General features: G+C 35.9%; 11 protein-coding genes, 2 non-coding genes and 1 pseudogene across 15 annotated transcripts; 6 read left to right on the plus strand and 8 right to left on the minus strand.

Annotated features, from left to right (window-relative positions):
• Window positions 1-14,568: 14,568 nt before the first annotated feature.
• On the minus strand, window positions 14,569-18,795 carry LOC145615258 (uncharacterized protein At4g08330, chloroplastic-like). The gene is made up of 2 exons (XM_081670324.1): window positions 17,464-18,795; window positions 14,569-15,249 (listed from the first exon to the last, which is right to left on the minus strand). Exons 1-2 carry the CDS (start codon window positions 17,541-17,543, stop codon window positions 14,859-14,861), a joined length of 471 nt encoding a protein of 156 aa, XP_081526450.1. The 5' UTR covers window positions 17,544-18,795; the 3' UTR covers window positions 14,569-14,858.
• An 834-nt stretch (window positions 18,796-19,629) lies between these two features.
• LOC145613200 (photosystem II 22 kDa protein, chloroplastic) lies at window positions 19,630-22,713 on the minus strand. The gene is made up of 4 exons (XM_081668262.1): window positions 22,379-22,713; window positions 22,173-22,286; window positions 20,477-20,720; window positions 19,630-20,048 (listed from the first exon to the last, which is right to left on the minus strand). Exons 1-4 carry the CDS (start codon window positions 22,595-22,597, stop codon window positions 19,804-19,806), a joined length of 822 nt encoding a protein of 273 aa, XP_081524388.1. The 5' UTR covers window positions 22,598-22,713; the 3' UTR covers window positions 19,630-19,803.
• Window positions 22,714-28,617: 5,904 nt separating this feature from the next.
• Window positions 28,618-34,556, plus strand: LOC145614245 (uncharacterized). 2 transcript variants are annotated; one of them, XM_081669266.1, is made up of 5 exons: window positions 28,618-28,881; window positions 29,473-29,657; window positions 30,584-31,034; window positions 31,473-33,802; window positions 33,927-34,556. In XM_081669266.1, exons 2-5 carry the CDS (start codon window positions 29,547-29,549, stop codon window positions 34,326-34,328), a joined length of 3,294 nt encoding a protein of 1,097 aa, XP_081525392.1. In that variant the 5' UTR covers window positions 28,618-28,881; window positions 29,473-29,546; the 3' UTR covers window positions 34,329-34,556. The 2 variants fall into 2 exon arrangements, with proteins under 2 accessions (XP_081525392.1, XP_081525390.1); XM_081669264.1 differs by having other exon boundaries at window positions 28,852-29,260.
• Window positions 34,557-37,516: 2,960 nt separating this feature from the next.
• Window positions 37,517-40,017, plus strand: LOC145613601 (glycine-rich domain-containing protein 2-like; annotated as a pseudogene). Its single transcript, XR_014106996.1, has 6 exons — window positions 37,517-37,678; window positions 37,804-38,243; window positions 38,524-39,059; window positions 39,177-39,342; window positions 39,422-39,577; window positions 39,673-40,017. The product of XR_014106996.1 is annotated as a glycine-rich domain-containing protein 2-like (transcript).
• A 455-nt stretch (window positions 40,018-40,472) lies between these two features.
• On the minus strand, window positions 40,473-45,065 carry LOC145614702 (putative disease resistance protein RGA3). The gene is made up of 2 exons (XM_081669774.1): window positions 44,177-45,065; window positions 40,473-43,778 (listed from the first exon to the last, which is right to left on the minus strand). Exons 1-2 carry the CDS (start codon window positions 44,847-44,849, stop codon window positions 40,768-40,770), a joined length of 3,684 nt encoding a protein of 1,227 aa, XP_081525900.1. The 5' UTR covers window positions 44,850-45,065; the 3' UTR covers window positions 40,473-40,767.
• Window positions 45,066-45,384: 319 nt separating this feature from the next.
• TRNAQ-UUG (transfer RNA glutamine (anticodon UUG)) lies at window positions 45,385-45,456 on the plus strand. Its single transcript has one exon. It is a non-coding gene; the product is annotated as a tRNA-Gln (tRNA).
• Window positions 45,457-45,547: 91 nt separating this feature from the next.
• LOC145614470 (uncharacterized) lies at window positions 45,548-48,903 on the minus strand. The gene is made up of 3 exons (XM_081669526.1): window positions 48,351-48,903; window positions 46,690-46,967; window positions 45,548-46,061 (listed from the first exon to the last, which is right to left on the minus strand). The coding sequence occupies exons 1-3, from the start codon at window positions 48,631-48,633 to the stop codon at window positions 45,753-45,755; spliced, it is 870 nt and encodes a 289-aa protein (XP_081525652.1). The 5' UTR covers window positions 48,634-48,903; the 3' UTR covers window positions 45,548-45,752.
• Window positions 48,904-50,043: 1,140 nt separating this feature from the next.
• TRNAQ-UUG (transfer RNA glutamine (anticodon UUG)) lies at window positions 50,044-50,115 on the plus strand. The gene has a single exon. It is a non-coding gene; the product is annotated as a tRNA-Gln (tRNA).
• Window positions 50,116-50,966: 851 nt separating this feature from the next.
• LOC145613507 (chlorophyllide a oxygenase, chloroplastic-like) lies at window positions 50,967-56,398 on the plus strand. Its single transcript, XM_081668628.1, has 9 exons — window positions 50,967-51,122; window positions 52,414-52,647; window positions 53,274-53,378; window positions 53,539-53,814; window positions 53,920-54,067; window positions 54,157-54,341; window positions 54,430-54,542; window positions 55,155-55,449; window positions 55,749-56,398. The coding sequence occupies exons 1-9, from the start codon at window positions 51,045-51,047 to the stop codon at window positions 55,911-55,913; spliced, it is 1,599 nt and encodes a 532-aa protein (XP_081524754.1). The 5' UTR covers window positions 50,967-51,044; the 3' UTR covers window positions 55,914-56,398.
• Window positions 56,399-56,762: 364 nt separating this feature from the next.
• LOC145613602 (uncharacterized) lies at window positions 56,763-57,095 on the minus strand. Its single transcript, XM_081668699.1, has one exon. It carries the CDS (start codon window positions 57,093-57,095, stop codon window positions 56,763-56,765), a length of 333 nt encoding a protein of 110 aa, XP_081524825.1.
• An 892-nt stretch (window positions 57,096-57,987) lies between these two features.
• Window positions 57,988-63,100, minus strand: LOC145614909 (BTB/POZ domain-containing protein At1g21780-like). Its single transcript, XM_081669979.1, has 4 exons — window positions 62,911-63,100; window positions 62,642-62,787; window positions 59,978-60,093; window positions 57,988-58,877 (listed from the first exon to the last, which is right to left on the minus strand). The coding sequence occupies exons 1-4, from the start codon at window positions 63,081-63,083 to the stop codon at window positions 58,272-58,274; spliced, it is 1,041 nt and encodes a 346-aa protein (XP_081526105.1). The 5' UTR covers window positions 63,084-63,100; the 3' UTR covers window positions 57,988-58,271.
• A 1,785-nt stretch (window positions 63,101-64,885) lies between these two features.
• Window positions 64,886-65,725, plus strand: LOC145614463 (acetyltransferase At1g77540-like). Its single transcript, XM_081669518.1, has 2 exons — window positions 64,886-65,245; window positions 65,544-65,725. The coding sequence occupies exons 1-2, from the start codon at window positions 64,967-64,969 to the stop codon at window positions 65,613-65,615; spliced, it is 351 nt and encodes a 116-aa protein (XP_081525644.1). The 5' UTR covers window positions 64,886-64,966; the 3' UTR covers window positions 65,616-65,725.
• LOC145614461 (F-box protein 7-like) lies at window positions 65,717-71,783 on the minus strand. Its single transcript, XM_081669517.1, has 11 exons — window positions 71,632-71,783; window positions 71,274-71,360; window positions 70,842-70,957; window positions 69,220-69,336; window positions 69,039-69,135; window positions 68,234-68,307; window positions 67,867-67,920; window positions 67,651-67,752; window positions 67,484-67,542; window positions 66,357-66,564; window positions 65,717-66,076 (listed from the first exon to the last, which is right to left on the minus strand). Exons 1-11 carry the CDS (start codon window positions 71,642-71,644, stop codon window positions 66,017-66,019), a joined length of 987 nt encoding a protein of 328 aa, XP_081525643.1. The 5' UTR covers window positions 71,645-71,783; the 3' UTR covers window positions 65,717-66,016.
• A 7,781-nt stretch (window positions 71,784-79,564) lies between these two features.
• LOC145615048 (inositol 4-methyltransferase-like) lies at window positions 79,565-82,642 on the minus strand. Its single transcript, XM_081670126.1, has 4 exons — window positions 82,003-82,642; window positions 80,594-80,904; window positions 80,417-80,481; window positions 79,565-80,140 (listed from the first exon to the last, which is right to left on the minus strand). The coding sequence occupies exons 1-4, from the start codon at window positions 82,440-82,442 to the stop codon at window positions 79,841-79,843; spliced, it is 1,116 nt and encodes a 371-aa protein (XP_081526252.1). The 5' UTR covers window positions 82,443-82,642; the 3' UTR covers window positions 79,565-79,840.
• Window positions 82,643-104,309: the final 21,667 nt, after the last annotated feature.

Below are 104,309 nucleotides of genomic sequence, written 5' to 3' on the forward strand. Positions count from 1 at the left end.
CAAGGTTCTGTACCCAAAGAAAAAGGGTCAGAAAAAGAGACGGCAAGCTCTTCATCTGAGCCGAAAGACTCAGGGAGCCAGCCGAAGCAAAGAAAGTCCGGGACGCCTGCTGACATAGACAGCAGGCCGGATTGTGAAGAATCCAATCCATCAGCAATGGACACGGATCATCAGACTGAAACGGTCGAACTGACCGAAGGAGATGCTGAGAAATGTGTAACAATCGGGATGGACCTTGATCCGAACATCCGTTGTGAACTTATTCAACTCCTTCGGGACAACAGAGATGTGTTTGCTTTCTCGGCAGCCGATATGCCCGGGATAAGTCCAGACCTCATCTCCCATAGGCTTAACGTCGACCCAACGTGTCGACCAGTTAAGCAAAAGAAGCGGAATTACTCCGCAAATAAGAACCGAGACATCGCAGCCGAGGTCAAAAAATTGCTGGACGCAGGTTTCATCGAACCTTGTCAGTATCCAGAATGGTTGGCCAATGTGGTGATGGTTCAGAAGTCCAATGGTACCTGGAGAATGTGCGTTGACTTCACGGACCTAAATAAGGCTTGTCCGAAGGATTTCTATCCCTTGCCGAGAATCGATCAGTTAGTCGACTCGACGAGCGGACACGCCTTGCTTAGTTTCATGGACGCATTTTCGGGGTATCATCAGATCTTCATGCACCCCGACGACCGAGCAAAGACGGCATTCGTCACGAACGCCGGGGTGTACAATTACAAAATGATGCCCTTCGGATTGAAAAATGCGGGGGCAACATATCAAAGACTGGTGGATCAGGTTTTTGCCGATCAAAAAGGCCGAAACATGGAAGTCTACGTTGACGATTCAATTGTCAAAAGCAAGAAATCTGAGGACCATGTTAAGGACCTGGCTGAAACCTTCGCCACCTTAAGAAAACATCAAATGAAGCTGAATCCGAAGAAGTGTGTCTTCGGGGTGAAGTCAGGGAAATTCCTTGGATTCATGGTCAGCAAGAGGGGGATTGATGCCAATCCCTCCAAAGTCAAAGCAGCTCTAGATCTTCCTGAGCCGAAAACAAAAAGGGACGTTCAGCGGCTCACCGGAAGAATGGCAGCCCTCTCGAGGTTCATTTCAAGAGCTTCGGACAAAGGGTTACCCTTCTTCAAAGCCCTGAAACTCCCAAAAACAAAGGAGCTCATTTGGGAAGAAGAGCAAAAAGAGGCCCTCAAGCAGCTTCGGGAACACCTGGCTCAGCTCCCAACTCTGGCTAGTCCAGTGGAGGGGGAAACTTTATATCTGTACGTGGCTGTTAGCCCGGCCACCATCAGTGCAGTGCTGCTGAGGGAAGAAAATAAAATTCAGCAGCCGATCTATTTCGTCAGTCACACTCTGACAGATGCCGAGACTCGTTACCCTCTACTCGAAAAAATTGCCTTTGCAGTAGTGGTAGCCGCTCGGAAGTTGAGACCCTATTTTGATTGCCATCAGATAGTGGTTCTCACTGATCAGCCGCTGGAAAAAATTCTCGGCAAAGTGGAAAAATCAGGTAGGCTGGCCAAGTGGGCCTTTGAGCTCACTGAATTCAGCATCAGCTACCAGCCGAGAGCAGCCATCAAGGCTCAGGCTCTGGCGGACTTCCTGGCCGAATGCTCGTACCAGGAGACGTTGGACGATGAAAAGAAAATCTGGACCGTGTTTACGGATGGATCCTCCACCGTAAATGGTTCGGGGGCAGGGGTAGTGATAACCTCTCCAGAAGGCAAGTCCTTCGAGTATGCACTAAAATTTTCTTTCAAGGCTTCGAACAACGAAGCTGAATACGAGGCGGCAATTGCAGGCCTAGAATTGTGCATCTCTTTGGAAGCCGAGCATGTCTGTCTGAAAACAGACTCTCAGCTAGTTGCATATCAGATTGGTGGCAGTTATGAGGCCAAAGAGCCCTCCATGATAAATTATCTTGCCAAAATCAAATCAGTTATTGCAAAGCTGAGAACCTTTGAAGTGCAGCTGATCCCAAGGGGTCAGAACGCTCAAGCTGATGCACTCTCCAAACTTGCCAGTTCAACTCTCACCGAGCTGAACAGATCTGTATATGTGGAGGTGCGCCGAGAAAGAAGTGTCGACGAAGCACCCGAAGTGTGCTGCGCCGACCCAGAGCTCAGCTGGATGGACCCCATCCTAGCTTTCAAGCTTCGGGGAGAAATTCCCGAAGACAAAATTCTGGCTTCCAAGCTGAAGAGAACCAGCTCAAGGTTCGTCGTCTTCAGAGGAGAGCTTTTGAAAAAATCTTTCTCAGCCCCATTGCTGAAATGCGTGGGACCAACAGATGCAGATTACATCCTTCGGGAAATTCACCTCGGCATCTGTGGAAACCACATTGGGGGAAGGACCCTAGCCCACAAGGCATTGAGGGCTGGATATTACTGGCCCACCATGATCTCAGACGCTAAGGAACTGGTCCGAAAGTGCGAGAAATGTCAAAAATTCGCACCAGTCATCCATCAGCCAGCTAGAAACCTTCAGCCGATCCTAAATCCGCTTCCATTTGCCCAATGGGGGCTGGACATTCTGGGGCCATTTCCAGATGCACCCTACCAAAAAAGATGGTTAATAGTCGGCATCGACTATTTCAGCAAATGGATTGAGGCTGAAGCAGCCTCAAATATCACAGAGCAAACTGTCAGGAAATTCATCTGGCATAATATTATTACTCGCTTTGGTATTCCGAGGGTTTTTGTCTTTGATCATGGAAGGCAATTCGATAATCTTCCGCTGAGGCGGTACGCAGATCAGTTCGGCATCAAACTGGCATATTCAGCAGTGTGTCATCCACAAAGTAATGGCCAAGCCGAAGCTGCAAATAAACAAATCCTCAGCGCCTTGAAGAAAAGGGTTGAAGATCAAAAGTCTAAGTGGATAGAGGAGCTTCCAGGAACTCTCTGGTCACTTCGGACAACAGAAAAAGAGGCAACGGGCTATTCACCTTTTGAGTTGGTGTATGGTGCCGAAGCCGTTCTTCCAGTGGAAATCGGTTCTGAAAGTTTAAGAGTGCACCACTTCTCGGCTGAGAACGAGCAACTCATGAAGGAATCCCTTGATTTCCTTGACGAAGTGAGAGATTCAGCCCGAGACAGGATGGCTGCTTATAAGCAGAGAATCAACAAATTTTACAACCGAAGGGTCCATGCAAGGCCCCTCAAAATTGGAGACCTTGTCCTTCGAAATGCTGCTGCAGTTCAGAAAGGCCGAATCCATGGGAAACTCTCAGCTGCATGGGAGGGACCTTATGAAATTCATGATGAGCTTCAGCCAGGGACATATAGACTTCGTCAGTTAGATGGCGCTGAGCTGAAGAATCACTGGAATGCTGATGTACTAAAAAAGTACCATGTGTAAACCCTTCGGGGCAGAACAATCTTTGTAAGTACATTTTGAATTATTAATGAAAGGCCTCAGAGCCACCATTTCTATAAAATTCTACAATTTTTTATTCTTTCAAGTTTTCTTCATTCTATCTACTCTTTAAGGGTTTTTATTCAGCCTCGTCTGAAACCTTCGCCTTCGGGTAACTGGGTTTCAGATTGCTGACAAACTCGTCTTTTTAAAGAACCCTGGTCTTTTAGCTGAAGCTAAACTTCAGCGAGACTTGTTCTCCAAAGACATGAGTCCATGGACAAGTCTGGGATATTGCCTTAGCTGAGCCTCGTATCCTAGAGAGCCATTATTTGAAACATTGCCTTCAGTTGGCCCTGTGTTTCAGATATCCATTTTTAAAGATAGAAAGAAAACCAAGGATAAAGGCAACCGTTAGAAAATTTTTATTCAGCCCCGTCCGAAACCTTTGCCTTCGGGTAACTGGGTTTCAGATTGCTGACAAACTCGCCTCTCTAAGAACTCTGGTCTTCCAGCTGAGGTTAAATCTCAGCAAGACTTGTTCTCCAAAGGCACGAGTCCGTGGACAAGCCTGGGATATTGCCTTAACTGAGCCTTGTATCCCAGAAAACCACGATCTGAAACATTGCCTTCAGTTGGCCCTGTGTTTCAGATACCTGTTTTCAAAGTTCGACAGGAGCCCAATTCAATAATCCAAAGACATGTGTCTTTAGATTACTGAGGGAGGCAAGAAGCACTGTCAACGCAAGTTTATCTTCAGCAGAAGTTCTTCAAGCTAAAAGCTTTGTACTTGGCAAGTTTTTGAAGAAAAAGTAAAGCATTCAAAATAAGGCGAAGTAATTGAAGAAAAATGCATCAGATAAAATTCAAAGGCTCTGAAAAAGAGCTACAGAATTCAAAATTCAGAATGGTCTAGGACATAACGAAATATCGGCAGCCGCCCACAAGCGGAAAAATACAGCTGCCGAAGTACAGTACAAAAACAAATAAGGCAGTTTGTACATCAAGGCAAGCTGAAGCAAAAAACAAGGCAAAAATACTTTTCAGAAGCGGCAAGTCTAAAGTTAAGCGCACGATGAACCGCAGGATTCTGAAGACGACTGCCCGAGTTCCTATGCTTCAGCCCGAGGATCAGACTGATCAGCAATGCTGGCTTCAGCTCCGGCAGCAGATGAAGCAGGCTGTGCACCCTGCTGAGCCTCCCTCTCTAGCTGTTCAGCTTCGAGTTCCCTCCTCTCTTCTTCTTCCTCAGCTTCTTCAGCTGCAAGAATTTCAGCTTCGGCTTGAGTAGGGAACTTCATATGGGGATCTTCTGGATCCTGGCCCCATTCAGCACACTTGGACCAGTCCAGATTCGGCTCAGCATGGAGACAAAGTCTTCGGCATACTCTGAACCCGTTCTTAAAACCCATTTCGTACTCTTCTTGAGTATAAATGCGGGTCTTGAGCAGGGCTTCAGCATCTGCTAGCTTTTTCTGTACCTCCTCCAAGTTTTTCTTGGATTGATTTAGCTCTTCAGCGAGCTCGGAAGAGGCACCCTTCTGCTTGTTCAGCTCCTGCTGAACCTCTGAAGCTTCAGCCTTCAGTTGGGTCAGCTCGTCATTTTTGACCCTTAGCTGATCCTCAGCCTCACTCAGCTTCGCTCTCTTAGCCTCGGCAGCAGCAACAGCCTCTGAGAGTTGGACGTTTTGGGCTTGGAGCTGTTCTTCAACAGCCATCCTACTGGCTTCTGAAGCTTCCAGTTTCTGCTGCACCTCAGCTTGTGCAGTAGCTCCATCCTTGATTCGGCTCTCAATGGCAGCCTTGAATTTGGATACGTCCACTCCCAAGTGATCTCGGAGAAAGTTCTCCCCTTCTATCAGTGGGGGGAAAACCTCCTCCTCCATAGCAGTGCAAAAGGTCCGGAGGGCTTCAGCAGCCTTCTTTTCGTATTCCTCCCCTTCCTTTTGCCTTTCTTCAGCTGCTGCCAGCTTCATCTGAGCAAGTTTCAGCTCTTCAACAGCCACCTTCTGGGCGAGCTCAGCATCGTCCACCCTATCTTGTAGGGTGTCTATCAGCTCTACAGTGAGAGTCTGATTGTGCACAAACTGAAAGTAGAGGCACAACTCAGTAAAAAAAAAAAAAAAAAAAAAAAAAAAACATAATAACTTGAAGTTGAAGAGCTGAACAGAAAAATAGAAACAAGAGTAAGGATTTACCTGCATCATCAGCAGTTGATTCGTCCTTACAGGGTCTGGGACAGATCTGCTGGATTCACCCATCCCCGCAGTGGTCTTCAGCGACCAGGCCCTTGCCCTGTCTACTTCGGACATTCCAGCAAAATTGCCGAAGTAGGCTTCTGCACCTTCTCGGTTCTGGCCCCATATGACGTCCCAGATATGATCTGGAATTGGAATTCGGGAGGCCGAGAACCCCATCTCTCCAGAGTGCAGCGTCTGGAAGGAGGGGAAGGAAGACTCAGGAGCTTCATGAACCCTTGGAGGTTCAACTTCTTCTTCTTCAGCAGTCTTCTCTTCCTTCTCAGCAGAGTCGATGACAATGACCTCTGCTTCCTCTTCGGGATTGAGAACGAAAGCCTCAACCTCCCTAGCAATGTCAGCTGAGAAACCCTCAGCAGCGGGCTTCTCAGCACTCTCAGCATTGTGCCCTTCGGCACCATCTGCCATTCCCTCGGCTGGGACCCCTCCCTTGGGATCGGGAGTCTTTTGGTCCACCTCCATCTCAGGAGGTGGGGAAGGGGTCTTCGGTGGAGATTGTGGTGGTGGTGGGGGAACCCTCGGCAATTCGCCGCCTTCTCCAGGCTCTCTGATGCTGATGCCGGCTGGCCTCGGCCCCATTGGGAAGTCATGGGGGCCGATGATGGCCATTCGTCTCCTCCTTTTCTGAAGGGGCTGTTCATCCATATCCGATTCTTCGGAATCTTCCTGGATTTGATCTTCGGGAAGAACAGGAGCTTTTCCTTCTCTATGCTTTTTGCTCCCTTCAGACTGCAAAAAACAGGGGGGGCAGGAAGAGTGTGAGTTCTCCAAAAAAAAAAAAAAAAAAAAGAAAGAAAGAAGAAAACAAATTTCAAAGCTGAGTTAGGTGTAACTTACCGAGGTCTCCAGCAAAGCCTCGTCTTCTTCTTCAGCTGCCCTCGCTGCTGCTTTTTCTTCAGCAGCCCTGGAGGACCCTTCTCCTCCTTCGCAAGCTTCAATAGCCCGTACAACTTCCTCGGCTGTACGGGCGGCTTCAAGTTCCTCAGCTAGCAGTTGAAGCCAAGGATCTCTCTTCTTCCACCAAGGCTTCTGCCTTTGATAAAGGGCAACAGCCTCGATTTGGAGATGATGCGGATCTAGATGGACCTCCCTGTGCTTTGAATCGGTGATAGCGGGGGCCCGATCGATAATAAGTCTCTCTTGGCTGACGCCGAGACGATTGTAGTCGATGCCAACGTTTGTCTCGTTCCGCTCTGAGCATAAGAAAAGAACAAAGGTCAGTTCAGCAAAAGAGAAATGCTGGATCAGCTCAGCAGGAAAGTGCAAAAAACAAAATTCTTGCTAAGAATAAATAATAAAGGCCTCGGCCCCAGCCGAAGATACTTACCATCCCTGAACTTTCGGCTGAGGCCGACAGCTGCTAACATGTGCTCTTGGAAAATATAGTGGTTATCCGGGAGCCAAGTCTCCGGGATATACTTCATTCGGCCTCCAGCACCCCCAGGATTCAGCATTCGGCCGAAGATGTTTTGCTGATTAAGGTGCAGATCTGGGCCTCTATCTTCGGGAGGACCCAAGCTTCCCATTTCAGGGTCAGGCTCAGATAGATACCTGGGAGCGCTGAAGACGTAAGGATGGGCAGGATCTGTGGGCGCCCTAACCCAGATCCATTGACCCCTCCATTCCTTATCTGAGGAATCATTCGGCCACATGGTTAAATACTGAGGCCGAGACTCAATTCGGTACCACCCAGGACCATGATTACCATGCCCACTTTGAATGTTCGGCATTAGCCGATGAAGCTTTTTGAAGCAGTGGAGGTTCGGTACATATCTGAAAAACTTGCAGACCCACAAGTACGTCATCACCCTTCGGATGCTGACGGGAGTTAGCTGGCACAGGGAGACCCTGTAGTGGATCAGCAAGTCTCGGACAAATGTGTCCAGAGGAAACCTCAGCCCATACTGGAGCTGTCTTGTGTACACCCCCACATACCCCGGGGGTGGACGATGGATTCTATCAGATGCAACGGGCATTCTGCACCAATACCCATCAGCTTCCATTATACCGTAGTGCAGCTCTATTTGTTCAGCAAACCGATACACCTCGGCGTGCTGTACCCACCAATGGTAGGGATGGTTCTTTATCATGGCTGAAGCTACTTCGGCGTCCTGCCACTCCTGAAATCCAGGAAGGACATCCCAAAGTTGAGCGGGAACTACTTCGTCCTGCCCAGAGACGCTCGGCTCCTCCGATCCTTCAGGAGGCGCCGATGAAATTGGGGTCGCCCTAATTCCTTCAGCAGGGTCAGACCCCACTCCTTGTCCGTTCCAGGTCCCAGTCCTATTCCTGGGATCGGGGAATTGCCTTGCCCTTCTTGGAGCACGGGCTCTGTCTCTAACTCCTCTCACCATTGTCGATTTTTGAAGAAAAAGTCGAAGGAAGAGGGGGAAGGAGTTCAAATTCGAAGAAAATTAAACAAAAATTAGAGGAAATTACCTTTATCTGAAGCGGAATTCGCCGATCTACAAGTTCGGAATGACGAATTTCGGTTTCTAAGATTATTTCTCGGGGATTCAGCGAAGTTTTGATGCGGATTCAGGGATTCTTTTGTGGGGTTCAAGCTCGTGTTGGTGAAGAAATGAGGAAAGAGTGCGTCCCTTTTGGTTTTATTTCCGGAAATGGGAATTTTGGGGGGTTCACGCTTAAATTTGCTCTTAAATTCCTCATTAAGTAACCGTTAAACACGTTTCCCCGTAATTAGTGATTAACTACCCATTATCCGTCCAACTTCCACAAATTATCCACCCAACGGCCGTTATCTCACTAATGGCGGTTTAAATTTAAATCTTTTTGGATTAATTAAATCATTTACTTCCCTCCTTTTTTCTGGTTAATTAAACCCGACCCGTCATTCCTCCAAATCGGGTCTGGGGGGCAAGTTGTTTGGGTCCAATTTAGTCCAATTGGGCCAAGTCATTAAATGATCCAATTAGAAGCCCAAGGTCAAGGTTCAACTCTCCAAATAGTGCTAAAGTCAAGATCAGTCCACAAGGCAAGTCAATTGGGCCCAAGCCCATTTCTCCCATATATGCCAAGGTATAAAAGCCATCAATATTACATTTTATAGACAACACACAAAGCCTCAAGCAATTAATTCTCTTGCATAGCCTTTTCTCTCTACACACTGTACTAACTTTAGCATCAGAGGGGCCTTCCTCGGCAACACCCCCGGGGCTAGTTTACGTGTGTTTGTTGTGCAGGAAACCCTCGGTCCATCATCACTTGGATCGAGCCCAGTCTTCGCCACCTTATTGGACCTTCGGCAAGGTCCCATTGTTTTTACCCGAAACATTATGTATCACATGCAAACTTGCTCATTATTTCTTCCTTTCACATGGTTAAAAAATGAAATGTTGCATTATTCATTACATTATTTATATTGGTTATCATCCAATTATTAGATACAAAGTACTATTGTACTAGTGTATATATAGTTCATGTGCATAAATTAAAAGAGCTGATCATCTATCTCTAGTTTAATTCCTACGAGTAGTTCTTAGTTTCAAGTTCTTAGTAAAAGAACTATCCAGTTCCCAACTCTATAAGTTAGTTGCTCCAATAAACGGAGTATCATCGTTCAACTTTCATAATATTGTAAGTTTGTAACACGTCATATGTTTTATAAATGTTGCAATATACTTTTATTAATCATAAACTTTACAACAATTTGACTTTTATATTTGTAAATTTAAAACTTTGACCATTAAAAGCTCTTATCTTACAACATTCTGTACCATAACACCATAACGTTTACGTACTTTTGTAAAATAAAATGATCAAGGGCCTGTTCTCTTACGTTGAAATTCAGTTCAGTTCAGTTTAGTTCAGTTCAGCTGAGTTCAATTCAGTTCAGTTCAGTTCAGCTCAATTCAGTTCAGTTCAGTTCAGCTCCTAATTTCCTTCTCTTATAAAATATTCAGTTCAGTTCAGTTCAACTGAGTTCAGTTCAGTTTAGTTCAACTGAGTTCAGTCAATGAGAACATGCCCTTAGTATATACCTGTATCGGCTGTACGTAATACAGATTTTCACACTTTCTGAACGTAGACTAGATAATGATTAACATTAAAGTCTAGTATTATACACTTATAAGAAGTAATTATGAATTGAAGAAGATGGGAAGTTCCAAATAGGTTGGCTGCTAGACGAAACTAGGAAAAGGACTCCACAAACAAGGAACAAGAAATGAGGCTCACAGCAAGGAAAATAAAGGCACTACCTTTTGTATTTTTTTGATTAGACACTTCATCTTTTAAGTTCTTATTATAAAGAAGAAGAGGCTTCATCTTTTGAAATTAAGCCCAAGTCAAAACTACTCTTAAGAACCACGTTCTCATGTCACATTATTTTTTTGTTCTACTTCCAAAAGACAACTTTCCAAGTCACCAAAATTTTACAAAAATTCTACTTTTCTAATACAATGAAATATAAATGATCCCTATTATTGTATATATTAACTTTGTTAAGTATATTTAACCAGAAATCATCTTAACTTTGTTAAGTTAATTTAACCAGAAATCGTCTTAAGAAAAAGGGGATGCGTTTTCAAGGTCTATCTAACAAAATAAAATCGTCAAAGGTTATAGCAATTAGCAGCCATGTCCATGTGACTTTGATAGTACGTAAATACGTAATAAATCATAAAATTAATGATATAATATACTTCCTTATATATATATATATATATACATATATATATATATATATATATATATATATATATATTTTAATTTATTTTATCAAACATGCATGCAAAGATATTACACACGAATGCATAACGCAAGTGCATTATGCACATCATGCCGCTGAATATACGAAGTGACAATAAACCCAAATTACCAAATATAAATTTGTATACAAGCTTTATATATATGAGAAGTATTTACAAACAGTCCAAATGACAGGGTATTGACTTGTTAAATCTTCTTGAAAGGCATTTTATGCAAATATGTTGTCGTTGTGTTGTTATCTTATATTGTATGGCAGGCAGAAAAAATGAAATACAGCCATAAAACATACTTACAAAAAATATACAGGATACTATACTATTTATGTGACATGTCCATGTCCTAAAATGGACCGATATATACATCTCCTAGCTTGGTTTTTTCTTATAATAGCTAAATACAAATTGCGTACATTATTATGTGCATGACTAATTTTCACACTGCACGTTACAGTATGAAATCCGCATCAATAATAAAACTTTTTTAAAGTTTACTCTTATTATGCTCATCATTAGTCGATCATACTAGGCTAGGTATAGATTTTAATTCATCTAGGTCAAAATATTATAGTGATGTATGTTTATAAACTTATTGGAATCAAATCCTAGCTTATATTATACTCCTTCCATTTCGACGTTTCGTAATAATCTCAATACTTTGACTTTTTGTATTATTTGTATGTTTATTACTTTGACTCTACTTTTTACCAATTTGTAAAATTTGTATATTGTCGTGTAAATTTTTTTTTTTTTTTTTGAAGAGTCGTGTAAAATAATTTTTTGATTAGTCTTTAAGTATATTTTCATTATATCAAGCCTTTATATTTCATAATAATAAGCTTTTATATTTCTTAATAATATATATACCAGTAACCAGTATTTAGAAATATTAATGATAAAAGTTAGTTGTGTATTGGCATATGAGTCATTTAAAATATTGCGATTGTTATGAAATGAAGGGAGTATTACATTAGAATTATTTTTGTTTATTTGAACAGTGGGAATGCCATAGTAATAATCACAATCATTGTGCTATCCCTTTCAATTCGTTCACACAACTAACAAGTGAGGCAAAATAGTTAGGTCGTCTGATCATAGGATTGGTTACCTCGAGTGACCTATAGGTTAAATTTCAAACTCTTATGGCATCAATAGAGTTCTTAGGAATGCCTTCTAAGGCCTTGTTCACATTTACTGAATTGAGCTGAATTGAACTGAACTGAACTGATTGAAGCTGAACTGAACTGAACTGTTTTGAGCTAAATTGAACTGAACTTAATAGAGCTGAAATGATTATTTAATAAGAGGAGAAGATTAAGAGCTTAACTAAACTGAACTGAATGGAGCTGAACTGAAGTAAAATGGACTGATTGGAGCTGAACTGAACTGAACTGATATTAAGTTGAAGTGAACAAGCCCTTAGTTGTAAGTCATTGTGTCACAATATATACCTCATTTCAAAGCACGATATAATTTCGTGGTTTTTCCTCTCTATTATACAGTAGGTTTTATGTAAATTTCTCCACAAAATTATCAATTAATTGAAATTGATCAAAACAAATAGAGTCAAGAGAAAAGATTCAGTCCACCATGAATTTCCGGATAAATTAGCCATTCACTAAACAAAGTCGCCATCCTAATCTAGCAGCTACAATTTGGGAAAGGACAATTTTACGACATGGAAGTAAATGCCCGTCATTTCTTGTTTCCTTTCTTTCTTTATTTTGATTTCGTTTTGAATATTTCTTAATTAAGCCTATATATCTAGGATCACTAGGATGACTCTACCCTATGAATCCTTACAAATATTGCACTCTCATTTTCTAATTATTGGTTAATAATTGTCATAATGATAAATAATGATCAAGATTTGTTGCATATTTCATTGCTATCTTATAAAATAAATACAAATTTTATGAAATGATTAAGAAAAATTATTTTGGAAGGTTTAAATTTTAAAGTAACACGTCTAACCTTTCTATGTGCTACAATCAAGATTTGTTGCAATATGATTTACAAAGAAAACTTCTTCATTATCACATTTCCTTTGCCTTAATTAATTTGTTGGGTGTGGCTTAGCCTTAGCTTGTTTAGGATGTACAAAGGAGGCTAATTAAAGAGGGCATAATGGAGTTGCATTAGGATAGTGATGGATTTATGAATTTATGGACGGTGAGTTATCAAAATAGAGATACATGTGAAAACAACATGCATGCAAATTCTTTTCTTATTATCATTTCTAGCCTAAAATAAGTAAGTGTCTCGTGTTACATATTTTATATCAATTGGTTGTTAGAGTTTTTTATTTTTTATTTTTTTTTGTCTTTCTTATATAATATATCAGTCTGGCAAAAGGTTGTATTTTCATAATAACTTGATTAATTGGCCAAATTAAATGAGACATAGACACGAGCATGACGATCCTAGTTGTGTTTTCACTCTTAAATCTTAGATGGCTCTCAAGTCTCAACCTCTCATGTTACACTTTCATAGTGTCATAATCACAAGAGGGGTTTTCTCATCTTCATTGAAAACTCATAAAGGCCAACCTCCATAATATTTTTTTTATTAGACATTAAAGAAGCTATTGCTCTAAACATAGATAGTAATATAGTATGTAGACTAAAGAAGTTATGACAACATCCACCACTTTGCAACCAATATATTGACTCATGGACTAATGATCTACAATTAGTATATTTGTGGTTTTGTCGCCATTTAATTGAATTTTTTCCATCTACTTTTGCAATTTGATGTAATTTCATCTTTTCGTAGTTTGTCAAATATCATATCAACAATTTCTTAATCATTGATAAATGAATTCATAATGAATTAATAAATTCGTGGCCTTAAGACATAAATCCATGATATTGATGTTTAATTTAGCCATAAATCATGCAAGTCTAGCATAGTGCATATAAGATACGGAGTAAAACATAAAGGAGTAGGCGGTACGTACCACATTTCTTAGGTTGGGTGTAGTCCTATTTCTAAGGAAGGTCCTTTCTATCAGCCTCTTTCGACGACCTTTGGTTGAAACATGAGCCACCTCGGTCGCTTGATCCGCACAACCCACGGCACCCCGCATTGATCTGGTCCAGTGTGAGTTGCAAACCAACTGTGATACATCTGCAATTTCATCACCACAACATGCCTTAACAGCTTCTACTGTTTTTGGGCCCAGGCTAGTGTATTGTGGGCTGAGTTGGGCCAGCCCATTCTAGGCATGATCCAGTTAAAGTGTACAAAGGTACTGGAAAGGATTCATCCATAGATTGTCATGTATGACTTTCTTTTTTTCTTTTTTTTTTTTTAATTTTTAATTTTTAATTTTTATTTTTATTTTTTTATTTTTTATTTTATTTTATTTTTTTATTTTTTTTTTGTAATGGGTAATAAATTTTAATTTCCTTCAAAGCGAAATTTCTTATTCATTAAAAACTAAAATTTGGATTAATTTCTCGAAATGCTTTTCATGCATCAAATAAGATTTTTTTAAAAAAAATCTCATTTTGTTGAGTTATGGTATTTTCTCTGATACAAAATACGGTTTATATTACTTTGACACTCAGATATGGGGAAAAAAAAATCCCCTATTTTCCATTATGCATTCTCAATCGTTGATTTAAAAATCAAATATTTTGAGAGGATCAAGTTTTTATATATGGATTGATAAATTCCGAATTTCTGATATGTTGAGCTATACAGGAGTTAATATTAACATTGTTTGGTAAAGGATTGAGATGTGGATTTAAAGAGCTGCAGTTTAGTTTATAATTAAATTGTACAGTCCAAGATACTGCAGAGACCAAATCAAAGAATTTTGTTAATGAAGAACTAAAATTAATCACTGTGGAACTGGAATCAGCATCAGTTTCAGTAGTTTATTCTACAATATGGTAGAATATACATGTAAACGAACGACGGTCATACATACAAAGTATATGATAGATTAGTAGCTTTACCAATACTGTACAACACTTGCATCCTGCACAAAATGAGTAACACCAAAATTAAGCTTCAAAAATTACATTACACTTGCGTTCGATTCCTTTATTTAGGGGACTGAAAAATTGTGATACATGATCTTTGCCTTAGTCGTTTTAATGGCAGTCGCCTCACATAGAGCCCACTACCACTCTATTAATGAGTAATGGTGTACAGATGACTGCTTTGTGGGCATGGAATACAGGAAAAGGAAATACTAGAAATTATAACTTGAAAGTGCAATTTTCTTTTTTGACAAGGCGAAGATATATGGTAGAGCATCGCTCCACTCTTCTAAACATCGGTTTTTTCCAAACATAAATACTTCTATATCACTCAGAAACTGTACAGTTAACAATGTAGTACATAATTGCTTAACATAAATACCTGGTGTTTTACTTCACCATACAGAAGTGCTCTTAATTATGTGCAATTGAACTGCTGAGGCCCTTTTGATGACCGTTGGCAGTGTGTGCAGCCAAATGGTGCGTAACAGAACCTGGCTCACTCTACATCAAAGAACCAGGGGAGTACCAGCTTGATCAGTGGATGAAGGTTGCAAAGCACGGATTCTTATGTCAAATTTTCTCGGAGTGCCAATATCACTGGTATTTGATCCATCAGGTACAATTGGATAGGAGGAGTTTTTATCATCATAAGCTTCACCAACATTGTTCCCACATTTGCGACAAAGGAGTTTGGTTCTTTTACGAAATAAACCCCAAGAATTCTTCGATATGAAATATGGTACACATCTGATTTCATCAACCTTCATAAATCTGCTCTCATCGATTTGGAAAAAAGAAATGATCCCTCGCTTTATTGATTTTCCATATTTTGAGCCAATGGTTGCAGTATTCCGGTTGGATGAGCTCAAATTCAGCTCATAGCCACATGCGCCACAACTAAATAAAAGACAGTTTGAGTTAGAAACACATCATGGAAATAAAACTCTGAAGGTCCTACGATTTAACAACACTCAGGAGAAAGTAAAGCTTAAATCAAAACCATTAATTTTGCCAAAAAATAGTAGTATAAGGCACATTTATTGACACAAACCCCCTTGTCCTCCCTAAAGTGTGAATATCATTTTGAAAGTCAATACAATGACTATTCTTTAATCTTTCTGTACACATTATTTAGGTAAGCTGAGACTAAATGTAGAAATACATCACCGGACTGTGGAATTTTCCAGATCATGGAAGAAACTGCAACGCTGGAAAATCTTAACACTCATTTTTGTCATAATTTCTTGGGTGTGATACGCCAATGAACATTGCACAGGTACTTCTCTGCTTCAAGCTCTTTAACCAAAACGAAACACTACGGAGTGTCTGAGAGACACCCCCCCCCCCCCCCCTACGGCTCCTCAATGATAGCCATGAACATGACTTAGGTTTTAGGTCTCCAAAACTCCTCTCGGTGACTGAGACATCAGACATGTCTGCGCATTTCCGGTATCATCTGCTCAAAAGTTTTAGCCTTCATTTTCTTAGAAATACCTTCATAAACTATCATATTACGTATTTCCCTTTCATACAGCAGTAGTTTTGGTTTCAGGTATAGAAATTTACGATAATGAATGTCAAATTGCTCATATGTCATCAAACAGATTAAGCTTGATGACAATCCTTATCTCAACAAATTCCTGCAATAACTGGATAGATATTCAAAGATGTCCTGAATCCAGTATACTTTGAGTAGTAAGTCAGTAACCACAATAACAATTTGTCTGTAGCTGTTCCCAGTCTTACCACCATATGCTCCCCTCAGTTCTTTCAACACATCATCTACCAGATTCCACAATGACTCGAGATAAGGCATGGTAAAGAATAAAGATTACCACCTCCTTTAAGCACTAATTGAACTTGAAATAAGGATGGTAACTTCGAAAATCAATACAAACTTTTAAGCCAAACTGATCAGCAACAACCACAGCATTAACGTACTTGGATCCTTAAACCAGAGTTGGGCATCAATATCATACTCCAACTAGATATAGGCACGATCCTTAAATTCGTAAAAAAGAACTAGGAAAATCTAGGAGTATCAATGTCGGACACCATATTTAAGTATGACACTTTTGGCAAGTCTAAAAGGCATAAATATGTGCTCGTTCTTATTACACTCCTAAAGGTACTCATTACATATTATGTCTACCAAATATGTTCCCACCATTTGTGTAATCCTTTTAACTTTTCATTATTTTCATAAAGGAAGGAATCTGACCTCATCTCATTCTCCAGCTAAGGTTATCAAAGCACATGGAAGGGCAATTGGGCAATCACATCCTAACCACCTTCTCCTTTACTTCTCTTCTTTTTCTTTCTTTCCCCTCTTTTCAAAGGAATAATCACCTTTTTAAACATACAAACAAGGAGACCAAGAAAAGAATAGAAGAAGAATATATCAAAATGTTACGAGCTCGTACCTCACTCCTCTACTCGTCTTGACCCTAGTCGTACCAAACAGACCAAACTGATATACTCATACACTCCCTTGGTCCGAATTTCATTCTCATTTGTCCCATTACTAGTTCAAACACTATCAACACGACTATTAAATCAAGACAAAGGGAGTAGTATATGTTCTAATAAAGTATGACTAAACAAGGTTGATTCCACTGAACAGGTTAGTTTTGCTCAAGTTTTAGTAACAGGTGAGTATATTTTATTCAATGACATACTAAAAATAGTAAAATCTTAGTCACCAAGTTTTACTTGGATCAAACTATTCCTCTTCATTCCTCAAACATCCAGGCAACTAAACTTCATTCTATGCCCTTTGAAACAATTCCCACCTCATTCCGGATTTAGTCGTTACATTACTAGTTCAAATTACACTATCAACGCGCACAATTAATTCCAAACACAGGGAGTACTCAATTCAATCATACAAGAATAACATTAAATAAGTAAGTACAAATTATATTCTAATATATCAAATTAAAGATCCACTCTTTCATCAATTCCCAACAGAATTTATCAAATCCCTTGAATTACAAGAACAAATTCAACAACCCCAATTCAAATATGGTCAAATAAATGACTAATTCAAACAAAACAAACTACCCCAATTCATTAAAAGGGGTTAATTTAAAACGAGAGAAAGAAATAAACCTGTAAGAAACATGTCTTTGAGAAGCAAAGGATTCTCTGTAACTCCCAGTAAGATAACCTTCAATTTGTGGAGTTTCCATCTCAAATTCTTTAATTTTTGGTCTAATTTTATCTCTCTTCTTCTGAATTAAGTATTAAAAATTGTAAAAAATTGGGAATTGAGAGAAAGATGGGGGAACGTGGTTGATGTTTCTGGGGATCGTGGGTTGAGACCGTTGCTAACAAAAAACAAAAGAAAACGAAAAAAAATGGGAATTTGATGAAAATTTGAGGAATTATTAGTGAGAAATGAGCAAGAGTAGGTTTATGTTTGTTTAGACTTTTTGGACTTGGTTTCAGAGTGTTGGACTTGTACTGAAACTCATTTCAATGACATCATGGGACACACACGGCTTTTACGCATTTCTGTTAACCCAATTGTAGGGGGTTTGTATAAATAAATTACGGCTATTTCACCAAATGCTACTGATAAATTTAAAAATTCACCAAATGTCATCGGACTTTTCAAAATTCACCAAATGCCACCGAGTTTTTAAAAAATTCACCGAGTGCCATTAATGACTAACGGTAGTTAACTCCGTTAGTCATTAAGGCTAATTATTCCACGTGGTGGCTTATGATTGGTTGCATATTAATTTAGTAAATTAATTACTTAATAAAAAACTTTTAAAAAAAAAAAACACCCACCCACCATGACCCTAGCCCGACCACCGTCCATCACTGCCACCACCATATCCCCACCTCCAACCAGTCCCCACCGAGGCGGCGACCCAACCCTGAACAACCGAGTCGGCGACCCAGCCTTGAACAACCGCGCCGCTGGCAACCTAGCGTAGCCAGCCCGCGTCGACAACGCACCCAGCCGATTCGCAAACTCTCCTTCTCCCTCGAAAATCCCTCCCCTCACCACCGCCGACGACCAAAGCCCCCCTCCCCACGCCGGAGAACCTAAATCAGTTCATCCCCTCCGAGCTCCACCCTTTCAACCACCACGCCAGAACCCTAAATTAAAATCCCCACAAATCGAAATCTAGGGTTTCGACACCTTAAACCCCAATATCAATTTCCCTAAATTCGTAACCCCCTCCACTCCATCCCTCCTGCTCTGACGAACCCAAACCACCTCTTTCCCTCCCATCTCCACCCCCTGAACCACCTTGCTTAAAATCGAAATTTGGTTTTCGATTTTGGAGATTTCGTTTTTGGGGTTTTATTAGGGTGTCGAGGATGGGTGTTTAAGGGGGGGGAGTGGATGCAGATGATAGGGGGCATAGGGTCAGGGGGAGGGGTGGCCGCCGACGATGTTGGTCGCCGGTGGGAGTGGAGGCAAGGGGTTGGGCTTAGGGGCGGTGGTGCAGTGGGAAGAGTGGTTGGGGTTCATTTTTTTTTTTAATTATAATTTTTTTGATAAATAAAATAATAATAAAATGAACCAATTAGAATATGCCACGTGGCATAGCCTTAATGGGTAACGGAGTTAACTGCCGTTAGTCATTAATGGCACGCGGTGAATTTTTTAAAAACTCGGTGGCATTTGGTGAATTCTGAAAAGTCCGATGGCATTTGGTGAATTTTTAAATTTGTCAGTGGCATTTGATGAAATAGCCGAATAAATTAATACGAGTACAAGCATATAACTCCGTATAATCGTATTGGGTAACTCGTCTTGGATAATTCATGTTCGTTTTGTTAAAATTAATTTTGAGTTTGGTAAAGGTTAAATGTCGAATATTGTTCGATGGCATAATCGTAGATTCGTAGCACCATTAAAAATAAGTTTATACTACGTGTATGGAATTATTTTGAAATAAGCTAATGCTAGTTATAAATCGAGGTAGTAAATTTAAACATGTGACCTATTGTATCCAAATTTTCAATCTTAACTAAGCTAGTTAGCCAAGATCTCATAGTTTTATTTTCTTATAAGTAGAAATATGGTGAAGAAAACAAATTTAATTATACTTTATAGTCTAATCTGTAACTCATAATTCCTTAGTTGAAATGAGTCAAATGACCCGTCACTTAGGTTTAATTAGCCCTTAAATATTTAATTATAGTGTGTTAAACATTATTTATAACGTGTATCAAGTATTAACCACTATAAATCTTAGCCTATAACGTTACTTTGATTCTTTAACAATGTCTAGAAAAGGAAAAAAAAACATATGCAAAAACCATCTCAATGTAGTATTTGTTTCAAGATTAACCATTCATAATTTCATGGTTATGATAATACATACATAAATACTTCCTACTAAAAAGTATTGCACTTGTACATGAACTTAAAGGAGCTAGATCTCCAAAAATTATACTAAGAGGAGATGATATACTAAGCTAAGCCTAGTCCTCTTCCTCATCGGTGATGAATTTACCGGTTCCAGGGTTAATGGCGGCGATGAAGAAGAAGACAACGTTTAACAAAACCAATGGCTCGATTTCATTGATAGGAACTCCGGTCTCAATGTTGAGTTGTGCAAGGGCTCCTTTTCCTGTTATGATTTCTCCTATCAAGGAGAATGCAAATCCTAGTTGTGCCAATCTTCCCACAAATAGCTCATTTGACTTTGTGAATCCAAATAGAGGACCTTCAACAACACAAAGTTGATTATTAGAACTTGTAATAGAAACACGTTATTAAAGAAGCAAGTTTTGTGCACGACTGCCCCAATGGTAATACGAAGTACTAGATTTTGCCTTGTTTTAAAGTTAGGAAACATCCTCAAAAATATAACACTAAATTGACTAGGGAATTTTGTACCTTAAACATGTGCTTTTCTACTTGGTGTAGTTAATGAGTCTTATAATTTACTTAGATGAATCTAACCTTCAATCATAGTGTACAATGTAATTGAGAAAAAATATATAACAAAATATAAGTTATTTTATTTATTATTATTTTGTTTATATGTATGAGGTATAATATAAACATGTAAACCCTAACTCGTGCACACACGTACAAACACTCAGTCACACAATGACATTCAATATTAAGATTTTAGGTCAAGTATATTACCTCCTTCCTTAAGACCCAAAGCTGATCTAACATTCTTTCCAGGTGGGATGACCGCCTTCTCAAGTCCGGTGGGAGGGTCATCCACGAACCTACCCCTGTCTCCTAGGGCTCCGATTGCCCCAAGCAAGGTAAACAGGATGAAGAAGAGCAAAAGAGGCTCGGCTTCATAGATGGGAATTCCGGTTTCTAAGTTAAGTTGAGCCAAAATACCCTTTCCTGTTACAGCTTCTCCCAACAATGATGCCTACAAATTTATTACAAAACACATACAAAATGATCATTTGACATGCATATAAAACATTACATTAGATAAAATCACAAGTTACCAATCAAATTAAAATTGATCATAGGTCATGTCGCGCTTAAAAAGTTAAAATCTTGAATGGTTTTAAACCTCGCACAAGTCAAATTTTGTTCAAAGTACAATGCATAATTAAAAACTTAAGAATCACAAATGAACAAGATTAAGTTATACTAAAAATGATTAAAATCCCTAAAAATACATAAACAACTAGTCATTATAAATATCAATATTGGGCCAGCCTTTATCAGCCTGCAACTTGACAAACTGGGCCAAAAGCCTTATTTCTTCATCTTGTAATCGCGGCCCAAAGGTGCATTGTCCTCTAGGCATGCAATTTAATCCAAATCCAGGCATTCTTCCTTTCCCATTGTAAGTTATACTATACAATTCCTCCTCACTTTCAACACCATTCCTTTGAAGATCCTTGGAAAACAATGTTGCCCCTGGCTGGATTAGGTTCCCTCCTGCGTCGTGGCACCCGATGCAGGATCTTCGAAACAAGGCTGCCCCTCTTGCTGTATCGATGGCAAGCGAGGCAGGGGTGTAGGAGATAGGAAATAAGGCTACTAGTATAGCCAAGAGGGGTGGTACCAAGTGCTTCATAAGCTTGGATGCTTCTTCTTTGCTTGTGTCCTTATTTAAAGATTTTAGTGTAAGATATATGATATGGAAAATACTTTTGTTTGACATTTTATTTTCTCTAATTTACTCAAACTTGATTTACCAAGACCATGGGATTTGATTTCTTTTGCATTGTCCACTGAAGTATAATCAATATCAATTAAATGACGGGTTGATGTAAAATATTCATGATTTTCTTTAAACTCGTTAATTATTTAAATTTTTTTAAAAAATCTGACAATTATTAAAAGCTCGGATTAATTTCTTGAGTTGAGATTATTAGTCCTATATGAATAAAAGTTGTAATTAAATTTTATTTTTTTTACAAAAAAGTTACAAATCTAGCTATTTTACTAGTACAAACCTAGTGCTACTTAAGTAACGTTGCTAGAGAGTTTAATTACAAGCTATGCTCATTAAAATCTAATACAAGTAGACCCCAAACAAATATAAGGACTTTCACTCAAAAAACCCCCTTAATTTTTCTTATCAATGCAAAATTTACCCTCCATCAGTTTGATCGAAGGTACTTACCAAACTAACACTAAAAGATAAACTAATAAAGAGACAACTAAATCCGAATGTACTCAAATCTTAGCTGCACTCGTTAATGTTCAAGATCAGAAACATTGCAAGATCTTGAATATCCGTATATTTTAAGTATCCAAAAGATCATACTAGTATTATGTACACATATATACTTATGATTATATATGTAAAATAATGTAATCAACTATATAATGTAAAGATTAAAGTGATTAATCAACTTACAGCAAATCCAATCATAGCAACACGACCAACAAAGAGTTCATTTTCCTTAGTAAACCCAATTCCTCCAGAAGTGCCAAACAAACCATCTTCAACTTTAAGCTTTGGCTTCTCCACCTAATTAACATAACATTAATAATAACAAAATAATTAATCTCAATAATACATAATTATCAAATAAAATTATTACAAAAAATAAAAAAATGTACCTTCTTAGCAGGAGCTTTGGCCTTAGACTTAAAAAGAGCAAAAGTCTTTAAAACAGTTGAAGAAGAAGAAGAAGAAAGTGAAGGAAGAGGAGAAAAGAAAAGATGAGAAGAAGAAGATTTAGGCTTAATCTTTTCAATTTGAAGTTTAAGCAATGAATTTCTCTTCAAATCAACTGTGTTAGTAGAAACATTAGGCATAAGCAACATTGCTTGAGCCATACTTAATTATGTATTAAATCTAATTAATATAATTATTTTCTTAGATTCAATATATAATTTTCTCCTCTTCTCTTCTTGTTGTTGCTTTTGATTTATTTTACTACAATATGGTTAGATGATCATATAGTTCATATATTTAATGTGTAGTGTTTTTATTAAGTGGAGGAAAATAAAGGGTGATACAAAGAGATGTGGATAGGATTTTTGAGAGTGTTGATAGGTTTATAGAGTGACCACGTTACCTTTTGTTTTTCTATTTGTGCATTTTAGTGGTTCTTTCTTTTGTGAACCATGTTTGATTTGCAAGTATTTTTTTGAGCATTTTAATTTTATTTTTTTGAATTTTGCTTTTTTGAAAAATATAAAAAAAAATTAAAAAAATTTGAGCATATTCCAAGTTCATGGGGATCATATGGGATTAATGATCTTATGAAATGTTAATAGTGGATCTTTATAATAATCTTGAAAATATTTCTAAATTGAGTCTGCTTTTTAAAAATATATAATCTCATTTAGGTCATGTTCTCTTCAGATTATTTTCACTCATTTCAGTTTAGTTTAGTTCAGTCAATCAAAATAGACCCTTATACGTAATATTAATTTAAAGTACACTAAATACCCTTATAGGCTTCTATTTTACTAGTAGTTCATTTTAAATAATAAGGAACTCATAAAAGTTGTTTCAAAAAATAAATGCATAAATAAATAAAAACTCATAAAAGTTAATGCAATGTACGTAGTTATGTAGATTAAATTTTGATATTTTATTTACATTTGTCTTTTACTCAAATATTATCGTAAACTATATAGTACGTGTAATAAGAAGAAGTATTAGGGATCAAAATTACAATATATACAAAAGGTAACAATTGTCCAAAAAAAAGAGTACATGTTAGGTGTTTAGGTCCCATTCAAAAATTATTGAACACCAAAGGCACAAATTGAAGTAGAAAATCTTGATTTCGATGTGAACCACACATAGAGAGGAAAAAGATAGATGCATCTTAAACAAGAACACGTAGAACTATAGAATAAATTTGACAAAGAATGTGAAATGACAAAAGTGCCCAAGTTGCATTTAATTTGCTAGTTTAGTGACATTTGCTAAGGTCCCCTTGCTCCTTATAACACCATGACAAAATGATCACTTGTTTATTTGTTTTATTATTTGGTCATAACTCATAAGGCATGCATGCACTTGGTCTATTAGTGATTAGTCTTAAGACAAACCGAATACAAAGAGGAAGAGCCTATATTACCTTGTGGTTGAAAATTGACCACTAATAAAATGGGTCTAGACTTTTCTTGTCACCTCATTTTCTATATTGATGAATTCGATCAATTTGTATACTAGTATACCAAGCTAAATGGTCTAGTGAAAAAGAGGCCACCTTCGAATAATGAGATTAGTGGTTCAATTCCTATTCGTAACAATAATTTAAAGGATCGATTTCCCTTAATTAATACCTTCCCCTACTCTCCAAAAATTGTCAAGCCTGCTAACCCGGATTGGGTTGTCCTCATGAGGTACTTTATAAAGGTTATACTTCCTCTGTTTTTTTAGTTTACATGTTTTGACTTTAGCACTATTCACATACTTTTCTTTGATTATGTTTGTGATCCATACGTAATAAAAATAGTCATGAGGGATCTTGTTAGATTCATCACGATGTATATTTCAAAATATCAACTTTTATAATATTGCTTGCAGTTCGTCTTGTGTGCGGCCAACCACACCGTGTGGCCACTTAATGTAACCCCCGACCCACAACATTGATTTAGTAACCTTTTAATACCAACTGAGTAACTCTATAACAATGACAAGGTAACCCCTCTAACACTGACCAAGTAACCCACATTGCACTAGCAAAGTAAGCCCTATAGTGGCTGCCACACTGTGTGGCCAGCCACATATAAGACTTTGTGTTTTGCTTATCAGCAATTAAAGATATTAATGGTTTGTACATTGATAAACATGACTAAATAAATGTGTTAGTTAAAAAGAAATGGATAAAGTAATATATACACTATAATCTATGTATAAATGACTTTGTATTTCAAAACTAATGAATTACTCGTATATAATTCAAAACCAAATAACATATCTTATTATAAAAGCTATCTCCACTAAAGGAGCTAATGATATGATTTTTTTTTTTAACCATAGATAATGATATGAATTTGACTACGTACAAAGGTGCTAATAATATGAATTTGAATACGCACCAATCAATTTTGTATATTGGATGCAATTCAAGTATAATCAATTTTGTATATTGGATGCAATTCAAGTAATAAAAGGGTAATGATTCTCTTCACCTTATTTTTGTTGAACTGAAATTAAATTTATTGAAATAAAATTATATTTGCTGAATTTAAATTATTTTTACTGAACTTTTATTAATTTATTGAACTGAAATTATTTTTGCTGAACTAAAATTATTTTTACTGATTTTCTTTTATAATTCTTCTTTAAGAAAACTGAATTTTACTGAACTGGACTTATTTTTGCTGAACCGAAATTATTTTTACTAAACTGAAATTAATTTTATTGAACTGAACTTATTTTTACTGAACTGAAATTATTTTTACTTAATATTATTTTTTTAAGGTGAAGAGAACATGGCCTTACACTTGGAAGATTAGGAAATGATCACAAGTGTTAGCATTACAAACATAAAAGTTTTTCATTATATCTCTAACAACCAACATAATGTTAAATAATGACAATTTTTTTCCACTATATAAAGGAATCATAATATTATTATCATAGTTGTTTGAGATAAATCTAATTTAATAGGATTTTACAAAATCAACAAATAATATTAGTAGAATAAACCCCATATAATCTCTCATGAGCAATGAAAGATAACTTTATGAGCTTCACTTTTAATCTTAATGGCCTTCTTATTTGTAAATTTTTTTCGATATTTATATATATTGAGAAGTTACAACTTTCATTAGAATTCATTTTTTAACTATGATTAAGTGACCTGAACAAATAATATTACTTATTTACTAATAAAATATATTAACATTATATTGATGTTTACCTATTCACTAATAAAATATATTAATGTTTTATTATAATGAATTGACTATCTAAATATAAATTTTTTACAAAAATAAAATTTATAGAGATTCTCAATCATGTACTACTTTTAAAAGCTTATTTGGTACATAGGATTTATAAATTAGATGTGTCAATGGTTAGTATGTGACACAATAATTAATAAAATTGAATTAAAGATTCTAAATGATCTCTTATAACTAGTCAACATAATGGTAGAAAAGAAGTACTATATTTTTGTTGAACTGGTATTATGGTCGTTTCATCTAACTTATAAGAATAAATCAATCATTTCATTGTAAATTTTAAGCAAATAATAGTATACGCATTAATTTTATTTATTTTTTATTATACAGAGATTAGCCAAATAAATATTATAAAATTATGCATTAATGCATATACTTGCGATAAATTAAAATTATTTTTTTTAAAATATTGGTATTTCCAAAAAAAAAATATGCATATAACCCGTGAATATATTCTTTTACAGACGATTAAAAACTCTCTCTAATTCTCTAGTTTTATATCATTTTTTTTGTACGAAAATCGATTTTATTTTTAAAAAACGTTAATTTAACAGATTTGGTGGTAATCTAAATTTTTTGTCTTGTGGGTGATAAAATACAAAATTTCCTTTAAAGTATCAACTTTTTAATATTTATAACTTAAAATATAATTATATACAAGTAATTTAAGGTCAAAATAATAATGTACATTAGGTTTGAGCACGTAAATTATTATGAAATAGATGAAGTATTTGAATAACGTCTATAAAATACGAGGCCATAAAGTTACTCCTTATTAGATTTTCAAAAGGAAACACTAAAGGCAAATCAAATCATTGACTAAGACTACCACCGTTTAAGTCACATGTATATAGACAATAGTTTAACAGTAGCCATGTCCGTGAAAATTTGAAGGCCCTGTGCATGCCGTGCTCTAAGCAAGTAGATCTTTTACTCTATGGAGGCCCAATATAAAAGGAAATTGTCCACTTACAACTTACACATGAACTACGCCACTAACTACGAAGTATATTAGTGCGTTTTTTTTTAAGTAATCCCTATAATATTGACAGGATAAACCTTTTATTATACTTAATGAGAAACTTTTAATAATAAAAGTAACTCAAACAACACTCATAGAGTAACCCTTTATTACTAAATATCTCCTATAACACCAACCGATTAACCCCATTGCCCAGTAATCCTTTATTACTAAGTATCTCCTATAACGTCAACCGACTAACCCCATGGCCCATGGTGCATGATAAAAAAAAATACTCCGTAAGGTAGAAAATGTGTGAAATAAAAAACAAAAAATTGCGGGTCGTATTATTTTATAATTTATGGTGTATCTCAAATATGTGCATGAGAAGTATGTAAAAAAAAAAAACAAATGAAATACAAGTAAATAAAAAGGAAGGCAGCAAATGAAATACATGTCTAGTTTGACAATTGGTTGTTGACTTTTTTTTTTTGTTTAAAAACATGTTATTTTAATGTACTCAAATATTTTTTTTTATTTTTTATTTTTTTTGATGGGATAGGTACGCAAAAGTTGATAACTAATCAAAGTAACTTTTTATGGTTTAAAAACTATTCTTTCAATTTGTCATTTTATCATTCAAATGAAATTTTCAAACATTTAAAATGTAATTCAAATCTTATACGGTGTAGCGTAATGTTGTGATGTAATCGAAGTCATTTACGAAGTACAATTTTACATCACATAGTGAAAGTGTGAAACGTCTTACATTGTCGAATTGAACTTAGACTAGTTTAGTTCAAATATTTTTTTTTTTTTGACAAATTTAGGGCGTGTTCACTTCAGCTTAATTTCAATTCAGTTCGGCTCTAATCAGTTCAATTCAATTCAGCTCCAATTAATTAGTTCAATTCAGTTCAATTTAGCTCCTAATTTCTTTCTCTCATAAAATATTCATTTTAGCTCTATTCAGTTTATTTCAGCTCCAATCAGTCTTGTTCAGTACAATTCAGTTTAGTTCACTTCAGCTCAGTTTAGTTTAGCTCCTAATTTCCTTTTCTCATAAAATATTCATTTCAACTTTATTCAGTCCAGTTCAGCTCCAATCAATTCAGTACAGTAAATGTGAATAGACCCTTAACCTTTTTTTTTTTTTTTGGCACACATACGTTTAGTACAAATTATTTAAGTTTATACAAACAGACCAAACCGGATCCTATTTTTTATTTGTATTTACTTATCATTACAAATCTTTACATTCCAATTTTAAAAATTATGAAAACTTCACGTATAAAAAAGTTTATATGAATATGATTAATACAACATCTCATTTGATATATCCTATGAATTAATGTAATCCGCACGAATAAGGTCAAAATTAACGATCAGATTATGTGACCTGAACATGGTGACGATGGTGTTACTAGATACTCCATCATACGAGTAGTAATTTCATAGCTGATTTCTGAAGTTACAAACTTACAATAATGTTTACAGTTTACCACTTTACCTACATATGTTAAAAATTGCAGTTTACAGTTTGCAAGTCCCATAAACATTTACGCATAGGCGGGAATAAATAGAAGCTTCGTTTAAATCAATCCTCATTTATATATACACAGAAAATAAAAACAAAAATTAAAAAAAGCTGCAAAAGTTATTATTATTGCCCTCGTTTTCTGCCCCTATTTCTTTCTCTCTCCTCATTCCCACTTACTTCAACATCACCTTTCCCTCACATGCTCTGCTTCTGCTGATTTCCCCACTTTTCTTTTCTTTACCTATTTTCAATTCAAATTCCCTACCAAAATAGTATCACTACTTGTTGAATTAAATTACAAAAACAGTAGAAAAATAAAAAAAAATGTCCCATTTTTATTTTGCAAGATCAAATTTTGTAAATGTGACATTAAATTTGTTTGTTTTAGAGTTTGAATTTTCTATAAGTATTTTCAAAATTTAAACTTTTTACTTGTACGCTTGTACTTGAAGTAAAGTAACGAAAGATATTAAAACGAGATTATTTAAGTGTAACATATAAAAAAAACACGAGACGAGTATTACTTGAACTTTAACTGGTTTATTAAGCAATTTATTCTAAGTAGCTGACATTCTACCAAGAAGATTAAAGATCTTTATTGAAAAAAATTAAAAAAATCTTGGTTACAAATTTACAATAAGTGCTTCAGCTCTGAGGTTGGTCCAATATCTGGTCTCCTGGTCAAAGGTATTCATTTGGGTCTTGCTCTTCTTGTTTCTTTCTAACTGTTTTTTTAGTTTGTTAATCTGAAATAAAGCTGTTCTTAAAATAAGATTAAGCTCAGTTTTTATTTTATTCTTTTCAAAAGTTTTCTGGGTTTGATTCTTTATCCAAATAAAAGGTTTTAATGTTTTATTCACATTAACAGCTACAAAATGGGTTCTTAATTATTTTTTGTCACTATATATCCCAGTTTCATAAATTTAAAACACTGTTTTATTGCTGTTATTAGCATAAAAGTTTAAATTTTTAGGGATTTTTGCAAGTTTTTCTGTGTTTAACTTGATGGGTATTGCTAATTTTATGTTTTAAGTTATGGGTGTTACATGATTTCTTAAATTAGTAGGTAATTTTTTTTTCTTTCACCTTCAATTTGATTCTTTTAATCCCTTTCTTGTATCGGTAATTTTTTTTTGATAAAATCTAATCTTGTGATGAAAATAGCTTAATTTGAAAGTCTTACAACATTTTGTGAAATGGGGCTGTTTAATGATATACAAAATATGTCAATTTGTGGGCAAATTTGACTTTTTTTTTTTTTTTGGCAAATTTTTGCAGGTGAATGAACTGAAATTAAGTGCAAATGAAGTTGATGGTGAGTTACCCTGAGACTAAATTTCAGAGAAATTGAAATGGTAAAGAGAAAATGGTTGTGGGGTAAGAAATCCTGTGAGAAGATTGGTGGTGAGACTGAAAGTTCAGGTTCAATGTCTTCTCATTCTGACAAAATTTCGGAGGATCAGGTTTGTTATTTTTGCATTTTCTTTTATAAATTTATGTGATTTGGAGTTACTTAATCTTGCATTTTTATGTATATTTAGTTAATTACAGATTGATATGTGTTACAATATGGATGTATCTTTCTGTTGAGTGACTGCAATCAAATTGTTTCTGCATTTTTTTCGTTGAAGGCGATGTTAGGCTAGCTTGTAAATGCATATCTTGAGGTGAAATTACTTTGATGGACCAATATTAGGATCTATGTTGTGTAGTTTGATGGAACTTATGTGTCCTGTGTTTAAAATCTTTGCAACATAAGGGCTTGTGTTACTCGAACTGTTCGTTTTCATACTGGATACTCGGACATGGGTATGACACTTTGTTTTGGACCGAAATCATGGAAGCTTTTCATAAGAAGGTTGTGTTCAACACTTCTATCCGACTCTGAGTAACATAGCTTACTAGCTTAGGACTTCACTTCAAACTTCACATTGCAAATTTAATTCAGTAATTGATTTACTGTTTTACTCTCAATCTCTCATCTGTTGGGTCTTTAACATTCATATCTTATTTGACTGATCATTGCCATTTTATTTCTCTGGTTGAGGAAAACTTGCAGAATCATTTATCAATAAATGTAGGCTGTTGTTACTCTTGTTAGTAGATGAGGAACTATGCAGCATTAAGTTACTGACATTTGGGTCATAAACCCATTTAATTGATGTTTTCGAAGACTATAGCTCACATCGAAAAGGATATAGACACTTTAACAACTTCATCTCCATTCTTATTCTTTCCCTAATCATGCACATATGTACTTATCAATGTCTGATCATTCATCCACTATAAAGTCTATAAGGATTTCACCCTAATGCATCAGTAACTCTGCCCGCTATTGTTCCTGGTGCTTTGGCAGCTAATACATCCATGTTTTGTGTGACTGAAGCAGGAGCCTATAAAAGGATCTCCAAATAACTCCCAGTCACCAGAAGTTAACTCTAAAGCTACAGAAAGTATAATCAACGGAGAAGAAACCAACGATAGAGAGAACAGCTTGACTCATAAACTATCAGATGCCACAGAAGAAGATACGCCAAATGATAGCTTATCAGAGGAAGATGCACCTGTAATATCTATGAATGGAGATACTCGACCACTAGCACCAGATGGTTGTGTGGAGGATATATCAAAAGGTAGTCTTTCAAATGAACATGTGTCCACTGTTTCCATTAAGGACTCCCAAGGGGTGAAATTTGCGCATCTATCAAGCAATGGCTGTTTAGAAGATAAAGAGAGTTTCAAGCTTCTGACAGAAAAACTCTCAGCTGCTCTTGTGAATGTCAGTCACAAAGATGAACTAGTTAAACAGCATTCAAAAGTTGCTGAGGAAGCTGTTGCAGGTAATTGCGAAACTTGTTTAGGAAGCTCATAAGTTCTATTATACAGTTATCATTTGTTGTCTTATGATATTTTGTTGAACCTTCTTATACTTGGAATTAACACCCTTTTACTCTTTCAGACCACCCTTAAAATTTTCTCTCAGATTTTTTAGTGTGCTCTTGAAATCTTCGTTAAGTTATTTTCTCAATGCATGTGAATACGTGATAACTGGATGCATCAACTCCGGAGAGCCTAAATCCTGCAGCATTCTTAGCTGCTACAAGCCTAAATCGTTTACTTTCTATTAGGCATATATCTTTATGCAAGCATTTCTTTTTCTTATAAATGAAACAGTCATCATTTATATTATGAGGGATAAAACCATTTCCCACAGTTTATATTACTGCAAGTCTGTGCACTGTAATTACTTCACTAGTGTACTGACTTCTGAATCTTAGGGTGGGAAAAGGCTGAAAAAGAAGCCGATAGCTTGAAGCAACAACTTGAAGCTGTAGTGCAGAAAAAGTCATCCCTGGAAGACCGAGTAGGCCAACTCGATGAAGCTCTGAAAGAGTGTGTTAGGCAGCTTAGACTTGCAAGGGATGAGCAAGAAAAGAAAATAAATCAAGCTGTAGCTGAGAAAACAAGTGAATTGGAAACTGCCAAGACCAGGCTGGAAGACCAGCTTGTTGAGCTTCAGGCCCTGCTAGAAACTTCCAAAATGAATGATCTTGAGTTACAACATAGAACTGACTTTTTAGAGGAAGAAAATGTAGTGCTTAGACAGGAGCTTCAATCTCTATCAGAGGAACTGGAGGTGAGGACCATTGAAAGGGATTTGAGCACAAAAGCTGCAGAAACAGCTAGCAAGCAGCATTTAGAGAGCATAAAAAAGTTAGCCAGGCTAGAGGCTGAGTGTCGAAAGCTAAAATCACTTTCTAGAGTTACGTCAATAAGCAATGAGTGCAAGTCAAGCACTGCTGTTGCTTCCTGTGCTGAATCACTGACCGACAGCCAGTCAGATGGTGCTGAGCAACTAAGTGCTTCAGAGTCTGATGGGCGTAAGACGAATGGCTCTTGGGCTTCAGCCTTAATTGCCGAACTTGATCAATTCACGAGTGAGAAAGTGGACAGGAACATGAACCCACCTTCTACAGACATCAATCTGATGGATGATTTCCTTGAAATGGAGCGGCTTGCTTCCTTGCCTAATAATGGGCCTCAGGTTCAGTCTGTTGTTTGTGATGAGACCCCTGAAAAGGCAGCTCATAAGGAAGATAGTAGTGTAAGGATTGAGCTTGAGTCTATGGCTCGTCGAACAGCTGAACTTGAAGAAAATATATGTAAAGTGGAAGCGGAAAAGGCTGAATTGGCTAAATCTTTGGCCCAAGCTCAAAGTTGTTTCGAAGAATCACAAGTACAGTTGATTGAAGCCCAAATGAAGTTAGAACAGCTGGATAGACAGCTACATGATGCAAATGAAGGGGAACAGTTCTATAAAGCACTGTTCATTCAATTTGAGCGAGAAGCTAACTTGATGTCCTCTCAGATAAAGTCCTTGCGTGCTGAGATAGAAAAAGAACAAGCATTATCGAAGCAAATTTCTGTAAGGTGCAAGGATTTGGAGAATGAGCTGAAAAAGAAGGAAGAGGAACTAGAATTTCAGCAAGAAGCAATGTTAAGTGATGAGCTCAAAATGAAGGAAATGGATTTAGCTCAAACTCAAGACAGTTTGGAGAAGTCAGAGGCTCAGCTGAAGCAGGCAGAAAAGAAGCTGAAGGAACTTGAGAAGAAACTGCAAGAGGCGTATGAAGAGAAGAAATCGTTAAATTCTGAACTTGATAGTGTGAGAGAGGAGCTCCAAAGAATGTCTATTCAAATTGAATCATTGAATGAGCAGGCGCGGAAGGGATTAATGACTGAGAATGTGCAGATGGAGCTTGAGAAGGAGCTGCAAGAGGCAAATGAAGAGAAGATGTCCCTGAATATAGAACTTGATTGTATGAGAGCAGAGCTCCAATCAATGTCCTCCCAGATTGAATTATTGAATGAGCAGGCGGAGAAGGGATTAATGACTGAGAACGTGCAGATGGAGCTTGAGAAGGAGCTTCACGAGGCAAACGAAGAGAAGAAATCCCTCATTGCTGAACTTGACTGTATGAGAGCAGAGCTCCAAACAATGTCCTCTAAGGTTGAATTATTGAATGAGCAGGCACAGTCGGGTTTAATGATTGAGAACATGCAGATAGAGTTTGAGAAGGAGATACAAGAGGCAAATGAAGAGAAGAAATCCCTGAATTCTGAACTTGATTGTATGAGAGCAGAGCTCCAAACAATGTCCTCCCAGATTGAATCATTGAATGAGCAGGTGCAGAAGGGGTTATTGAATGAACAGGAGAAGAATGAGCTCGAGAAGGAGCTACAACAGGCAAATGAAGAGAAAAAATCCCTGAATTCTGAACTTGATGGTATGAGAGAAGAGCTCCGGATAATGTCCTCTCAGATTGAATTGTCAAATGAGCAGGTGCAGAACGAGCTCGAGAAAGAGCTGCAACAAGCAAATGAAGAAAAGAAAGCCCTGAATTCTGAACTTGATGGCATGAGAGAACAGCTTCAAACAATGTCCGCTCAGATTGAATTATTAAATGAGCAAGTGCAGAAGGAAAAGGCTTTGGTAGCAGAACTTTCCACCAAATATGAGGAAATGGAATACGAGCTGCAGAAAAAAACACAGGAGCTTAATGTTCAGCAAAGGGCGCACTCTAATAACGAGTTGAAGATAAAGCAGGTATATTACAGCATATTGTCTCTATATTATCATCACACCTAACAATAATTTCCATTTTATGGTTCTGTATAGCATTTTAGTATTGTGTCAAAAGAGTTGGTCTTAATACAAATGTCTTATGCAGGAAGATCTTGCCGTTGCAGCTGGAAAGCTTGCCGACTGCCAGCAGACAATTGCATCTCTAGGAAGCCAGCTAAAATCTCTAGCAACATTGGAAGATTTTCTTATTGACACTGCAAGTATACCAGGATTTTCAGCACCTGCTCCACTGATGGCTCGACGTAGTACAGGTGAGCCATGGAAACTTCACTCGAATGATACATATTTGACTGAGAAGGAATATGAGCCATTGCGTAATACCCAGGAGGATATGAGTCCTTTTGCACCTCATAACAGAAGAGATGCTAGAGGGTCACCAGCATCTTCATCATCATCAACTACTTCATCGGCTTTCTTCTTAAACTACCCTGGTTCTGAGAAAAATGATAACGGATTTGCTAATTTTTATTCTCTTAGCAGAAGTTAGACAAATTTTGATAGCACAAATCTAGAATGATACTCGGATAGATTAGGTAGTGCTAGTGTATGCAAATATTATCAGATAGGAAGAATTGAATGAGGGTGCTGTATGTTCTTAGAATCAAGGTAGGCAATTTACATGATTCAATTGATTTTGTGATACTGTTATGACTTATGACCCTTTGTACTGGTCATTGGTGCCATGAGCATCTTCAGGCAATATAATCACTTGCTTGTATCATCTCCTCATCACTTGTCGCATTATCTAATATTGGTTTAGATAACCATCATTGTTCAACCAAACATCAATTATACCGGCTTATATTATTTGATCATAAAAGCTAGAGATTATTCTTACGTAGTAATTTTTTTGTACAGGCCTGACTCGTCTGATCATCATTTTGTAAATTGTAACACTACAATATGCTAATAAGGCTCAAGGAATGTAATATAGTAATAACCTTGTAAACCTTGCTAGGATGTGTGATAGTCTTAGCAACATTGGAAGTTTTTATTATCAACACTGCAAGAATACCAGGTTTTCGCTGCCTGCTTCAATGATGGCAAAACATGGTAGTGGTACGCTGAGCCATGGAAGCTTCATTCAAATGATAATTATCCGAGAAGTGTTACGAGCTACTGTGTTAAATCCCAGGAGGATTCAAGTCCATTTACAAGTCACAGCAGAAGGGTATAATTGAGCTTGAACACGAACATATATGTTACAATCAATTTTGTAATGCAGACCTGAAGATTGACAGGTTTAGTGACTTGAGTCAGAATGGTAACACCTAAGTTGGTGCTACCTTCATTTCTATCATGTAAATGTGATGCTTATGCCCCATCTGTTGTATCTATGCAGAAAAGATGCAGGAGTGTCTTGGGAGTTTATGCTCAAATAGTCACTCAAATCTCGCCTCAAGGAATAACCAACTCTGGTACGGTGGCAATCAAATTGTGGTGGTTTAACAAATTTGTGTTTTTAATTCATGTTTCTAAGTTTCTGTGGCATGTATTTGACCTGTAGCTTTATCTCTTTGGTAGTTTACAAGTTACAACTATTTGTTCTGTATATAGGGTTTAGATAACCATCACTGTTCAACAAACATCAATCATACTGGCTTAGGGCCTGTTCTCATTTACTGAACTCAGCTGAACTGAACTAAAATGAATATTTTATAAGAGAAGGAAATTAGGAGCTGAGCTAAACTGAACTGAACTGAATTTTAACGTAAGAGAACAGACCCTTATACTATATTTATTTGATCATAAAAGCTAGAGAAATAAAACCTACCCCAAAAGTTTCAGAAACAACCAAACCCTTACATTGTACATTCTCCTTGTGAGTCACAATATCCACACCACTTCCCTCACCTAATATAATTTCACCCCCACTACCCTCAATATTATTGTACTGTACTCACTCACGAGTAACTATAGACCACTACTAGGTATGACTGCCTTAGTATGTAACATCATAGAGGACTTCTCCTCCACCTGATCAGCTTGCCCATCCCTCGAAGGGGAAGAAAAAAACAACTTGTGGGCCGCACTCGGAGGACCCAATTGGATCCTTATAGTCTAAAGTGCAGCTCCTTGCTAGGATTTAGCTTGGTTACAGCACTATTAGTGGCAGAAATTAGGATTAAGAAAATGATTATAGCATTAAGATGAGAATTACACTAAATTGGATGATAACTTCACTTTCGATATCCTAATATGAGCTTTTGAGAGGCTCACTCTCTCCCAATAACATAACCTCAACAATATTCAACATGATGATTATTCCTCCTAATGAGGCCTATTTACAGAATAACTCTGATAACAAACTCTAACTTATTCCCCAAGCTAGCTACTACTAATAGGCTACGACTAACATGCCCTTCCCCTAAATATTGATTCCTTGCACTTCTCCCTATTAAGGTAGGCAGGGTCATCTTAGTAATTCTGTCAAAGAGAATCAAGTTTGTTATAACAGATATTTCTGCCAGCTGCTCTAGTTTGTTAGGGGGTCTGAATTAGGGAATCTTTGCCGTTATTTTTCTTGCTGATTTTGTCCTTATATGGATCGGAAAAGCTGAGCTTTGTCCTATTGTATATATTTGCTTCCCTGTACTCAGTTTTCTGTAATGAGAATGATCAGTTGCTTTTCCCTGCTAAAATTACCTTGATTTCATCTCCTTGCATCATACTGTTATTTCACTCATCACTCCCGGTTGTCAAAGATTTCAGCCCATTTGAATGAATTTGAAGAGCCCCTTCGCAACCAAGAAACTCATGGCAATGGGAAGAGCTCATGTCCGCTCTTTGTACCTGGTACACCACCATAGCCATAGGCGGTTGTGCTGTCTCCCATATACCCTCCACTTCCGCCGCCTTTTGTCTGTAAGGTAAATTTACTCAGCTATAACGGAACATTGTCTAGGAATTTTATTTAGAGTATTATACAATTTGTGTGTATGTAATGGATCAATGATTATGGTGGTTGGGAATATGCAGTTAACAGAATATGTAGATGACATTACATATCTGAATTCTTCCAGTTTTTACATATTTGCTTATTGGAAACAAAGACTTACACTATAGAATACTTGTGTATCGAGGGTCTTTAACTGTTGTCCCGGGCTCAAAATATGTCAGAACTAGCCCTGAGATAGAGTGGTCTGAAGCACAAAAGATCACACTGAGTGTAGACCTTGAAGCTTCTGCAAGGCAGCTGCTGAAATTTCTAGCAGTAATTGACAAAAATCGCGCTCTCTATGAAGGACCTGTCTTGGATCGTGCCATTTACAGGTATTTTGGATCGTATGCACTTATTATAATCTCCTCCATTAACAAAAGAGATGATTTGCTTATGTAGAATGATGCTTTAATCTTTCTTGAAAAGGTACAAAAAATATTGGCTACCTCTGCTAGCGAAAAATTCTGAGCCTGCAGGGTTAGGATGCCCTTTAGTTGTACCTCTTGACTGTGAATGGATCTGGCACGTTCACCGGCTTAATCTGGTTAGTAGCCCTTAGATGAAATGGTCACGTTTATCTATTACTCCGTACTAGTTTCTGCACCTAAAATGGAGGACTGAACTTATATGTATGGTTCCAGAAACGTTACAAGACAGATTGCGAGGAACTTTATGGAAGGATACTTGATCACTCAAATGTTGAGTCAACCACCCAAAGGACTAGCCTTAACCATATGAATGAAGTTTGGACAAGGATGTTCCATGATGAATCATTTGAGCTTGATTTAAGCAATCCCATGACGGAAAGTGATGCAGTTTGCAAATCCGATTCCCAAAAGAGCACGAACTATGATCTTGCATCTGCCGTAAGAAGGCAGATCACCTTCTTTTACCAGGTCAGATAAGACATCTTGTATGATTGTATCTTCCTGAAGTTCCATTACTATCTTGACATAAGCCTTAGAAATACAGAAAAGGTTAGATTTTAGATTTTTAAGGTGAGAAGGTGTTATTGTCACAGGTATCTAGGCCTCATATGAGCAATAACATATTTCTCAAGGAAGCAATAGCCAGATACAAGGGGTTTCTTCATCTAATTAAGAGAAATAAGGAGATGTCTATAAAGCGCTTTTGCGTTCCAACATATGATATTGACCTCATTTGGCATGCTCACCAATTGCACTCGGCCTTTTACTGTAAGGACACGACTGCTATATGTGGCGAGGTACTTGATCATGATGATACTGATTCTAATAGATCAGAAGGTATGAAACTAAGTGTCGAGTTTATGGAGACGAGTTATATGGTCTTAGGTATCGGAAAGCAGGAGCAATGTACAGAGGAAGTGCACCTTCACCTCTTACAGTTGATGCTCATCCATTCGAGAAAACTCAGAAGAGTGAAATCATTGCAAACAAAAGTCAAAATATCATTCAACTTCCAAAGAAAATGCTAATAGAGGTAAGTTCTAAGTTCCTTGGCCTGTAATAAGAGCATTTTTTCAGCAATATGCAAAAACTGATACACATACTCTGCCTGTAAATAGTCGTCACATTATCCTAACCTTTCATCATCAAGTTTCATCACGACCTTTTATAAAATTATTACTGAATTTTAAAAATCGTTGGTGTGTTTGGAAATCCAATAGTAATCTTTTTTTTACTTTAGGAACGCGATAAATTTTTCCTGATGATGTTGCATATACACATTCAACTATTTTTCCTCTCTAAAACACTTGCAGGTTCTACTGGAGATAGTGGAAGTAAGAGGACTACCTCAAAGGCATGGAGATAAATTCTTCATTAACTTCAGTCAGAGAAACAAAAATAATCTTAACAATGTAACAGAGAAAAAGCTGAGTATTTCTTCAGAGTCTCAGAAAAAACAGGTGATAAGTTTCCAATCCGAACCAACCTCAGAGCTTCTCTTTGAACTGATGTCCAAGTCAAGTACTGCAAACTACATGAATTCTGCCAAAATTATAGGCACCACTACAATCTCCCTAGTAGATGTTGTGAATGCCGGGCAAGAACTCTCAGTTGACCGATGGTTTGAGTTGCTCCCATCCTTGGAAACTAAAGACACAAATCAGCCTATAAGTCTACGGATTTCTCTCTCGTTCACTCCTCCTGCTAGTGCTCCGTATGTGTTCCATATGGTTCCTTCAGGTAGTGTCAAAAATCATACTTCTGTTCCAGATGAGGCTGGTAACCCAGTCAAAAATCATACTTCTGTTCTAGATGAGGCTGGTAACCCAGTAATTGGAGTTTATACGAGGTGACCATGACAAAATTTGATGCACAAGTGTTTTCTACTTAAAATTTAGTATTATCAGGATATTAAGAAGCCTAATATAATAGTTTGAATCCTTTTTTGGTGATTTGTGATGCCTAGGAATGTCGACAAAAGTCCGTATGAAGTGATTGGTGTGTTGGAATCAAGGGAAGATTCTATCCTTGCAAAGAAAAAGGGAGTTGGATGGTCTTTGATGGATTCTCAATGGGACTTTCGTCCACGAAACAAACCAGGAAATTCCTATGAGCTCTTAGGTGAAACAAAGGCAAGCATGTACATTTTTTTGACATTTAACAGGAGTTACAGGACCATTTAAAAAAACTTGTATCGTAATATTTATGCAGGTGATATTCTTTCCTGGTAAGAAGTTAGAATACGAAACCAAGCACAGCAGTAAAAGAGACGAGCAGGACAACTTCACCACTGCAGTTGAATTTTCTCCTGAAAATCCTTATGGAAAAGCTGTGGCTCTCTTTGACTTAAAATTTGGTGTTCTTCAGGTAAATTTTACTTGCATATTCAAACTTTTATCAGCCTAACTATAGAAAGTTTAAAGTTTTGGATTCATTTTAACTATAGACAATGTGTCAAGTAGGTCGAGGAGGAATGGTTCCTGCTACCAGGAACTATATCAGCCTACTGTATCCTATATGATGCTATGACACAAGAAGAATACAGAGATCGTAGTGTAAATAGTGCCAATTATGGAACTGGTGGAGGCTCTTGTGGAGGAGCTACATGTGGCAGTGGTTCTGGTGGATGTGAAGGTGGAGATGGCGGAACAGAAGATTGTCGTGGGGATAGTATTGAAGGTGGAAATGGCGAGGAAGGAGATTGTGGTGGGGCTAGTATTGAAGGTGGAGATGGCGGGGGAGGAGATAGTGGTGGGGGCTCTTGTGGAGGAGCTTCATGTGGCGGTGGTTGTGGATGTGGAGGATGAATCATGTATTTCAAATGCTTGATTACTGATTGAGGAATAAGTTGAACTATGGATAGTTGATTTAACAGACAATACCTAGTGCGGAGTACATTATTGAAGGAATGTGGCAGATATGACTGATATTCGAGAGTGTATAATGGAGCAACTGTAAAACTCAAGATGACAGTAATAACTAATATGTAGTACATTTATTTCAAGCATATTAATGTGCATCAGTGCATAACCTATGAATAACAGTGATCTGCGCACACTTATGCCTTTGTTTAATCATTTGCCAATTACAATGTCACCTCAATCATATACTATGATCTATAATAGTTTGCATTATATATACATGATCTTATATAAGAAATAAAAAACTGAAATATGTGTGTATGTATGTTATATATCCTGTTCAAACTTTGAGTAAAGCCAAGCAATTATTAAATGAGTGATTAGATTATAATCAACCTCGGTTCTCTTTATCATCCTAATAAAACTAAGAGCAAAGTAGGAAGCACACCGATTACTACAGCTATTGAAGCACCAAAATGAAACAAGGGAAAATAAGTTGAGCAAGTTGAAACAGCCGAGCCTAGGGTAATGGTGAACTAAGTGGAACAGCTCCAAACAGGGAGAAATTATTATAAAAAGTAACAAGAAAATGTGTATTTTGACAAGGAAAGAGCTAGCAGAAGTGTTAACCTTGTACAAAAATGATGGGCATGCCGCATGCTTCATTGTCTTCAGTGATCTTGAACATCTGCTCAGTCAGATCCAAATATTGGGAACATGTGAGAGCTTGTCCCATTCAGGACCATTGTGTTTGGCACATCTCTTTTTCAAAAGTGGGCATCCTCCAACCTGCAGACTCTTTAATTGGGTGAGACGTCGCATGGCCTCTGTTGAAGGTAGAAATTTCAACACTTTGCAATTCCATATCTCCAATATCTCAAGAGATGACAGGTCCCCTATCCACTCTGGAAGTTGATCCAATGCAGGAAATCTCTGAATAATCAGATATTTAATGCTAGAAAGGAGGAGTTGAAGATTTTGTGGCAGAAACTTGACATTTGCACAATCCCTCAATGTTAGTCTTACAAGGGATTGATAACTTAGGGAGGGTGTAATGTAAGAAAAGCACCTTCTGAATTCCTCCTCGTCTTCAAACCCACCAATATCTAGATCCTTAAGGCAATGAAGATGTGAAATTGACCGTAGCACAGAAGTCATTAACTTTCCTGAATTTACAGCAGTTAATGTGACAAGACCCTCTAATCTACTTAAATCTGGGGCAGGATCCTCTATCAATGGGCAGTTCTTTATCCTCAGATACTCCAAAGACGTACATTCCTGTATACTAGTTGGGATACTTGTTAAAAGTGTACATCCATCTATGATCAGTTCACGCAGAGAAGAGAGGCCATGGAAAAGATACTGAGGAAGAGAGCCCAAGGATGAACAATCTCTTATGTCCAATATCTGAAGACATACAAGGGATTGTAGGCCTGTGGGCAAAGACTCAAGCTTACTACAGCTCCAGATCTCCAATCTCTGTAGGTTCGTACAATTTGGCAGCTCCTGAGGTAGACTCTTGATTTCTGATAATCTATACACTTTGAGTGAAGTGAGACTACCATTGTTAAATTTGATGATACCTGAGGGTATTGAATCCAGCTGAGGGCAACCTCCGACTTTTAGAGTTTCAAGGCAAGGAAATGCAGTTGGCTCTAGTGCCAGGGGTGGTGGCTTCCAAGTGACTAGCCTGGGAAATTCCCAAATAAGAAGATGTCTCAGAGCTGGAAATAATTCTACTGAATTCAGATTAGTAGTGTAAGGCCCACATTGTTGCCCGCTAGTACCACTCCTGCTTTGGTACACAGGTGCATCATGTTCACCAACATAAAATTCATTACCTATACATTCCATTCCATGAAAAAAGGTCAGCTTCAGAATATTCAGACAGGGAAGCAACCCGAGAGTGGGAAGTTGTTCGCAGCTGCTGCAATAATCTATTTTCACCACAGTGAGATTGCTAAGCAGTGCAAGACCACCTCTCTGCTTCACAGCCATATTCATAACCCATGAAGGAAACCTCATGCCCTTGAAGCTTGCTAATTTCAGTGATGTTATATTTGGGTGAGGTTCCAAACCACCCAAAACATCCTCATCAGTATTTTCGCTACTTGCTGCTCTGACATAAGCCCAACTCAGGCTTAATTTCAAGACCTTGCACTTTCTACCAAGGCCAACTTTCCTCGCTTCCTCCTTTCCCTTTACATGCTCAAGACCCTTGATGCATATCAGACCCATAACTTTATGCAGAGGTTCCAGTTCATCAATAGTCCACCCTTCCCCATCACGTAACTCAAGATGAGGTAAGGTCTGCAGGCAAGTCAATTGCTGTAATCCTCTAGAAGCAAACACATAATCTGATGTCAAGATGTGTCTTAAGCTGACCAGCTTGTGCAATTTCCGGGGTAGCTGTTTCAGCTCTTTACAACCTTGCAGGCTCAAAGTCTGTAGTTGGTAGAGTTTACAGATTACATCTGGCAATGTTTTGATCGGATTATAAGATAGGTCAAGATATCTTAGATGTTTCAGCCGCCCAATGGCAGGGGAAACCTCTGTTAGCCCAATATTGGCCATTATCAGTGTGCGCAAGTACATTGCACAAATCAACATATCCCACCTCGGCACACCACCCCATAAACTTATTGTTCTTAGCTTCTGTATGTTCACCCCTACAGGTGTTTTGGCTGCAATTTCACTCTCTCCAAAATTGATAACAAGATGCCGAAAATCAAAGGAATTATTCAGTGTGGCTTCTGCATTCCAGACCAACAAATCCTTTTGCCAAATATACACAGCAAGATCATGCACTAAATCATGCATTTTGTAGAACATAATTTCACCGGTTTCATCATCATCTATTTCTTCCTGTAAGAACGAATTATTCAGTAAAATTTGAAAATATTTCTCCCCAGTTTCCTCCATCCTTGTTCCAGATTCATGAAGAAAGCCCTGAGCCAACCAAAGAGCTATTAATTGGCCCTTATCTATTAAGCTGTCTTTACGAAAGATTGCACAACAGGCGAAACATTGCTTCAAAGACAGGCAAGGTAAATTCTTAAAGCTTAAAAACAACGATGGCAAGATGTAATTTTCATCATCCTGTGGCAAATCCCAAAGTTCACTTCTTTCTATTAACTCCCATTCAGAAGGATGTTTCTTCAACTGCAATAAGCCTCTGATTGCTTTTATTGCCAAAGGAACGCCCTTACACTTCTCAACAATCCTTCTCCCAACACCCTCAAAAGAAGAAGACATACTTGGTAGCATCCTACTAACAAAAACATTATGTTTCAATAAGGCCCAACCATCATTTTCTGACAATCCTTCGAGCTTGTGTGTGTAGACTGTTCGCGCTTTCTCTGCAACTCCAATGCTACGAGTGGTTATTAAAACCACACTTCCTGCTATATCCCCAATCCTCTGCAATTCATTCTTAAAGGAATCCCAAAGCTCAACATTGTTGTTCCATACATCATCAAGTACAAGCAAGAACTTTTTCTCCTTCAACTCTCCCTGAAGCTTATTAATAACTGCACCTGTATTGGTTACATCACAATTGCCTGATGTAAGCGATTCAACCATCTCCTTCAGAAGTCTTTCAATATCGAAATTCTCAGAAACACATATCCAGGCTTTTTTCTTGTTAAAGTGTGCATCAACTTTATCATGTTCATATAGGCGTCTTGCTAAAGTTGTCTTACCAAGGCCTGTATGACATAAAAAATCAAAATCAACTAAAGCTTAAGATTTGTAAGGACAAAGTAATTTTGAATCCAATAATTACAATCAACTAAAGCTAGCTTTGTTCCCTTCACCTTAGATTTACCGATTTCATGGACTATAAGTTACTGATAAGTTCTTCAATAGCATACGAGGGCTATTCCATTTCAATATACAGGGACATTTCGCTCAAAAAGCTCTGATGAAAAAGGCTAATAAGTTCAAATAAGCGAACACAACCAAAAATTTAACACATTTCCTTACTTTCAAGACAGAAAAACATTGCAAGGGGTGATTTTGTGTAAAGAAAAAAACAATTAATTAAATTCATTTAAGGGGTGATTTGTGTAGTATGTTAAATAAATAAAAAAACAATAAAATTTACCTCCGATTCCAACGATGGCAATGGTGGACAAATAACCATTGTTGATTGGATTGCAAAGCACCTCTAGTAGCTTCTCCTGATCAACCTCCCTCCCTACGAACTCGTAATCACTAGCAGCAGCATGTTTTCTAACTTGATTCAAATTAACAATAAACTGATCACCTCCATCCATAAAAATAGATGAAGCAACTGCTTCTCTTGCCAACTTCACCTGCTTAAGACCCATCTTCTGTGCCTCCTTCTCAAGCTTTTCCAACTTCGAAACAATCTTCTTGACTCGATAACTCAACTCGAAACGAAACAAAATAAGATTATTATCACTGCTAGAGATGTTGAAAAACTTATGGAATTTTTTCTTAGGCTCAAATTTCCTACAAAGTAATTCATAAGCATGATCATCCAATATATTATCAGCAGAATATGCAACATCTTTGAGTTTCATTAGCCAAAGGTTAACAACTTGGCTTTTTTCTTCATGACTTTTGGCTCCTAGATCATCCAAAAATGCTTTAATGTATAATAACTTGTTCTTTAGCAACTCGAGTTGATCGTTGAAACCCCATGAAAGTGATCTGATCTCCTCAAAAGCGCGAGCTGCCACTAACCTGGTAACCGCCTTTGCTGCCTCTTCGACTAATCCTGATGCTATACTACTTGCTATGAATTCTTCCATGGATGAATGATTAAGAGAGAAAGGGAGAAATGAAATGGAGTTACAGAGTTTTGATGACTTTGAAGTCAACTGGGCTCCATTAATAATTAGGTGTGTAAAGTTGTACAAATACTTTGAAAATTATGGTCATGTAAACTTAAATTCTACCAAGTTTATAAAATAAATTATGAGGAAATAATCTGTTCACAAAAGTCTAGAGTAGGAAGTCTTACAAAATCAGACCATACAAAATCATACCAAATAATTTCATAATAGACTAAGACTACACTAAATTTTTTTTCATTTGTGTTTTCATACTGCTAAAATTTAAAATTTTTTACCACTAAATATTATGAAAGTCAGAGGTTTGAAGGATACACATTATTTATAAAAAAAAAAAAAAAAAAATAATAATAATAATAATAATAATAATAATAATAATAATAATAATAATAATAATAAAAATAAAAAATTATCTGCTTTTGTTTTTTCAAATTAAAAAAATAACACCTTGAAAATGAGAATCATAAACTGCAAACAAAAATAAGCACAATAAGGTTCTATGGTGTAGTGGTTAGCACTCTGGACTTTGAATCCAGCGACCTGGGTTCGACTCCCGGTAGGACCTCTTTTGCTTTTTAACAGTAACTTCCAAAACATTTTTTAATTATTTTTATTGTATGATAAAAATAAAAACAACATTTTTATACAGCAACGAATGTAAACAAATACTCTTTATAATCAACATAATTTACATCATGCCTTTTTTTTCACAAGAAAAGTCCATGTTGGGAAATACATTATCTTGGTTTTCTTTTTTCTTTGATGCTACAAACAACAATAACCTATATAATCCTTTTTCAGAACATCATAAAACAAACAATAGAAGCTCAGCCAGCTAAAAACTTGGGTCTTGCTTTCACTTTAATCACTATGATGGTTCTGTGGAGGATTCTTTTCTCTCTTATAAGCACCAAAGATGTCGATGCCTAGACCGATATTGAGCAAATTCATACCAATCATCCCAAATAAAGCAAGTGGTAGCTCTACACCCTTGTCAAACTTTGGGGCATCTATAACTAGTTTGATCAAAATCAATGCGTGGGGTAGTAATCGAGCAAAGAAGAAGGTGAGCCAGTTTAGAAACCATTCTGCCTTCACGATTGTACTCTCTGCACTCCTAATCCCTGCCATTCGTCTTACTTTCCTCACATGTAGAAAGACTGAGTGCAACTGTTATCACGATTAAAACGAAACCAGATGGTTCAGCTCAGGAGTGGAAAATCACATGTTAGTATGTTACATTGATAGCAGAAGATATGCCCATATCAAGGCTTAGGTTTTTTCATGCGAAGGATTCATAATACCTTGATTTGGGTGGTGATATTGAAGATCAGTTATTGTGAAGAGAAGGGTAACAGATCGAAAATAATGTTGCTTAAGAGGATAGTCTCAACTTTTATACAATTGTTATAGAAAATGAAAAAAAAAAAAAAAAAAAAACAAAGAACGACAAAAATATTAGCTACAGGCATAAGGGAGATGATCTTATTAGGTTGTGAGGAATTCAGGCATAAGAGTATACAAGTACAATAGAACAGCTAGTGCTGGTCCACTCGAAGAACCAACTTCAAAGGCAGCAAAAACAGCAAGAGGCAAACAACATCAATAAGAAATGATGACAGCTAACAATATGAAAATCAAGTTACAGTTGCTGATCACTCAAGTAGCTACAAACAAAGCTAGGGAGAAAATTCCTCAAATCGGATTAATAACAGGACATGTGCACTTCAGAAAAGGCAAAGAACCATTAACAAGCATACAACAGAAATAATGCTCCAAAGCGATAATAAAAAAGTACCTCACAGATTAGGGTAAGGATGAGGTAGTTGATGGTGACATTACGATAAAGAGCAAGCGTGAAGCAGAGAAGAAGGATCAGGTGGTGTGCCAGGATAGATGGAAACCATCCGCTGTATAGTTCATACTTCAACATATCCCACTGATCATATGCAAAATAACCACAAGAAATGCATAGGGCTGTGTATGCCCATGGCCATGTATTTCGAACCAGTTCTTCATGGTCAAATATTTGAAGGGAACGCTTTTCACTCCATTGGTTGAACAATATAAACACAACTGCAACAGATGCAAGCAAGTTCATCAGACAACAGAAGCAAACCAGTTCGTCAGACAACAGAAGCAAACAAGTTCGTCAGACAAGAAGCAAGGAAATGAATAAGTCTTTTGAGTGATGCTCAGCACTTCAGCAGCCGGAGATGCCAGGAATTGAAGCATATGATAAATTCAAATCATAATGCAAGTTTTGGCACAAATAGTAGGTAAGTCATTCATAGTCTTCTGAAACTATTAACTATTAAGACACCTTATGCCAATGTATTAATGTTCCATCCATGGTCCACCCCGTACAACTACTCATTTCACTTCTAGCTAGAACTGTCTCCTTTCAATTATCAATACTACCTTATCAATCTACTTTGAGGGGCTGATCTTGAATTTTAACAGAATGATATAGAAGATGACAGGCTTGCATAGATCCTGAGATCGACAGACAGGGATAAACTAAGCCTAAACTACACGTTTTGTAAGTACAATTTAGCCTAAGAATTCTTGAATAGCTAGAGGATCAAATCTTGAAATCAAACAGTACAGGCATGAAACAATCATTTTTCTTGCTTATCTGAAAAGGCCAATGTGTTGAGCACTATCAATAGAATATGATGCAGGGATTTCGTTGATTGAGTATCAACTGTCAGACAACAATTGAAAGTAAAATTATACTCTTATATCATCAAATTCACAGCATAATAATCTCTTTGATTCATTGTAAACCAATTTACTTTACAAAGGTTAATTAGGTATGTAAAATTGAAAATTTGCAGTAGGGTTTTATAAGTTGCAGTCTCAAGCAACAACTGATATACAGCAAGAGTTCAATAGAAAACCAAAAACACCCAACACAAAGTTTCAGTACCTTAATTACATCAATAATTCACCATGAAAATGCAAAGCTCAATTAAACATCTAAGTACTCAATTGCACCTAATGACAAATTTGCCTACACAAAACCAAGACCTATGTTACTCGTACTCTTCATTTAACCTCGGGAATTTTTGTTGGATTCCCGACACTCAAACATTGGTGTGACACTTAAAACACTCCCTTTTAGGCAAAAATTTCACAAAATTGATCGTGTCTAACACTTCTAGCCGAGTCACAATTGGCAATAGTAACATAAATAAAGATTTTCCAACTAAGATGCGCATCTCATACCATTCCACATAGTTCCTACTTAAAATCACCAATTAAACTAAATAAAAGTACACAACAACACTCCACAATTACAAAATCAATTATACACCCATGTACAATCAAAACCCGAGCACACCCGTGTGTATAATGGACACTATCACGAAATTAAAACAAAATAAAAAAATACCCAAATAAAAAATCAACCAAAATTCAGAAAGACAGAATAAAAAAAAGAAGTGTAGAAATTACCAGAGGCAGAAGCAAAAGAAGAGTGAAGGAGAGAAACAGAGGTATTAACAAAAAGGGGTTCTCGAGAAACCCAAAATCGAAGAACCCAATTAGCAAATTGGAAGAACAAACAACCATACAATACAGGAAGAAGTTCTTTCTTATGATTTGACACAATTTCAAAGCCAACCGACAAACCCCACATCACCAAAGTTGCCATGAAAAAATCCCCTGCTTTATTCCTCTTTTGCTGCTGCTTCTTTTTGTGATTATTGTTATTATTACTTCCATTTTCTCTCACCATTTTTATTTTATTGTTGTTGTTGTTAATATCTCTGTTTTTGCTGGTATTAGTAGTTTTTGTTGTACTGGAATTGTTTGTGTTTGTGTCTGAAAAAAAGCTGGATTTTTTAAGGAGAGAGAAAAAGGGAAGAGGGAATTAAAAGGGGAGGTTGGGGGTTAGTTTCTTCATCTTTGCGTGAAGGGGATTTTAAGTATGATGCTTAATTGGCAATTTTAGAATCCATTTGGAAATGTTTGAGAGGTGAATGTTTGTAGAATCATCACTATTCTTGATAAAGACTTCTTTTTGCAGTTTATTTATACTCAATAGTATTAGAGAACACAAACTATTTATAAAATCGGCTAGACTATTATATTACATCCGTTGTAATCAAATATGAATAAAAGTTACCCCCGGTAAAAATAAAAGTTGTTTATTCTTTATCGATAAAGTTATCCTTTTTTTAATGAGTAAAATTCAAATTTAAAGCAAGTATATCATCATAAACCTTTTTCATTGTCCATAATCCATATGCTTTAAAATCAGGTTAGGTTTAAAGAAACTCGTTAAAAGTTACCTCAAATTAGCAAAGAGTAATCCACTAACATTTATTGTAATAAGGTGTACACAAAGATTAGGAAAGTCAAGTTTATTTGCCAAGTAAGCAAACAAAAATGTTACTTGACAATTTTGAGAATAAATAAATTTAAACTACCACTTGATATATATATATATATTTTTTTTTTTGGTTAATTTGACAGATAAATATTATTATTATTATTATTTTTTTATTTTTTATCGATCAACTAAAAATAGATTTTAGTTGACTTGAATGTCATTATATATTTTTTGCTCAATCCTTTGTTCATGTGATCTTGTCATGTATTTTAAAATAGTACGAAGCACCAATTTAGATAAATAAACTTAATAATTAAAAATTCTCGCCTATAAAAAAATTGACAATTGTAGAGTTTGTTAGTTTTCTTATGTTATGTCTTATGTGATTGTGTAAGGGATATAAATTGGATTGAAGGCTTGAAGCTGATGGGTATTTAAGAGACTAATTAGTCATATATTTTGATTGGCTCTTGCTATAGCTATAGTTTTCATAATTTTGTAGATTTTATTTTGCTGACTCTTAACCATCTATTAATAGACAAGTGTTAATCATTCAACATCATTGTCTAAAATTAGAAATAAGAGAGACATGGAAACATAAGGAACATAATTTTTTATTGTAAATTTTAAATTATTTTATTTACTTCATTTATAAAAAAATCTTTGCTTGTATGTTATCTATGTGTTGACCCTTAAAACCAAATTAGTGTTATTCTATCCCATACAAACTTTAGTGGGAAGTGGAATGTTTGGAATAAGCTCCCTAACAAAGAGTTAATATAATATTTACATCAGCTTTTCAAGACATAGCAAGGTTCTATGGTGTAGTGGTTAGCACTCTGGACTTTGAATCCAGCGACCTGGGTTCGACTCCCGGTAGGACCTTTTTAAAATGTTTACACAAACTTTCTCAATTTTTTCATGTTTTGCACTTTTGCATGAACACTAAAAATTGGCCCTTGGATTTCCCTTTTTTATAATGTTTATGCTCAAATTACAATCGCTCATCATGCTCAAAACTTCCAGATTTAATGTCAACCATTGACTTCAATCATTGCAATAACAATAAATCAGTCAAGTTAGTTTAGGAGTTTGATTGACATTGTTCCCAACAATTTATCGGAGTACTTTAAAAGTAAATAACATATTTTAGTTTAGTGGCTTGGGGTTCGATGATTTCACGTTACCGATATAAAATTTAAATTAACTGTCAAATTGGTGCCAAAAAATTCTTATGATTTAATTTGATCCGTTATAAGCGAAATTTACATGAATAGAGTATGAACTAAATTGAGATTCGTTTAAGCAAACCCAAACACAACTCATAAACAGCAAAAGCTCGAGTGACAATAGCGGCATAATTAATGACATCCCTAAAAACATAGGATGATATTTTCTGTAATAGTAACACAAATTGGACCAACAAAACTCAAATGTCATACTCCAACTCTTAATTATTTTCTCATGTAACAAGAAAAATTAAAATAAAGAAAGAGATTAGGGAGATATCTAGAGAATCCATTGATCCAAGGTGGCCAAGATAAGTTAGATATTAAAGCCCCACAAAACCCAAATTACATTTGATAGAAACTCACACTCTCTTTCAAACTCAAGTCTTGTGGATGTAACAAATGCCACGTGTGAAACACACAATTCCACATGTCATTCATTGGTAGGCCAACTGAGATCGCGCTCTCTATTCCAACTTCTCTTATCCCACACAAACTTCTTACCAAAAAATTTCTTTCATTCCCCCTTGTTTTTTTGGGGGCTTGTTTAACAAAAATTTATTTTTTTTTAATTAAAAAAACGCCATGAATGCTGTTGCTACTGCTTCTGCTCTTTCTCTTCCTATTTCTCTTAGTCGACCTTCTAAATTTAATCCTAGAAAGGTATGTTTTGTATTAGTTTTTAGTTTTTGGTATCGGGTTTGCTATATGTAGCTCTAAGGGTTAAGTATTAGTGTTACGTGTAGATTAGTGTTATTTATGTTTAGTAGTGTTTAAGAATTCATGACAAAATTACGTGTCGGGTTTGTTTAGTTGATTAATTGTATATTATATAGAGGAATTTGATCATGTTGAATTGTCAACTTGTTGGGTTTTTTCTCTTGATTGTTTAAATGAATAAAAGATATGATCTTTAGTACATAGATGTGTTGAATGTTTATGGAGAAGTGTACTTAGATAAATGGAGTTGTGAAATTTTGGATTACATTTATAGTTTTTGGCCTAGAAATTGGTGTTATGGGGACTTACCCAAGTTTTTTTGGAATGTTGTGAAGATCATTTGCTAATTAATTAGCTGTTCTATGCAATAGGTTAATGTTTGCTTGTAGGACACTCACCCAAGTTTTCAAGAAGCTTATAATGTAATTTTTAATGTTGTTGAATTACTTGAATGGGTGCTCCATTTTGAGAGAGGGCAAGATTGATAATACCATTATTATATTTATGATTAAGGGTGTTTCTGTCTTGGTTAATCTAGACTAATTTACCAATTATGAAGAGGATCGATGTTGCTCAAATTTGGGGATGCAGATTGGGTATTTGGATGGGACATTGGATGGAAGTATCTAAGGTTTCAACTAGGGTATTTGATAAAGTGTGAGACTATAACAAAGCCATTTTGTAAGTGATTGACCTAGGGTTAGAGTGACTTAGGGCCTGTTCTCTTCAGATTGTTTTCGGTTCAGCTCTAATAAGTTCAGTTCGGTTCTTAATTTCCTTCTCTCATAAAATATTCAGTTCAGCTCATCTCATCTCCAATAAGTTCAGTTCAGTCAATTAGAGCAGGCCCTTAGTATCTTATTCAAGCAATATTTGGTTAAGCTTCTGTGAGGGTGAGGTTTTAATTCCTACTCCGAAATGGATAGATTGAGATGGTGCATCACAAACTTTGTGTTTGTGATGATTGTTCTGTTATTGCTGTAGTGATTTGACAAAGTGAGAAGAGGTGAGACATAGAATGAGACACCAAACCTGTTGGTCCTATGTGACCTATACGTCAACATTTAAAGAAAAGTATTTTGGCACTTGCTTTATGATGTTATTGTTGTATATTATATAGCGTAGATTAATAGATAACTTCTAGTCACTGTAAAGTGCAAAAGAATGTGGGAAAAGAATTAGAATTGTTATATGTGAATTTTTCTATTTGCTAATAGCTTGGAAAATAATCCAGGTAAAAGGCAGTATTGGAGTGTTTGCTGTTTTTGGAGAAGATGGAGGGTCCATAGACAAGAAGAGCACATGGGGGACGCTCTTTAATGTGGAGGATCCAAGATCAAAAGCCCCGTTGTATAAAGGAAAAATATTGGATGTAAATCAAGCCTTGGAAGTGGCAAGATTTGACATCCAATACTTGGATTGGAGAGCTAGACAGGATGTTCTTACAATAATGCTCCTACACGAAAAGGTCTGTGATTACCTGCAATGATGCTCTGTAGTTATATAATACGATTAAGCTTGTAAGAAAATGTTTTTGTTCTTCATCATCAATAGAAGGGTGAAAGAATAAAAAGATGGCTGTCATTATAAGCTGATAATGTGTAATTTTACCATGACCATTGTACCTTTTTAGTCATGCAGTTAGATGAAAGATTAATTAGTATTATAAACTAACACAATCTGACTGTTATTTTCTGCTTTATCGCCCTAATTCCACACCATAACATTTCATACTTCATACTTGGAAATCAAGTGTCTATAAAAAGGAACATGAATATGCTTGTGTACCTCATCGTACCCTTGATTATGAAGGTAGCAGCTAATGGCTACTTATTACTATAAGACAAATAAGAATTTGAGAAAGTATCATGATCCCTTACTTAGATATAGCTTATTACGATTAACTGCAGGAAATTTCCACTTGTGGCTTTTCAAATTCTGTAGACTGTAGTTGCTTGTTTATTTGTGATTTTCTTGACTTCCCTAAAATTATTGACAAATGAACTCACTTCAATGATGTATGAATTAAAATATGTGTTCATCTGTGTTAATTTTGAGTCTGAATTTCTGACTTCCAGATACTTATGAATTTAGGTCGTGGAGGTATTAAACCCTCTTGCTCGTGAATACAAGTCCGTTGGCACATTGAGAAAGGAGCTAGATGGGTTACAAGAAGAGCTTGCACAGGCTCATAAACAGGTAAATAGTTTGTTACATACTTTGTATGACACTAGGTACTTGAGTTTCATTTTCAAAAATTCTGGACTTAACAGCCTCAACCAAATTCCGAGGCAAGATAAAAATGAGTCCCTAATACTTGCCATTTATCTGTTTTCCATTTATGTGTTGATAATGACAGGTTCATATTTCTGAAGCACGGGTTTCAGCAGCTTTAGATAAACTAGCTTACATGGAAGAATTGGTTAATGATAGGTTGTTACAAGACAGAACAACAACTGAAACCAATCAGACAGATGCTTCATCAAGTACCTCCACACAACCCATGGAAACCACTAAGAGGAAGCTGCCTCGTAAGAATCTAGATGTATCTGGTCCTGTCAAATCTTATCATCCTAACTTGAAGAATTTCTGGTATCCTGTTGCCTTTTCTGCAGACTTGAAGGAAGACACTATGGTAAGCTATTGACAGCTTATGTAAGCAGTCTAACACTGCATTTTGTCTTCTCTTAATTATGCTTGTGAAAGGTATACAAAGTGACTTGGATTTCCTTCATTTCAGATCCCAATGGAATGCTTTGAAGAACCTTGGGTCATTTTCCGTGGGAAAGATGGAAAACCTGGGTGTGTTAAGAACACTTGTGCACATAGAGCTTGCCCTCTTGATCTTGGCTCTGTGAATGAGGGTCGCATTCAATGTCCTTATCATGGTAAGAATACCTAGTAAAGGTAAAGTACTAATGACTTGGGAAAGAAAGACTTGTTTATGCTAATTGGCGCAATGGTGGATGTATTCCAGGATGGGAATACTCAACAGATGGAAAATGCCAGAAAATGCCGTCTACAAAGTTATTGGATGTTAGAATAAAGTCATTGCCTTGCTTTGAGCAGGAAGGGATGATTTGGATTTGGCCAGGAAGTGAACCTCCTGCTGCCAACCTTCCTTCACTTTTACCTCCTGAAGGATTTGTTATTCATGCAGAGGTAAACTATTCTTACAGTAGTAGTGTGAAAAAATGCAACAAATTGTATCCTGGGTTCTTTTTTAATCTGTTCTTGTTGAAGTATGCAGATAGTTATGGAACTTCCAGTTGAACATGGGCTACTTTTGGATAACCTTCTCGACCTTGCACATGCTCCTTTCACTCATACTTCCACATTTGCCAAAGGATGGAGTGTTCCAAGGTTTGTTTTTTCCTAAAGACATGTCTTATATCATCGTTTCTTTTAAACTTGTGGAGAAAGACATAAATGAAGATGAACATCATATTCATGAATTATGGTTGATGCTAAAACTTACTTGCTACTTCGGTCAGTCAATGATGACCCAAAAGAGTATGGAATTATGGATACTTCAACTTTTGCGATTAACACTTACCTGCTTGTAACCATGTCTCTGGCATGACTTTAAAACTATGTTACTCAAACTCAGGTACGAGTGTAAGACATCAGTATACACATCCTCTATTTCAAACTCTGCTGTTTTATTAAATTTTCCATTCTTGGGTCCATTATGAAGTGTAAGTGTCCATAACCATGTCAGAGTGTCAAGGATCTGATATACTTGAAGTTAAAAAGAGAGACTAAATAGCAGAGCTTTGAATGCTGATGATTATGTCCTATCCCCATATCTTGGAAGTTCAGATTTTTGTGTCGGTCTCTTTTTAATTATCTTAATTCTCGTATGTATAGATCCAAGCATTATAACTTGGTGATAAGTCATTGATCATGTTTTATCATTGGAAAAGTAAGTTGACATTACACACCACATGGTACTTATCTTGCCCTCTGTTACAGCTTGGTGAAATTCTTGACACCAGCATCAGGGCTTCAAGGTTACTGGGACCCATATCCCATAGATATGGAGTTTAGACCGCCTTGTATGGTACTATCTACAATTGGGATCTCTAAGCCAGGAAAACTAGAAGGACAGAGTACTAAGCAATGTGCAACACATCTTCACCAGCTTCACGTTTGTTTACCATCATCGAAACAGAAAACAAGATTACTTTATAGAATGTCGCTAGATTTTGCTCCAATTCTAAAGCATGTTCCGTTCATGCAACATTTATGGAGGCACTTTGCGGAGAAGGTTAGCTCTTCTTCTCTAATCATCTTTTGGTAGCCCATTTTCAAATTTAAGAGGTTTAGTTTGTGCCAATCAAGTTAAATTATCTCTTTCAATGCTATGCATATAAACACTTGAAATTCACTTGTTGAGAATTCCGTAAAGCACCCAACCAACTTCTTGCTTACTTTACATGAACTATTCGTGCTGAAATTGTAATTCAGATTCAGGATTCTTTCAAGTCTTTTAGTATTTTTTTTTTTCTGAAAGGGGGTGATAAATCAGCCAAAGCATTGTTTCTTAAGAAACTGTGACTAATGCAGGTCTTGAACGAAGATCTGAGACTTGTGCTTGGACAACAAGAACGTATGATAAACGGAGCAAACATCTGGAACTGGCCTGTACCTTATGACAAACTCGGTGTCAGATATAGACAATGGAGAGATGCAGTTGACAGAGGAGAGAAACGTCTTCCCTTTACCAAATGAAATACATATGAGAATACTCCCAATGTAACATACTGACGGCTTGACTTCACTATTCCTTTGGCAAATTGCAATCGGAGAAATGATAGATTATCGCAAGGCTAGTTTCTTACAAATAAAATTATGCACTTCTCAGAAAAGGTAAGGTTTGTTTTGGGGCATCAATTGAGCTCGACAAATCGTGAAAACCGGAAATTGTCAATGATGTGAGGGAAAGTCTATAGCATGCCATTAGCCTGTATGCTTTTGCTTATTTTTTTGTCAGGTGTACAGTTTCAGTGCTAAATTCAATAATCCTCCCTCTTTTCTTCTATTTTTCCTCCCCTCCCCTATTTTACTCCTCATTAGGGCATCTAATACGAAACCCGATTATAAGTTGAGTGATTGTAAATTTTCACCATTATAGAATAGATGATTGTACATTAAACATCTCTTCTTTGTAATGTATCTTTTGTGAAGAAATTTTGAGGACAAACATTATTCTTCAATTGCAATCTTTGTAAGTACAACTATTATGCTTCAATATTGAAAATACAAGTGTTACCCCAATGCTATAAAGTGGTCATCATCGTATCAACCTGACAAAATATCAAGTACACCCTCTATTCCATACAAGTAACGATCTTATCAAATTATCGAATTAGCTATTGTTGCATCTTCAAGCAATGTAACAACTATTTCCGAATAGAGTACTAACATCCGAATAGAGTACTAACAAGTAACAATTGCTACGCGTAACAATAACAAAACAAACTAAGATTAAATAACAACCATTTATTTAAAGTACAAGTATTACTCCGTACATTAGTAGCTAATTAATGAAAAACACAAACAAGAACACAAAAAAGTCATTTACAAAGAAACACCACAAAAGGGGCAAAAGCGATAATGAGCCTCAACAACATGATCACAAGATTGACACCTTAATACATCGATATCGGGCGGAGGAGACGACGCCGTATTAGAAGGAAGAGAGAAAGACTCAGGAAAAAACAGATTACAAGTGTTACAATGAAGCAGAGGCTTTTTACCAGGCCATTTCCAAACAGGTACAAAGAACACCTTCAAAACGTTGTCGTATTGAACTAGATCAGCTTTCGAACCGCAGTTAATGCACTTGCTGATTCCGGATTTCAGAACTTGCCCAACCTGTTGCTCTACTCCTCCCACGAAAAAGAAGAACATTTTTTTGCGGGTATTTTTTTTGGATTTTTTTTTTTTTTTTTTTTGGGTTTATTAACTTATTTAGTTGGTTTGATTTGTGGGATTTCTGGGGTTATAAATTTGGAAGAATTAATTTTCTGGAAAGTTTAGGAAGAGGAAGGTAGATTCGTTTTGGGGTTTTATTCAAGAAGCTTATCGAAGGTTCTGAAATCGGCTGGAACTACGTGGAGGAAGAGTAGATATTGAAAAAACTGGAATTTTACGTTTACAATGAATCCATTTATAAATCTATACCAAAGGCGAATCTTAATTGACACGAAACAAAAATGCACGATTAGAATTTATAAGCGTATATTATATATCAATGTACATGTGCTTTTCAAATCTTTAATTTTCATTTTTTTTCTTCTTTACATAATTATATATTGAGTAGATTATCGATAAAGAATGACAATAAATCAATAACATCGAACTTGAGAAAATGTGTTGGATTGTATACAATAATCACATGTGAGGGCCAGTGTAACTAATGTTTGATTAAGTAGAATTATTTCACTTTTAACTTCTTAAACGTCTTGGGGGCTATACATATCGTTGTTCTTAATTAATTCAAGCTCAAACCTCGTTCACTAAAGATTTGAACATAACAAGCTAATGTACTCTGCCTGCTTATCATCCTTGGTTAATTAAGATCAACAAGCAAAAACACAGGCTCCATAGTCTTGCATATTGACCATGACAAGAATTTAACACTTTCATTGATACCATACAATGCTACCCAGGCTGAATTGTGATCAAAAAGAATTCAATTCCTCGTGCACCGAAGGTGAAAACTTCAAAATCATATAAAAAACTTCAGAATTATATAATACAATTATACGAAGTAACAGAAAACACTTTCAGAAGTGCAAAGTAACTAACAGAAAATACTTTCTGAAGTTTATGCTTATCAGACAATAACTCTAGTTAACTGCTATTAGCAGTAAACTCCATTAAATCAGTACATAAACACGGCACAAAATCTTATGTTGTATCACAATACACTCACAATATCCTTTCCCAAATATCCAACCCACATACGAAGTAAAGAACAACGCAGGGGAGGAACAAAGAAAAGGCATAAAATAGGTTAAGGCACTAGAGAGATTAGAAGCTTGTCGATATTTACATGTTACCTATGACAAGCTTCAAGGGTAGTTAAGCTGGCTTCCATGCTGTAAGAATCTCTTGAAACATCTCAGTCAGTAATTCCCTATCAGCATTTTGAAAAAAGGTGCTTAAATCATCCTTAATATCGTATATCTTTCCAAAATCAAACAAGTATGTTAAGCAACCTTTCTTAAGTTTATCAAGCTGGTAAAGCCAGGCCTCCTGCAGCCTCTCTAGGACATTCCCCGAGTTGATGTCCTCCAAGAGGCTTTCTTCACACGCATCTTTAAGATTTGTCATATCGTACTTATTTGCAGCTGCCAGAAGACCGAGCCTGTGCTTCCAAAAATCCTCAGGAGTCATAGTTCCATATATATAGCTGAGGAGGGCCCTGCAAGATTCCCAGGACATGTCGTCTATTGCAATGGTCGAAGATTCTTTTTCTTTCAGATCATGAAGGAACATACTTTGAAACACGGGAGAGCTTGCTGAAAGCATTGCTTTGTGAGCCTTCAGGGTTCCGTCCACAGTAGTGATAGTAACATCAGTGCAGATTTCCTCATAAAGCATGCGAGAAATTGTTTGGAGGGCACTTTGAGAGGCCAAAGATTGCATGTTTCCTTGAGTTGGCCATATTGAAACCGCTTGACCACCCTATGAAGTGAGAAAAGGTTGAATAGGAGATATTCACAAAAGCAAGGGTTCTTTGAACAAAATAAGATAAAAAAAAAAAACCAGAAATCTTGACATACAGGCAGTGATACAACCTTGTGAACATCCAAAAGGGTCCTTTAAGACATATGTTGTGGATACTCCAAACACTCACTAAATTCATAATAAAGTCCGAGTTATTATTACTGAGTGACAACTAAGTCCAATCACTTTTAAACACTAATAATCATCTTTGTTTCAAATTTTCAAAGTTTCTCAACACATGTTTAAGCGGCACAAGCAGAAAAGATAATGCCACACTTTACTAGTCAACAACCTGAGACCAACAAGTAACCATGTAGAAACACAGATTGTGATGCAATTTAGATTAAGCACTCTCTATATGGTTGTTGAAAGGCAAAGATGAAAGATCATGTAAATGATCCTGTATTACAATCTAATCATATGAGAAAGATAAACATCATATAAATGGACTCAACTGTTAATTTAAGTCACCGATTGGATTCATCACAATATAAATTCTACCTTTAACCAATTTGTAGTTGTAGAATAGTTTTTTATAACTCCAAATGGTTTTTGCTGGAATTTCACTTTGCAATTATGGAATGTCTACAACCTTGACATTGTTGGAGCAGTAGTATGCATGATTTATATTGATAAAAATGGTTAACTAAACAGGGTTGAAAATCTCAGACTCTAGAGGTGAGGTTTAGCCCAAAGCGAGTATTTACAACAGAAACCACAAGCTATATTCAAACATGGCAAATGTGACTGTATTTCTAGTCAAGAGATAACAAAGAAAATCACAATGGCTATTAGCTACCAGTCATTACATGCGGTCAGTCTCAATGGTGGCAATGGCATTGAAATGAACTAGATTTATTAAAATTTCACTAAAAGGCACAGAGTTTAAATCAATGTGTTAGCATTAAGAAGATATGGGAATTTCATGAAAAAAAATCCTACCCTACCAGATGTTCTCCAATTCTGAGTCTACAAACAACAGAGTATTTGTAATTAACAGCAGGCAAACACAAGCACCTGCCAATGAAACTCTAAAAGAAGATAATTCTGAGACTCACAGTTGATGGGCAGATCTTCAAGTCCAGGAATTCCACATCAATGATAAACCGACCATAGAATGTAGTGTCCACAGGCCACACAAAATCATCACTGTTACGAAGAAGTCGTTCGTGAACTGCAAAGAAGCAACAAAAGATGTTGAGAAAATTTACTTGCTATCAATCTCGGCGAAGGCAAGCACATAAGTTTATAATTTGTAATATTAAAATGTTAAAGGAGTAAGTCAGACTGTCAGTAGTCTCAGTACAGCTCCCGCACCCACCCTGTGCTTGAAAACTATAGAAAACCCAATATCCCCAAACACCGATTAAGCATGATTGCCACCAAATGTAGAAACTAAGAAGCGAACACCAGATACTCTTTCAGAAATTAGTTGTATCAAAAACAATTACTACTACGTTTTTATCTGATTTTCCAGCTGAGGGAACAAAGCTCATGGTTAGTGGATGTATCACGAAGACTACAGGCAATGAGCAATTAACAGCCTTAAAAAATATCTAGTGCTTCCTCAGATTCAAATTGTCACTTCAACCACTTTTCACACATCTAGAATTAACACTGGCATGATTGGTATGTAATATTTCATTCATATTACCCCCCAAAAAAAAGAGCCTATTATTACGCATTTACGCAGATACTTATTGCCGAAAAGAGATTGACTCAACACCATAGATTTTAAAACAGAAATTACAGATTTAGAAGAGCATAGCTCAGGTTACCTGTCTAATTATTAGCAAAGGTGGACAAGATCTTCAAAATAAATACAAGTATAAGCAAATCACTGAACAACGTTATTCATGTAAAGTTTTATTTTTGTGTTCTTAGAGGGTTCGCTAAATCAATGTAGATTGTTTAGACCTAGAGAATCAAATACAAGACCCGTTTGGTGGCATGTAAGATCAAAGTGACTTAATAGGGAGAAAGATTGGATCTACCCTAAGAGATTAAGAAGACCTGCTTAGTTCTAACTTATCTGGTAGGAAAATTTAACAGCTAAATTCAATTGATTAGGCGTTAAACCCTAAAGGGCAAGGCTATTTAAATGAAACTCCCAAGAAGCTTCTAGCATCAAGACCCATACTAAGGGTTACCTTGCCCCTTTCACTCTGCAATATGGAATACACTAGGAAACTATCTGGAGCTTGGGTTTAAGATTCTACCCCAGGACAGTGTGGAAGCATTAAAAAGATTTTCAACTATAAACAGCAATTCATTTTTTTTTTTTTTTAAATTTCTAAGCATCCCCCAACCCCAAATAAAACAAAGGTTAGTAGGTACAAGTATAACTATGGTATTTTGTAGAAAAATAATTAAAAATTTGCAGATCACAAAAGCATATCCTAGAGAAAAAAAGGAGTACGTAATAGGTCAAATGCATTTAGCAGCACTAGAGTTCTATGACATTGAGCAAGCAAGTTGTGGCTCAGTTCAGAAAAGATACACATTAATAACTCCAAGAGTCCAATATGATTTTACTTGTTATTGTATTTCAGAAAAGCATCATGGAGCCGAGAATAGTATCATGAACAAAAATCTCAGAATCATACACAAAGTACAGATCTAACATGGATGCAAAATCAATTAATACATTGAAAATGACGTGGCTCATTCCCCAGGTCTTGAAATTGCATAACATAATCACTTCACAGAGGTCTAGATTATACAATTATATTGCTTAATACTAGCAGCCTTTAACCACACAACACCATAATAAATAAATACACAATAGTTACTATAACAATTATAGCAAGACACAATGCACTTAAAAAGTTGAAAGGACATAAATCTCAAGAAACCTTAAGCAGACAATGAATACAATTAAAACACTAGATAGAAAAACAAGCAACAATCAGAATCAGAATCAGAAATTTCAAAAGTACATAAATAAGATTCCCTCCTAATTCTTTCTCCTCGTTCCAATAGATTTCATTAAGTGATCTCACCCCCTTTCTTGTAAGGTAATTAATTCAACACAAAGAAGTAGACACTTCACGTGAAGGGAACACCGAATCTATGTAGAGATAGCAACAAATTCAAGAGCTTAGATAAGAAAAAGAAGACTGATCATAAAGTTATTATTAGATGACCCACATTGGCTAATTAGCTGCAGGATTTGCTTCCAAGGTTCATGGAAAATACATAACTCAAAGGTAGCTTCAATCTACCATGGTGCTTAGCCTAGGGATTAAGACATGAGCAACTCAAAACTTTACTACAAAGGAAAAACAAACAACTAAAATAAGATAGCCAAAACCGCAGGTCCGGGTGGAAGTTCATTATCGAGTAATCGAATCAAGCCACTGAATCCCAGTCCACATTAATTATAGCAGGTCTAATCAAACAAAATAACCAAACACCTCTTCTTCCCAAAATCAACAAACTTAACCGAAAAAACCTCACCAAGTCTCCATCCAATCAAACAAACAAACAATAACAAATTCAACAATCGCATAACACGAACACGGAACTAATCATGAAGCATACCAATTCAACAATCCTCAATTCAATCACAACAACAAAACACAATCCAATAAACCAAACAACAGATAATACCAATTACAGTTCATCATCAGAAAAGTATTCAAATTTCACAAGAAACACAAAACCCCACTTCAAATTCAAAACAAACAAATCAAAAATTGAAAGGAAAGTAAGAAGCATACTAGGAGAAATATAGGGTCTTCGACTAAGACCAAGATTAGATACTCTAAGAATAAAACGAGCAAGTGGCGGCTGATCCTTCGACACCCGAGAAGGTTCTGGAAACAATCTTACATATAAATATCGATTCTTTTCAATTGCTAAATGCCTGAAATTTACAACAATTTTACAAATAAAAAAAAAAAAAAAAAATCAGCAAAAAAAACTGCACCTTTTTCATAATTTTTTCTGGGTAAAAAGCAATTAAAGATTAAGAAGAAAGAAAACAAACCAATTCCAAAGACCCAATTTAAAAGGGTCAGATTTTTTGTAAGAACAAGGGCCAAAATTGTCGATTTTCCACTGTGCTAGTCGTGAGATAGTCTCTACTTTGGTATCCCCCATTTTTTTCTGAGTTTCTGATGACTGTTGTTGAGGAGAGAGACTCAGAACACTTTCATACATTTTTTTTTTTTTTTAATGTTTGGCGTTTTATTAAATTTTTTCAGTTTCTATAATTGGAAGGACTAAAATCATCCAATAAAAGTTGAACACTTTGTTGCTTTTTTAATTTTTATTGGACTTTACATAATTTGTTTTTATATAGTTGTACTTGTAAAATACACTTGTATATTAGACCATGACTCAAGTGGGGTTAATTTTGTCTGAATTGATTGATAATTTGATAGGTACATCCAGGATGTGTGATGATGTTATTTGATATATTCATCTTATGTAGAGTAGGGGTGAGCCTAGCGGGGTACCCTGTAAAATTTCAGGATCTGAAACCGAAATCTGTTGTAATAGGTTCCTAAAAATAGGAATCGGAACCTGTTGCAACAGGTTCCTAAACCGGAACATGCAGGTTCAGGTTCCTAAACAGGGTACCCTGTCTTTCAAAGTAAACTTAATAGTTACTTGATAAATTATTACAATTTTTTTAAAAATAAAAATGGATGTTCAGAATAAAAGCTTACAACTTTAATATAGTACTTCAAATATAACAAAGCAACTCTTATTGTCTAGAATATTTAATACCCTATAAGTTCTGGTTTCATGCATCCTATAGGGATCCTGTACTAACATGGTACCCTACAGGTTTCAAGTCCAAAATTTTATTACCCGGAACCGGAACCTGTTGCAACAAGTTCCTAATTTTATTACCCGGAACCGAAACCTGTTGAATAGGTTCTGAGTTTGGAACCTGCGGTTCCGAACAGGTTCCGGTTTCAGGTTCCCAGAATTTTTGCTCACCCCTAAATTATAGACATAATTAGTAGATTAGCATCAACTTTCAAAAAGTACCATTAATAACAGGGGCAGAATTAAGGGGGCTAGGGTAGGCCATGGCCACCCCCTTGATTTCCTATAAAAATTAAATTTCATATAGGTAAATTCATTTGTGGTGGTTAGCTCAGTTGGTTGAGAATAGAACATGGGTGAATCCATGATTGTAGTGTAGTTGAGTGTTCGACTCTTGCTTCACAAACGTAGTACTCCGTATTTTATATATAATGGAGAGAGTAATAATCAAATGTGGTGTTATTCATTCTACCCAACGTATAGTTGATGTAGTTGAGACCAATTTCGCCTAAGAAGAAATACTCCCTCCGTCCCCAAATGATAGTCCCTTATGGCCTATTTTTAGTTCCAAATTGATAGTCCCATTTGATTTTCTCAAGTACCATTAATATTAATTTTTTATCAAAATTTCCTCCAATTACAACAAAATTTGTGCAAATTTAACTTTTCCATGTAAATTTTGTTTTTCAATGTACTTTTTATTACTTTCTCTCTCTACTATTTTACATACCCAATGTAAATTTATCTTTTCAGTGTAATTTTACTACGTATTAATTTTATTAAGTTTCATAATTCCCGTGATTTTTGCCCATAAGGGACTATCATTTGAGGACGGAGGGAGTACTTAGGATATGTTCATATTTACTTAATTTCAGTTCAGTTCAGTTCAGTTCAGCTCCAATCAGTTCAGTTCAGTTCAGTTTCAATCAGTTCAGTTCAGTTCAGCTCTTAATTTCCCTCTCACATAAAATATTCATTTCAGCTCAATTCAGTTCAGTTCAGTTCCAATCAGTTCAGTTCAGCTCCAATCAGTTCAGTTCAGCTCAGTTCAGTTTAGTAAATATGAACGGGCCCTTAGTAGGCATGTATTTTGCATTATTAGCGCTTGACCGCGTGTTGTACACTTACCCTGATAAATCGCAAGCACCTTATTCTTCCCCAAATCAATATCAAAATCCCAACTTCCCCAAATCACCAAAATCCTTGTTTGTTTCCTTCCTTGTTAAATTTCTTGTGGGAGCTTCCAAGTTGAGGAAGAACGAGAAATGGCGAATGACAAAGGAAAAATTGAAGGAGAAACAGAAATACCCAAAATCATATGGAATGAAAATCAACAAAGATTCGAAACAGAGGACAAGAAAGCTTATTTAGAATACCATCTTAAAAACATCCATGGAAATAGTTCCCAAATCATGGATATCCTTCACACCTTTGTTCCTTCTTCCAAACGAGGCCTTGGTTTAGCATCTCACCTCTGCGTTGCCGCCTTCAACCACGCTCAGTCGCATTCCTTGCCCGTTATCCCCTCCTGCTCCTATGTCTCTGTAAGTATTCACGATTACATCATCGTTATCATTGTTATATCGATCTTGGGCTTCGACTATCAGTTTAATCTTTTGGTTGAGTTGATCCACTAACATTAAACATGCAAGTCTTGTTAGTTACTCTAGATGGGTTATGTGGAATGATAAAAGTTAGTTAAGTGGTTGCGCGATCACAAGTGAAGGTTTGAGGGAAGTACTTGGTGGTGTGACAATTGGATGTTACCCTTTTGTTTGTCGACGAAAAGGGCCTGTAAAGTGTAAACTAGTAACAGATTGGTATATGTTTTGATTGTTGCAGGACACATTTCTTCCGAGGAATCCATCATGGAACGCGTTAGTGTACAAAGGAGATGTTAAATCTAGTATGTGAACTCCAGCAACTTCTTCTACTCGAATACAAGCTCTGTGATGCTATTTCAGCTATTACATTCAATGAATGAAATGTATCATGCTCAGAAAAGGGTCTTGTAATTGAAAATACATATTATCATTAATAATATTCGCTGGTTTCCTTCATCTCCTTGCAGTATACATGATACATAAGTAATTGTAGTAGTAGTACATTACAGTCGCTTGACATCCCATAAAACGATGTCAGTGCTGGGTGCGAAACAAACAAGATGTTTGAACTTTTGTTTAAACCTAAAACAGACCATAAAAGTTTTAACACTATGATAACAGTAAATATTTACAACATGAGTGGTGAAAACCAGAGGCCGGAACTTATTGTGCCATACATTGATCATACAACAAGCGTCTTCCATTAGGGTTTTAGTCGGGTACAAAGAAATCCATCTTATCCACTGGAAGATTCACAACTGATGTTTCCACCTACAGAATACATCGATAACAAATCAGCTCACAAACAGTAATTTTGTACAGAAAAAAAATATATTGGCTTTGAAATGAGCAGATAAAAAGAAAACAAAAGAACGCAAGTATATAAATTTGTGCATTTAAAAATGCAGCAATGCCATTGAGGATTTCCAAGTGCTCATTTTGCTGCCAAAGAATGGAATTTCTGAGTATAACTTGAGCTTTTGTATATATGAACGACGACAGTTTCTTACATTTAATTTAATCCTAAGAATAAAAAGAGATTTCAACATACCTCTTCAAAAGGAACAAAGACAAAAGGAGTTAAGCCCCTGCTGTGTGAGACTGCAGGAACATCAGGATTGTGTGTCTCATCATCCTGCCATCCTTCGACTATATCAAGCATGTCTTCCTCATGGTTTGCCTCATTGTCGTTAACACCACTGGTGACGAGGGAGACCAAATCCATTCTGTTATTAGCTCCAGCTGTTGTCCCTCTCAGCCTGAAAAAATACGAAGTACAAGTCATTGATTTATCCAAAGGAAGCCCTTTCAGGTTGTTCCCCCAAAAAAAAAGTCACATTGATATAAACAAGCACTGTTATACACATAACACATCACTGCTATTTATACAAGACACACGGGAGGACACCAAGGACATTGCTATTTATTGGTAGCAAAATTGATTGAAGAAGAAGACAAAAATTTCGGGAAATTATTTGAGTGAGAGAAGTTAATCTGATAGGGGAAAGAGTAGAAGGAAATGTACCAAGGAAATTGAGTATTTGCACTAAGCTTTTTGGGAGTGTTACCCAGCCACATATATGCTCGGGTTGAGTAATCAGTTTGTCAATGTCAACAACCAGTTCTTGTTATATCCTCTCTGTAACTCTTCTTTTGTTCTAAATCTTATACTGTATTCTTACCAGTAACCACTACCAAAAGGTTAACTTAAACCTATACAGGTTAATAGTGTATACTAACCTACTCTAACATGCTGAAGATCATCTGGAGATTATTGGTGTCCACATATACATTGCCTTTGTTGCATAAAACTTTGCAGTCCAATATAGCTATATCAAAGAAAAGATCGGGAATCATCTCTTTTGTCGATAATTTATCTCGAAAAGCAAGGATGATCATGCATCAGCTACATGGCGATCTAAAAACCACTGGCATCACTATATTCATCTTTTCTAAAAAAGCTGAAATTATTTTCAAATGAGAAATATCTAAGAACGCTTTGAGCTCTAAAGTATGTTCTTTCCAAGACCACAAAGGCACAAACATAAAACTTGTCACTGGACAGTAAGCTCAAGCCCAAAGCTAATAGAGTATATAATTCCAAATTTACAAGTTCAAAGGTGCAATTTGAATGTTTATATATTAAGTAGAGACAATCTATCAAGTCATGTCACATACCTTAAGCGTATCCTCAAAACAGTAGGCCTCAAACCAGGGTACAAAAGCGCAGCTTCAACCTGAAACAATGACAGCATCCTTTAGATTAGGAAACATACTGAGCAATCAATTGTTTTCATACCCAGCCCAAAATTCTACAAGAAAGTAAGAAACAGAAAGATTTTAACCTTGTCATCAGACAATGTGTATTGTCCACGATAAATACACTCTGCTTTAGATGCTCGAAAGTTCAGAATCTTAGCAACATCTTTAAGTTTTTGAGATGAATTCTGGCCATTAAAATAACAAGGAACAGTAAGCAATCATATAAAAGATCAAACAGAATATAATAAAAATTAAATAATTGTGTATGCTAAAAGAATTTGTCAACTGGCTCATCAAACCTTGTACAAAAATCTTCCAGAGGGGTAAAACTTGATGTACCGGTAATAGCATACCTGAACAGGAGAAATAAGTCGGACAAAAAACATGATTAAACATATTAACTCAATAAATATTGCTGTAAGAAAACCAAGTTTCAGTATTATTATCATGAGAGGGAGGGAAGACAAGAAGTGCTTTAAGATATGAAGTAAACATCCTTGCTCTTCTGAAATGAGACAAATGACGCATGTATATCCCTATATTATTTCCAGATATCAAGTTGTTTGAGCATAAAGCACAGAGGGGGACAGGCATCTTTCTTGATCTGCTCTAATAATTGAAAAATTAAAAAAGGACTTGGTAATAGCACAAGGAGAAGCAGCCTACCAAGTGTACTGGATTTGAAACCCTCCATTCAGCGATTCCAGCACGTATATAAGTATTCCTGCTCACATAAATGCCTGCATGCAACAATAACAAACCTTTATGTCTTCAATGGCATTTATATTCCTGAACTTGTAAAAAGGCGAAAACACAAAATTTAAAGGATTGTCCTAATTAGAAACTACAATCTTCATCAGCAAAATCTTCACTATCTCTAGCTCCATCAAAGAAAAAAAATGCAAAACCAGACAAACTTCACTGCATTACTAGTCAGCACACTTTCAGAGTACCAACTAATTGAGATAAGCACAATGATAAATTTGCAATTTTCAAAAAAAGCCAACCAGAATTTTGTGAAATCCTTCATTTCACGTAGTTATAGCCATGTCAAATACTCGACATTCCAACATAGGTATGAACAATTAAACACTTCAAAGGCTAAAATCATGAAAATATTTCACAAAATAGCCAACTTGGAAACTTGGGCACTAGTGTGACTAGTGTCCAATTTGAGTACGGAGTCCAAGTAGCATAGATTTATCCATAAAGCATATTTGTGCATTAATATTTGTTTCATCCCACAATAAGAAGAACCTTTAATCTTGGTTACACATTCAGTAGATGAACAAATAGCTAACTTCACAAGAGCAAGAGCCAAGAGATAATCACACTTTACTCAAATAAGCTGCTCTTAGGAGATTACTCAACTCCATCACTAACCAAAACTATCACTCTTAGTTAATCTTAGCTACTATTGGTGGCCTTATATATGGTTCTTCCCAGCTACGTCTTTCTACATGAAACTTACCATCAGTTCGTACTCTCGGTCTCGAGAGCCACATTTTTCTCCATGAACCGTCATATTTTGAATGCAAAATCTGATAATTGTACACCACTCCAGAAAGCTTCAGCAAGAAAAAGATTTTTAGATAATGATAGTATGAGAAAGTTAGAATATGAGTAATACAGAAGTTGCTGAGAAACAAAACCTGCCATGCTTTCAAGCATGCAATGCGCCAAAAAATAGGGTTGCGTATGGCATATCTCCATTTGCGGCAAACGCAAGCAGCTCTTCCCAAATGATAAGAAGGCAATCTTGCAAAGATCTGCACCCAAAAACAAATGTCACTTATTTAGGGCTTGTACGTCTTCGTTTTTTGTTGTCAATTTTCTAAATCACGATAATTCTAATAAGTTTGACAATTTTTATTCTTTTTAATAAAATTAATCATAAGACTTTCAAAATAAAATATAACACTAAAACCACAATGATGCCAAACGACCCTAATTTATTTGATTTTTTTGGGAGGGGGTGGTAAAGCTGAAACTCAATTTATAGCATAGGTTAACAACTGACTATATCTAATGATTTTAATTTACATAATCGTTAGTTTGTGAAAAATGGTTTATGCTTATGCAAGTTATGGAGCTGAAAATCAATTTATGGGATTAAAGAACAACTGACTAAATTGTTTCTATGTTACTACATGAATTTTACTTTTGAGGCTTGCCATAAATAGTGATTGCTTATGCATCATTCTCATTCTCATTCTCTTTATAGTAGTTTCTTCATTACCCCCCATCATATGTAAGATACCAAATAATATCCTGATGCCAACCTATTTCAGCAAGTCCTGGAAACATAATACTGATACTCAACATTTCAGAGAAATTATGACGAAAAAGGTTTGGATATGTTGAATGACTCAATAAGACGTGGGTTAATTTCAGCTTCCACATACAACTGCTGAGAATTTTTTCTGTTGAATTAGAATCAAAGTTTAGATTTTCAGACAACACATGAAGTGAATACAAGAAAGAGATCAGAATAGATCATATATATACTTGTAAGATTTAATATCTTCACCTTAGCCAATCAAGCTTCCCCCAAGCCAACTAAAAGGTACTTGACGCAAAATTTTGATTTAACAAAGAAATAAGACCAGGTGCCCCAGGACAAACCCATGACAGAGAAAGGTTAGATACTTACAAGCCCGAGTGAAATTTCATCCCACGACCAATTGGCTACAAGTAGTCCTCAAGCTTGTATGGTGTTATTTTTTTCTCCTTTTCTCCAATGTGAAACAACTAACATGTGCACAGCATATGTGTGGCTCAACAAAAGCTTCTTTAAGCATACCCCATAACTAAAAATATAAGATTCCATAGACTGAATGGTTGAATTAGTTTAGCTTCTTCTATTAACATACAGAGAAGCTAGTATTATCAGAACTTGGAAAGCAGAAACTACCTGACTAGACAACTAAATAATGGCGCTTTATTATCACTAGTAACTGAAATCAACATAGCTTGACATTCTCAACATACACATGTTAATGTTGTTCTTCAAGACCTGGCAATGAAGATTAGCTATGTTGGGGTTAAAAGTCTCAGCCTACGGCCACTTGCCATATCAGATGCAACCTCAAAACATGATGCAAATATGAACACACCATGACACTTTTTGACCAATAGGTTACATAAAACTATATATTTATGATTCATGACATATTTTGTATGAATTTTGAAAACAAGAAAACAAAATGAAATCAACACAAATTCAAACAAGAACACTTCACAGACTGGTGAATTAACATCTAAGACTCATTACCTCATGAAGCAACTCATCAGGAAGAACGCGGTGAATAAGTGCAGGATCAAGAGAAGAAGCTGTGTTACTAACACTTCCAAATGCTGCCACTGGACTAACCCTAACCCCATACAGATCTACATGAAGACATTGAAACAAACAACTACTAAGACTATGACAGTGTAACAAAATGAGAAGCTAAAACAGTCAAAAGATCAAAACCAAATGAAGATGATATTGGCAAGAATGACAACCCTAGGGGCTAACTATAAGATGGTAAAATCTGAAATATTAAGCAGTAACTAATCATAATAACCTTAATCAATGCATAATTTTGCCATGAGTTCAAATTCTAATATATACAGTAATTAGTACTTTGTATATCAAAATCAAAACAAAAATGTGGGTATTCAAGCAATATAATTGTAAAATGAGAGAAGCAGAAAATTTTACCAAGCCAGGGTCTTTTAGTAACGAAGAATTGAGCAGTCTTCCAATGGTAAGCAGCCTCTAATTCTGCCACAATTGGAGAGTTCAAATCTGCAATACACAAAATCCCCATTAATTTTGCAATTTCTATTTCCAAAATTAATTGTAATCAGCTAAAAAAAATCACAAAGTTCGATTTAATTGGGGTTTTCAAGAGATACCCAAATGAGAAAATGAATCAAATTGACCAAATTCATGAAAAATTAGATAAAAAGAAAAGAATTTTTTTTGCCCAGAATGATTGAAAATTACAGTGATTTATAATCAAATTTGTAATAAAAATGAATGGTGGAAAAGAGAAATTACTCTAACAATTTCATACCAGATGAAGCCATGGTTTTGTTCTTGTGATCCCACTACCTGGGAATTTGATTTTTTTTTTTTTTTTTTTCTTTTTTTTTTGGGAGAATTTTTCTGGGATAACCGGGAAAGAAAGGAAAAGAGTTCCGACAAAACTGAAAGAAATAACAGAAGAGGATGAGGAGAGAAAGAGGGGCCCAATAATGTACAACCACGAAGTTGATAACAGAATCTCCTCAGCTCCTCTACTAAAATCTACTCGTGCACATTCCTACGCCGCCGGTCACAAAATCCATCTACCTCCGTTTCACATTTTTTGCAACTTTGAAGAGTGCACGGACTTTTAGGCAAAATTTGTTTGTGAGTGTAAGATAGAGAGAGAAAATTAAGAATGCATGTGATGAGGAGAGAGAAAAAGAGAAATGACAACCTAAAAAGGAAAGAAAAGATTAGTTGCAAATAATGTGTAGCATCCATTTTTGGCAAAAGTTGCAAAAAATATGAAACGGAGGTAGTACTTTTTTAAAGGTTGACCTCACCCGACCCAACCTCGGATAACTAAACTAACACCCCTACCGCCGTATGATATGAACATCATACAAATTGAGATTTCAATGATATAAATAATAAAATCTTGCTAACGAACATTCTACAAATTTAGATAACTAATTAATAATACCTTTGTTTCAGAATAATAGAAACATTAGATTTTTTTTTTCATTATTCATATACGTAGTATAAATTTTTACTATATTTTATTATTATTATTGATGTAATAAAATGATATTTTTGTATTGGGAAAATGCCATAATATGGGAGATATGAAAATGAACATTATACTTGTGTAGTCGTGTATCACCTCTTCATGACTTTAAGATCAAGTAAATAATTCCTGTTAAAAAAAAAAAAAAAAAAAAGAGATCAAGTAAATAATAATAAAAATAAATTTCATAGTGATTAAATTGAATAAAAAAAGTTACAGAGATTAAACAACATTGTATTCCATAGTCGGGTGATTTTGTAAATACTTTCGGTCTTTCACCACGTAGGCGAAAAATAGGTATCATTGTGACACATATGATACTAAGTAAGCGATTTTTAATAGATTTTTTAAGATAAAATTGTTGTATAGAGTTTTATTGCGATAAAATTCTAATATTTCATGTATACGAAATTAATCATAACTTTTAATAAATATCCTATAAATTTATCATCAAATGTGTTTTAAAAAGTTCTTTAAAATAAGATCCTCAGAACCGTTCCTGATAATTTATGGGCCGTAGGCATAATGTAAGAATAGGGCCCTTGCCTTACACTTTTTTTATTCACAGTAAATTTATATAAAAGACAAAAAAAATTAACTCATCTATTATAATTACATATTTAGTTAATGAGAAATCTCAAAAAACCTCAATCCTCAACTCTCATAAATTTAGTTTTTTTTGGTTGGTATAACCTTCAATTAAATAACTTTCATTTCTTCATTTTTTTTTTATAACTTCCACCTCTTCTACTGTTTTTCTTTCTAAATATACATGCTACATATATACCGTGAATTAGCACGAATAGACTCTAGTTTTATTTAAATTTAAATCATAAATTAGAACGTCATAAATTTAGATTAAAAAACAGAGAAAAAGTTGTGTACTTGTATTATCTTTGTCTATTCGGCAACTTAAAAGAAAGATCAAGTCGTCGATGCCGTAACTTTCATCGAAACAACCAATAAAAAGAAGATGGGAATTGAATATTTGGTGATAGATGAATTATTTTTGGTGCATTTATCTTGTTAAATATCTTAATCGTTCTGTTCAAGAAAAAAAAAATTAACCGTTGCCATATTATTAATTAACCAAAATTAATAGATTGAAATTTGATAATTGAAGAACGAGTGAAGCAGCGTAATTTGAAAAATTTATATTTTTGGAGTTGTTATTCATAATGGAAATTGGAGAAGGAGGAGGTGAAGAGATTTGAAAACATTGTAAATTAAATTTCACCTAATTGATTGATAGGATAGCTAAGTAATTAATGTTAATTGCTAAATAAATGGAGTAATTAACTTTTTAAAAAATTTCTTTGTCTACTGTAAGTGGGAAAATTAAAAAACACGGAGCCAAATTTACAATCAGAGCCACAAGTTACAAAGTACGGTATTAAAATGATATTTTTCAAAAATTTGGGCCTTTTTTGGCGTGAGCCCTAGGCGGTCGCACTTACGGCCTACCCGTAGAGCCAGGACTGCAAACTATGTCAACAAAAATATTATCTTAAAATTTAATCAACCTAATTATAATCTGAGGATAACCTACTTTAATTCATTATTTTCCACACCTGAAGTGAAAGGCTAATACTAAACCCAAACTATTACAAATATTATAACAAAGATCTAAGAAAATACCTTAAAAACTCTATGAGAAAGAAGTATACTTTATTTTTATTTTAACATCCCAGATTCGCAAGCCAATGAGAAATTTCATTGGCATCTAAAAAATTTATGCATTAATCACTTTGGTTATTTGCACTAAGGCAAGGTCATGCTCATTACAATTAAGCTTGCGAGAAGGTTTGAAGTTGAGAGAATAATGCTCGAATCAGACAACCAAGTTTAGATCAATCGCCTTTCAAGGGCTATTATCTTTTACTCTGATTTTGATAGTGTCTTGGAAGATATTTTGTCTACTACTAGTATTTTTTTGTCGTTTTCTTGGTCTCATGTTAAATGTTGTTGACCATCATCTCGCTAAGTTAGTGACGTATGGAGTTGAACAAGTTTGGGTTGATTTGTGTCCTCCGGAGATTTCTCCATATGTACTATTGGACAAATTGTCCCTTGATTAATACATGCACTAGCTCGGCGTTTTCTCAAAAAAAATAATAATAATTATTATAAAAAAAAAAAAAAAATATTGTGTCAAACACTAGAATCAATTCTTGTTGTTCGACAATAAGATTTATAATATCGATTACTTAACATCAATACTCTTTTCTTTGGATAAACTTTTATTATATTGATCGATTGTTTGATATGTCAAGACAAAATTAATTAAGATTTTCCTTTAACGACAGTACACCTAATATGTGATGATAAAATACCTAGCAGTATGCGGCATACATGCATATATTCCATATTGATTTGGCACAATATGTTTGCGATGTGACTCAAAAATGAGGTATACCAGAAATAACTAGTGCTATAAGAAGAAACTCTTACTCTTACATTAGACATTTCGACTCTACATGTTTCACACAATTGATTGGCTATTTATAAGCAAGCCTCTTACTAACTCACTTATTCCAACCTAGAAGCTCCCTACTTCCTTAACGGTGTGTTTGGATAGAAGGAAATGGAAGGAAAAGAAGGGGAGAGAAATGGAGACATGTGATATCTTTCATTTGGATAACAAATGAGGAAGTAAGGGAATTGGAGGGGAGAGAAATGGAGGGATTAAATTGTAGGAAAATGATCCCTCCAACAATGGAGAGATTTGGAAGGAAAACTCACCATTCTTCTCTCCCCTCCCTTTCCCTCCCCTCCTCTTCTCCCCCCTCCCCTTCTTTTCCTTCCTCTAATGTTATCCAAACACACTGTAAGGGATTCTAGATTTCTAGATAGCTTTTAGGTATACATTATACAAGGTTCCACATAAATCCTAGCTACATGTTTAACCATATCATAGACCTTCTACGGCTTCTAGAGTCCCACATCTCAGGCCAAGTCTTCCTTTGATTACTGAATTAGGCCCAATGTAAGGCTCGTTATATTGTTATTGTTATTGTTATCTAAGGCTCAATGATGTCTCCAATTTGTTATGAGAAGTGAAGAAACAACCTTAGCAGCCACGATGTCTATGTAAGCTTAAAGTATTGTTCACCATATTTATACACACTCAAATTCAAAGTGCACTAATACTTTAAATCGAAACCGTTGGCCCTAAATATCTCAAAATGATTTTGGCAAACCTTTATGTGAGAGTACAGTTTTCTATACTGTTCTCACGTAAGAATGTGTTGTCAAAATCAATTAATGGTGTGCCAAAATCAATTTCCATTCGATACAAGTATACAACAAGATAACAAGATTTGTACATATGATTGTTTGTTATCCAAAGACGAGAAATGGGTCCCAATCCTACTCAGATATGAGTAAGATTCTAATGGCATCTGATATCTATCATCATCACTAAGTATTCCCCAACTACTTGGGACTTTTTATCGAACTACTATATATACCTCCACAATTATGCACCTGCCTTTCATTCGTCCAATTTATCAAATTTAAACAAATTCGTCTAAAATTTTCTTGTCATTTCTTCTCTCTTCAATTGCTAATAAGTAGTTGCTAGAAATTTTCTCAAAAAAAAAAGTAGTTGCTAGAAATAATAATGCACCAATTTTGTCTCATGTTTGATGATTTGCATGCCAAGTTTGCTAGCTTTTGTTCATTCCAACTTCTGATTAGAAAAGGTGAGGATTCCTTCTTAAATCTTTGCTAGGAATTTTGTATTGAAAATGACTATTTTTCGATTATTAAACACTACAATCACTTAAACGTTTAGTAACCTACCATATAGAGTGTTAGAGTAACGAGTAATGCATATGAAACTCAAGTTTTGATACAATAAATTGTCATTCTCTTAACAATGCGCAATTTACTATGGATTTCCATTACTATATATTGAGTTTTGATGCTATATATATAGTGATAAAATAATAGCGAAGTAAATGTTAAGATCTAACTAGCTATAGTGATAGCCCTTCCATTAGCCATGCTACAACTAATTACAAGAGGTACTAATAGCTCTAATCAGCGCGTGGCTGAATCATGATTGATAAAAGAAATCGACGTGATTTAAATATATTAATATAATTATGTTGTGGATGTGATTTACCATGATTTAAAGAATAAATGAGCTTGTTTAAAATTAATTTTTAACTCCGCCGCCATTTACTCTAAAACCTACAAGTAGTAAATAAACATGGCAAACAAGTGAAAAGACAATAGTAAACCAGCACTGTCTGTATTTGAATTTAGGGATTTTTTTTTGGGTAATTGTCAATGATTTTGCATTTTTTACACTCACACAAAGTCAAGGGTTTTATATGCATGACATTGACACAAGGTGTTAGACATTATAATTTGTGGGCTAGCATTTGGGCTTCGATTGATGTGCATGTATTATTCAATAAATGGGCCGATTGAATAAAAATTTAAAGCCCTCTTCATTTAGACTTTTGACGGGCTTGGGCTTACATACAAATCATACAATGCCTTCTGCATGGTCTTAATGATTTGCTTTTTCTTCTGAACTTCATGCATGGTGGATGTATAAATAGTTGCATCATGTGTGTTTCATTCCATGACTAGAGGATGCGCCAATATTATGCTTGAAGAGCATCTCTAAACACCTATGGTTTGGCACAAGCATAACATAGATCTAGGTGATAAGTATAATTTGCAGCCGCTATCATTTTTGTCGTAAGTTTTTTTACATTTATTCGACCTACAATCAATAATGATCGTTAAATCAGTGATCACCAACATAACAAACATTGAACATAGAATAGTCCTCGTGTCATACTTGAAATTATTAACTCTCAATCATCCCACCTAGTAACACATGAAGTTTGAGCACATTTTTTTTTTATTTTTTTTAGTTATATTGTTCCTCGATTGAATAAACGTTATTTCATTTTCTGTAAGATAAACTTCAGTATCAATTTTTTTTTTTTTTTTTTGTATCATAGTCATGATCGACAATGGTTTATACACGTATACAACATTTTTAAAGGTTCTTCAATCTTCCTCCGCCAACGTATTACCATTATAAATTCTTCAGTATATGTAAACTTTTACCACATCGTACATACATATGATCATGGTATATACAATACACACTATATATATGTTGCCACCTAGCTAAGTGTCTCTTTAACATGATAATAATTGATGGATGGAAAGCATACGATCAAAGTAAACAATGATGTATAACCAAACCAAAGGAGACACATTTTTACTATAGGACACAACCATGCACATGAAAATCACTATTATTGTCATGTCTTATTAAATTCAAATCAATGACCCACCAAAAATAGCACAATTTAATTACCGTTACTGTTTGTAACATGTTTCACTCATTTCATACGTACACGTGGATGCAAAAATTCGATACGTTATAAAGAAAGATAGTGATAAGTGATAAGACATGTTTGGTTCTTGTTACTTTGGTGTTTTAGAGTGATATAGACTTTGTAGTTTTTTAGATTCTTCATGGAATTGTTGAATTATAATCTTTAGTTTATTATTGTGTGTATATATGATTGTATTGTGCTGAGTTCGGAAATTGATTTTGTCACTTTTAAGTTTAATTTTGATGCTTGTTGAGAGTAGATTTAAAAACTATGCTCTCGACTCTAGTAGTTAAGAATGCATACTCTAATCAATTTATATAGTGTCAAGATCGTTTCTCTGCATTGTGTTGTAAATAGTTGTATATAATTACCAGTTTGGAGTACATGATCCGAGGAGACTAACCTGGAGACCCATGCATGGTGCACCAAGTTCCACTTTAGTGCCAACCTTTGATTGATAGATGTTCAAATATATTATATATAGTTGTACTACATAATTGATTTTGGATATACGACCTCAGCTACAACTGAAACTATACTAGCTCGGATAAGTATATAATTTGGATATGCAACCTCAACTACAACTAAAATTAGCTCAGATAAGTGCATATGGCCGTAAGATAAAATTAAACACCCTCATGAAACAATTGTGTCATAATAACTATTGTGATATAGATTTAATCACATGTCGATTTGATTTTAGAATAGAATCATTTTTCTAATTAGGATGACTAATTATTAACATCTCGCAATAACTTAATTAAAGCATGCGAAAAAAAGTCTTTGCTTTAACAATAACGGCTTCACTTACAAGAACTCGGGAAGATATTAGCGAGGTATTTAGTAGATCGGATCCTAGAAGATCATATCGGAATTACTTGTTGCCCTATACTCCGATCAGCCATGAGTAAAGCAACACATTCGACGGTGGTGTAATAGTGGCTATACGGGCTAATGATGAGGTCATGAGGGTGAGATGATATATTGTTGATCTTTTATCTCGGAGAGAAGAGAGACATAACTAACTTACATAGGAACAAGATGTTGGAGGGGTCTATCACAAGCATCTTTATGGTCCATTAATAAAGACTACGATCTAGAATTGAGGAATCATGCAAAACTAAGCTAAGATTCCCATTTCTTTCCAAAATATAAGATTCCAATGGTAAGTTTGTCTCTCTTTCTAGATGCTTGCCATTACGATATGATTGATATGAGGTAAGGTCATATGATGGTGAGACTTCTTGCATTATTTTTTACACAAATTTTGTAAGAACAAAATTAATAGTCATACAAGGTAATAAGGGTCGACTCTTTTCAGCTTATTTTCAGTTCAGTTCAGTTCAGCTCCAATTAATAAGTTCAATTCAATCAGTTCTTATCTTAATTTCCTTCTCTCATAAAATATTCAGTTCAGTTCTGTTCAGTTCAGTTCATTCAGTTCTTATCTTAATTTTCTTCTCTCATATAATATTCAGTTCAGTTTAGTTCAGCTCCAATAAGTTTAGTTTAGTTCAGTTCAGTTCAGTTAATCAGATAGGCCCTAAATCTGAATATTCCAACTTTGTGGGAATTATTCTGACCTACAAAATTTTCTTTGGTTGATGGATTAAATTAAGATGTGATGGCATAACACCAATATTGGGCATTTGAATCAAATTACAGTTCATTTGGGATATTATTATTTTGTTACAATAAAAAGTTATATACTATTTAGGTATAAACATAGTTATATTGGAAATTTTCAATAAAGTAAGTACTTCCACAAATAATTTCTTAAATTAAAACAAGCACATAACAATTACTTCACTCAAATAACATACACGAAACATAGATAGATTAATAATTAAAGACGATACTCTTGCACAACATCTTGCAAGGATCGGATAGATAGATACAATTGGATGCCTTATTCATGAAAATCACACACACATACATCACTAGGGTGCTATAGCCACAAATATATATGGCTATCATCCTTAAATAAGTTGGCAATCCATCACTAGAAACCCAAATATAATACAAAGGATTAATTAATTACCAGCAATTAATAACATAATTATACTGGAAATTAATTCATGAAGATCAAGTTATTATCACTTCTTGAAGATCTCCATCACCCACGTGTCATAAGCGCAGCAAATGACATTAATCCCAGAAAATCCAGATTGAGTAAACAAAGTCTCAAAATCTTCTTTAGATCTTTCCTTACCACCTTGGTTATGAACCAAAGTGTGACAGTCCAAGCTAAAAACCATGTGTGATTCAAGGTTGTCTTCTGGAAGTACTGGTATAAGTGATTCAACTAGGATCACTTTCCCGTTCTTTGGTAATGCTTCATAGCACTTCTTGAGTATCTTCAAGCAATGTTCGTCGCTCCAATCATGTAGCACCCACTGTCATCATGTCAAAATATATCATTAGTGTCTTATAACTCTGTAACACAGACACGTAGTAATAACACATGTGATATATGACAATTTCATTAGTGTCTTAGAAATACGTAACACAATAACACATGATGTGACATTAATTGTCACGTGAAAATTTTAATGCCCTACGTACATAAGTCAATTAAAATCATTATATTATACGCCAGATCATTATATTCAGATCGGTAATTATTATTACTTATCATAATTTAGTAAAACTTTAATGCATGCATGCCTTACCTTCATGAAGATGGTATCGGCATGAGGAACGCTCTCAAACATGTCGCCACCAATATGCTCCACACCTATTAAAAAGCACGTACATAATTATATTAATTTTCACCAAAACTTCAATAATACAATTTATTGATTAATTATTAATTCTTAGAAGATAAATAAATAAAAAAAAAGTATTACCTGGATATGAAGGAGCATCAGCAATAACATGAGGTAAATCATAATTGAGGCCCTTAATGTGAGGATACTTAGCAACAATCATACTCACATTAACACCAATGCTACCACCAACATCGACTAACACCTTAACGTCATCAAAACCATGGTACTTTTCTAGGAGCTTTTTCATGACCAAGATGGTGTGGTGTGCCATCCCTTGGTTAAATACATGGTTGAACCTTGCATCTGTTCCGGTGTAGTCGAATTGGATTAAGCCATGAGCTCGCTTGAAGGGTACACCGCCTTCTTTGATATAATCGTTCAAGTGAAACCTACAAGGCACAATTTTTTTTTACATCCAAACAAAATTCAGCATTTTTTTTTTTTTTTTTTTTTTTGTTTTTTATTTGAGGTAGGTTATCTTCTAAGTATGTAAATATTCATCCTTAATAATTACCTTTACCTTTATACAAAAATTTACTACGTAGTAATATTCAAAATTAAAATAATAAAAATTTATATTTTAAAAAAAAAGGGTTGTCGATCACTTGCATCAATTCTTCTATATTTTTTACCTCTTGAATTATCCCATTATACACTCCATAATTATTGTTATAGGATACAAGGGAAAGAAAATTCATAGATAGTACAAGTATATGTTATTAGTTTTATAGTCATTCCTTTCAATATGACGTTTAAAGTTGATAGTAGAGTTGATAAATTGTACCTATGTCTTTCTCACAACAAATAGGCACTTGATTTTAAACAATAAGATCAGCATGCTTCTCTTATAGATTATATTATAGTGATATCAACACGTAGCTTAAAAAAAGGGTATATAAATAGTACTTAGAAGTCTTTTTAAATTAGGTCATGTGTTGTAATCAGCAATTAGTGGTTATTAATCAGCTTATTTAATTTGTCCATGTGATCGTATTAGATGTTTTATTAGATGTTTATTTTTATCGTACTAGAGCAAAACATACTTAAATACGGAGTATATATTTAATTATTATGTGATCACATTAAAAAAGATCAAGTCAACATAAGAGATATTAGTCATAAGTCATTTGCCAATTAAGGTCTTAGTCTTTGGTTGAATTGAAGCAATTGTCAGCTTATTCTTCAGGCATAAGGGAACTAGCAGCTGTAAAATTAGAAGGATGTGAGAATTACTTAACGTACTAGTCGCTTTAGGTTTTTCCCTTTCCATTTGGAATTCTTTTGCGAGATAAAAAAAGTCAAAGTAGAGAGAATAAAAATACTTCGTAACCAGATAGAGTACGTACTTGTATAGTTGTTTTACTTGTATATACTTGTATGATACTTGTATTCATTGATATATAATTATATATAAGATGACCTTGTTATATATAATGATAATAATCATATTTAAAAAAAACGTAAAATGAAGGGAGAAGAGATCATACCAACTCTCCATCATGACCTTGTCAAGGTGCAAAGCAAGCAATGGGCCAAGAGAGCCTTGACCATCATTACTAGCAAGATACTTGCAAAGTGGTGCTGGTCCATACACCCTTTGAACACCACCTTTCTCTCCCTTTTGGAGCTTGCATGTTAAGACCGAGTGGCTAGCCAAGAGCCGGAGCATCCGGTCCAACAATATCGGGGCATTTGGGTTCTTAGCCCCAATCTTCTTCACAATCTCGGGAGTTGAGATGCACGCGCCTTCCCCTGCATCTAAAATTATGTCAAGGATCTTAAGCTCAAAGGCAGATTTTAAGATCATTGGCAAAGCAGCTGCATTAGCCAAAGTTACAGCGAAACCGGCTAATTGTTCATCTTGGTCTAGGGTTGTTGGTTGTGTGTGGTAACCATTGTAACCATTGTTGAGCATTTGTGAAGTCATTTTTATTTTAATATATTTATATTTTTTTTATTTGCTTAATATAAATATAATATTATTAGAATTATGACAATAATGTAAAGTATTTGAAGGATGGGAAATTAAAGAAATTATTATATAACAATTTTTAGCAAAATAAAAAATTTATGGAAAGTGAAAGGAGCAAAGACACAATAGAAGTTTAAGGTAGTTGTAAATAAACCTTTTAGCAACTTCTTTGGTTTGTTGGGGGGAGCATGTTGCTCTATTTATAGTAAGTTTGTAGTAGTGTTTATTAGGCACGTGCCCTAAACAAATTAGTAAAAAAGTGAGCCAATTAGATAATAAAATTTTTCCTGACCCTCAAAAAAATATGAAAAGGACAATAATCAAATTATTAATTATAAAAAAATAATATCATATAAAATTAATTTTACTTTAATTTATACAATGAGGTTTATTACTTTAGTGGAAACAATCAATCAAAGATTAATGGAGCATTTTACTCCAATAGACAATTATTAGTCAAATTTCAATGTCTTTTCATGCTAATAAGAAAGGTAGGGCGTATTCGCCATTGGGCAACAATTTTGGAGTAATCGGTCAATACATTACTTAACCCTACTAACATCTACTCACACAAGGTGACACAACCACCACCCAAAAAAAAAAAAAAAAAAAAAAAAAAAAAAAAAAAAAAAAAAAACTAGTTTGTTAAACATTCCTGTAAATTGAGACTTGAGAGTAGAAGATGGTTTTTTATTTTTTTTTTATTTTTATATATGCATTAAACTTATTTGATTGTACTATATAGAATGAATATAAATTTATTTATTTTATATATATACATAATGAATAAAAGACAATGAAGATGATGGTTCCAATGACGTGGTAGAAACATATTCAGGATGTAATACGCGTCTTAGGGGTCATGTTCAATCAATAATATAAGACGTATATAGATTCAGAACTAATAACTTCATACCCAGCTAAACGTATTTGGCTCGTAACTATATATGATGGTTATTGCATTTATTTAGCTTGTTTAATTATGATTATCACTTTAAAATGGATTCTATATATTTGTGGAAAAATTTATTTCTTGTTTCATATTTCTTTTTTCCCTTTTTGTTTTATGAGGCTCCTTGTGAGATCGAGCTACAAGATTATGCATGTCCTCTAGATTTAAAACATGAAAAATTACCCATGACTAGTTTGTGCTGTATTATACTTTGTATCTCATAATATCTCTTCAAAAAAAAAAAAAAAAAAAAAAAAAAATCATTCGCATCAATTTGCCATCCTCTTCTGTCTTCATTTCTAGTATTTAGAATAGATTGAATGAATATTAGAGTTCACAAATATTTAAAAACATCCGGTTTACACTAATTAGTGTAAATCAGGCTGAAACACTCACCGCCAAACCACCACTCCCTTAGCTTCTCCCAAGAATCCGGCGTCCCCCTCCGATTTCGACCTTGCTGACCACCCCAATTCCAGCGCTTCTGACCTCCTCCCATCCCCCGATTTGTCGAGTTTGAAGTCCGGGATTACAACAACTCCGAATGCCTCGACCCCAGTTGCATATATAGTATACCTTATTGTGGGTATCTATCATTTCACCTCATCTACTTTGATGGTGGCAAACATGGCAGCGGCGGAGGTGGTGATGACTATGGCGGCAGAGGTGACGATGACGACAACTATGAAGGGAAAAATATGAGGACTTGCAGTTGGTAACGGAGAGGGAGATGGGGGTTGAGGTTTTGATGGAGGAGAGAGAATTTGAAGGTTTGTTAATGGTGGAAATGTTTAGTTTTGAGGAGAGATAAAGATACGGGATGAAAGTAGAGCCATTGGGTTACCTTTTGCATTTTGTGTTTATTTTTTTTATTTTGATACTCTGTTTTTGTGAAAAAAAAGGGTCACTTTTGTGTAAAAAAAGGGTCACTTTTGTGTAAAAAAAAGGGTAACTTTTGTAAAAAAAAGGTCACTTTTGTAAAAAAAAGGTCACTTTTGTGAAAATAGGGGTCACTTTTGTAATAAAAAGGGTCACTTTTGTAAAGAAAAAGGGTCACTTTTATAAAGAAAAAGGGTCACTTTTCGCAAAAATGTTCGATGTACAATAAAATTATTGTAAACCGGGGGCATGCAAAAGGAGTTGATTAGAGTTTGGTTTGTTATATTTATGTTAATATTGTATTTTTGGCAAGATTATCTTTTAGGAGTTTTAGGCTTATTAGGTTTCCTAATGTATTGTGTATATATATGTGTTGATGATCAATACAAAGGTTAAGCCATTTTCTCCACAATTTTATTGAGTTTAACATGGTATCAGACCTCTCTAATTTCTAGAGATTTTTTTTTCGATCTTGGTTTGTTCTTCCGCTTAATTATCTATTCCGCGAATTAGTGAGATTAGGGCTTCAATTTTCTTGATTTTTTTTTCGACATCAATTTGGTTTCACTTTGGTATATGTGGAGTAATGAAAAATGAAAATGATGGTTCCAAAGATATATGTGGTAGAAACAAATATAAGATGTCATATACTTCATATATAATTGGAAAATGCATTATTAACTTTATTTTACTTAACAACACTATTAAATCAATAAAAATTAAGATGATACAGTACTGATTTTTTTTTTTTATGGAAATAAAAAGAATTTGTTGAAAAGAAGAGTATATCAGTGATAACCTAGAGGTATGATAACAGTTGATCAGCAATCAGCATACAAAATACATGTTTCCCTTAACACATACTTGGTATTAGATTATTTATAATCATTTAACCTCTTACAGAGTTACAGAGTAGTAGTTTGGTTATTATGAGATGTTTAACTCACGTAAAAAAATATTGTATTACCTTAAGGCGGGCGCCAGGTTTAGATGAACAACTACATAGCTCGGATTTTAAAATTATTTAATTTGTAAATAAATTTTTTTAAATATAATTATTAATAAGTTTTGGCATTACTGGACGTATAAATTAAAAATAAAATTAAAAAAAAAGTCACCATCTTTAATTAACTTTGACATGAACAAAAAAAAAATTATAGACCAATTTTACTTATATAATTTTTTTTTTGGCTCTAAAAATTGTCGTTTTATGAGGAAAAAAATACCAAAAGTAAAAATTAATAGTGATTTTTGCTTTAGTTATAGTTATAGATTACCCAGTATATTATTAAAAAAATATTTTAAGTAAATCTCACTTCCTAGATTCATACAAAAATATTTTAAGTAAATCTCACTTCCTAGATTCATATTATCAAGTTTTCGAATACAAACAAATGAATCAAAAAGAACACTCACAGCTACAAAGGATCGTTAGATTGTCTTTCTAACAAGGCTATATTTTCTAGTGATATAAGCGGGAGATGTTCCACAGTGCAAGATCTACTCGACGATCGTAGTTTTTTGAAAGAAAATTTTATTTGATTCAATATATCTTATGTATTTGTTAACGTCAAATCTCTATTGTAGATGTCGTATGACTTTTATTTAATGAAATATTTTGGCTATTAAAAAAAAAAAAAAAAGATTCATATTAGCCAAACAGATTCTCATTAGACTGTACGTATAATATATAATTTATCAACCAATACAACCATCTTACCAAGGAATACTGCAAATAAAAATAACATACGATATTTATCAATTTCTCATATTCTCAATTTAGGGTATATGTCATCATCACAAGAAGCAAGGAAACAAATCAAACAAAAGTGACATAAAGTATAAAAGTTAAAACTTCAAAGAAAAATTGATAGGGCAAACATGGCCCAATCGCAACCCCATTTCATCGATAATTCAATTGTGTCGTTTAATAGATTTTATGAGTCATCTATCATCGTCGTAAAAAGCCTTTAAACCCAATTTTGGTCATGTATAGCTTTGGTGCATGTCGACTGCATCTTTTGATGCTTTGAATGAATTTTCGATCGTATTCAAAATTCTGATATTGTTATATCATGGATGTTAACGGGCCGGGCCTATACGCAAGCTATTAGATGCCCAGCTCAGCCAAAATCTGATCAAAGCTCGGCTTGAGTTTGGGTTAGGGTTGAGATCTTAATGAACCATGCTTGATCTATCCTCGGCTCTCTAAAATCCTTGTACAAAAGCTTGATTTTTTTTTTTTAATATTAATATATTTTTTAGAAAATAATTTGTAACTTAAATTGTATTAACTGATTATTTGGACCATCAACTCGACTTGTTAACACCCCTAGTTATATACTTTTAGGAATTCTTTTTAGTCATTACACTTTATACAATTTTCACTTACTCTACTATGATTATTTATAGTTATCGGAAATATAGTTTTAGGAATATGGCATTGACAATTTAAAAGGAGATGTATTCAGTAAAAAATATAGAGATAAAGAAACATTGTCAAATAACAAACTTAATCAAAAGTTTAATTAATGACCAAAGTGTAGGAATCATGGGTGAGATTTAATTTCGTGGCTTTCGTGTCACGTTAGCTCTTGACAATCTATCAAAGGATCAACTCAACCAATACTGTAGTGTTTTTTTTTTAAAAAAAAAAAAAAAGAGAGAGAGACAAGCCCAAATTTAAAGTAAGTAAACAAATTAAGGACTTGTTCTTTTCACATAAAATAAGGTAATCTATTCTGGATATTTACGATTTGGTCTTGTCTAGTCTAGTCTTAATGTTTTTGTTCTAGTATGAATATCTATGATCTGATCTGATTTGGTTTGTCTGACCTTTCTTTTCTTTATATAGCAAGTCTATTTGATCTGATCTGAAATTTTCTTGTCTAAATTGCATAATTTTTATTTAGTCTGATTGATCTGCACATAAAACTGAAACAAATAAATGAATTAAATTGAAGAGAATAAGGTCCTAAGCATTGTATTACATTTTCTTTGATGTGGTGAGATTTATGCAGGACAATAATGATATTATTGTCTGAGTATATGTGTACAATGAAACAGAAATTTATAAAGATTCAACCATACAAATTAAGTATTGTTTGTCCCTTTCAATGTTATAAAGTTGTGGACATTTCAGATTTTTTTGGCTTTAAGATAGTTAGATAGACCATAGACAATTAGACATATATAGTGCCTCCATAGTGGTCGTTTAGTTTCACTTGAAAAGTTACATTTCCTTATACTTCGTAATTACAAAATCCATTAACCATAATCTATGTATTTACTTCGTAAAAATTGAGTTATTATTAGGTTAATGGTATAACGTTTTTTATGACCAAGCCTATGAAATGCATTGGGTTCAATACGGTCTTTCACTCTTTCATCTTACCAACCTAAAATAAAATGATAGATGTTCCTCAACAGGAAATACAACCTAAAAGAAAATTACTTTAGGGAAAACTATACTATAAGGAGGAGAAGAGTTAGGCTCACAAACAAGGCTTTGGAGCTTCCATATTAAAACCAATTGGCAATGGTAGGAGTTACTCCTCTATCTTATAAACCTCTCCTCTTTCTCCAATGCGGGACACTCACAAGTGATACACATTGGGTTCCAACATAACCAACTAAACTAGTTATTACTGTTAACAACAGTTGATAAAGTCATGGGCAGATGGGCCATTGTTTTAACATGTGTATGATGTTCATGGTGACACTTTAGTCGGCCAATAAAATTGCAAAACGTATAAACAAGTACACCAGAAAAAGCTAACGGCCAACGGAATTTCCCTATCAATGATGGGTCATGCATAATTAACAGTACGAAATTTTCGATCAATGGTGGTCCTTTTCTTTACATTGCTCTAGAACTTTTCATCGTCAAGTTTAAGCCATGCAATTGTTCTTACACAATCGAAGTCTGTAGCTAGCCATTGATCCACCATAAATACTCCCTTTGTCTCTTAAACATTATTGTCGTGTTTTTTACTATTCACTTTCTTAAATACTGTACGGAGTTTTAAATGAAATTAGGTCATCTAGATGTTGTAGGTAGTTTAATACAGAGTACGAAATATAATAACATATGGGGTTAGAAGTAGGATAAAGAAAAAGTGTAGGTATGTTAGAGACAAGGGTGTATTACATTAACTTGATTTATTCATCTGAATATATTCATAAACTTTTTAGATCGAATCTACAAGATTACGAACTTATTTTAGTTATAATATGAACTTATATATTTATTTGGTGTTGTTTGAAGTTATTTTGTTAACTTATCTGATCTAACTTTGTTTATTGATTATGTGTTATTCAAATTAATGCGTTATTTAAAACAAAGCTAAGGAAGGAGTATTATATATATTCAGTACCCTACCTCTATTTTTTATTATTTGTAACAAAGGAGTAATATCCGTGAGACATAAAATATTACTTTGTTGTATAATAAGAAACTGAGGTATTACATATATTTATAATATTAATTTTATCATGTTAACAATTAGAAATATTAATCGTTAAATATGCACTGACATAATTAAAGAAAACGTGTCAACTAACAAAGAAGAGATGAAGTTATAATGTAATTTACAAACAACGAAATATGGGAAAGATTTTTTCTGGTTCAGCGGAATTAATTTTTCTGGACTCCTAAGGATACTAGCCAACTTTAACCAGGTTTTATTGGTAGAAGGCCCACAATTTCCTCATTACATGCTTGTTCGTAGATTGGATCGCCATCAATTTTGTAAGAATTACAGGCCCATTGGGCTATAACCAATTATTATCATATATTGCACCCATTTTTGGTATTTTAAAACTAAAATTTGCAAACTTGTGCATATGTGCCTATTTTAAATGAAAGAGACAACTTATATGCATCAACAACCAAGGTTTGTTGGTTTTTCTGCTCTTTATGCAGTTTGCACATAACGGAATAGTATCCCACACGGACACCGGTTGTGGCGGCCTGGCAGGTGTTTTGATACTGGTCGTATCACCTCAAGCTATTGTGTATATATAGTACGGTGCAATGGTGCATGATAATTTGAAATTCATTGTGCCTTAGATGGTAAGCTACTCTTTCTCGTTCAAATGCAGATCGAGGGTGAGTATAAAGGCGATAATTCACACTTCTTTATTTTTCCGAATATAAATTATCTTTTTACGTAGTACTATTTTTTATAACTCGTTTATGAAAGGATAATCTATCTTGATCACTTGTGTACTTATTTTAACATCTTGAAATAGTATATACGTGACTATTATTTTCCAATAATTAAGGTTTTATTTCCGCTTTAAGTACAATGTTGTGTTCATTTAGGGAGAATTTGATTCTAAACGCAAAGTATAATTAAATGCTCACGTTGGCTAATATTAGTTGAATATTAAGATTCACTACAGACGCCTCTAGTTCGTATCTATGACACTGATAAAGAGAGTGAGAAAAATCACATCTTTTTTTTGGCTTGAATATTTAGATGCCTAATAAATATTATTTGACATATGTTGCTAATTAAATTACGTGAAATGTTAGAGATAATATCGGAAAATATATGTGTGATATATTTTCCGTACTAATCTTATTAGGAGAATATATTTAGATTTATTATATGTTAAGATATTATTTAGGAAGATTGTTTCCTATCTTATGAGATTAGGTTTTTTTTTTTTTTTTTTTTTTTTTTTTTTTTTTGGGAGTATGTGAGTGGACTTCCTCCACTATAACACATCTTTGGAGATGAAGAAATTAAATAGCGTTATGCTTAACGCAAAAAGGTTTTCGGCTCTCTTGTGTCGTGAGACAAGATATATTTGGTTCTCCTTGTGCCGTGAGACGAGGTTTGTGACTTGATTCGAGCATTAACATTGCTCCTTTAGATATGAGCTTGGTTTACTCTGACAGACCAAGAGATTTGAGTGTGGTTTACTCTGAAAGACCAGTAAAAGATTTGAGTGTGGTTTACTCTTAAAAGACCAAGAGATTTGAGTGTGGTTTACTCTGAAAGACCAATAAAAGATTTGAGTGTGGTTTACTCTGAAAAAACCAATATTTGATTGAGCTCGGTTTTGCTCTAGAAAAACCAAAATTGTTATATTTGCAGGTTCGAAAAGAATGACGTTCCTGCTTGATTGATGATTGATGAGTTCGAAAAGATGAACGTTCTCATCGTTGAAAAATAAAAACCAAAATTTGAAGGCGACATCACAAGAGTGTGCATCTCGGCTTCAACAATTTGAAGAATTTCCAATCGCAACGTTCGTGTTACCGCCGTTACGATTGAGGGAGGGTGTTAGAGATAATATCGGAAAATATATGTGTGATATATTTTCCGTACTAATCTTATTAGGAGAATATATTTAGATTTATTATATGTTAAGATATTATTTAGGAAGATTGTTTCCTATCTTATGAGATTAGGTTTTGTATAAATACTCAACCTATTGATGAATAATAATCAAGCAATACAAAAAGTCTATCTATTCTCTCTTCTCTCTATTTATCATGAATTTTTTTAATAAAGTCTTGTTTGGGGCATTTTTGGGAGTGGATCGGAATTCCCCTAAGATTCTCCGATTCTCCCCTCTCATTAACTGTGCACACAGACTTCAATTTTAATTAGTACGTCAACGTTTCATTGATTTTTTTGGTGCTTAAAGAGCTACAAGGACGGATTGATGAGAATTGATCCTAGGATTTTTTGACATTGAGAGAAAGGTCTAAGTTCTAACCACTTAAAATATTCGTCACTAAGGTCAAGGTCGCATTGATAATAGCTCAAACGATGTGTAAGTACCTAAACAGAAAAAAAAAGAAAAAAAAAACATGGAATATTTCAGAATGCTTGTATATTGGTGATGTCATTGGTTTAGAAGTAACTAACTAACTATTCTTTCTCAAATTTTAGTTGTGTGGAAACTATTTAAGAATCATGTAACTTTCAAAATTCAACTTTGTCACAATAATAAAAAAGATACTCTACTGAGAAGCTAAGCAACATACAAAAAGTATTATACTTCCTGAGTTTGGGCTCTAAATGCCATTTTCCTTAAAAATAAAATTTACTCACAATTAAGTGCAACAAAGAAATATTATATATTTCACAAATAATACCCCTTTGTTTCACATAATTGTTGGCGGAGAAAATATATAAAAATAAATAAAAGGAGTACCATTCAATAACTCAAAATTTATGAAAGTTTTATCTACATATTTACCCTTATTATTGTTGTTGATAACTAAATGTGTGACATAATATCAAACCCAAAAAATTCTCCGGATATAATTAATAATTACGCACGTTAGTGGCCGATTATATTACTACTAAAGTTAGAATCCTAGAATTCGCCAAAGTAGCAAGTGTAAAATTTTGTACTCGTAAAAAGAAAGTTTGAAAAAAAAAAAAAAAAAAAAAAGGTGTCCGAATAATGTCTACTCCATTGCATAAAATTCATAGCCGAATTATATCCACCCAATCGATCAATAAAAGTGGTCCTTTCATGTTATTCGTTCTCTTTTTCTTTCTTGGTTAATTTTCAACATGTGTAAAATGTTTAAAAGAACGACGTACGTTTCAAGGTTGTTGAAACGTTTACCCCAAAAAAATATCTTGACATCTACTCTTTGATTTTATTTAAGCCACTCATTTTGTACTACTCGTACTATTAATAGATGATTTGAGAAGTTGTCATTTCATTGCTAAAGATGCATTAATTGATTAGGCAGCTAAGAAAAAGTCTATCTCTCTAATAAACTTACTTACCCCGGCATTGATGAATATATACTCCGTATTTTGGATATATCAAGGCTTTGTTCTCTTTACCTAATTAAATTCATATAATTTTAGCTTATTGAAAAGAAATTGAGTTCAACAAAAATGATTTTACTTTAGTAAAAAAAAAAATTTAAAACATAATACATAATAATCAGTAACTTTAAAAAATTATTTTACTATAATTTATGTTAGTATTAAGTTTATCAATTTGAAAAAGTTGAGATTAATTTTATAAGTAAATTTAAATCTAAAGTTTCAAATATAAGTATTTTAAACATTACGTGTGTGCTGAGTTGAGCTAACTTATCTCAAGATTACTATACCAATATGTCAAGATTCATTCCTCCACCGGTCCCTCAACCTCGTCCTTCACACTACAATGTCTCCCCCGAGATTTGACATTTAGATTTCACTATAAGATGGAAAATGATTTCACGAGTGACAGGTTCTATTGATGCAAACGACGTCCCTTGTTTGCTTCTTGATTAGAGAAAAATATACCGTGTATAATTAATATACAATCAGAATTTTGTTTTAAATAAAAGATAACACCTTGCTTTATTTCTCCGAGCGTATATACACAAACATATCAATGATGTATTGTATAGCATTGTATAAGTTAAAAAGTGGTGTAAAAAGAATTGTATGTGGAGTATTATTTATTAGCCCATGAAATTCCCTTTTTGAGCTTATCTATTTCTAATTCAAATTAGCTAAACTTATGTGTTAAATTTATTAATAGCTATATTATACAGTACATTATATTCAAAGAAAATAAATTAATAGCTATTATGAACTTATATATTAATCTTTTATGAACTTAGTAGTCCATGTTCAGTCAATCTAATTTAAAAATATATTTAATTTACTTGTTTTGGACAATATTAAATCAGGTCAAATATTTAGTATTTGAAAAGAACGCACATTGAATATGAATTTAATGTCATCTCATTTCATAATTTTTAACTTAAGAATTAGCGTTCATATATAAGGTCAAATTTTAATTAAATCAAATTAGATCATCAAATTAGAAAAAATAAAATAAAATTAGTTAGGTGAAATGTAAATAAATTTACCTTTTTATCACGAGTGTAACAATAAGCAAAAATAGGTCGATGACATGTTGAAACATTATTGTTATCCACGTTTGACTTGTTTTATATTGAAACAAATTGGAGAGAGTATTATCAGCAATTAGTTTTAGCAAAAAACTTCTAATTGATCCATTGAACTTGTTAGAAATAAAATTATTATTGGATCATAAATTCATAATAAACGCTCCCTAAATTCCACTCAATACCATTGACTGTTGCCCTGATTTCCAATTTTTGGCCTTCTATTTATGTGGGGAAAAAAACCATGTGTTTAATTAGAGCTGACAACCCTAAATTTCTGGACTACAGTAACTACGAGTATAAGACCCCCTGGCCTGTTTCACTGTTTGTCAACTACTTTTCTCTCTCCCCTACTATATCGACACGTGTATGTTTCATTTGATCAAATGGTTGAATGGAAATTAAAAACATGCATGCATTAATGATTTAATGCTTTTTTCTGTTTTAGTTCATTTTGGTTTATATGATATCAGACGGATTACAGTATGTAATTATGGTCCAACTAGTTCATGAGGTTCTAATTTTTCGAAAATATTAAAATCACTTATTTATATTTAATAAAAATATATATAGTTAAATTCATGTGCAAAATATCTCTGTTTTAGTAGATTTAAAGAAAGTCGATTGTGTATGGGATGATATCTAGGAATGACCGATATCTTGTAAAAGCACATGACCAGGTTTCAATAATTATAAGAAGATGCTGATATGTTACGGAAAGAAGACATGTCGGCCTGCCGGAATTCAACACGTGGCAACAGAAGCTCGACACTTGGCGCAAAAGGCTCTGCATGGATGAGAGCCACCTGTCAAGGTAAACTATTATAAATAGTAGGTAAGACCTCATTAATGAGGGCATTAATTACTCTCTCTACTCTCTCTCTCTCTACTTTCTCTCTCTTACTTATCTTCTTTTCTCAAACACTTCCTGACTTTATCATCGGAGTGGTTATCCCCGGATCACCCCGGGGTTAGCTAACTTCTTCTTACTGTGTAGGTTCTCAGCTTGCCGATAGGAGTATCAGAATCTCAAGTCCGAACTCTTGGGGAAATCAGGATCAGACAGAAACAGATTGATACTTCGTACAATGTATGTGTTCAGATCAATAATTTCGTATGTTGGTGTATGTGTTGGGGTAATTGGTTATGTAGCTACTGGCTAACAATTATATTGTAAGGTGATAACATTATGTGAAATTTTCGCTTTGTTATAGTAATGTGGCTTAAGCTAGGCTGGGTTACAATTTCGCATAAATTATTTGATAGAATTTGATCAATGCAATGGAACCAACATAAGCTGAAAGTAGACTAAAATGCAATTTGGGCCAAATCTCTTAGAACAACTCCAATGACAAGCTAATTGTACTGTCAAATTGACTTGTCATACCACATGAGCTATTGTAAGCTCATTATCATCTTAGCTATTTTAAGCGAGCTCCAATGATTATCTATTAACTTATTAGCTTGGTCAACCTTATTACATTTTCCAGGCACCAATAATGGTAAAGCTAGTAGTAGCTAGGGATTATATAATATTGTAAGCAAGTCACTAGCTACAGTCAATGGAATTGCTCTTATTATACCACGAGCTTTCGAACATACATTAATCTGTATGTGACTCTACCTCAAATCAATTGTATTTGCTTGACATCAATTTTTTATGAGTTAACTCATAAATGATTGAAATTAATAAAATTACATCAAGCCGTTGAGCATACATTAATCTCTACGTGACTCTACCTCAATTCAATTGTATTTTCTTGATATCAATTTTTTATGAGTTAACTTATAAAGGATTGATTTTAATATTGGTAATGTACGGGATAATACCGGTAATAATACCCAATTAGCCGATAAGAGACAATAATAACACATGAACGACTGATTAATAAGATTAATAAGAAAGTTCAAGTGTCCATAACGGCCTTCCTAAACGGCTACGTGGAGAGCTGCTTGAGGCCACGTAGGCACCTGTTGCTTATGAGGTCGGTTTGCCACCTATCGTTATAGGTGGCACCAGCTTGGTTATTTTTCTATATATACCCAAGCAAATATTCACCCAAAGGTACAATCTTTTTTTCTCTCTCTCTCTCTACATATCTAAACACTTTCTCTCTCTTCACTCTTTCTTCTTACCGGATTGCTGACTTTAGCATCGGAGAGGTTATTCCCGGATAACCCCCGGGTTAGCTTATCTGTGTTGACTGTGCAGGTGCGCAATTGGACGGTAAACCTTTACCAACCCACGAAGATTATCTGTGCCGGAGCTACCCGGAACAGTTGGCGCTAGAAGGAGGGGATAGTAATAACTTCTATCGTCCAAACAACCTTCGCCAGTCATGGAAGAAAATCAGGAACGCATAACACCGATAGCAGATGCCGAGAACCGCCAGTATGATAGTAACATTTTGAATGTTAATGCAAACAAGACCGCCAATGCAACGCCCGAGATTGTAGTGGAGGATGAAACTCACCTTCTCCACAGGAATACTGTGAACACACCGATAACGCCTGAACGAAGCCCCGCACGGATACTGGACCCCATGGAGGAGTTTACCCCTGAGGAGTTAGAAGTAACAGCATGGGTAATGAAGGCGATGTCTCGAAAAAGGAAAGAGGCTGAAGCTGCAGCCAATAAGGGGCAAGATAATGCACCGGCCATTCCTGTGATTGTGAATCTGGCAAGCCAGTTCAACCAGGCAGACGAGCAACCGCCGCCACCGCCCCAAAATCGAGGAATGATTGTTCCCAGTGAGCGCCAACCGACTCATGGGACGCAGATAGAGGATTCAGGGTCCCGGCAGCAGGAGATCAGTAGCGGGCCGTTAAGGCGTGGAGTTAGGGCTATAGTCAGGCCGAGAGTATCACCTTTTACCCAGGAGGTACTGGATCAGCAGATGGAAAGGATAAAAATGCCGGCATGTACCTTTGATGGCAAAGGAGACCCCAAGCGGTATGTAGCGGCATTTGAAAGCCATATGTTACTTTATACCGACACCGATGCCGTGTGGTGCAAGGTGTTCCCGACAACACTTACGGGGCCAGCCTCGGATTGGTTTTCGAATTTGGAGAACGGGTCAATTGATTGCTTCGATACCTTGGTCGAAATGTTTACCGGTCAATATGTTAGCAATAGTGCCAGACAGAGAACTTCTGAAGAGCTTATGTCAGTCAGGCAAAGGAGGGATGAATCCCTTAGAGATTTCATAAGGAGATTTAATGGTGAGGCTAATACAATACCGAAATTACAGCAAGAAATAGCGGTAATGGCCTTGATGAATGGTCTAGGGGATAGCGACTTCAAGAAATACATGGCAAGAAAGTCGTTCCCAAATTTAGGCGTGGCCTTTGGTAAGGCCTATGAATACATCAAAAGCGAGGAGTTGTTGAAAACCAGTAGTCAGATAGCGGCGTCAGAGCCCTCGCGAAGGCAGAATGATGGCGTTGCGCCTCATTCTTATGTCGGCGGAGCGACTAGACCACAACAACAGTCAAGCCAGCCAAGAGCCGCTAGGCCACCCAGAGGTCTTGGCCGGTACAGCAGCTACACACAATTGAACACACCCAGGGCGGCGATATATTCAGTAAATCAACACCGAGAAGAATGGACACGACCGGCACCAATGATAACCAAGGGTCGGGATACAAAAAAGTACTGCATGTTTCACAGGGATATCGGCCATTATACGGAGGAATGCACTCAGCTGAAGGAAAATATAGAGGACCTTATCAGAAGGGGTCATCTGACTCAGTATCGAGCTCAGGCAGGGCCAAGCCGGCAGCAAGCCCCGCAACCCAGACAGAGCGAATACCGAAGACAGGGTGAGTCGTCCATGCAGGACGACGCTTACCGGCGAAACAACAACGGAGAATACCGGCAAGGGAACAATGCACCAGGACACAAGATCACCATAGAGGTTATTACCGGTGGTCCGGTTCATGGGGGATCAGTTAGCGGGGCGAAAAAGAGTTTGTCTGAACACCGACACACAATAAATGCACTAGGTATAGACGAACGGCCTAGGCCTGCGTCCATGCCGTCAGTGTCCTTTTCAGAGGCAGATGCCAAGGGCTTGGTTTTTCCCCACGATGATCCGTTAGTTTTAATTCTGACGGTAAATGGAGCCGACATCAAACGCGTATTGGTCGATGGAGGAAGCTCTGCTAACATCCTGTTCGCAGAAGCATTCGATGCAATGAGAATAGGCAGGAAGTACCTTACCCCGGTATCGCATCCAGTTATCGGTTTTAATGGTTCTACGGTTAGGCCGGAAGGAAGCATAGCGCTGCAAGTTAGGATTGGCGAGGGCACGGCGGCTAGGGATGTTATGACGGAATTTTTAGTAATTGATGTGCCATCAGCGTACAACGCTATTGTTGGTAGACCCTTGATTCATGATGTGCAAGGGGTAGTTTCGACGTATCACTTGACGATGGTATACGTTTCAAATTTGGGAAAGACAGAACGCGTTAGAGGAGGTCAGACAATGGCCAGAGAGTACTATGTCACGGCTTTAAAACAGCCAAACCGACAACCCCAGGCTAACCCGGAAGCGCAGAAAAGGGCACGAGTCGTATCCACACACGACTTAGCAATGGAGAATTTTGATACACGCCCGGCAGCAGTTCCCCGCCCTTCGCCGGGAGGGGAGACGGTGGAAATTGAACTGCAGCCTGGGGTATCGGGAAGAACTGTACGGGTTGGGTCGGATATGGATATCGACACCCGTTGTCACTTGGTAGAACTTTTGCGGGAGAATGCCGACGTATTTGCCTTCTCGGCAGATGAAATGCCGGGAATTCACCCAGACATTATAGTGCATAAGCTAAATGTGGATATAAATGCCAGGCCGGTTAGGCGGAAAAAACGAAACTTCTCGACAGAAAAGATAGAAGCAATACAAGCGGAGGTAAACAAATTGCTAGCGGCGAGGTTTATTGAGCCTTGCACATACCCTGAGTGGTTAGCAAATGTGGTCATGGTAAGAAAGCCGTCAGGAAAATGGAGAATGTGTGTAGACTTTACCGACCTGAATAAAGCCTGCCCAAAGGATTGCTATCCACTGCCCCGAATAGATAGGCTGGTAGATTCCACTTCCGGCCACGCCCTGCTCAGCTTCATGGATGCTTTCTCGGGATATCATCAGGTTAGCTTGTATGCACCAGATAGAACGAAAGCGGCGTTTATCACTGATGCCGGAGTATTTTGTTACAAGGCAATGCCGTTTGGGTTACGAAACGCCGGGGCAACATATCAAAAACTGGTAGACAAAGTCTTTGCAAATCAAAAAGGAAGAAATGTGGAGGTATATGTTGATGACTCCATTGTAAAAAGCCGATTAGCCACTGATCATGTCGCGGATTTGAGAGAGACATTTGAAACTTTACGTCAGTACCGGATGAAGCTCAATCCGGAAAAATGTGTCTTTGGAGTCCGCTCAGGCAAGTTTTTAGGGTTTATGGTTAGCGAAAGAGGGATAGATGCAAATCCCGACAAAGTGGAAGCTATACTTAACCTACCGCAACCTAAGTCAATAAAAGACATACAGAAGCTTACGGGGCGCATGGCAGCGCTAACAAGGTTTATTAGCAAATCGGCTGATAAGGCCTTACCATTATTTGTAGTCCTCCGGCAAAATAAAACATTCGTCTGGGGGGAAGAGCAAGCCAAGGCACTAGAGGTCGTGAAAAACCACCTAAGGTCCCTTCCGACCATAGCAAGGCCGGAACAGGGAGAGAGCCTGCAATTGTACATCTCGGCATCTCCAAAGACGGTTGCGGCAGTGTTGATAGTAGAACGAAAGAAGATACAAATGCCAATTTATTTTGTGAGCCATGTCCTGAATGCGGCCGAGAGAAGATATCCTCTCATAGAGAAGATTGCATATGCAGTGGTCATAGCAGCGAGAAAACTTAGACCATACTTTGATGCGCATATCATTGAAGTGTTGACAAATCAGCCGTTAGAGAAGTCTCTACAGAAGATGGAGACGTCAGGAAGATTGCTCAAATGGGCGGTAGAGTTGTCGGAATATGTTATAATTTACAAGCCACGAGTGTCAATAAAAGCTCAGGCGTTGTCTGATTTCATTTTGGAAACATCCTACACTGAAGAAGAAGAAGGCAATAGAGTGTGGAAGGTTTCCGTTGACGGCTCCTCATCATCAACAGGCTCCGGAGCCGGTATTGTCATGATATCGCCGCAAGGGGACATATTCGAGTATGCCATCAAATTCAGGTTTAAAGCCTCCAATAATGAAGCTGAGTACGAGGCAGCACTTGCGGGGGTACCGTTATGTGTTGCGGCTGAAGCAAAACAGATAGAACTCACAACTGATTCGCAATTGGTGGCAAGTCAGTTTAACGGCACCTATGAGGCCAAGGAGCAAACAATGGTGGCTTACTTGGCACTGTTGAAAGCGATAACAGCTAATTTGGATTCATTTGAAATAAAATTGGTGCCGAGAGCGAAAAACACACAGGCAGATGCCTTGGCGAAACTAGCAAGTTCAAGCTTCAATGATCTAGAACGTACTGTGATGGTGGAGCTCCTGGAGCGCAAAAGCATTGACCCCGACAACACTCCAAAAGAGGTCAATTGCGTGGTTAACGGCAAAGAATGGTACGATGGCATACTGGCCTACATGGTGCACAACGTCCTACCGGCTGACAAAATTGAAGCCCAGAAAATAAAGAAGGATAGTGTCTGGTTTGTCATGTTCAAAGGAATGCTGTATAAAAGGGGGTTCTCGTTACCGTTGCGAAGATGTATATCGGCCTACGAGTCAGCTAGGCTGGTAGAAGAAATCCATGAAGGGGATTGTGGGAATCATGCTGGAGGCCGGTCAATGTCCTTGGAAGCTATGAAAAGGGGATATTATTGGCCAACAATGAATGCCGATACTTTAGCATACGCGAAAAGGTGCGATAAATGTCAAAAATTTGGGCCGGCAATAAATCAGCCACCAAATGATCTATCACCAATCCTAAATCTAATACCGTTTGCACAATGGGGAATGGACATTATCGGACCTTTCACGTCAGCGACGGGGAACAGGAAATTCCTTATAGTAGGGATTGACTACTTCACTAAGTGGATAGAAGCAGAACCGGTAGCAAAGATAACAGCCAGTGAAGTTAGGAAGTTCATATGGAAGAATATATTCACCCGATTTGGGCTACCGGTCGCCATGGTATTTGATCACGGCTCCCAATTTGATTGCATTCCGGTTAAGAATTTCCTTAGCATATACAAGGTAAAATTTGCATACGCGGCTGTCTGCCATCCTCAGTCAAATGGACAAGCGGAAGCTGCGAATAAGCAAATACTTATGGCACTGAAAAAGAAGGTAGAAGATGCGAAGGGCCTGTGGGCAGATCTGGTCCCGGAAATACTGTGGGCAAACAGAACGACAACTAGAGAAACTACTGGAGAATCGCCATTCAATCTTGCTTTCGGCTCCGAAGCCGTTGTTCCGGCTGAAGTAGGACTCCCTACGTTTCGTGTTCAGCATTTTTGTGAGGATCAAAACGACTTGCTCCTACGACAGCAGTTAGACTTCTTGCCTGAAACTCGGCTTACAGCTGCCATCAAGTCAGTAGCATATAAAAATCGTATGAGTCAAGCGTACAACAAGAGGGTAAACTACCGGCCTCTGGAGGAGGGAGACTTGGTCCTTCGACGAACGGCCGTAACAGGTAGAGGGAATGCCGATGGCAAGCTCACTGCAAATTGGGAAGGTCCCTACCAGGTGTATGAAACGGTTCGGCAGGGGTCGTATCGGCTAATGACTCTAGAGGGAGTGCCGTTAAAAAATGTTTGGAATACAAATGTCCTCAAAAAATATTACATTTAGATTGTGCTTTTGCTTCTTATGTTTAGTATCGACATGGCATGTAGTCATGGTTTAATTTTTCTGTAAATTCTATTTTTGTAAGCAACCTCCAAGCTTGTAATTTATTTTGATACTTTCTGGCCACGGCCATTGAATAATATAAGAAAGTACTATAACATATGGAGCCATCCCCTACTTTCGATATGATCTGATAAACAGCCTAGCTAGCTGTCTCTTTCATTCAAGTAAGGAGGAAGGTTGGATAACTATTGCGCCTCAAGGCAAGTTGAAATTGACGGTCTGATCTACTGTCAAATACTTGGCCTGATAAAGGCTGCAGGTACCAGAAAATACCGACAATAACATGAATGATAAGGAATTCCGAAATCAATTTCTAAGGAAATTAATTGCGGAATTCGGGGGCATATGCCTAAGCCTATATGCCTAAGCCTAAGAGTCGAAAAGACGGAAGGGCAAGTTATAGAATTTTTTCGTACAAATAAAAGAACGAATATGCAATTATAACACAAGTTACAATCTACTTATTAATAGCAGTTATAGAAATTGCAGGCAAGTGCAATGTTACTACCGGCGTTAGAACGAAGACAGTAAAAGAAAATTAACGGTAAAATTATTTAGAAATTAAGCTCAATAGAGAAGCCGCTGGAAAATTTAGCACAGTCAAAATATAGAAGTTGCTAAGTTAAAACATTATAAACAAGTGTTTGACTCAAACAGGAAGCAAAGATTGTCATAACATACAGGAAATCGACAGCCACCACCCAAAAAATACAAGGGTCAGATCGGCCAAAATACAAGTTTACACGAAATAAAATTGTTTTAACAAAAACAAACATGAAATAGCTCAACAATGAGGCTTAGACATTACAGACAGAGAAGACCCACACGATTCTGGTGATAGCTGCCCGCCCCGTTAATCTTTCTTGGTCTCAGGGGGCTTTTGGGAAACAGCTTCAGAGGTGCCGGCAGCCTGATCCTCACCGACAGGACTGGCAATCAAATCATCGGCAAACTCCTCTTCCGGCAAATCGCGCGGGTCGAGATTCTTCATTACTTCAATTGGAGGAGGGTTGTCGAAGTAGTCTGCTTCATAGCTGGTAGGGGACAGATGCCTATCTTCACCATAGGCATTCTCAGCTGCCTGCCATTTTTCGGCGTCCCAGTTCTCGGCCTTGCAGACACAACGGTGCGCAGCTACCCATCCACCAGTGTACCGGTCCACCAGCAAATTCCGGTAATGGTCAGACTGCATGAACCGGTTGACTGCTCGACGCCTGATACCAGGCTTGTCCTCCTCAGCTCTTCTCAAGCTCTCCTCCAATTTTGTTCTGGCCTCCTTCTCTGTCTTCAGCTGCAGCTCGAGATCTGTGATCTTTTTCTTCATGGATTCCTGGTCGGCTAGCTTGGTGTTCAGAACAATCATGTTGTTCTCCAACGTTTTGACTTTAGCCGTCAGTGTATCCTTCTCCTTAATAACAGCTTGTCGGCCATCCTCGCTCTTTTTTAACTTGGCCTCGGCCTGGTCATGACAGCGCTGGTAATACCGGTACATATGTACCACCTCCACTGCCGAGTTGACAGTCTGCAAAAAGGGGAAGGGATAGGAGAGTTAATACACAACTATGCATAATTATCGTCTTAAATAAAAAAAAATAATAAAAAAAAATAATAATAAAAAATAAATGAAAAGTATATAATAATAAAAGTGCATACCCGGAGCATGTCATTCATCATTTGGCCGCAAGGGGCGATAAGCTTGTCGACAGGCCTATCTGCAGGTGTGGCCAGGTCCTTCAATACTCTCCAGCCCATGCTCCCGCCGGTATTGGGGTCGTCACAAATAACAGACTCCCCCCTATTCACGTTAATCCGGGGATGCCACGGCTCACCAGCATTGCCGCTAGGGACTAAGAACTCCTCAGCCACCTCGGTAGGGACCTTCACATGAGGAACCTCGATGTAGTCCCCTGCCGTCACAGGAATGAAAGCATTCTTGCTGCTAGTAGACCTGGCCGACACTCTGGTTTGTCGGTCCCTCAGAGAAGACTCCTCGGCCGCTACCGATTTTTCGGCTGTTATCACCTTCTCAGCTGCAGTAACATTTGCCTCGGTAGGCCTGCGCATGGTGATATTCAGTCTTCTGACGCCGATAGGAGCGTCGTCCTCTAGATTCACAATGTTCAGATCCTTGAAGGGATCTGTCGGATTTTGTTGAGTGTTAGCGGCCTCTTCCTGTTTTCGCTTCTTGTTCTGGTCACGGTCAGAGAGGTCGCTAGACCTTTTTTGAGTATTTGCCCCGCCGCGTTTGACCGGAAGGGTTCGAGGGACTCTGGTTTTACGCTGCTCGTTGGAAGTCATGTCTTGCCGTCTTCTCTTCTTCCCCTTATGAGCACGTGTGCAGTAAACGGGCAAGGTATCGTAACTGTGCCTTGGGTTTGGAGGGCACTGATATTTTACCCTGCCGTCAGGATGTAAACCCAAGTTGGCAAAGTCTAACTTATTAATACCTGCACCACAACAAGCACGCAAGGAATGAATACGAGTACGGGATATGAAGCTCAGGTACACTAAAATTCGAGATACTGACAGGGCAGTCAGTTATTTTGAAATAACTGGTTTTAGGCATCAAGGTACTCCAGTAAAAGTGCATAAGCGAAATATGATGACAATGAATACTAAAATAGAAAAAAAGTATATATAAATAATAATAATAATAAATAATGGTAACAATGTACATAAAGCATAATAATACACGATGAAAATAAAAAAATAATAATAAAGCAAAACTGTTAATATGAGAAGAGCCATACCAAATGCGTCAGTCCAGCAGAGACCGACATGAGACAAAGGGGCGTTACCCAAGATATAATTACAGTTGGGTAGCCACACCCCCGGTACAGCTTTATTCTTACTACCGGCCCTCACATATGTACAATCAAAAAATTTACAAGCATACTTCTCTATCTCACCTAATCCCCTACGCCTAATAGTATCGAACATGCTATGAGCAGGATAGAAACGCCTGCGAACTTTGTATTCTTCAGGAACACTTAAAAAATAGAAATTCTCCATCCAGCCTTTACAACTGGTCAGTTTCGGCCAGACTGTGCATTTGCCCGGGGCCGTGAACAATGACCAAAACCCTGGTGACTGACTATCTCTCTTTAGCCAGTTAAGGGTGCGAAATAAATTCAAAGTAAGAGGGAAGTCCATAAATATCATTACCTATACCAGTGTGATAA

Source organism: Chenopodium album, chromosome 25, assembly GCF_948465745.1.
Source record: "Chenopodium album chromosome 25, dcCheAlbu1.1, whole genome shotgun sequence".
NCBI lineage: Eukaryota > Viridiplantae > Streptophyta > Magnoliopsida > Caryophyllales > Amaranthaceae > Chenopodium > Chenopodium album.

Excerpts from the sequence above, each read along its gene's own strand:
- LOC145615258 (XM_081670324.1), bottom strand. The coding sequence starts at position 17,543 with ATGGAAACTCCACAAATTGAAGGTTATCTTACTGGGAGTTACAGAGAA. Across the intron at positions 15,250-17,463 it reads CAAAGACATGTTTCTTACAG|TTGTGGCGCATGTGGCTATG; the intron begins GTTTATTTCTTT and ends TCTTTTATTTAG.
- LOC145613200 (XM_081668262.1), bottom strand. The coding sequence starts at position 22,597 with ATGGCTCAAGCAATGTTGCTTATGCCTAATGTTTCTACTAACACAGTT. Across the intron at positions 22,287-22,378 it reads CCAAAGCTCCTGCTAAGAAG|GTGGAGAAGCCAAAGCTTAA; the intron begins GTACATTTTTTT and ends TATGTTAATTAG. Across the intron at positions 20,721-22,172 it reads TTGCTATGATTGGATTTGCT|GCATCATTGTTGGGAGAAGC; the intron begins GTAAGTTGATTA and ends ATAAATTTGTAG.
- LOC145614245 (XM_081669266.1), top strand. The coding sequence starts at position 29,547 with ATGGTAAAGAGAAAATGGTTGTGGGGTAAGAAATCCTGTGAGAAGATT. Across the intron at positions 31,035-31,472 it reads TGCTGAGGAAGCTGTTGCAG|GGTGGGAAAAGGCTGAAAAA; the intron begins GTAATTGCGAAA and ends TCTGAATCTTAG. Across the intron at positions 33,803-33,926 it reads ACGAGTTGAAGATAAAGCAG|GAAGATCTTGCCGTTGCAGC; the intron begins GTATATTACAGC and ends TGTCTTATGCAG.
- LOC145614702 (XM_081669774.1), bottom strand. The coding sequence starts at position 44,849 with ATGGAAGAATTCATAGCAAGTAGTATAGCATCAGGATTAGTCGAAGAG. Across the intron at positions 43,779-44,176 it reads TGCCATCGTTGGAATCGGAG|GCCTTGGTAAGACAACTTTA; the intron begins GTAAATTTTATT and ends TATGTCATACAG.
- LOC145614470 (XM_081669526.1), bottom strand. The coding sequence starts at position 48,633 with ATGGTGAGAGAAAATGGAAGTAATAATAACAATAATCACAAAAAGAAG. Across the intron at positions 46,968-48,350 it reads TTCTTTTGCTTCTGCCTCTG|TTGTGTTTATATTGTTCAAC; the intron begins GTAATTTCTACA and ends CATCTGTTGCAG. Across the intron at positions 46,062-46,689 it reads TCCTTACCCTAATCTGTGAG|TTGCACTCAGTCTTTCTACA; the intron begins GTACTTTTTTAT and ends TCGTGATAACAG.
- LOC145613507 (XM_081668628.1), top strand. The coding sequence starts at position 51,045 with ATGAATGCTGTTGCTACTGCTTCTGCTCTTTCTCTTCCTATTTCTCTT. Across the intron at positions 54,068-54,156 it reads CATTCAATGTCCTTATCATG|GATGGGAATACTCAACAGAT; the intron begins GTAAGAATACCT and ends GATGTATTCCAG. Across the intron at positions 55,450-55,748 it reads GGAGGCACTTTGCGGAGAAG|GTCTTGAACGAAGATCTGAG; the intron begins GTTAGCTCTTCT and ends TGACTAATGCAG.
- LOC145613602 (XM_081668699.1), bottom strand. The coding sequence starts at position 57,095 with ATGTTCTTCTTTTTCGTGGGAGGAGTAGAGCAACAGGTTGGGCAAGTT.
- LOC145614909 (XM_081669979.1), bottom strand. The coding sequence starts at position 63,083 with ATGTATGAAAGTGTTCTGAGTCTCTCTCCTCAACAACAGTCATCAGAA. Across the intron at positions 62,788-62,910 it reads AAATTGGGTCTTTGGAATTG|GCATTTAGCAATTGAAAAGA; the intron begins GTTTGTTTTCTT and ends TGTAAATTTCAG. Across the intron at positions 58,878-59,977 it reads TGAAGATCTGCCCATCAACT|GGTGGTCAAGCGGTTTCAAT; the intron begins GTGAGTCTCAGA and ends CTCACTTCATAG.
- LOC145614463 (XM_081669518.1), top strand. The coding sequence starts at position 64,967 with ATGGCGAATGACAAAGGAAAAATTGAAGGAGAAACAGAAATACCCAAA. Across the intron at positions 65,246-65,543 it reads CCTCCTGCTCCTATGTCTCT|GACACATTTCTTCCGAGGAA; the intron begins GTAAGTATTCAC and ends TGATTGTTGCAG.
- LOC145614461 (XM_081669517.1), bottom strand. Across the intron at positions 70,958-71,273 it reads TACTAAAAGACCCTGGCTTG|ATCTGTATGGGGTTAGGGTT; the intron begins GTAAAATTTTCT and ends GTCTTCATGTAG. Across the intron at positions 69,337-70,841 it reads CTGATGAGTTGCTTCATGAG|ATCTTTGCAAGATTGCCTTC; the intron begins GTAATGAGTCTT and ends TTTTGGGTGCAG.
- LOC145615048 (XM_081670126.1), bottom strand. The coding sequence starts at position 82,442 with ATGACTTCACAAATGCTCAACAATGGTTACAATGGTTACCACACACAA. Across the intron at positions 80,482-80,593 it reads TGATGCTCCTTCATATCCAG|GTGTGGAGCATATTGGTGGC; the intron begins GTAATACTTTTT and ends GCTTTTTAATAG. Across the intron at positions 80,141-80,416 it reads CCGATACCATCTTCATGAAG|TGGGTGCTACATGATTGGAG; the intron begins GTAAGGCATGCA and ends ACATGATGACAG.